This window comes from Clytia hemisphaerica, unplaced genomic scaffold, assembly GCF_902728285.1.
Source record: "Clytia hemisphaerica strain Z4C2 unplaced genomic scaffold, Clytia hemisphaerica genome assembly, whole genome shotgun sequence".
NCBI lineage: Eukaryota > Metazoa > Cnidaria > Hydrozoa > Leptothecata > Clytiidae > Clytia > Clytia hemisphaerica.
The window spans coordinates 1086101-1229913 of record NW_027104280.1 but is presented as its reverse complement, the minus strand read 5'-3'; the positions used below and the strand labels follow the sequence as shown (position 1 = coordinate 1229913).

The window sequence follows — 143813 nt, the reverse complement described above, 5'->3', positions numbered from 1 at the left end:
TATTATTGTCATACCTATAGGATCTTTGTAGATTTTTCAGTTTTAGTGTTTTATAATTTTATTTCTTTTGTATAAATTAACTGCATTAAATCAATCTTTATTTCTTCTCTTTGATTAATGGTAAATTGTAATTTTCTTATTCATTTTTTAAACTTACCGCTCAAAGAAATGAAATCCGTCGTCAAAAATACAGCGCATATTTGAAAGCTTCACTTTTCCTTACCTGAGAAATATTATCACTTCTAGCCCTTCGGGCTTATACGTCATTGGCCGTACTCCCTGCCTTATATGGGTATAAGGCAACTAAACGCTAGGATTGCCGATGTAAGATAAACGCCATGTACATACAGCTAGGTAAACGATGCTATCGTCCGTTTAGAGGGCGTCTAAAGTCAGGGCGTCAGGGTGGTTTACGGGAAAATTATAGTGGTAGAGTTTACTCCACTGTTTACTCCGCACCGAACTGAACTTCGTTTTCAAATTCATCCCGCCTCCTGAATTATTCCCTTTTTTAGTGATAAAAACAGCTAGGTGGTGCTATAATTTCCGTACGTTTATCGGATGGTTGGCAAACGATATCATCCACCAGGATGCATGGTCTCTTACTTTCCGCCTATGTTGTACTTTCCTATCTTCTATCCTGATTATCTGACTTTCTCAAGTGTTTCTTACTGTTTTCTAAGTATTTTTCGAACCACAATATAAGCTTTTTTTTGTAAAATGAGCGAACCATGATTTAGTATTATCATGGAGGTATAAAGAAACAGGAGAAGTATGCTATTGTAACCATGCTCGCCCTACGATTAAAAATATTACGAGGTATGCATGCTCATAATCTCATATATCGTGCATTTTTAATGAGCTCTTTTGTTTATAGGTAAAATCTTATTGGCTAACTTAAGTGTTGGAAATAAGATGAGACGAGATTCATTGTTTCTGACATTGGTGTAAGAAAATATTTGGATTAAAAAAGGACCTGTAAACTTTGCAATCCTTCGTCAAATGACAAGATTTTTCGATCAACATTTTCTTCAAGGTGAACTCTATTGCTTAATACTTTCCTCCAAAATTCTCCAGCGACTTTTTGTCTACAAATTGGGTCTGAAATTGTGTGTGCTTATAAAGAACTTTTCATTTTCTGGCTTGAGAAAATATCTTTTCAAAACAAAATTTAATGGATGACAAAATTGAACGCAAACTTATTTCGTGGAGCTAAATTTTATTTTATTCTCGTATATTAGAAGGCTGGAAATCTTCGATGCTGATAGTAAGAATGTTCAGAGCAAACTTGAGTCCTACTAAAAAGTCGTATTTCATCGGGCGAGCCTAGAATTTCTTTTGATTTATCACATAAAAGAAATCAAAAGACTTTAACGACCAATTACCGACAAATTCATCTCCTGTCTTTCTTTATACCTCTATGGTATTATGGGGCTTTTGATTTCCCCCGATAGCCACATCCCCCGATAGTTCGCTTTTCATTGGTGTATGATGAGCATCAAGAATGTTGTCAAAAGTGTTGCTAAAAGATGCAAAATCTGGGAAATCGCTATCGAGACTGTGTGAAAGATCTGACCGGAAATACGCTTCATCAAATTTTCTAAAAGATCTATTTTCTATAATATTTGGAGAAGCTTTTTTAAAACTAGCTTTGAATATACTGTAAATCAAATGATGGTAGTCACTGATCCCTGTTTCAAAAGATTCAGTTTTCTTAAAGCAAAAAGGACGATTTTTTAGAATCAAATTAATGCATCTACAATTTTCAGAAGTAGGGTAGTGGTAGGGTAGTGATCGACGAATGAACCCAGGAGATTAATCTTCTTGCTGAAATCACAGCTACCTATTTAGAAGCAGCCTACTCAGCCTACGTGAGCAGCTACCAACACAAGTAAACGTACTTACTACTCACCATCCTAACGATCAGTGACAATATGAAAAGAGTTGACGAAGTCGTGCGGCACCGACTGATTAATAATGCTTTCCTTATCTCCACATCTCGGTGGCATGGGACTGAAAATCTACGCCGAAGAATCACAGAGACTCGGTGAGTGATGCAACCTTGGCAGTTCAGAATCAAATTCTTCAAACCAATGTTGTTGCACCCGAAGCGAAATCCGCGACGTCACCAAGAAATGTTACGAGTTACGAACAATGGAGACGCTCAATCAAAAAGGTGTTTCAAATTGGCTGACATCCATCCCATCGAAGGAACAAAAGGTTTTGACACCAAATATGGGTTTTGGGATGCTATCAGGATATAATACAACCAGCCTCTCGACCGACTCCCATCGACTTGCGCATGTGGATCATCGTTCGATCTAGCACACGCGCTCTCGTGCAAGAAGTGAGAATATTGTATGTCGCTGAGACACAATGAAATCAGAGACATTGCATCCAAACTGCTGGGCGTAGATATAAGAACTGAGCCCTTATTTAACGAACTTAATATAACGAAGATGTACCAAGACATACAAATGTCTCATGCGAGGGGAGACTGAATATAGGCGCTCTCAATTTTTGGACTGCTGGCCAAAGAGCATTTTTTAATGTGAGGATTTTCAACCCGTTCGCTCGAAGGTACAGCAATTCAAAAATTGAGAACTGCTTATCATCCAATGAACGCGAAAAGAAGAGACACTATTGTGAACATATTTTACAAGCTGACAATGGGACTTTTTCCCCGCCTGTTTTTGCAGCAAATGGAGCAATGGGACTTGAATGCACGTATTATTTTACGAGCGTCTGGCTGAAATGATAGCAGACAAGAGACGCATAAAACTTTTTCAAAAGTTACTAATAGCATACATTGTCATTGTCAGAACTGTCATATGCTTCTTAATCCGTGGATCGAGAGGTAGAGTACGACTTCCTCAAGATGAAATTTAAATAATGTTTCTATTGTCTTACATTACAACAGAAATTTATTTCTTTTTTCTTTTTAAATAATTCTAGAACATTTAAATTCAAAAGATTCATGCTGGGACATTCTCCGGTACTAGTATATTTTTATATATTTTAATACCAACTTGTGTGTAATTTCTGTAGTATATCATAATGCAATGTTAGGGTTTTAGCTCGAGAGTCACAATATAAGGCTGAAGGTTTTCTTAAGGGCACCTGCATTGAGTTTAAAGCCTCGAAGGGGCTAGAGTAGAAAACATTTGAATTGGAAATGAAGTTACTTAATTTCCCAAGTAAAACGCTCGCGCGTGGTTTTTACACAAACCGACATCACAGAGTGATATCAAGGATGACAACGTCTTTTCTTTCGTTGGTATACACCGTCTCATGACGTGGATTGCACACTCCCTTCCGGAACTTCGTCCGCACATTTGCGAGAATTCGGCCATCGCAACTTTCCCCATGATTTGGTTCTGAGCCCAGGGTTCTTGTTGAGAGGCAAGACGTGAAGCCAGACAAGTTTGATCAGACAGGGCATTATCTAGCGCGCACCATATAGTTAAAGCAATAAAAAGCTGATAATGCGCAGGTTGATCGATGGAGAGATGGAGCATATCTTTCTGATGAGTGCCGCAACTGATTTTCTGAGGTCTGTACCCGTGTTTTCGTAGTCTTTGGGTATACGAGAATTCGCTCCCATCCGTCTACATCCAAGCACGATGGTCCGAAACCACCCCGAGTGAATGTGAACTTTGCAGCTTCGTACACCATCTTGTCGTCAATAACGTCAAAATATTATGTTTTCGACCAGCCTTACGGACGTAAAGGGGGCGTACGGTATTTTGGAATTGCGGAAATCAACCCTTTTTTCTTCGGAATTTCGGAAATTGGCCAAAATTGCCTCGGTATTTCGGAGTTCTGAAATTGTTTTGGTCGAGGGGCAAATCACTCGAAAAATGGTGTACGAGATTTATGATTTATTTTTGATTTATAATTCATTTTTGATTTATTTTTGATTTATGATTTATTTTTGATTTACTTTTGATTTATGATTTATTTCTGATTTATTTTTGATTTATGATTTATTTATGATTTATTTATGATTTATTTTTGATTTATTTTTGATTTATAAAATTGTGTACGAGATTTATTTTAGTGATTTGCCCCTCGGTTTTGGTATCGCAAATCCATGAATTTTTGTTTTTACCCCCCTTTTTCGGGAATTCTTACATGGAAAATCAAATTTGATGAAAAATTTGTCAAAACGAGGAAAAATACCCCAAAAATTGGGGATGAGCTGGATTTTTTACAAGATACTTCACCAATTGGTCATTTAAAGTGATAGAGATGACGCGTTTTTTAGAAAAAGTAATAAGACTCTTTTATTACATCTTAACGACCAACCAAATCAAATAAGAGCTTGTAAAAACTCCAGCTTGTCCCAAAAATTGGTATCGGAATTGCAAGTATTTTTTTACGGAATTTTGGAAATTTTGGCAAAATTATTCGGTATTTCGGAAATCGCAAACCCCGTACGCCCCCCCCACTGGTAGGATTCCACCTTCCATATTGTTCGACAGAAGCTTGATAGCTGTTTTTAAGTTTAACTTTTGATACGTGCTCGCAAAATTTTTGAGAAATGACGTTGGATGTTCTTCTTTCTATTAACTTTTGGTAGTCTGTTTTGAAGGGTCTCTGCTTCTCGAAACAGCTGGTCAAATTCGCCGTTCTGCCAGAGTTTGAGCTTTCGATTCAGTGCGTCGACATGATACTTGCTCTTGGAGTTCTTGGCCAGTTTTTGCAATAAAAGCGCTGGCATGATATTCGGATATTTGCAGTGTACATCACACACTCTCTGATCGGAGTGTCGGCTAACCATTTGCTGATCATCAATCGGGTAGTTTCTTCGGTGTAGTCTTTCCCGGTCTTTCTCGACTCGGCAGCACAAAGATGTTTTTTATCCAGTACACTGTCTTTTTTTAACATTGTTTCAGTTCGTGAGTAGCTTGGTCACCGTCGAGTTGGCCCCACATGGATTGATGTTGTACCACGGGTTCTAGAGGTGGATCCGGTGGTCGGGCGGAGAGATATATGTTGGGGGATTCTGAGACACGCGCACGCGAACGCACACAAATGCAGAGATAGGGAACAGAGCGACCTGCAATCATGGACGAAAATTGTGAGACAACCCTCCTTCCCCCCCTTCCCCCCAGTGGCAATGTTGAATGGCATTGGAAAAGTTGGTGGGAAGGTCGTTCGCACTAAAGATTGCCACTGGGGGGAAGGGGGGACCATTACATGGTTTTTCCAGAGCATTTTCCAGTGTTTTTCTCAAACATTAAAGCCCAAATTATCGCTTTAAATGAGGTGTTTTTGAGGTCAAGATTTTAGGTTGAAAATTAAAATTATCGTAAAATTACCGCTTTAAATGAGGTGTTTTCGTGTTTTTGAGGTCAAGATTTTAGGTTGAAAATGGGGAAATTTTTGAGAATGAAAAATAAAAGTGGTCAAAATTAGAAATCGCCCGCGCGACCCAAAATGATCCGCGCGATTTGAAAAAATGCTGAGTCATCAAAAAAAGTTGTCGAAAATTTGAAAGGAATGAAATTTCAAATTTTGTTGAATATTTTGATGATTTGAAAATTTGTAAAGTGGTCAAAAAAATATATATAATAAAATGGCTTGTACAGAATGTGGATGTGAAATTCCTGCTTATCGTAAGGATGTTGATAAGATTTGTGAATATCAAGGTGAGATTAATGAATTGTATAAAAAGAGTCCTATTCAAAGAGCTGAAATAAGGAGATTAAAAATACAGCGTGATGAATTATTATCGCAAATTACGTATATGCTCGAAGAGATAGAATATTGGACAAGAAAATACTTGTTTAATCATCGAGGTCTTCTTCCAATTGATTGGCGTACTGGAATACGTAAAAAGGGTGAAGAGAATACAGAAGCGCTAGATTGGTGGAAATCTAATGATGAAGATTAAAAAAAGTGCAAGTTGGACTCAAAAAAACATATAATAAATGTATAAGTTTGGTCAAATTGAAATTTTAAGTAAAGAATTTAACAACGGATACAAAGTGATAGAAAATGTTGATTTAGAAAAGATTCGATTAACTGAAGGAATCACCGTTAACAAGCACGACACTAGATATACGATTGGCTATGAAGCAGAACAAGGCAAAATTATGCCGCTTTATATGAAGACTCCGAAAGATTGTGTCTCTTCAGGAGCTTCTCAATATAACGAGAATTCACCGTGGAAAATGGGGTTTAATGTAATCGAAGATGAAGTTTGGACTGGACAGTACGAAGCTATTTCAAAGAAGATTGAAGAGCTTTTAGGTCAAAAATTAGAGGGCGAATTGTTGAATAATGGTAAGTATATTAATCCAAAGTTGATCACTTGGGATGGTGATATTAGAACGAAATTTAAAGGTTTTTGGGGTAAGCCAGAAACTATTGGATCTTGTTTTGCGACTGGAATTTTGAAGATAGGTAGCGTGTATCGAAAAGGATCGGATTATCACTTGCAGGTCTTTTTGAAGGAATGTAAATTTAAGAAAAGAGACAGCACTTTTAGGAGTCAATTAAGTGATGATGATTAAGAGGATTGTAGTTATGACACAGTTCGCTGAGTTGAAAGTGTATTTGTGAAAAGTAGATTTTCACAAATCGTTTTTTGGAATCAAAAAATAAAGATGAAGAATAACATATTTCTGTATACTAATAAATGAGTGATTTATTTAGATTTATTTTGGATAATATTAAGTTGGTTGCACCGATATTGATTGTAGACATGTGGTTTAAACAAGTAGAGGTTAACTACCGGTTGGATGAAATTCAAGAATCAGTGAACGAGTTAAACGAAGATGAAGATGATGATGAGAGTCAATTGAGTGATAAAGATGAATAAATTTGTAAGAAATTGTATTTCTTACAAATCACTATATTTAGGAGGAGGTTCAAAGTTTACGTGGCATTGGCAGTTGGGATAGCGAAAGAACCGGCGATTTTTGATAAAAAAGCTTGTTCGCCTTCTTTTCGACCTTGAGCTAAAAGGACTTCTCGTTGTTCTGTGGTGATAGTATCGACTTTTTTTTTGGATTTAGTTCGAATTTGTTCTTTTATGACGCGATAGTGATTGATTTCTTTGAGAATGAAATTATATTCATCGTGAGAAATTTTAGTATCTTCGATGGCTTTTGAAATGAGTTCGGAAATAGAGTCTAGTTTTGATTCAGCCAAAGTTTTGATTTTATCGTGTTTTTTAGCTTTGGATTCAAAAATTTTTTGAGTTTTGTGTATGATTCCAGAACCTAAACCGAGTAAAAGTCCTATTGAAGCGAGGACGATGCTAATAGGAGCTCCAACACCGGTTGTAAGTGTGACAATAGATGCGCTTTCTAAGGCAGTAATAGCAGTAATTATTGAAGTGTCACTGATTGTCGAAGCTGTTGATTTACGTTTGAAATCTTTTGCGAGTTTGTCCCTTGTTTTTATTTCTTCTCTCAAGAATTGTTCAGCCTCTTCGATTTTTTTGAGGCGATAGTTTTGACTTGTATCTTGTAAATCTTCTTCAGGTGCACTGGCAATATCAGGGTATAGTTTTTCGGGTTTTTCGTCGTAAACGCTCATTTATTATTAGTTAGTTTGTTGATTGTAAACATAAAAAACACTTTTTGAGCTACTAACTCATTTCTGAGTTCATCTTGAATGTGAAAATTGAGTTGGTTTGAATAGTTATCGCTGAATGTTAAAGAAGCGGGAAGTGAAGCTGTAATAGATCCCTCCATAGCTGTGGCGACGGGAATGACAACAAGGGTGTTAGTTTTTTGGTTATTTACAAGGGTTGTTTTGTCGCATTCATCACAAGTGAGAAAAACAGTAGAAGTGTTAGAGAAGCAAAAAGAGATGGAAGATTTATCGACGGGTGTACCAGTCATAATGCCGTGTTTGTCAGGTTGAGCGTTTTCTAATTTGAAGAGTTCGATAATGTCGTTAGACAATGTGATGTTATGAGGGGTTAAAAAAGACATCATCCCGGATGACATTTTTGACGCGACTTTATTTTTTTGCTCAAGTTCTTTTAAACGTTTTTTTAGTTCTAGTTTTTCTTTAGGATCTTGAGCATTTTCGAGTTCGTGTTGTATAACTTTGATTTGTTTATCAAGGTTTAATTTTTTTGGATCTGAAGGTGGAAAAACACGCCAAGTGACTCTTCCGTTGTTGTGATAGAGATTTACGACTTGTTCATTATTTACGTTAAGAAAGTTGCTGATGTCTTGAGCGAGAATGTCAAAAGTGTATTTTTTATTCATTTTGACTTTAAGAGCATGTTCATCAATACCTCTATTCGATAAGTTAGAATAGTATGGAATTTTGGGTGAGTCCAGCCAGGCCATATCTTGAGTTCTTGGAGTTTTACTTTTCCATGAGGAAAATTTTCAATGTATACAGGGTCATCTAATTTTGTGAGTATAACTTGAGACATTTATTTGACTAGATTTTTGAACTTTTTGATTCACATTTCTTAAATATCTTGTTTGATCATATCAAACAAGATTAAAATAAATGAGTTATGAATTAAATGAAAGAGCTTTCTACGCTCCAAAGGGAGACTATAGAGAAGTAATCACAGGGAAAGATTTATCCAAATTGGACATTATTGTGCAAGATGATAACACAAAATCATCTGGATTTCATATTAAATTGGAAGATTCGCTTTTTTATCTGGGTACATATAGATACTACGGTCATGGCGATTTTTATGACGCGGGAGGGTTTCAAAGTGCAAGGAGCGCTTATAATATGCAGCACGATCCCTTAAAGCTTTGGGATACGCAATTGAACTTTGCATTTCATTGCGCTACGTCTTCTCTCGGAGTTTCTGTAGAACATCTCAACGCAAAGGAGCCACTCGTCAGAGCTTTGTATCGATTTCACGTTTACTACCACATCAGAAGAGTTTTAAAGCGTATTTTAGCACCATTGCCTAATAAAAAGAATTTTGACAAGTACAATAATAACTGTTCGAAAGAGCAGGCTTTTATAATCGCTGACGAATATGGAACATCGAGAAATTTTTATCTTTACAGAGGTCGTTATTACTATTGGAAGGATTCTCACGCGTCACCTTTTAAGTGGATTATGCCTGATTCACATGGCTTTACAAAGGCAGGTATTGAAGAAATCAGTGAAAGTATTAGAGCTTATACCTATCTTATTTTGACATCTCAGTACGGAGCAAGGCATGGAATTTTAGGTAACGCTGCTGAAGCCCTTGTTGCTCAACGACTGTTCCACGATAACCTAGAAGACGTGATTAATAAGGTAGTTTCACTGCAAGACGATGTTTCGAGATATCAAGATTCGTTGAAATACGCTCGATCGAATTTGGATTATAGCGTAGGCAAAGGGCTCTATATGTTACCATCAAATATGTTGTTGAAGCCTTTGAATCAAGTCATGGAAGGGTATAACGACAAGATTGTAATCAACAGCTCAGGTCATGGTTTAGGAAAGGTTGTAAAACCAACTCCGGTGATCTTGAAAAAATCACCGCAGATTTCAACTAAAAGTATTGATGATAGACATCTAATAAAACGAAAAAGAGCTCATACTCTTGACGATCACGTAGACGAGAAAACAGCTATCATTGGCATAGGCGTGGCAGCGATTTTAGCGATTTGGCGATACTTCTAGTTTTTTTTCTTTCGTGAAGAATAAAAATATTGATGTATTTCATAGCCTATTAAAGCACCAACGGACGTTAAGAATATCCAAGTGAAATTTGCAGCAGCTAACGCCACTTTTTTTAACAAATTTAATATGGCAGCGAGAAGCGATCCAATGGCTCCAGGCAAAGCTTTAGCGACTTGTTCTGCTAAACGCCCTAGAAGTCTTGCGAGAGCCTTTACTTGTTTTTAAACCCACTCTTACCCTTATTTGGTTAGGAGAACCACTTGGAACACCCCACTACCTCCACCTCCTGTTAAGACAAGACTAAGGTGGAAATAATGGTGCCAAGGGCTGTGATGGCTGCCGTAATGGTTAAACCGTGTTCTCTGAATATGTTTTTGACTTTCTCTTTGAGACTTATATCATTTTCGCAAAAGTCGTAAAGCGTATCACGGATGCGAGTGATCTGGCTAGAAAGTTGTTTTTGAGTTTGACTCGAAATTTCAAGTCTGACTTTTCGCTCTTGTTGAAGCTCTTTTAAACGTGCTTTTAGTTCTTTTTGTTCTTTAAGATCTTGAGCATTTTTGAGTTCATCTTTTGTGCCTTTGATTTGTTCATCAACTTCTGTCAATTTTGAAGCGTTGTTAAGTTGTTCACCTTTGAATCTTGTTAATGCTTTGTCAAGGCCTAGCATTTCTCGCATTTCAAGATCGGTATTGGTAGCTATATCACGAGAGAGAGTTTTCACAGTCTCAATGATTTGTTCACTAGTCATGGTTTGCATTTCAATCATAGTGGGAGTGTCGTCGAGAATTTTAGATACTGCGAGTATAGTTTGTTCTGAAGGATTTATGATTGTATTAATTATTTTTTGAGATCTGAATTCACCATTGTTTTTAGTGAGAGAATATTCCTTACTGTTTTTGATGAAATAGAGCTGATTCCGCCCTTTTTCGTTTTTGATTGTAAATTTATCATCTAGATAAAGCTCAGCAGTGTTGTCAAATTCCCATTTCATGTGTTTGTACAAATCGCTCATTTTAGATATTTTTATTTGACGTCGTTGATTTTCGATTGACGGGTGATTTTCAGTTGGTTCGTCGTCGTAAGTATAGGGCGTTGAAGAACGCGTAGGATCAGTAAAAGTAGTTGTCTCTTCATCATTATATGCTTCGTTTTCATATGCATAATCTTCATCATCGTTATTTTTTGTTTCCATTGGAATATCTTCTTCAAATTGTTGGTTCAAACATGTTTCTTTTTATCTTATAATAAAGATGCTTGCAAGATACGGAAATAAAATGATTGATGAAGATATCAACAGAGAAAGATATAACAACGAAGATTTTAGGCAGCCTGCTAATTTTGATCATAATGTAAATCCTGTATATGGAGAGGATATCGATCCAAACAGAAGCTCGCGAATCATTCGAGCACAACATTTTAAGCGTCAACACGTGGTAAAACACGATTACTCCAAATTCTGTCAAACCTGGGTCTACTCTGATCGTTGAAATGCCAAAACTTGGAAAGAATGACACGATCGTACCAGGAAGCACTTTTCTTAGTTGTAACATGGAGATTAGTGGCACGAAAGACGTCAAAAGAAGTATAGTTCCAAATTTAGGTCGAAAAATTATTAAACAAATAGGGATCAAATTTGAAGGCAAACCTGAGAGAGAAATTGACGAATACGATGAAATCATGACATATATGGACTTGTGGTTATCAAAAAAGGAAAAAGCACGACGGGTTTTTCAGGGAATCCAAACTGAGGATGGATTGAAACATAGAGTTAAATCCAACGGTGCGAGTGGAGATGCAGGGGAGCAGGCTATTGGTAAAACGTTGGGGAAAAGGTTTAGAATTCCATTTGATTTCTTCGAGTTGCTCAACGATGTCACTCCGTTTTCACAATATCATTTGAGAGAAAAGCTTCAATTTGAGTTCACATTCAACGATGCCAAGTCAGTCATTTTAGGGAGCACGGATGCACTTGCATTATCAAATGATCGTGATTATGATTATGTAGCGAATGACATCAAGCTGGAGTATGACATCATTACTGACGAATATTTGAGTCAGTCAGTCATGGCAAAGTATAGTCGAATGATTGTCCCTGTCAGACACATTATGAGATATACAACAAAAACAATCAAGAAAACTGACACCATTGTCAATTTACCGGTAAATATCGATGTGGATAGATTGTCAATAACTTAATTTTGGCTATTGATCCGATGATAGGAAAGAGTTTAGGCGAAACGACACCTTTAAAAATCTGGACGTGACAAAAGTCAAAGTGCAATATTCAGGTCATCCAAATCAGTTGTATTCAGGAGATTTGTTAACTGAAAACTCTTTTTGATAGCAACGGGGTAACAATGGGCGAATTTTAACAACCAAATATTCACTTTGCCTAGATTTTAGGCCAAGTACAGACTTTAAGCTACACGGAAATGGATTGAAGTTAGACGATGAATTAAAGATTGAAATCAATCGCGTTGGCGCTGGCACTGGAAATCTTAATTTGAATGTTTTCTTATTGAAAGACGGCCACTTGAATATTCACGAAAACGGTTTTCGAAATATTTCGGTCTAAATTTGGCTTGCGACATTTTTCAAAGCCTTCTTGAGGACCATACAAATCAGTAATTTTAATCGGAGACTCTCCGTATGGCTGTAAGATCCCGCCAGTACATACAACAACATAGAAAAGATGGCCTATATTTTAGCCCACGTTTTGTAAAGTTTTTGTATAAAAAAGTTTACAGTTTTTTGGATGAGTGGCAAAAATTAGCTGAAAATATTTTTCAAAGCCTTCTTGAGGACCATACAAATCAGTAATTTTAATCGGAGACTCTCCGTATGGCTGTAAGATCCCGCCAGTACATACAACAACATAGAAAAGATGGCCTATATTTTAGCCCACGTTTTGTAAAGTTTTTGTATAAAAAAGTTTACAGTTTTTTTGATGAGTGGCAAAAATTAGCTGAAAATATTTTTCTAAGCCTTCTTGAGGACCATACAAATCAGTAATTTTAATCGGAGTCTCCGTATGGCTGTAAGATCCCGCGCGTACATACAACAACATAGAAAAGATGGCCTATATTTTAGCCCACGTTTTGTAAAGTATTTGGCTTAAATGCTTATATTTTAAATAAGCATGGATAAGTAAACCTTAAAAATTTTGAAAAAATTATTTTTTCAAAAATAAATGAGTTATGTAAAACAGCCACATACAGCTATATTCAGCGGTCCCACAAGCTGTGGAAAAACGCAAAAAGTTCTCGATCTAATCGAAAAAGAATATCAGCATCACTTTGAAAACATCGTCATCCTCTGTCCGACAATCCGGTGGAATCGAAACTTATCTTGAAAGCCGTGGATATGGAAGGACAATTACGTTTTTGTGTGAACCAAATCAAATCTTTTTGAGTTGATTGAAAATTTATCCAAGTTATTTGCAAACGAGGAAACACTGTTTATCGTAGATGATATGATAGCTGACGAAACGTTGGATAAAAAGCGTCAACCGTTGCTTGAACTGGCTATCTCAGGAAGACATAAAATGCATAGCCTCTGGCTCTTACTCAAAGTTACACAGCAATCCCTAAAAATTTACGACGTCAAAAAAAGCAGCTTTTTGTCTGGTATCCTAGCGAAAAATCAGACATGAAAATGATTGATGAAGAAACAAATTTGATGAGCTCTGAAGATTTGAATAAAGTCAAAGAGCAGCTCAAACGTGAAAAACATGCCTGTCTCTATGTCAAGCTGGAACATCCGAGAATGTTCAAAGTTCTCTCTTAAAATAAATGGATAAGGAAAACCAAGAAATACAAGTTGTAACTAATAAAAAAAAGTGAAGGTCGAGTTAAAGCTGGCAAACACCTGCAGAATGGAATCGTAAGAACAAGGGAAACTTGCTTAAGAACAAGACTCAAGATAATCCAAGTGAAAAATCAAGTGATGAAAAAGCTCCAAGTTACCTATCAAGTAAACATTACTATTATAGCGGAGCAGGAATCGTTTTAGTCGCAGGAATAGCAATATTATATTTCTGGAACAATAAAACCATCCCTGAAAAAACTCCACCTCCTACCCCACCGACAAAACCCAAAATTTCTGACGACGACGATTTTTTTAAGATGAATTAGTTCGTTAAATATCTTATAATAAACATGTCTTCTAAGATTGATAAAAAAGAAATCATGCAAAATTTAGGCATTGGAACAGTTATCGCTGGTTTAAAGATTGGAATTGATTATTTCAGCGGTAAAAAAGTGACTTTTTGGAGTTTTGGAAAAATGCTTGGTATTGCAGCAGCTGGAGATTTGATAAACGATTAAGTTAAGGATAAAAGCTGGTATCCCTTTAAGCCATGAAATACCGCTTAAATAAGAAACACACAAACTTTTTATTTTGAAAAAAATTGAAAATATTTTTTCAAAATATGTCATATTTTTGCGAAATCAAATGAGTTGAGATCAAATAACGAGCAAGCTGATATTTTTAAGATGGAAATTCATCTTAAAAACTTTTTTTATAAGCCAGAAATGTAAACCACTTTCTCTTCATTGTGGGGGTCTGTGGTGGTATGGTTAACGCATACCACACTTAACGAGGTTTTATAGCATTGTTTTACTATTTTATTATATTTTTTGGAAAAACCATGATGTTTTATGTTTCAACGGCTTGGATTGAATATAAGCACGAATCAACTACCTATCGTTAAAAGATGTTGAAAAGGTGTGGTATAAAAAAATATGGATGACTTTAACAATGCGGCAGATTTTCGTAGAAGATGAATCTGCGAGGCCTACTCAGCTGGGCAGGCCTATCATTACAATCACATCGGAAATTTTAAACTTTTTTAGGGTTAAGCTTTTACCAGGCAGCAAAATATTTTTTCAGAATTTCAAAATGAATTTTTGAGGATACTTATTCTTGCTTATTTAAAATATAAGCATTTAAGCAAAAATTACAAATGGTCAAAATGAACTAAGATAAATGGCAAGCATCGCAATAATGGCAGGAGGAGCGCTAGTTAACGCGCTAGCCTTCTCTGGAACTAATTTTTTATTTAGTCAATTTGGAAATCATGGAGAAGAAATGAAGCGTCACAATCTCGCTATGGAACAGTTTACTCGAGATCGTGAAGAATATTCACAGAGACGTCAAAAAAGGTTTGACTATATCAACAAAACGTTACGTCAACAGAAACATGCCGAGCAAACATTTTCTGACCTCGATAAAGCTGGAAAATTGTACTATGAAGTAACCGGGAATAGACTTTCACCTTTGAAAGAGCCCAAATTTAGCGACTATTATAATCCGTCTACAAGACAGAAAAATGGTGAGCTTGCCTTTGTAGCAATCGGAATGGGAACTATCGCTCTCGGTGTTTTAGCTTACAAAGTCATTGGAAAGAGACAAAAGTCATAAATAAATATCTTATATAGCACATGTCATATAAGAAAGCCCGCAAAACTTATTTAAATCTTTGTCTTAAACGTCAAAAGTTTTTGTCTTTAAACGGTTCCGTGAAACGGTATCATTTAAAGACATTTATGAATTTCTTTTAGACTAAATTGTAAATATATTGTGATGACCTCTGTTTACACGGAAATAATTACGATAACATCTTATGCTTCTATTTTTTTCCCAAAGTTCTAAAGGATTATTAATAGGCTTCAAAATAAGGCGTGAATCTGGATACTTTATTTTCAATGACTTAACATATTTCTTCATATCACCTCGACATCGGCTAGCGCACACATAGTTATATTCAACTTGTTTATGCACAACAGGCTTTTTTAGCTCATAAATAAAGTAAATGTAATTATCTCGTCTATCACCCTCAGGCACGCTATCATCAAGTGTGGGAGGATCTACTTTTGTTAATTTCCAAAGTTTGTCTTGCAGATGATCATGTCGATCCAAAAGAAATTCCAATACGTCAAAGCGATCAGGATGTTTTGAAGCTAATATCAAGCGACATGCACCCGCAATAGTAGTAAACACCTTTGATCTCTCGTAACTTATATCTAAACCGATATAACTTCGACTCAGACGGAGATGTTCGGGAAGATGATTTTGTACCAAAGCTTTGAAGTTTGTTCGCTTCATTTCGAGAGCTTCTCCAATGTTTTTCACAGACACAAAACAATCATCTCCGATCTGGATGGTTTTAATTTTTTTTGTTCCAAATTTGACACATTCTAACATTTTTATTTATCCTTTAAAGGATAAATAAAATTCCCTTTTAGTGGACACCTATATAGAGACACCTTAAAAGATATAAATTATATCTGTTTAGCTAATGCTTTTTTAACGGTCATAATTCGCTTAAGACACTAGAGTCATAATTCGCTTAAGACAATTTGATTTACAATTTTGTTCCGCTAACACAGGAAATGTTTTTTGGTAGTTTAAAGCCTCTAATTTTCTTAACCTCTAAATCAAAAGCCTGAGCCGGAAATCTATCGTTAACAGGCGTCAAAATAGTGTTTTCATTTATCGGGTAAAACCCCAAAGATCGAGCCTTTTCTTCTGCGTTGTGCCCTTTTTGAAAAGATGAACCTTTATTTTCTATAAAGCAAAAATTATCCACTTCATTTTTCATCGGATATTTAGATAGACAGTTTCCCATTTTATTTTCTATTTTTTAGAGTCTAACTCACAATTTTTTTGTGGTCACTACTTTGAACATTTACCCTGAAATAAATGAATCTGAATGTTAATAAACCAGAGCTCATTAAAATGTGTCTGGGATTTATTGGATACCAAAATCACAAAGCCAAAGCGGCTGAAATCGCGCAAATCAGAAAAATGAAACCGAACGATCTCAAAAAAAAACTAATTGAACTAGAAAAAGAGGCTAAATTTATCAAGGAAAACAAATGTGACGCGTGTTTAAAAGAACAATTTATTCAGCGAAAAATTGACGAGAAAACCTATGACGAAGGACTCTTAGCTAGTGCAACACGAAAATTGGTATGTTATTATTGTCAGCACTCAGACCTTGCAGTAAATGGAGATCAAACTTTTTGTGTAAAATGTGGATTATTACAAAATCCATCTGTTTCGTACGACAAGTATCCGCATTAAAAATATAGTAAATCTTTTTGTATGATCTTAATAAATCATATAAAAATCTAAGCAATTACACTAATATATCAAACGCTGTCTCAAATAAATCTCTTCCCTCTTCATCTAAATCGAAATGGTTTCTATAAAAATCCTGAACTGATTCACCTTTAAACCTATTCCAACGATGTATCGCGTTGGCATCGTCGCATTCATCCAAAATTATCATGTCAGGATAGCGATTTCTCAAACATTTCTTATGCTTTTCTAAAACTCTCCTTTGACATCTTATTACGTAAAATTGATGTCTTTCGTCAGCTTTTTTATCGATGAGACACAAGACATTGTCTATCCCTTCTCTCCGTGGAACATGTCTGTTTGCAATCAAATCTGCGTTTTCAATCATTCTTCTCTCAATCTCTTCATCCTTAGCGCGGTTTTCTCCTTGTAATCCCACATTGTTGAACTCAAGTTGACGAGCAAGATCCTGCAATTCTGCAAGATCATCATTCAAGAGCGCGAGTTGAGTATCTTTCTCTTCAATCTTTTGATGTAAAAGCTGGTTTCGAATTTTCGGGAACAACTCGTTGCAACAATAGCTCCTAAATTCTTTTGCCTTGGGCTGTTGGCTTTTAAAGAGTAGCTCATACATTCCTTCTTCGTTGATGTAATATTCGTCTGGTTGGCTGTTTTTTGGCCATTCAAAAGGACGCGCTGCGGCAGCGCGCCCTTCGAGTTCGTCCCTATGGCGCTTATTTTCAGTACTGACGTGCCTCTTTAACGCGTCTCTAGTTCGACCTTTTTTGTAGTCTAGAACATCTGACACTTCGTACGCACGAGTCCAAACTTTGTCATCAATAATGACGGTGAAAAGCGAGGTTTCATAAAATTTGAATGAGGTAATAGACATCTTTATTTACATTTTCTAAGTCTAACTTGCAAAGCTTTTCGGTCAAGTGAATTATTTAACTCACTTGAACTTCTCACTCCCCCCACAAAATGTGCAAGTCTTTCTTTTCATCTTCGTCAAAACACCAATCTACAGCGCGATCTGGATGCCAAGCTATAGGAAGCAAATCTTTCTTAAGCTGATAATGTCTCATCTATTTTTGAAAAGTATCTACAGCAAATGTTATGTGATTTTCAAAATATCCGTAAAGACAAAAGTCATCTTCATCATCATCATCATTCCAACCACCACCTCTAAGATCAATAATACGATGAAATGTAGGATCAAACCACTTTTTTACACTTTTCTTATACTCCGATGAAAATGCAACTTTATCGGTAAATTTGATAAGAGAATCTAACAGCTTTTTTTGTACTTTAACAAATATGGTCAACCACTCTGTCCCATATTTTTGATTTGGTTTAAGAAAAACTTTTAACATATCATCTGATGAAAAGTCACTTCGCTGTATGATAAAGTCAAGATCCCAATTCGCACCAATATATCGATTCATCCATGCTGCCTTAAAGTTAGGATGTTGCGATAACAACTTGAAATTTAGTTCTTCCGCATATGAAGCGTAAAAATCATCAAACAAAAAGTCATCATTTAAATCAGGATGTTGTGAAATAACGTCAAAATCCCACTGACTTGGATAGTAATCTTTATCGTGATTAAAGTCCAAAATTTCACGCATCCATTCTAACTTAAAATTTGGATGATGCGAAAGTTTATGTAAATCCCATAAAGCATCCCCATATAAAAGAAAACTCTCTATGTTTAATTCAGGATGTTCGGAAATTTGACTAAAAAAATTTCCAAAAATTTGTTCCATTTTTACTTCTATTTTTAGAGTCTAACTCACTATTTGAAGTATGGTCATTGCTTTGATAAAGGCCCGCTTCTTTCAGCAAAACTTGTTCATTTTTAGGTCCTTTCCAACCTGGTGGTTTCCGCCAGGTTGAGCCAAAGGCACTTCGAGCCTGACTTTCCTCATACTGTGTTTGATATTTTGTGGAACATGTCGCTGGATGGCTCTCCTTCCACTTCTTCCATCAATATAACCTATTGCTTATATTTTAAATAAGCATGTATAAGTATCTTTAAAAATTCTTTTTTAAATTTTGAAAAAATATTTTAAATTTTTTCAAAAAAAACTAATCAAATATTGAAAGAAAAACACTTTTAGGAGCCAGCTTGTAATGAAACCTTAAATGGTCATACTCTGCTTTCATATTTTCACGATGAAACGGTTTATCATGTTCATGATAATATTTCAATATACACTCACGAATTTGCAAATCAGTAGGCTTTTCCGGTAACAATGACTTAAGCTTTGCGAGTCCTTCCAATTTACATTGCTTTACAGCATTTTTATAATAAAGTTTTGCCTTTTCTAGTATAGCTTTAGATATGTTGGAAGATTCAAAAATGTGTTGTGTTTTAACCAAATCAGATAGATATTCCAGCGATAAACCTTTTACTTTTTTCATCGAATAATTTTTGTTACCATTTCCAATTTTACGACGTATTAAATCTCTTATGTTTTGAGGCTTTAAATACGTTTCTAAATATATGTAAAAGTTTACAGGATCAGGCATAAATCCTTCTAAACAACTTTCTTGAGCATATCCCCAAACAACCGCGCGATTACACAGCTCTTGCAAATTCATTTCATCGTCAGTAGTAATGCGAATCTGTAGGTGAACACTTTCCATTAGTCTTACTTTTTATAAGCATGTGTATTAACATAGAGTTGGACACCCATCTCTTGCGTATAAAAATGGGTCAAAAAACTTTTTTGAAAAAAAATTTAAATTATTTTTTCAAAATTTAAAAAAGAATTTTTAAAGATACTTATCCTTGCTTTTTAAAAAAATAAGCATTTAAGCATTTTACCATTTTTTCACGCTTTCTGGAGGCAACTCGGTACCTTCAGGTATTAACATCAATTCCTCTCGTACAAAAGCTCTTTCAGGCCCGTCTGCAAGATAATACAAAACTCGCTGACTAGAATTTTCTATAACTCGATCTAACCTAAACGTCTTTCTTGACCAGTTATTATCAGTTGCACGCCTTTTGGTATCGCTATTTTCCTCTCCAGGCTCAAGCAAATGTCGATATAAACCATCAACAGGAGCAACATCTTCCGGTTCATACGGCTTTATTTTCAACTCTACATTCTCTAACTTAATAGCTTTGCTAGGTGTCATTTTAGTGCGATCAAGCTTCCTGTTGTTCAATTTTGTCACACATTTTTGTTGATTTTTTACCCAAATTTTCGAATCTTCTCCACTGCGCAACTCTTGCGCGTCTTGAGGCTTAAATAGCATCATAGCTAATAGCTTATTAAAATTTTCTACAAAAGCGGTAAAACTGTGATGATATTTTGTAACCACACTTTTCACAGGAACGTTGTTGCCTTTCATCAGCTTTAAAACTTCACCTTTAAATTCGGTTCCTGAGTCGACATGGAGCTCCTCCGGAAATTTTAAGGGTCCCTTTCTATAAATGTCTTTAAACATTTCCGCGACTTCCTTCGCCTTTTTCGTGCGTAAAGGTCTACTCGCTGCATATGCTGAGGCGATGTCAATGACATTTAAAGCGTATTTATACGTATTTTGATAAACTTTATCGTGTGGCAAATACAGTAAATCAGCCTGGTGAATTTTGTTTGGTTTCGTTACGTAAAAATGGGCATACTTTATCTTTTTAGGCCTGGGTAAATGTATTTGCCAAAGAGCTTGCATTGCCAGCCAAAGTCTCACAATTTTTAAGGAAAGTCCTGACTCTTTTTTTAACATTTTTTCAGCTTTTCTACCTATCCATAAATTTTCTGTCTGATAGTAGATCTCGCTTAGTTTCTCATTAGTATTCATTTATTAGCCTCCGTCTCGGAAGAGGACTGGGCCCGAATTTGCGGACGTTTTCACAGTTTCACTTTCGTTTTCGGCTATGCGACAGCGTTTTCAAGCAGAAAGCAGAGGAAATCTGTGAAATTATGGCAGGGAATGCTAACCTATTTTTCCAGTGTTTCTCAAGATAAGAGCAAGATTATTGTTCTAGAAAGTTCATAAAGGCCTAATAGTTTCAGATTAGTATGATTTCATCAGAAAAAACATTTACATCAAAGCTCCTTATTGATATGTGAAGGCTACCAAAAATAGCAATGTCCTCCATCAGAACAACTTTAACATAAGGGACAAGGACAGTCAAGAAGTCTACTTCTTTGTTGAAAATTTGCACAAAATACTTAGAGAAAATGGTACTATGGAAGCCCATTCTATACTCCTAAATGATAGTTGAAAGATCAGCAGTTGAGAGGGTTGATTAAAATAGAACTCAAAGCACACAATAAAGTATACATATATATTTGTCCAAAAAGAACTGGTATGTTGTTTGCTTTGTTTTGGTGTTTAAAAATAAGTACTTATCAGTCCTAAAAAAATACAAATTTGAATATAATGAGGGCAGCGAGTCTGGTTAAATGTTACTATATTTACAAGAAAGGATTACTGAAAAAATACTACTGTATGTACTACTGATGAACTAAACTCAAAAACTAAAACTTTACCATAAATTTACATTACGACAATTTAAAAATCCATCTTTAATAGCAACAAAGAAAAAAACATGGCTCAAAGTTTTAAATTAGAGCTAGTCAGAGCTTCAATTCACAGATTCAGTAGGTATAAAGCTTTCAAAATTTGAAAACAGACACTGCATTGGTGTTACTACAAGACATACTATCCACACGGTTTTTTCGATTCATGAAAAAAATAAAGTATTTATCAAAAAAGGTTCTCTTTTTTTTTGGTAATCAATTCCAACAAACAACAATCAATATAACAGTTTTTTGAAAACCATCCCACAGTGTAAACATTATCAACCAACTAAACCCACACCGCCAAAATTGTAAAAATAAGTCAATATAATTTCTATCAACAATTTCTCGTAAAATGTTTTTTTCCAACATTCTGATACCAATCATCGCTGGAGGCATCATGTGTAGAGTGACTGTGTGGCATTTCATTGCTTTTAATGATCACAATACCAAACATCAACCAAACAAAACTGACGCCAAGCCAAATCTGGCGATTAAAAATTTCCATGAAAATTATAATTGAAACTTATCTCGTAAAATGCTTTTTTCAACATTCTGGAGGTGTTCAAAGATAGAGCTATCATATGTAGAGCCAAGCAATACATGAAAAGTCATTTGCTATCCCATTTGCCATGAGATATATGAGTCAACAAATCAAACAAAAACCAACAAATCATGTCTCTTCACTTTCATGTCACATCGTGTTTATATGGGGTATCAGAAAGCCAATCCACAAGAAGAGCCATCTTCCTTTATTATGGAGTGTTCCAAAACTATTGGTAGGTTGTTTGGAAGTAAAGAAACCCACACAGTTTGCTTTATTTTGAAGATTTAACTTGAAAACAAACTGCATCTTTCCAGTAGAAACTCATGTTTCAACCTGCTACATAACATTGGTCAGTCGGGTCGGCTACTAACATGTAATAGTTTTATAATAGCTGAGCTTGAGAATCTGTAGGCAGAACTTGTAACATGTATTATGTGTATAATTATGTCAGTCGACTTGAATCATGATACATTACTCACATTTCACTGGATGCATTTTCGCTGTGAAATTATCCGCAAAATTTTCTGACCGCGTTCTGAGACGGAGGCTAATTATAGGAGATTTTTTGTGTATATTTTTTATACACAAAAAAAAATTACCAGTTCTCAAAACAGTCTTCGATAGCCCATACTTTTTCGCGGTAATATTCAAATAACAACTTATAAATACAACTTTTACAAGTTACCCCATCAAGCTGTATTATATGATCAAAATCCCACTCATCATGTGGATTAATCGTAAATCCAAAAAATCTATCTCCGCAATGATCACACGTGTAAATTTCATTATCAGTCATCATCTTGTTTATTTTCAGAATTATCCTCAACTAACATCACTTTTTCAGTTTTTACAAAACCTTCAACATGATTCGCTGTATGCGCTGCAATCAAAACAGGCGTTAAATATCGACCAAACACCCCAAAAAGCAAAGCCCCTAAATCCGCCATACTTTCTTTTATAATGGGATCCTCGTCAATATCTTTGCAAAGCTGATCTACATTGTTTATTAGTAAAAATTTAGAAACACTCTTTGAATACAAATTTATAGCGTGAGCAGAGACGGCTTTTCCTGTTTTCTCAGCCTTATTTTTTGTTTCATTTTGATGATACTTATTGTGTAAGTTTTCTATTATCGAGTCTGAAGCTTTTCGAATTCTTGCTATAGTCCACGGTGTCTTTCCAGTAAGTTTATTAGCTTTGCCTTGATTTATAAGTTGAATTAAAAAATCTCGCTTATTATTAGAAACTGGGACCTCTTCAGAATTATCATTTTCAACACATAAAATTTCATCAATATCACTCATGATCTTTATTATATTGCGAAATCGATAAAAAATTACAAATATCACTAAATATAAGGGAAAAATTAAGCATAATTCTAATATCATTTTTATTTATTCGTTTAAAAAACAAAAAACTCTGATTTCAGAGAACCCGTAGGTTTTTATCTCGATGCCACACAACTCTAGGCTATCGCCAGGTTCGCATTGCTGCGTTGACCCATTTTATACTTTCAGCCCAGCTTTCGAGAGTGCGGACTTACATCAGCCCCTCTTTCCCTTTGATTGGATCCAGTCATTTTTTTTGGAGTTTTGATGTGAACTCTACACAATCTCCGACAGTTGAGTTTTGATGTGAACTCTTACACAATCTCCGTCTGTTTTTGAGTTTTTGATGTGAACTCTTACACAATTACCCAAGCGTTGTCGATAGTATCATCTTCAACTTTCCGACACTTTTTCCGCTCATTTTTTGAGTTTTGAACTGACTCGACAGCTTTTTGTAATCTTGAACTTACTACGCATTAACGAAGCCACTTTTTGTGACAACTTTCAGAGGCCGTTTGGTTCGCTGATTACTACCTGGGGCGCAGTCATTTCGTGGGTGTAGGCCAGTCTACTCAGCGCCCCAGGGGTGGATTTTTATCTAGATGAAGAGAGCCATACACCACTCTAGAATCTGATTTTTACCACCAAATTACTCTACATTCGCTCAATTATTACATCAAAACAGTTTTGCTTTGTTTTTCGCTTGTGGTTTGTAAAAATGTCACATGGGTTTTTCCATCTTCGTACAATTTTTTTTCTCTCTCTATTCAATCAACCGTTGCTATGGTTTCCTAAATATTTGAACATGCTTTTTTACAAACCTAATCTGTTTGTAAAAAATGTTTAACTCATTTGCTTTTTTAGTGTTTAATTTTCTCTCTCTTTTTTTTATGCTTTCATATAACATCGAGCAAGCGTTGTGATTCCGTCTTCTTGAACTCCTTTTAACATTTTGTTTTTAATATACTACTATACTACTTTTTTATACTACTACATTAACGGTCGGGTATGAATTTCATCTTCAAAAACATATCTCTTATCATAATAGGCAGACAAACCTAGCTTATTTTGCTCATACATCACAACTCTATGATCGCGTATTCTAAAGCCTATATTTTGCGCTTTATCTTCCTACGTGATTGTTTTCATTTTATGTTAGTTACAGTCAAAATCTGTAACTTCTCGTTTCTGATCTTCATCAAAACACCATTCATATGCACGATTAGGATGCCAAGTTTTAACTTCTAACTCGTCTCTACATATTATACCGACTGAAGTTCCATAAGCCCACGTTTGATTCCCATCTTGTATTCTTTTATCATCGTCTGCGCTTAACGCTACTTTTCGCACAGACTGTGTATAAACTCGATGCTTTTCACTAACAAAACGCTGCTGTGTTCTATACTGAATTTTTCCTGTTTCATACACATTTTTATAGTCTTCAAATGAAATTCTTTTTTTCACTACACACTTTTTCGTACCTTTACACTTTTTGTCAACTCCTCCATCAAGCTTCTGATACGCATACATTTTTGGTCTAAGAGCTACAAATTCTGTCACGATTTTACCACCAAGTTCATCTTTCATTTTACCTAACACTTTCTTATTTTTTCCTACCTCAAGTGACCGATATTTAGCGTTATTCTGATCATCAACTTTAAAATAATTGCTTGTGTCAAATCTATTTTCTACATCTCCAGCAATATCTCTATAAATATCTTCTGTCTTAACATGATAAACAAACGAATCTGTATCCATGTACATTAACTTTGCTGCTCCTTCATATTTTGGCTTAATATAATCATAATGAAATTCATACATTACAATCTTACTCAAATCTAGAATCGCCGAACCAAGATATACCGGCTTATTCATAACAACCTTATTCCGCCTCATGTTCATGGCCACAAACTTGTCGGTAAAGCGCACAGTACTCTTATAATTTACCTTAGAAGCATACATTTTGCGCTTTCTTTCGCTATTAACTAACTTGATATTCTTATGTTCACGAACATTCTCCATTGTTTTACCAAACATGCTATTATTCATAAGCTTAAAAAAATCTTTCTCGAAATCATTTTTAGCTTGTCCGCGCATCTTTGTATTAAAACTAATATATGGTTCCAGCCAGGCTTCTTGTTGAAATGAAATTGCTCTATATACCTTTTTTAACCCTACCTACTGAGAGGGGGGGCACAAAGTGCCCCCCCTGTTAGAAAATTGGCTGGCATTTTTTAACTAGTGACGCTATTAAGCTGAAATTTTATGACTTTTCATCAAATTTTATGGGGATTGTTTTGGTTAGAAAATATTTTTCATTGGTCAATTATTTTAGTCCCAATGACAGCTTCGTCGGTGACCACTACCATCCCACAACTGCAGCGCAGGCTATTTTGCTCTTTTTTATGTGCTTACTCCAAGATACAATAACATGTTACCAGGTATACTTTAATGGTCCATTTCATTTATACTGCTCCTATTACATCTTAAAGTAGAATTAGCAGCAAAAAATAAATATAAATATGACAAAAAAAGTATCACCGACTTGAAAAAGTTGAAATGTTCTGATTTTACGCGGTTTTGAAAGTTTAAAACATTTTCTTCGGTTTTGGCGCGCTATAGTAGAACGTCACGACAAAATTGTTGATTTAGATTTTAATTTCCATTTAGTACATTGTAAAAGCTTTCAAATAAAAGCAAAATGAAGGAGAATGTGTTTCTCCATCTGTTTCAATTGCAATTTTAAGAAACATCATTTTTTTTAGTTTTTTGGGTGATTTTTGCCAATTGTTGATACAATTGATGACGTCACCAAAAATTGCATTAAATTTTCAAAAAAATTTTTTGATAAATTTGTTTGCTATAGATTTAAGCATTGCTGTACCAAATTTCATGACCAAATAATGTTCCTATCTTAAGTTATCCACGGGGGGCACTATGTGCCCCCCCTTTCAGTTCTAAGGGACCCAAATAGCTCTCAGTAGGTAGGGTTAATACTAATCCATGTTCCATAGCCTGTTTTAAAAAATCTATATGAACTACATATCGTTCCTTATCAAACAAATTACATGCCAATTTTTCAACTTTTCCAAATTTCATCTTCTCAGGTAAAAATGGAAGCTCATTATGTTGCTTGCTTAACTTCTTGAGATATTCAACATCCACTTCTAATACATATCCAATATCATCATCACTGTCATGATTCAAAACATCTATGCTATCAGGATCTTCCACCCATTCAAAACCACCTGTTGGCAACTTTTTAGACATTGCCCAACCATATAAATTATTCGCATCGACATACATGATGAATCTTCTCTTTCATTATACTGTTTTCTCATATATTTATTATTTGCTTGAGCATAATGCATCATCACTTGACATAGTCCTCCTCGAATACCTTTCTCAAACATCAACAGCATGTCTTTGTCAGTCAATAATTCAAGTTGAACTCCAGTAAGTTTCAAAGCTGCTATCCAAGCCAAACCTGGCGCAGAATAAAAATGAGCTGGATCTAACCCATATTTTTCTTGACATGTATCTCGAAAATTTTCAAAAACATCTGCCAATAATAAAACATCGCTCCATAAATAACAATCATGAAAATCCCCTAAATCTCTACATTCTAACGCATCATATACCTTCACAGCATGTTGATAATCTCTATCTGATATATCACTCAAATTCAAATGGCTATAAAACGCTTGTTTTTCAGGTAAACCTACCTCTTTAAATCTCTCAAAACTATCCATGTATTCATAAGGATATACACCTTTACGTAAAAACAATCTAAAATGATCGTCGTTAACACATCGACTATGTAAATTGCTAAAACTTTTTTCTATGGCTTCCCGATTTAATTGTCTTGTCTTAATGCTTTTACATTCTTCACACTCAAATCTTGCCATATAATTGCTATCTATTTCCACAAGCTCTACACCTTTTTCTTCACAACACTTGATACCATCCGTATTTGTACCAACAAGATTATCCACCAAACTACTTAAAGAAGCCTTCATAAATCGACAACTATCAATAAATCTCAACATACATTTCTTTGTTTTCTTCCTCATTTTCCCTTTTTTATCTTCATACATTACAATATTTCCATCCTTATCTCTAACATCAACATAAATTGGAACCGAAAAACTGATATACTTCTCTGTATTCTCTGCAAGAACTTCCATTTCATCAACATCAAACTGTTGAGCTAATTCTCGAATAATAATATGTGCATCATAGTTGCTCAAATTGTGAAACACTACTGGCACGTGTTTCGGTATTCGATAAGCTAAATTACAACTACTATGACTTGGACCAAGATATTTCCCAGTATAGTGACAATGATTACGCACCTTACGATCTCTAATATTTTGTGATACTTGAAAACCCTTTCTACAAAGATGACACATTCTTGCATCTCTATATTGTTCCTTTTCTTCATCTGTTAAAGGCTCCATTTTACGCTGTTTATATCTCAACACTCTCTCAACTTGCCGTTTTAGAGTTTTACAAAACGTCATGATTACATCTTCTCCCCTATACTGTTCAAACGCCCTTTCATATTCACCATGCGCAAAATTAACTAACATAGCTGCACCACAACCTACATGCTCTGCAACATTGCGAGTTGATGGTTTATTTTCCCTATCTTGTACACCTTGAATTGGTTGAAGTATACATTCATTATCAGCATAAATCACAAATGGTACTCTAATCGATTTAGAACCTTCTTGATATCTTAAAATGTTTTTACCTTCCTCAGGCATCTTTACATAACAAAAATCATGATCCTTACATGCTTGAATATGTATTTCCAAAGTATCTTTACTTCGAAACTACCTAAACAATTGCGACAGTAAAAGTCTCCATTGTGATCTGAAGTTACACTTCTAAAAAGAGCTGATAATGATTTAATCGCTACATAATGCTTCTTGTTACCTTGCTGAATAAGTAACAAATCTACACACTTAGATCTTTCAGTATTATATTTTGAAATATATGCCTGTCTTATTTTCAGCTCGCCTTCGATGACAAGTACATTTAAAGCAATGTTAGAATTCTGATTTTCAAATTTCTTCCATTGATTATTTTGTATTGGAAAATCGATACCATTCCAATTATATCGATCAGTATATGGCTTTATCTTTGAAACCCTTTCAGGATGAACTCTGATTTCCTCGTGATGTAAAGCAACAGTCACAGCCCACTTGAAACACTCATCATCACCTTCATTTTTTGGATTGATACAACACTTCTTATTTTTTACCCAATCAGGCAGCTCAATATATGAGCCTCCCCGATTCAAATCCACCCTGTGACAATGGTACGTCATCTCGACTACATGCACAAACACAAAGTCGCTCGCCTCCATTGTGTTAATTATCCTTCATATTGTTGCATCAAAGACGTTCGCATTTCATCTAAGACTTCTTCTAAATCAGAACCTTCCATAATAACATTCGGTGGATTTGACCATCTTCATTTTCGTTGTCTCTTCGCTTCCATCTCGTCTTCTAAACAAAACTGCTATTTCCAAATGAACTTTATAACTTTCCCCTCGTCTGACCATTTCCTCTAACACTTTTAATACATGATGTCTTGTACGTTGTATATATTCCTCTACACTAACAACACCTTGATGTTCTTCAACACCTTTACTTCTAAATCTAACATATCCACCATCAAATGCGCCTTCTATTTCTTCAGGTCTAAATCGCTTTGACAACGCTAATTCAACGACTTCACTATTAGCAACATCTTCCACAATGCGTTGCATTGAACCGATTCTATTTGATACTCTATTTGTCGCAATATTCTGCGCTATACGAGACTTTTTTCCACCAATAACTTTCAATCCTTCCTTTTTAGCCAGTTTAACCAATTCTGATTATTGTATCGATTAATTTACTTCTACTTAAACCTCCATAACCTCTAATATTTTCTGCTTTCGCTAAAGCTTTAAGGCTACTTTTTCTCTCTCTATACAACGTGCCTACTGTATCGCGATAATGTTGAATACGATCTATTAAAGTGCTCTTATTAAAACCACTATAAGGCACGTTTTCCGCTTTTGCTATTACAATCAATTCCTTAAGCGTTTGTTTCATCATCAGGTTTTTTAAATTGTCCATTTATTATAACCTTTTTGGAAAATTCAAAACCTCTTCGATTAGACAACGCTTTTTTTCAGGGAATTTCCCTTTTTCAATTTTTGACCACTTTCCAAATTTTCAAATCATCAAAATATTCAACAAAATTTGAAAGTTCATTCCTTTCAAATTTTCAACAACTTTTTTTGACCGTCTAAGTTTATGAATGCGTCATGTGGATTTTTCAGTCTCCCAAGGAGTTCGACTAACTCGTATCCCTCTTTAGTTAATTGAGAGCGTGATTTTATCGCTCTTATACTCATTAGCCACATACTTTTCAAATTTCTAATCAACCAAAAATATTCGATCGCGTGTAGATATTAGAGCAACATATATAGATGTAAAAACCACGTCTCGCGAACTATTGATACCCCATGCGTCAAACGCATGCCTATCTAAGAACCAAAATCTACAGGATGATAAGCGGATCATTTTGGTCGCGCGGATCATTTTTGTGCGCGCGGGCGATTTCTAATTTTGACCGCTTTTATTTTTATTTTTTTCAAAAATTTTAAAATTCTCAATTTTAAAATCTCAAATTTTATGTACTTATAATTTTCTTCGAATTTTTTGGAATTTTCAATTTTGACCACTTTTATTTTTCATTCTCAAAAATTTCCCCATTTTCAACCTAAAACCTTGACCTCAAAAGCACCTCATTTAAAGCGGTAATTTTACGATAATTTTTGATAATTTTAAGTAATTCTTGACCTCAAAAACACCTCATTTAAAGCGGTAATTTTACGATAAGTTTAGGTAATTCTTGACCTAAAAACCACCTCATTTGAAGCGGTAATTTTACGATAATTTATGATAATTTTAGATGTCCCAGGTCGCTCCAAAACCTATCTCTTTTTTTCGATGCATTTAGGTTTTTTGGACTACTTTTAGTTCTTCCAATGTCATTCTTTTAATTTTCAACTTTTCATGGAGACATTGCATTGCCTTCTTATTTGTAAACATTCGATTTTGAATGGAAAACGTTTGGCGTGCAGAGGTAACTTTTTGTAAACAATCAAATATGAAAGTTGATGTTGTGATGATAGTTCATTTTCTAAAAAATCCCCGGGGGGGTACTAGGTTTGCGAGGTGACGGGTATGTCCGAGCCGAAAATCGACCCTTTGAGAGACAAAATTTTGGTGATTTTGGTACCCTTTGAGAGACTTTTTCCTAAATTTTGGTCCATTTTTCCAAATTTTGGTTTGATTTTCACCAAATTTTGGTCAAAATTCTTGGAAATCGTGACCCTTCGAGAGAGAAATTTTGATTTTTGTGATTTTGGGACCCTTTCAGAGACTAACTTTTGAATTTGTACCCCTTTGAGAGACTTTTGAGGAATGAGAAAAGGTACCCTTATGGCTCGCACATACCCAGCACCCATTTTGCCTAAGTACCCCCCCCCCCCCCCGGGAAAAAATCCTAACACAAATTGTTTCATATTTAAAAGTGTATCTTTTTCTTTAGATTTGATGTTATAGTAAAATGGGTAATGGGTAAAACTAGCACAGAGAGATCAAGAGAAATAAGAGCAATTATTTATCAGAACAAAATGCTACATGGAAAGTTAAAGGATCAAGATCGCGAAAGAAAGAATGCTGCAAACAGAAAGGCAGTTGAAGACAGAAAATCTAATGAGAATGAAGTTGTTTTACATAGACTGAAGTAAAGGGAGGCAAAGAGAAACTATAGAGCAAAACAGAACGAGTTGAAAAGGTTGCAAACCAGAACTGATAACACATTTTCCACTCCACAAAAATCTATTGTAAAGAATAAGATGAGACGCTTGAGGAGATTTTTTGAAAAAAAATAATACAAGCACCGGTGAACAGTCATCTTCATCAAATAATGAACACCATAATCACCAAGCTCCAGTATCCAAAATGAAGCTGTAGAGCCGATGCTTGTGAGCTCATCGTTGTGGAAGTGTCTAAGTCCATCTCAGAAGAAGAAAGTAAAATCTAAACTGGTGCATGATGGTCTCCCAGTTGGACTTAACACCAAAATGAGGCGAGAGCTTAGTGTAAATCTTTCAAACGTTTCATTTAACTCAGAAAAGGAAGCTTTAACTGAGTTACAAGTACTAGTAAGAAAGTTTTTTCTACGAGATGATGTCTCATGTATGTGTCCGGATACAAAAAAAATGAAGAAAAACCCTGCAGATCCCGACGAGATCCTGCTCCTCCGATATCGCTTGTGTTCAATTTCTTCATTATTTGAGAAATTCAAGGCTGAAAACTCCCACGAGTGCAGTTTATCATATTTTTCACAAAATTGCCCTTTCAATGTGGTGAAGCCTAACCCAAACGATTGGGGAACCTGTCTTTGTGTAATGTGCTTCAATCCCGAAATAAAACTTGAGGCGCTAAGCAAATTCACGAAACGCTCTGACATAAGATGGAATGACACTATAGATTATCACAATATTGATGAGCTTGTCAGAAAAGTTAAGGATCTTAACTTCAGTGCGCCTATTACGTTTTCAGAATGGCAGAAAATGAAACCAAGGACACAAAGAAAAAAAATAAGAAGGTAAAGAAAGTTAGCCGAAACTTCTAGTAACTTTAGGTTTAACCAAATTCAAAAAAAGACTTCTCGACGAATTGAAAATAATTCTTGACCACAAGAGTCAAGAGTGTTCACTCGCAATACAAAGCATTTAAGCTTGCAAGAGAAGAGGTCCAAATTTATTTTGAGTTGACAATGTTAAAGGTATTAAGGTATTATTAGATTATATCAAAGTTTCGAAGAATTATAAAAATTGTTCCAGTCTAAAAGCATAATTCTGCATGTGTCAATTTTTGTTCCGCAACATTATTTGAGAAACTAATTTATTTTATTTAGGAATACATAAAAAGTCATACTTATGATTTTTAAGCAAGTTAAAAGTGTAAAATTGAATACTAAATACTTTAAACCATGAATAATTGCTTTCTTGACAGTTTTTGAAAACAGTTGCATACTTAAAATTTCAGATTATGTCCTTTCCGCAACAGTTTGGTAAATTTTGATAGTGATAAGTAGTTTTAAGAGTAGAAAACAGTTGTTCTAAGTTGGTAACCAAGCTGGTCTTTATTTTGACCCAGTCTTAAATGTTCCCCATTCAACAGGAAATTTTAAATGAACTAAACTTGGTTTCAATAATTTCTTAACAAAAATTGATGACTCTACGAGTATGGTAAGGAAAGACTTTAAAATTATCAAAAATCTTTGGGGCAGACTTCAGATTCAAGAAAGACAATACTATAACTAACTTTTTAGGGCAAAATATTAGTTCCTAAACCAATTTGAAATTTGGCATTTTGGTACCCTGTTGCGGAAAGGACAAATACAACTTTGAGTAGAATCGCCCATTTACATGTGTGTGCACTTTTAGATAATGCAATAGAATGTCTTCATTTTTGTATTTTAAGGATCAGACCACACTTTGCATGAAAACAAAAAGGTTTAGAGAAATTAAAAACCAACAGTAAAGAAAAATATTTAGGAAGTGTTATTTAGCCCCCAGAGTTACATAAACTAATGCAGGTCCCCCCCCCAAGATAGAGCTCCCCCTGCCTGTTGGGAAAAACAAGCAGCTCCCACCTCTTATATGGCAAATTTTAGTTTTTTTGAGTTGGGAAATCTTTTTGGGTCGCTAAATCTAAAATTCACTTCGCATTTTGCGAAGTGTGAAGCTATAATTCGAACCCTGTACTCTCACCTATTTTTTGAAAATGGAATTTTAGTACACATGTACTAATTTTTTTTTTGATATTTTAGCATAGTGACCATCTAAATTAGGCTTATTTTGGCGTTCGGTTCAGAGAATCACGGTCTTTGGACTTTCAACAAAATGCCAAATCTTTTTTACGTGTTTTTTACACTTTCTGAAAAGTAAATTTTGACTTTAAAAGCTGTTATGCGCAGATATGTAATTTTTGCGCAGATATGTAATTTCTGCGCATATATGTAATTATTTTGCGCAGATATGTAATTTCTGCGCAAATATGTAATTATTTTGCGCAACTATGTAATTTTGAGCTGCGCAGATATGTAATTAAATTTCTGCGCAGATATGTAAAACACGACCTTTTGGACTTAGTTTTTTTTTGAAAAACTGACTCGATTTTAACATTAATTTTTCAAAGTATTTAATCGCATTGTTCTTGGACTATGACAGACATTTGGCGATTGTTGTTTTTCTTATAAGCATCATCTTTATAAGAAACAAGTCAATATCTTTTTATCAAAGTGATATTGGCTTTCGGCGATTGGTTCTATCAAAGCAACTAGGGGACAGTGCTAAATGACTTATAAGCATCAACTTTATAAGAACACAATTCATAACTCTTAAACCAATAGATATTAGCTTTTGGCGTTTGGTTCTCTAATACAAACATAGGATAGTGCTCAAGCTAGAAAATTTTTTTTCTTATAAGCATTGACTTTATAAGAGAACATAATTCATAACTCTTAAACCAATAGATATTAGCTTTTGGCGTTTGGTTCTTTCAAAGCAAATATAGGATTGTGCTTAAGCTAGAAAAATTTATTTTTCTTATAAGCATCAACTTTATAAGAACACAATTCATAACTTTTAAACCAATAGATAATAGCTTTTGGCGTTTGGTTCTTTCAAAGCAAATATAGGATTGTGCTTAAGCTAGAAAAATGTATTTTTCTTATAAGCATCAAATTTATAAGAACACAACTCATAACTCTTAAACCAATGATTATTAGCTTTTGGCGTTTGGTCCTTTCAAAGCAAATATAGGATTGTGCTTAAGCTAGAAAAATGTACTTTTCTTATAAGCATCAACTTTATAAGAACACAATTCATAACTCTTAAACCAATAGATATTAGCTTTTGGCGTTTGGTTCTTTCAAAGCAAATATAGGATTGTGCCTAAGCTAGAAAAATGTAGTTTTCTTATAAGCATCAACTTTATAAGAACACAATTCATAACTCTTAAACCAATGATTATTAGCTTTCGGCGATTGGTTGTATAAGCAACGAGGGGGCTGTGCTAAACCAGGAAATTTTTGTTTTTCTTATAAGCATCAACTTGATAAGAACACAATTCATAATTCTCCAAACAATAGATATTAGCTTTCGGCGATTGGTTCTCTCAAAGCAAACATGTGATTGTGCCTAAAAAAGAAACATTAATTTTTCTTATAAGCATCAACTTGATAAGAACACAATTCATAACAAACCAATGATTATTAGCTTTCGGTGATCGGTCTTTCAAAGCAAATATAGGATTGTGCCTAAAAGAGAAACATTTATTTTTCTTATAAGCAACATTTTATAAGAACACAATTCATAACTTTTAAACAATATTTGTTAGCTATTGTTTGATAAATCAAATCTCTGAAACTTAGAAAATTCTTATAAACTAATGTTAGATTTAGGAAAATTCTCTATTTCTTTCGATAGAGCCGTTGCAGAATGCTGATTCCACATAGAAGAAAAAAAATAATTTCTCTCCTTTTAGATGGCTTAAAGTTGAATATTTTGCCTATTGGTTTAATTTATAGGGGGAAAATAAAAAAGGCATGTCATTTTTTTAAATATCTTTAACAATCAGTGTCAAAATATTCCTGAAATATATAACATTCTTCAGAATTTAAGTTCGAGCGAGAATCACACCTTCAATAACCCCACTCTATTTCATTGGATAATTCAATCAAATATAATGACTTTGCTCGTAGAACCATGAAAAGGAAAAGGAAGTTTTTTTATCATAAATTAGTCCATGTTTTGGTAGAGACAACCAATAGAATTTTACTTTATCTCACTGTAATGTAAAGAAATGCAATCCATATCTACAAAATCAATAAAGTTTACATAGATGCGAGATCTCGAGTCGAGGTTTTATCGAAGATCTCATTATGTTGTACTTTTTTATTAGGTTGTACTGAATCTTTTGCTTACCTTGCTAGATGGGTTCGCATCTTTTAAAAGAATTTGGATACTCTTTTTTTTTTAGGTTTCAGCCTAAAGATATTCTTAACATGTTCTCCCTTGTTAACTTTGTAATAACTACCGTATTTTTTCAAATAAACGCCCTGGGCGTCTTTTTAATTTTAAGACTTTCAGGAGGGGTGTTTATTCGAGGGTATATACCATTCTACCAAGAGTTATTTGATTCTCATAAAGTAGTTGCTTATGGGAAGAATTACTATGCTCGTAATATTATACGCCTTTCCTTGTTTACTTTGTAAGAACTAATTACCGAAGGGTAAATGACCGTCTATCAAGAGTTATTGCTTTGATTCTTATAAAGTATATGCTTATAAGAAAAATGATAATGCTCATATTATGCGCCATCCCTTATTTACTTTGTAAGAACTAATTACCGAAGGGTAAATGACCGTCTATCAAGAGTTATTGCTTTGATTCTTATAAAGTAGTTGCTTATAAGAAAAATGATAATGCTCATATTATGCGCCGTTCCTTGTTTACTTTGTAAGAACTAATTACCGAAGGGTAAATGACCGTCTATCAAGAGTTATTGCTTTGATTCTTATAAAGTAGTTGCTTATAAATAAGAAAAATAAATATGCTTATCTTATGCGCCGTTCCTTGTTTACTTTGTAAGAACTAATTACCGAAGGGTATATCACCGTCTATCAAGAATTATTGATTTGATTCTTATAAAGTATATGCTTATAAGAAAAATGATAATGCTCATATTATGCGCCATCCCTTATTTACTTTGTAAGAACTAATTACCGAAGGGTAAATGACCGTCTATCAAGAGTTATTGCTTTGATTCTTATTATAAAGTAGTTGCTATAAATAAGAAAAATAAATATGCTTATCTTATGCGCCGTTCCTTGTTTACTTTGTAAGAACACTAATTACCGAAGGGTATATCACCGTCTATCAGAATTATTGATTTGATTCTTATAAAGTATATGCTTATAAGAAAAATGATAATGCTCATATTATGCGCCATCCCTTATTTACTTTGTAAGAACTAATTACCGAAGGGTAAATGACCGTCTATCAAGAGTTATTGCTTTGATTCTTATAAAGTAGTTGCTTATAAGAAAAATAAATATGCTTATCTTATGCGCCGTTCCTTGTTTACTTTGTAAGAACTAATTACCGAAGGGTATATCACCGTCTATCAAGAATTATTGATTTGATTCTTATAAAGTATATGCTTATAAGAAAAATGATAATGCTCATATTATGCGCCATCCCTTATTTACTTTGTAAGAACTAATTACCGAAGGGTAAATGACCGTCTATCAAGAGTTATTGCTTTGATTCTTATAAAGTAGTTGCTTATAAGAAAAATAAATATGGTCATATTATGTGCCGTCCTTTGTTTACTTTGTAAGAGCTAATTACCGAAAGGTATATGGCCGTCTATCAAGAGTTATTGCTTTGATTCTTATAAAGTAGTTTCTTATAAGAAAAATAAATATGCACATATTATGCGCCATCCCTTATTTACTTTGTAAAAACTAACAACCGAAGGGTATATCACAGTCTATCAATAGTTATTGATTTGATTCTTATAAAGTACATGCTTATAAGAAAAATGAATATGCTTATATTATGATCCGTTCCTTGTTTACTTTGTAAAAACTAATTTCCGAAAGGTATATGGCCGTCTATCAAGAGTTATTGCTTTGATTCTTATAAAGATGATGCTTACAAGAAAAATAGTCATATCCATTTTAGGCGCTATTCCATGTTTGCTTTGAAAGAACCAATCACCGAAAGTTAAAACTTACTGGTTGAATAGTTATAGATCATGATGCTTAAAAGAAAAATAATTATTTTCATTTAAGGCCCTATTCTATTCCATTCAAAAGTTATGGATATTTTTCTTATAAAGTTGATGCTTAGAAGATATTACTTCTTGTATTTGATAGATATTAGCTAAAATACCTAAGTCTTAAAAAAGGTAAAAGTAATGGTAAAATCTATCAAGGGGGTACCATTGATTTTAAAGATCGTGTTTTACATATCTGCGCAGAAATTTAATTACATATCTGCGCAGCTCGAAATTACATAGTTGCGCAGAAATTACATATTTGCGCAAAATAATTACATATATGCGCAGAAATTACATATCTGCGCAAAAATTACATATCTGCGCACAACAAAAGCTCATAAGTAGAGAACAAGTCGGTCAAATTTAAAAGGTGATAGCTCAAATTTTAAGTTAGGATATCTGCTTTCTAGATATCTAAACTCCAAGCACTTTGGGACATTTGTTCGGCCTCAAGATGTCGGGAAACGTCTGAACTTTTTCGTGGGTCACCCGGTATATATATTGCGAATCGCACTTTTTCTTTGAAAAAACTATCGGGGCAAAGCTTTAGCAAAGGGGTAAACTTTCAATTAATCAGAAGTCTGTACTTTCCTTTGTAGTTTCGAAAAATATCAGGGGAATTTGTAGAAGTACTTTATCTTGGACTTTATTACCGAGAGAAAAAAACGTACGAAGTTTCTTAAGAAAAAAGCCGCAAAGTAATTCGAGAAGGTTGTTATCGCTTTTTATAGACATCAATTTATGTTGATTGATTTAAGAGGAGAAGGGAAGTACAGAAAAGAACTATAAAAAAGTTTGATTTACAAAATGTTCTGCAATCAGTTCTTGTTAAGAAGTTGAAAGTCAAACGCACATAACGCAGATGAAAAGACGAAACCTAATGAACATTTATTACAGATTTCAACATGCTTCTCAAAGATGCGTCGTGGTTTAATGATTACAAATATATTTTTCAACTGAATGAAAACTTAGAGTGCAGTAAATCTTTTGAATAATCAATTTTGTGAGATGATTTAATTCCAACTCACTAGCTTGACGTCTATGTTTCAAATCTTCTGGAAGAATCTCTACGATGATTTGTGTCTCGGGCAACAGAATAATGTACTTGGAGTATTGTTGACAACCTGAGTCATCTTTCAAAGAGTGTGAGATGATATACTTACTAAACGATGAGGTTTCAAGATGTTGGAACAAACTCGGCATTTGTTTGTTATTTACTTGTTTACATCACGCTTTAGCATCCGTTATCCCCAGTAGCCTGGAAGCTTCGCAATGCTGGAGGAATCTAAGTGTTGATTATTGATCAACAGAATAATGTATTTGGAGAACAGCCTACAATCTATCTGTAGCATCTTTCGAAATATGAACTTAATGCTATACTTCCAAACCACTGACCATAGCATATATGTTTCTAAAAGCTGGAAACAACTCAACGTTGGTTAGTTTGTCGTTTAGCATGATTTTTTTGCTAATGCTTTTGGTTAAACCATCGGAAGAAGTTTGAAGCTGGAAATAAATATGTCATAGACATGGGCAGTGGCTAGATTTTGGAATTAAATCTAGATTGGAAATCTGAGGCGCTTCCCTCCCTCCACTAGCCTTTCAACACTTTATATATGTGTTCCAGACGGTATTTGGCTGACAATCGAACAAGTTATACGATCAGTTGATGGTTTTTCGAAGCTACAGTGAAACTATGGCGATAAGAAAAACAGAAAATAACTATCTATGAACCATATGAAAACTGTTGGAAAAAATCGAATTTCAATCAATTTTGATGTCGAACTTCGTAACAATCAAGCAGGAACTATCAACAGAGTTAATTCATAGTGACGACTAGAGATACATACTGCCAGACATTTAGTGTCGATTTAAGCTGAAATGTTTTCAAAAAGGCCCGAGAATGTTTTCTAGTTTATTGAGATCAATGTTTGGTTTGCTTACATGTTCTCTACGATTACTTTGCCATCCACAACTTGAAATACCGGTGGACTGGCAATCAGGCCGACATTGTAGGTGGCGATCTGAGGACGAGTCTACGCGCCTCTGTCATTAATTGACTCTCATGAACCTTAAACAGTTATTTTTGGTCAAACCTATAAACTCTCTTTCTCTTGAATTTCAAGTGGCATAATCTGAGAAAAGTCTAGAAACCATTCGTCAAAAACCACCCCAACGGAGATCAAGGGAATCGTTAGGGTGGTTTTTGACAAATGGTTTCTATACCTTTCTTGATGGAGCCATCTGATGATCCAGTTAGGAACAGAGTTCAAGGGTCCGACCGAAGAGACACTGTTAGAGGAACCTGAGAGTCTTTGATGACAGAGGCGCATAGACTCGTCCCTAGATCGTCACCTACAATGTCGGCTTGATTGCCGGTCCGCCGGTATTTCAAGTTGTAAAACCGAAATCGTGGTCCTGTCGGATTTTTCGGACTTGTTCCGGACTGCCAACCTCTGGTCGTCCAACTTGGACTTGGCTGATATGTATTTTGGATGATTCGTCTAATGACCTTTTGATTTTTCAAGTTTGTTAAAATCATGTGGGCTTTTTATCGTGATTTTCAAACTTGATAGAAATCATCAAGACATTAGACGAAGCATTCGAAATATTTGTCAGACGAGTCCATGTTGGTCGATCAGAGGTTGGCAGTCCGGAACAAGTCCGGGAATCCGACAGGTCAAACGATTTCGGTTTTTTGTCATTGGAATACTAAATAGTTATATTTAGTTCGGTGTGGGAGTATTGATGATGTTGAGGCTAACCTTTGGGTACCATCTTTTGTTTTACGGTTGGCCTAGCAACATCTGAGAAAGCAAACACACGCACCCAAATTTATCCTGTATAAATGTATACAATGTTTTTTTTTTGTTTTTTTTGTCATTTCCTTTAATGTGAAAAAAAGAAAAGATTTTTATTTTTGAATATCTCTAATGGTTATTTTGCACACTGCAAAACCGTTTCCATTTTTCACGACGTCTTGTTTCATGTCATTAAGACAATTTTTATTCAGGATTTCAATTTAATGAGTACCGTCCAAGTTGACGAAACCTATTTGCAGCACTGATCTTATATAGAACGACGCTCTACTCCTTAGATTCCTTCACTAAACCTTGACCGCAAGAAGAGAGGCATCAAGTAAAATCTTTTAGGAATTTGATATATGAACCTACTGAGCTAAACCAGAACTTAGCGCATTGCAGCCACAGATTTATAAAGAAGTGTGTCGTATTTCAGTAGGAAATTCTACCTAGGTCACGTGATATTACAATAGAATTTCAGCGCTTGACCAATCAGAAGCTTCGCGGGTTTGTGAAAATAAAAGCTTTTTTGCTTGGAAGAACTTAAAGCACGCCCTCCGGGCTTTACAGAAATCTGTGATTGTAGCCGGGCTCTTCTTCATTGTAACCACGGCCGGTAGTGAATTAACAATCAAATGTATTTTTTTATTATTCTTTATACACACAGGAGGTGCACAGATCATTGACATGATGATGTTAGTAGTTGATGTTGTGAAAGGAATGCAAACACAAACTGCAGAATGTCTTGTCATTGGTGAAATTCTTTGTGAAAAGATGGTCGTTGTCCTCAACAAAGTTGATCTCATTCCTGAACAGAAGCGACAAGCCACTATAGAAAAGGTAAACCATAGACATAGATGTTTTTAGTTTTAGCAGGGGCTAAATTTTCTATAGATTCAGGTTAAATACAGTTCGGATGTGTTAGAAACTTACCTTATTGGAACTAATATTCACGGAAACTAATATTCGCGGTCGAAAAAATATCGGAAAAATTGCATTTCGCGGGTTTTAATTTTCGCGAATTTGCCCTTTTTTGGACGAATTTTTATTCATTTTCCTAGGGATTTTTCAAATTTTTTTGAAAACTATTTTGCCAAAAAACCGCGAATAACACTAAAATTAATTCATGCAAATTAGTTCCAATAAGGTAGTCAATTTATTTTGACAAGAATTAATTTCGTTCAGCAGAAAAAACTCAGAACAGAAAAAATAGTTTTGGCAAAAACTTATTGATATTGAGGCAGTTAATTTTTTTGTCTGGTGAGAACTAAATTTGGTGAAAAATGTTTGCGTAAATTGGTTCGCCTTTGCCCTAAAATAAGTATTTTAGTCAAAAATTTGAGGTTAAATTGCAAAACCGTGAAAATACTTTTGGTATCCTTGACATCTTTTCATGAGCTCAAACGCGAAATTTGATCCTCGCGAAATTTTGTCCCATTAAAGTACTTTTTCCTAATTTTATATAATAATCCTCAAAATCTTTTCACTTCTCTATGATATTATATTTTAGATGACGAAACGTATGTTGAAGACGCTGGAGAACACCAAATTTGCCAACAGTACTGTCATCGCTGTTGCTGCCAATGTTGGTGCAAGTGAAATCACCACAGATGTCCAACGAATCGGTATGGATCAACTCATCACATGCCTACAGTCTCAAGCATACATTCCAACAAGAAATCCCGAAGGATCTTTACTGTTTTCAGTTGACCATTGTTTCTCTATTAGAGGTCAAGGAACTGTCATGACGGGCACTGTATTGAACGGCTCAGTATCGGTCAATGATAACGTTGAAATTCCAATTTTAAAGGTATGTCGTTTTGTTGATAGAAAGGACTATCAAAAACTTAGAATCCAGTTCAAGGGTGTAACAGAATAATCCCATAGAAGTTCCTTGAAACTTGAGTGAAAAACCCAAAGTTTTGCAATTAGGTTACAGTATTTTTCTAAAACATTCACACAAAGAAGCAAAAACTATTATTTCTCATTTCTTCAGGAAACGAAGAAAGTGAAGTCCATGCAGATGTTTCGGAAACCTGTCAAAAGTATTGTGCAAGGTGACCGAGCTGGTATCTGTGTCACTCAGTTCGATCCCAAGAAGTTGGAAAGAGGCGTGGTCTGCTCACCGGGGTTCCTACCAACCCTATACGGAGGTATCGTCAAAGTCCATAAAATACCTTACTTCAAAGGGAAATGTTTGAACAAAGCTAAATTTCATATCACGGTTGGCCATGAAACTGTCATGGGGAAATTACAGTTTTTCGGGAAACCCCCTAGTGACAATGATCATGTAGATGAGGAACAATTTAGCACAGATACCGAATATGAATTTCAAGAGGAACTCAACGAAAAAACTCAAACCAAACTGGCGAATACCAACGATCGAGAGACTCAATACGTTATGATTGAGTTTGATCACCCGGTCATTGGGCAGGCTGATTCCTTAGTCATCGGATCTAGACTGGATACAGATATCAATTTGAACACGTGCAGACTAGCGTTTTACGGGCGTATAGTGTTACCATTTTTATCTAGAGACTATCAGAAAGAAGAATTACCGAAATTGAAGATTTTCAAATGGAAGAGCAAAGAAGGGACTGTTGAACGCATGGCTGATGAATACAGCGTCATTGTAAAATCTTTATTCAAGAAAGAAACAAATTTAGCTTTATTTACGAACATGAAAGTCAAGCTAAGCTCTGGAGACGAGGGAACGATTGAAGGTAGCTTTGGTCAAAGCGGTAAAATCAAAGTCCGGATACCTAAAGGATTAGCTGACTCTACTAAAGAGAGGCTGAGTACCACTAAAAAGGGTAAAGGTAAACAGGCTAATGAGAATGGAAGCGAGGCTAAAGAGCCTATTAAAGTTTTACTGGAGTTTAAAAAGTACATATATGATTCATCGCACAAAATGATTCAAACTTGATAAGAGTTTTTGTTTGGTTTGTTTTTAATTTTGGTTGGCTTTTGTGTTTCGACTTTTGAATCTTTCTCATAATGACCATAATGGTTGTCGGTAAGCTTTTCTAGGTAAACTAGTATGGTAGAATAAGCTAACGGCCCAAACCCTGAAATAATCAAATATTACTGAAATTTGGTACAGAGGTTTCCTATGGGTTTAAAACTCCTTTTTAGGTAACAACACGATGCTTTTAATTAAAGAACATTCATATAAAATACTTCCACAAAGAGATTTAGTATGTGACATTGAAAAAGGACACTTTTTTTGACAATAGGATATATGACAATAGGGTTAGCAAATGATTTTTTAAACTATATATAGTAGGGGGAATTTTGTTCGATTTTTTGGAATCGCTTGACTGTTTTGTTAGAAGCACTTGTTATACATTTTTGGAAAGCTAAGGGGTAGGGGAATCGAAATTACTATGTTTCCAATTTTTTTTCGGACACTTTGGTGTGATTTTCGGACAAATATGACGGTCTCAGGCAAAAATCACAGGGTTAAAAATTAATCAAAATTTTAGCTCGAGAAAACGAAGACCTGTTGTATATTTTTGGAAAGCTCTCAAAAAATTAAGATTAGAGATATATTGCAAGTATAGGTGATTTCTGTACCTAACTCGAGATATTAACCCTTGAAAACCGTGTTTTCGGCCAGAAACAGCTATTTTGTCCAGTTTTTGCGCTTTTTGAAGCTCAATATCTCGAGTTACGTACTGAAATCACCTATACTTGCAATATATCTCTAATCCTAATTTTTTGAGAGCTTTCCAAAAATATACAACAGGTCTCCGTTTTCTCGAGCTAAAATTTTCATTAATTTTTAACCCTATGATTTTTGCCTGAGACCGTCATATTTGTCCGAAAATCACACCAAAGTGTCCGAAAAAAAATTGGAAACATAGTAATTTCGATTCCCCTACCCCTTAGCTTTCCAAAAATGTATAACAAGTGCTTCTAATAAAACAGTCGAGCGATTTTACAAAATGCCCTCTACTAATACTTGATTTATAATTACAATTTATCATACTAAGTATAATTCAATTTTTTTATATACAAATAACTATTTTTGCCTTATTATCGTTTAGTTTGAAGAATCTATGCCTCGCGAAATTAACGAAATTTATAATATATTTGTTACCTTTTTCGAAATATGATTTTAATTTTGGGAGCATTCAAAGATACATTTACCATTGAGAGTAGCCTGGACAGCAAAAGTACCTACGATTTTTTAACTTGACGTATCTTACCGAAACTCAGGGTTTGAAATCATTGAGTTGACAAAGGCTGCATTTTGGTTTCGACGTTGAAAAATCAAAGAATGTTTTACATCTTCCATATCCAGGCTACTTCGAAAGTCTTGAATAACTATAATCTAAATCACCTTTTTAAAATTTTCAAATTTTAAGTCTGTGTAAATTAGGTAGTGAATCAGATAAATTGTTCGTTTTGGTCATTATCATTTTTACCGTAGACTATAACTCTTCGAAATCGTGTAAATTTTCTTTTAGCTTTAGTACCACGGCACAACAACCATTTCCTAAACTTATGATCTTGCGACACGTAAATCAAACAATTCACAGCATTATTGATGTAAAACAGGAATGTAGCTATTTGAATGGCATAAATCAAAGCTCTGTTTCGTTTATTTCCACCCACCGCCCATCCAATGGCGTTTAAAGTGACACTCATCAGACGCCCGGGCGTGACACATACAGCGAAAACGAGGACGAGGCGTTTCAATGTTTCCAGTGCAATTTTGTTTTGTTTTTGTCTTATATGGTTGTCACACATCCAAATTGACCTCTCCTCAAGATGAAATCGGATTCGCTGGTAACACCATAACATAAACCTGATCGGGATAATGCATTCAAATAACAGCAATACTATATGGAAACCGAATAAAACCCGATCGGTTAACATTTGAGGGTTGATTATCTCCAAAATGCCCTCGACAGCAAAAGGTGAACACGAAATCCAAAATCCGAAACAAATCCAACAGACACGACTCTTAGACCACGGTTTAGCAAATGGTTCCGTTATCTTCCGATACCGTTCATATGACATTCCGCATAGAATCAACGCTGATACGGTAACGGCAACATACATCGGGAAAACAGTTGCGAACCGGTAAATCCGGTTTTCAATATGTCTTTTCAAGACGTAGTCTTCATACATATGCAAAGGAACCACGATACAAACCAATATATCAGTGATCGCTAATTGGATTTTAAATACATTGTGCGCTGTCATGTTCCGGCGTTTGTGTATTCCGTAATATGTTATGACCAGTAGATTACCGGATACTCCGAGGCAGAACAGAATGGAGTAGACTGATAACATCAGATTGTTCATTAAAACATCTGCCATCTTTTTGCTGCTGTCTTTTAACAAAATTTGTTCTCCTGAATGAGATGAAGTTGAAAAGTTTTTCTTTTCTGATTTGATATAGAAGAGAAAGATATATATTATTCCTCTTAAGAGTTCACCAGTGTTAAATTTGCATGCAATTTGAACTCTATGTTATAATAACAGCACCTTTCGACAAAATTATCAACAATATACCTTTCTCTTTATCAAAATTATTCGTATATGTTTTTTTGAGCTGGTATACCTAATTTTAGCGCAATTTATATTTTTGCATCCGATTTGCTACCGCATCTACCACTTTAACTATTTTTGCAACAATGTTTTATTTCTCAAACTATCTCTATTATTTTGCTATATAATTTATAACTATGTGTGTCCGGGGTATGTCCGTTTCATGCCGTTCACTAAAGTTGCGTGATGTTTGATATCGTAGATGTCTATTATAATCAGTACAGTAGTCAGTTTGGTCACCACTGGGTTCTCAATTAGATTTCGCGACAACAATGTTAATACTTCCTCTCTTGTTTTCTGTTTTTTCAACAAAAACATAGGTGTTGAAACTGCTTTTACCTCAAATTTTCAAACCACCACCAAAGCAAGCTTATTTCGACTCTCTCGCATCGCGTCCTGTTTTTTCAACAAAAACACAGGTGTTTAAACTGCTTTTACCTCAAAATTTCAAACCACCACCAAAACAAGTTGACACATTTTTCTTAGTATCTCAATCATATAAAGTTAACTAATAGTCTAAACGATTTGTTTTTTATATCGACACTCATATAATTTAAATACACTATAAATGAAATTATAGAAGGGGTTGGGATTAACTCGTCTTAATCAGCATGGAATTGTCTGGAGTTTGCTTTTAAAATCTATACTATGACGAAGTCTATTGAAAACGTTGACCACTATAACTCTTGCTACATATCATCAGTACAATAGTACAATAATACTACTTCAGTACAATAATAAATAACATTGCAATCTTTGTACTCGACATTTTGATCTAAAGTTCGTCCGGTATCATTGTGCTGTTTTCCATAAGATTTTTATACAGTGGGGTGGACGAACCTTTTCAACAAATTTCTTGGTAATGTTTAGATATTCATGGAAAAAAGCAAAATTTTCAAACAAAAACCTTGGAAAAAATCATTTTCATGTCTTGAAGTGAGAGTAGAACTAAGATCAGTCGTTTAGACCCCCTGGAAAAGTTCTGAGGCAAAATGTGCGAGCCATAAGGGTGACTTTTTCACACCCTCGAAAGTCCCTCAAAGGGGTACAGAAATCATCAAAAAGCAAATTGACTTGAGAGTAAGTTATAGAAGTCAAAAATCGACTCCCTCGAAGGGTCATAAATTCTTGAAATTCTAGACTAAAATTTGGATGTAATTTTGTGGGAATAGTCTCTCTAAGTGTGGCAAAAATAGACAACATTTTCGAAATCCAGTCTCTCTAAGGGTCGATTTTCATACATTGGCTTGGATTTATACCCGTCGTCATCTCGCGAACCTTCTTGTACAACCCCCCCCCTGGCATCTTGCTCATCGAAGCGAAATTCCATCAGCTCCTTTGGGGCCCTTTGGACTTACCAAACAGTATTTAGCAGCCAACAGTCCCTTTCAGCACTTTTGGACAAGATAACTCATCCAGCAAACTTGTGCCCGTTAGGAGACAATCTGGGTCGTAAACTCCTTACACGCAACCATATTATAATGGAACACAAACTTACAAGAGAATGTCAGCAGATCTTGTATTGGTTGATACACCCCTGTCGTACTGCACCGGTGAGACTTTTTCCTACAATGGTGATAAGAGGATTGCTATGGAAATCTCAATACACGTTTTTTTTAAGAAACTAGTTTTACCAAGCAGCCTCAATGTTTCTTAAGAAATCGGCCTTTTGAGCCTTAAATCAAATGTTTCTAAACTTTTTGACATAATCAGCCTCTGGAAGGCTGGATTGGAAGGTTCTTAAAAAAAGGAATTAAAAAATGTTATTTTCTCATTCTCAGCCTCAGCATGTTTCTTAGTTTTCAGGCATTCTGACTGAGCCTCATATTTCTTAAAAGTGTGTTTCTTAAAAAAAAAACGTGTAGACCTTTTCATAAATTACGTCACGAACATCACTTGCCTCTTATTCAAACAATTTTTTTTTTTTTTTTTTTTCAAGAATATAGTAATTAAATATTAAATTAAAACGTTACAATATATAAATTGCTTAAAATACGTAGAGCTAGGAAATTCAAAGTTAAATAAAGAAAAAAAAATTGAAATCACGACACAAACAAAACTGAAAACTGAATCGAAAAACTATCGAAATAGCACAACCTAGCGGGTCATGCCAAACTCAAAAGCATAAACAAAAGCAATGGTCAATACGGTGAAAATATTAAGTACTAAAATCTATGAAAAGCTAACATTTCAAAATATTATTATTTAATAAGTCAATCTCATCAAACCTAAGGTTTGGTTTTAGTGTTTCGTGTGCCGCGAATACATGTTACGACGGATCTCGTTAAAGCAAACGAAATTTTGTTCTGATCCAATTTTTGGTTTGAGACGCGTGAGAATCTGTCTTATCAGCTAGTAGATTAGCTAGCGCTCCAAAGAAGTGCTCAGCCTCTACACCCATTCCACCATTCATGGAAAATATCAACGGAGTGAATGATCCATGATCAACTTTGATAATTCGTTCGTTGTAGTTTCTCTTTTTTTCCCGTTCGTTTGACGCAAAAGCGCTTTTGAGACTTTGGGCTGTGTATCTCAGAGCATAGGCGTTGAATACCTTTACATCAAAAAAATGCTCGTTGTCCACGAACCCAAAAGCCTCCAGCACTGATGTCAGCTCTCGCGTTTGTCAGTCGTGATCGCACCTTTGTTTAAGCGTTCGCCAGTGATCGGCTCCAACATTGGTTCGATAGCGACATCATGTGTCACTTGATTCAATATTTGAGCAATTGTATCCCTCAAAGTGTTGTGCCGTTGGTAGATGAACCCTCCTTTAGGGCAGGAAAGTGCATGCTCAACAGAGAACGACTTGCCACATGCACATGTCGATGGTAGGTGCTTCATGTTCCATCTGTATCGGACGGCAATTGCGTCGAAGAACTCTCTTTTTGATAGGTTGAAATTTTCAGATTTCAGGGGTACAGTGGTCAACCAATTGGATGCACCTTTTGCTTGAGCAAGATCGTTCGCTTTCAGCTCTTGACGTGTCATTTCTCTGCGGAGATTTTCGAGGATGATTGTTCTTCCTTCTTTCCGTTTTCTCTTGATCTCAGACTTTGCTGCCCTGTTGTCAACTTCGTACACTGGTTTCTGTTCGATGATGTCTTGGGAGAACTTCATTGTAAGTTCTCTGGAGTTTTGAAATTCTTCCTTCGCCAGAGATGATAAGATGGGTATGGCCAACCCTCCCATACGCACCGGTAGTGACAAGAGTAGTCTTTCTTCGGTGCTGCAGTGATGGTTTTCAGTAATTGAAGGAATGAAATGTTTGTCAATAACTTCATCGAGGGGCTTCAGATATTCCTCAATTCCGGGCATCACACGTAGGTAGTAGGTGAACTTGCTAACATACCCACCAACGAATGCACAGTAGGCGAGGTGTGGTTCTGATCTTGCGATATCACTCAGTGTTTGGAGCTCAGCTTGCCATTTTTCTATCAATTTCTTTACATATTCCTGTTGGCCACCCTCTTGACCAATGAAACCACCAAGATATTTGTGTCCATCAACCGTGATGTTGATTCCTGTGTCTTTGAATAGCACATTTGCTTCTTCGAGCTTCTCCTCCTTCACTATCAAATACGACTTGGAAGCTTTTGCGTTGTAACCTAGGAGAGGTCCTAAGTCATTGACGTCATCCCACCACTTCTTCAGGGCTTGAAGCTTCCCAGTACCAGCGAGGTCGTCAGCATATGCAGCATTTTTAACTCCTTGTGTCAGCAAATCTTCTTGGAGGATCTCAAGCAGTGGCATTAATCCAATTGCATATGCTGGCATTGCTGTAGGGTCACCTTGTGTGGTACCTTCTTGCGATGCAATCTCCTTTCCTCCCATTAGGAAAAGTCTTGATGGGCGGTGGTAGCAGTTGTGAATATATTGAGCCATAGCTGGACACAATATTTTGATGTTGTGGAGCAGTGATCTTCTGTTAATGCTGTTGAAAGCATTCGCTGCATCCACTAGTATCACTCCGTCTGTCTCATCTTCTTGGAATAGTTGGTTGATTGCGTGAACTGCCGCTTCACAGCCAGCCTGCTGTCCAGCGCACACTTGAACACTACCAGTTGCTTTAAGGATATCTGGCTTGATGGTGTTGATCAGAACTTTGCCGAAGATACGTCTCATCACTTCTCCAATTCCAATTGGTCGTACCCCTGGGTTTTTGTCTAGAGGTATCAATCTACAAGCAAGTACAGCTTCAATTGATCGTCTTTTAACATCAACTTCTTGTCGGCATAAGATTTTCAGCATGCGTGCCATTGCTTCCCTCAAATCAGAGCTGTATTTGCCATAGTTCTTGGAGGCAAGGATACGTCTCCATTGGTCAGCATCTTGCCCTGATGGTCCAGCAGCACCCTTCGTCTTAATGGCTGCCTCTCGAATCATTGTCCCATCAATGGACTCAAAGATGATTGGGTCAACTGGAACTACTTCTTTCTTCGAGATGATACGATCGTCGGTGTGTTCGTTTGCATTTGGATGAAGCGATTTAAGAGTGTTTATTACATCCCCAGTTGGTTGCAGGACACCACTTGAAGCTGTATCTTCAAGAGTTCTAATTGCCGCGGAGATGTTGCCCTTTAACATGTGCTTCGTGAAGAGTGTGATTGGCTTGTTTTTGTCTTTAGTCTTTAAATTTTTTCTAAAGCGTCAACTCGGGGAAGACGTTTCTGTATTTCTCTTGTTTCCCTCAACAATTTATCAAAGTCTCCTTCTTTCCAGATGTTCAATCTCCTAGCTAGCGTTTCTGAGTGTTCTCTAGCTTTGGATCGTGCGTGAGTCTTTTGGAGGAGTATTGATGGCATACACATCAGGAGTTTCATTGATGATGCTGAGAAATCATCAGATTGATTGTTCCAGAAGTTGATCAGTCTCGTCATTTCTTCTATGTAGTCTTTCCCCGCTTTTCCAGATGGTACAAGGAATAGATTTTTACGAAAGTACACGATTTCTTCGTACATCGAATCAGCAATTTGACAGAGATCTTGCTTCGACAGCTTGCCCCAGACAGGGACTTCTTCTTGTTCGATTGGAGTATGTGACGTCAGGTTTCGTTCAACATTAATTGACGTAACTTCTGCGGTTGGCACCAATGCAGGAGATTCTTCTCGATTTTTTCGTGCGTGGGCATTTTCATGATTTGTTCGACCAGTTTTAGTAGAAAAGCTTCTTGAGCAATATTGACATTGAAAACCTTTTTCTTGTGCAGATTGCGAATCAGGAATAGCGGTCTTCAGCTCGTTTGTTAGAGTTCCCCTTATCTGCTGCTTGTATGGTTTTAAATGAAGAATGAAATGTTCCCCCTTCTTGATCGTGTTGAAGGTGAACATTGGCACTCGATTGTGTGTAAAGTTCAATTTTTCTTCTTCAGGAGAGTTGGAAATTCTCAACTCATCCTTTGCGCCTCCATCTGCCCATGGTCTCGTTGGCAGTGTGGGGCTTTTAAAGGTCAATAAGGTGTAATCTAGACTCTTCACTCGTTCGGCGAGGCGCGTCTACCTCCTGGCTGCAGAGGATTTTTCCTCTGGCTATATATTCGAGCCAATCAGTCTATTTCAACTGATCTTCTGCACCCTTGACTACAGGCGTCTTTTCTTCGAGGTACTTGTTCGCCCTCACGCTCCGGCTACCTTGACTGCAGTAGTCTTTTCTTCGGGATTTTTCGACCCTGTCTAGCACCTTGACCTTCTTGACGACTCTTCTTGACGGAAAATTTCTTGTATGCAAAGAAGAATAGCAAATTACTTTTGATACGGCGTTGACTTGGATGAAGCACGATACTTTTGAATAAATCTTCTTTCCGTTAGTCCAGAAGTAACACCTCCTTCGTAGGTTTCTGTTTACCGGATTCTGATTTTCTTCGCTGCGTGACCTTCCGCCATCTTTAACCGTCTGCCCAGAGTTTCAAACAATTAACGCCAAAAGCATACGAGCTAAGCTTCACTTGAGCCTAAGACTTCGGATTTTTCGTATATTTTTATCGTTTCGTCAAACCCTCTCTCAATCATTTTTCTAGAGAGACCTGAATTTATTCGGAAATTTTTTCCCTTTAATGACGTTTTTACCACCCTTTTTACCGGCTATTTCCCCCATTTTTCAAATTTCCAAATTACAATTACGAGAATTTATGACCCTTTGAGGGAATCAGTTATTTGATATTTCGTAATTTTGACTTTAATGGGGTGATTTAAGACTTTTTTCTGTGCAGTATTTTGGTAAAAAATTACACGGTATTTTTCGGTATTTACACCATAAATCGAAGCGTATCCGGCAAATTTCAACTTTTACTGTTTTTATGAGATAAACTTCCTAAGTACCCCCGGGAAGATGGCGAAACATTGTTTAGTACAAAAAATTGACCCTGTATATGCTTAACGTTATGCTTATAAAAAACAAGCATCTTTTGAGCAGATTATACATAGTCATAGTCTTTTCCATTTTACCAAATAAATGACAAAAATGAATTGAACCATTGGATCTCTGTGGTTATTTCTGGAATTACAATCGTGGATATCAAGAAATAAAAGAAAAAACGCGAATCAGTACCTTCAAAAGAAAAGTGCGAAAAGTTTTTACGTCAAGTTAGATTTCATAAGTTTAAACATTTAAATTTAAATCACTAAAGAGGTTCAGGATATTCGAAGAAGTTTTAAAAAAGCTTAAAATTCCTTATAAATGTTATATCATTTAGAAATTACATAACTAATTTGTTTGATCTACATATCCGCTGAAAAACTCGAAAAGTTCCATATGCCTGGATCCCTGTTATCCTTTCGACTAAAACCATTTCGAAAGCATCCACCGAAGGGGGACTTCAAAATATCTGTTCTGAAGGCACATTCCAGCTGGATATGGCGGTCTGTTCTTAGCGAACTAAAGAAAAAAGTCTGCTGTGGTCTGTTCTACTGAAGATTGGGACCAGCTGAAAAAATATGGTTTGTTTTACTGAGGATTGGGACCAGCTGGAAAAATATAATATGTTAAGATTGGGGCCAGCTGGAAAAATATGATATCTTTTCTTATGAAAAAATAGTTTTATATCCAAAAAATGAGGTGTCTAAGAATTCCCTATCTGTTCTAAGAAAATTTCAAAAAAGTCAAAAGTCTGCTCTTCTCCTTCTGAATGTGGTTGCTAGGAGTGGGAGCTGAAAATTCTCTATCTGTGTAGAACATCTGGAAATTTTCGATCTGTTCTCACAGATATTTAGACTTTTAGCTGGAAATTAGGTTTCTGTTTTCAAAAGTCCTTTAATGTCAAGCTGGAATTTAGCGATCTGTTCTTAAGATTTTGTCAGCCCTGGTAGAAGTGCAGTTAAACTCGCTTAAAATCAATCGCCTGGTAATTTTGAACCTGTTCCGAGAGTTTTTTTACCTCCTAGCTGGAAAAATATAACTGTTCTGAAGTAAAAATTTCTCCCCTGGAAAACGAGGAACTGTTCTTAATTTCAGCGAAATCCTTCCAGCTGGCAAATCAGAACAGATATTTGCAAATTTTAGATCGGTGGCTGCTTCTGTCATTTCAGTGATGCGTGTAGCTTAATTGTATATATCTAACACTTTGTTTTTAAAAACCCCACTACAAGGTATCCAGATTGAAATTGAGTTCTTTAGACTTTTCGTAAGACCTTCAAATATTGAAAAAAAGAATAAAACTGACCACTAACAATAACACAGTTAGAAACTTTAGATTTTTTAGAATTTCAGATTTCTAACATCTAGCAGCACTGCTTTCAGTCATGTTTTCGAACGTACCTAGCTAGACTTCTTGAATAAGTTTCAAAGAGGACAGAATGAAATAGGAAGATTGGTTCAGTTCTTGTTCAAATTCATTAAAAACGATTTAAATTCTTTATCATGATTTAGTAGTATATACTTTTAGATATATTTTTTGCTTTAAGTGGTCAGAGAAGAAAACTTTTTTCCAACTAGTGATTCTGACCTTCATATTATTCCTATCTCTTAAAAAAGGGTGTCGGGCGGTGTTGACATTAGACCATGTTTTGGTAGTACCTGTGTAAAAAACATAAGATCTTGTGATCAAGGGTACAAAAACTCCTAATGTTCGATACAGTAGATCATCTGTGGTTAAGCTATGATAGTGGTATCAAGCAACCTGCTAGAGAAAAAAAAAGATATACACAAAGTGGTGTTTTCATTACAATTATTAATATTAATACACAAAATAACATAAAAACAGTCTGTTTGAAAATAAAAATTATCCAAGTGTTCCCAAGTGTTGGCTTTTCTTAATTTAATTGCTTTGTGCAATCATTTTCTTGACCTCACCAATTGCTAAACCAGGATTTAGTCCTTTAGGGCAAGTTCTGGTGCAATTCATGATTGTGTGACATTTATAGACTGAGTACTTGTTGTTCAATCTGTCCAATCTTTCTTGTTGATGTTCATCACGGCTGTCAATCATCCATCTATATGCTTGCATCAAAACGGCTGGTCCAAGGTATTTATCACCGTGCCACCAATAACTTGGGCAAGATGTAGAGCAGCAAGCACAGAGGATACACTCATATAAACCATCAAGCTTAGCACGATCTTTGATCGATTGAATGTGCTCTTTTCCATCAGGGGCGGGCGTATCCCTCTTTAGGTATGGCTCAATGTAGCGGTACTGCTCATAAAAATTGCTCATGTCAGGGACCAAATCTTTGACAACATACATGTGAGGTAATGGGTAAATTTTGACATTTTTCTTGGAAGAAGTATCAATCTTACACAAACAAGCAAGGGTATTTGTACCATTGATGTTCATTGCACATGAACCACAGATTCCTTCTCGACAAGATCTCCTAAAGGTCAAAGTAGGATCTTGCTCATTCTTGATCTTCAAAAGAGCATCAAGGACCATGGGACCACAGTTATCCATGTCAACATCATAGTTTTGAAGCTTTGGTTTGTCACCAGGCTTTTCTGGATCCCATCGGTAAATTTTGAATGACTTTGTAACGCCAACAGGAGCACTTGTTTGAATACTTCTTGTTGCAACCTTTAGAGGATTGATTAAAGAAGGCCTCATTAGACTTGCCATAGTTACCAGCTTCTGGTTAAATTCTTTTTTTACTTGTAGCTCTTCTCTGTCTTTCTTTCTGGTTATGTTCTGCAGTCCAAGTCAAGTTTGTGTTTATCTGTTATGAAAAATCGCACGCCGCGAGAATTTACATAACTTATATGATGGGGCGCCGATGTAACAAAAAGATTTACAGGCGGGAAAATCTAGCGTCTGAGAAGCTTTAATATCTACCGCCAAAACTTGCGCATGCGTCGTTTTTGGCGATAAATCTGAAAACGAAAGTGGTTTCTGCTCGTGCTTATTTCGAAAATTCAAAAAAACTTGCTTTGGAAACCTCAGTTTTCTTTTTTAACACGATTTAATGCTGTTATTACTACCATAGAGCCTCATAAAATGGCTACTGTCAAGAAAAACATCATGCTCAGTTCCTTTTCTGAGAAGGAAAAGAAAGATATGACCAAGAAAATCAAGCAATTAAATGGAAATTGTCTTTCAACGCCGGTAAGCTGTTTTTTATATTACTGCTTTCTTACTTTTATTTCACAATAAAAAGGCTGCATCACCTCTAACAGTTAGTCACACTAGGAAATCTAGCTTTCAGAAAAAACAGCATTAGTATAGACCTTTTTTTAAATAGGCAGCCATGTTGAATAATTATGTACTCCAGCATAAAAACAATGATACAGCCATGCATAATTACTGTATCATGCATATTTTAAAAATTATCAGAAGCAGCCACCGACCTAAAATTTGCAAATATCTGTTCTGATTTGCCAGCTGGAAGGATTTCCACGAAATTAAGAACAGTTCCTCGTTTTCCAGGCGAGAAATTTTTACTTCAGAACAGTTATATTTTTCCAGCTAGGAGGTAAAAAAACTTTCAGAACAGATACGAAATTACCAGGCGATTGATTTTACGCGAGTTAACTGTTCTTATCTACCAGAGCTGACAAAATCTTATAAGAACAGATCGCTAAATTCCAGCTTGACATTGAAGGACTTTTAAGAACAGAAACTTAATTTCCAGCTAACAGTTCGAACAGATCCACAATTTCCAGATGTTTTGTAGAACAGATGGAGAATTTTCAGCTGCCACTCCAGGCAACCACATTCAGGACTTTTTTTAAATTCCCTCAGAACAGAAAGGAAATTCTTAGACACGTTATTTATAAATATAAGATATCAGACTATTTTTTCATAAGAACAGATCATATTTTTCCAGCGGGTCCCAATCTTCAGTAGAACAGATCATATTTTCCCAGCTGGTCCCAATCTTCAGTAGAACAGACCATATTTTTCCAGCTGGTCCCAAACTTCAGTAGAACAGACCACTTTTTTCCAGCAGACTTTTTTCTTTAGTTCGGTAAGAACAGACCGCCATATCCAGCTGGAACGTGCCTTCAGAACAGATATTTTGAAGTCCTCCTTCGGTGGATGCTTTCGAATTATGCATGGCTGTATCATTGTTTTTATGCTGGAGTACATAATTATTCAACATGGCTGCCTCTTTAAAAAAAGGTCTATTGGTGGAATCGAGTTCAATTATTAATTAAAACTTGAAAGTTTGAAACAAAATGGGCTCTTCCAGTTCAAGTCCGTTATAGGGGGGTGGACGACAGCGGATATGAATGCCGAGGCAAAATGTTTTTTTGAGATTCCTGGATTTCCAATACAAAAGCAATTGAAACTCCTGGATTTCCGATACAAAATCAATTTTTCGGTGGAAAAATCTGGAATTTCCGATACCTTTTTCAAAACTTTGACAATTTATGTGGAATTTCCAAGGGTTGAAATAAAAAATAGAGCAGAATTTCCAAAGCACTTTGAAAAATTGACTGGATTTCCGAGTGCTTTTTTTATCTGAAAATTCCCGTCATCCACCCCCTATATCAAATTTTTTCTGGAAGAGCCCAATAAAACGTGCAGCAGTCAAAATCAACCAACCAAAATTTGTCATTTAATTCCCAAGACAGCGCTTCAATTTTTAAGGCCTAGTTTATACCGTGAGTGGTCCTAAATCCGACAGCCCTGCCTAATTCCGATGGGGTCTTTCAAAGATACAAACTAAAAAAAACGAACAACTTCGCTGTGACGCAATGAAGATACCAAAGTGTCAACTAAACTGAGAGATTTGATACACTGAACCAATTGAACCAAAACAATAATTGCTTCTTATACAAAAAATAATTTTCTTTTACAAAATTGTTAAACGTTTTAAACACGAACAAAGGATTCAGAAAAATATAAAAGAGGTAATTATTTTTACAACTCACACTTTTTTGATCACATTAATTGACATCTTGACATTATAGTCATCTTGCGTCTTGTTAGAAGTTTTGTTTCGAGAGTTCTTTCAATAGTTTATTGTTCAACTTGGAGAGGGAATGTTTGTACACATAGAATTTTTTTTCACAACAGTTATTTGGGGGGTCGGATTTAGGCAGGGCTGTCGGATTTAGGACCACTCACGGTACGCTAAAGTAAAAACAATTCCGCACATGTAAATGGGTCAGTGTTTGAGGTCCGGCAAAATTTCCGGGAAATAGCCTATCCGGCATGGCAGTGCGCGGATCTAGGTGGGCTTCGTCTCCTCCGTTGTGCGCTGATCTTTTTCTTGGGAAGTTGATCTTCAAATTAGTTCTAAAGGTTAGCTTAGCTCAAATTATTTCATCTACGGCTCAAATTTTAGGCAATTTCTGATAGTTTTTGAGAACATTAATTTCATTTAAAAGCGCCGCGCCGGCTGGTTATTTTTCCTTGAATCCTTTTAGAAGTTTTGCAGCACATCTTTTGCTTGAAGAGTCAGGTAAACGATATAGTGCTTGCGCAGCCAGGTAAACGTAAAGCGCTTTCGCAGCATTAATCTTTGATACGCATTTTGGCGGGACGCTAGTGTGACTAACTGCCTAACCTAACCAGCTGAGCACACACTGATACTTTCAGTGTAGACCTAAAGCTCTAAACCAGCATCTAATAACATGAAAACCAGAATATGATTCTTCAATGGGAATCAAAACTATAAAGTGCACTTACAAACATCAATTTGTCAGATCTAACAAAATTTATAACGGCACTGTCCTCATTGACAATAAAACAAACAATATTCTGTGAAGAGCCTTGTAAACATTCCAACAACTTCCATCGAAATGATCTATCACAACTCAGTATACCATTTTTAGCGCGATCCGAGGATTGAGCCAAGAACTCTCGCAGAGCGCCTGACCTCCCGCGCTGTGCGCACCGCGGGGATGAAAAAATTTAATCTGTCAATCATTTTCTCAAGCGAAGAGTACGCGAAGCGATTCTAGCTTTACGATAGTGCCGCGGATCATCAATGGATAGTATTCAATTATCATTATCCCTTTATTTACATTCCTAGAACTTTTGCAAAAAAAAAGGAAAAATAGAAAAATTGTATTTTTTACTGCTCTATTCACATACTGAATTTGAAAGATCTTCTATGTGGCGTTTTTTTACAAACTTCAAAAAACTGATTTTTGTCCCGCGTTTGCAGGATTTTGGCTCAAGTGCTTGACTGCAGCATAGGGTACAAAGTCCAAATATGCGTTTCCTGTAATTTTTGTATGGAGAGTTAGGTCTACACTGACTTTTGTGTTCATAAACTCAGCATTTAACAACTCTGCAACAGAGAGCATGAACATAAATGAACTTTTAATTTTTTTTTTAAAGTTCTCCTTCAATATGGCCAATGCTGATTGGAAAATTATCAGTCAGGTAGAATTGCATAACTACCCAGATAAAAATGGTGTAGAGATGAAATTTTGCACAAAGGTCCAAGAACAAGTCAGGAATCACCAAAAAAAAGCCCCACCCCCAGGAAGATGGGAACGCCCTCAAATCCATAATGGCGGACATGCTACTTTTTTCTACAATTAATATAACTGATTTTTAATGGTTTTCAATTGTCAAAAATAACTAGACAGGGAGATTCCTCTCGATGAGTAGATAAAGAAAATGGGGTCACTTTTGAAATTTGGTCCACGTGATCCCGAGATATGACCTCTAAAGTCCAAAAAATGACAATTTTGATGACATCAGCATTTTTACTGAGAGCGATAAATTGGAACATCGACAAACTCATCATGTAGCCCTGGATCATGGGCTTTCAGAAAAGTATATGGTTTAATATGTTTAGATCAGCCGTTGGCAAGATATAACTATTTTAAAATCGTTTAAAACGCTTATTTCAAAAGTGACCCCATTATCTACTCGTCGAGAGGAATCTCCCTGTCTAGTTACTTAAGAATCAGTTGATTAATTGTAGAAAAAAGTACCATGTCCGCCATTATGGATTTGAGGATGTTCGCATCTTCTTGGGGGTGGGGCTTTTTTTTTGGTGATTCCTGACATGTTCCTGGACTTCTGTGCAAAATTTCATCTCTACACCATTTTTGTCCCGGTTTTGGCAGTTTATGACCTAATTCTACCTGACTATATGAGCGGCCGCCCTCATTATGAGTGTGTAATATGCTGCGGGGTGATAATGTCACTCTCCCCCGAGGATCAATTGCAATTTAAGATAACAGAGGGAGGTCAAATTTGCGCGTATTTTCGGCACAAAAAAAAGAAAAAAGTCTTCGAGTGAATTTATTGACCCATAACTTACCCAATACTTTGAGTTTTGCACCCAAACTTTTTTCCAAATAGTAGAGAATTTATCAGATGAGAATTAAAAAAAATCACTTTGATATCTTATTTCTATCATCGAAAGCTTCATTCATTTCCCCATCACGCATCGCCATCTTGAGAAAGAAAATGTCACGGCACTAAAAAGATTTTTTGATCGAGATGTAAAAAAACGGCCGTCGCTATTGAAGCAATGATCTGTTCGTTCCCATTTCTTTTTTACTGAACGCGAAAGTTTGAAGCTTTCTTTTGAAGTCTGCTGATGCAGGGTTTAGTTGGAAGGTGACAGAGAAAAATCAAAGTAAAGAAGATTTTTAAGATTTTTTATACCTTTCTTTAACTTTTCACATTATCAGCAGGCATCAAAAGAATCCTTAAAGGGGACGTCTGGTCTGATTTTAGGTATTGTTTTTTTAGAATTTTTGGAAAAATTATTCCAGGGAGATTAAAATGAGCTATCTCACTTCAAGAGATTTTTTTTCAATCACTTTCTATGACCATTTAAAAAATCCCTCTTTTTCAAAATTTATGACGTAGCTTATGTTATATGTTTTCTATGTTCTTTCAAGTAAACAAGATTAACTCCTCTTTCTGTGCAGCTGGCATTTTTATAAGAAAATTTTAAGTAAGTCAGAGATGTGCAAGAGCATTTAAAGTCGTTAAAACATCTTTTTCCCAACATTTTGTCAATGAAAGCTTACTACAACATCTTCATAGAAAACTGAAATATTTATATAGTTGTGGACTGGAAAAATCATCGAAGTTAGGAGTTTGAATTAAAATGTTCTTATCAAAAGTTGTTTAAATACAGTACTTTAGACTACAGACAAGATTTCTGTTCTTATAAATTACGAACAAAGGTTACGTCAAAAATCAGGTAAAAGAGAGGAAATTGTAAAACACTAAAATCTGAATATGTCAGTCAAAACTAAAGATTTTGAGTTCGTTTTTTCTGCAAACTTTTTTTTACTAATTTAGCTATCTGGCATAGAATTATGACTGAAATGATCTACCAAAGCAGACGTCCCCTTTAAAGCCCTGGTGGTAACATTTGTTTTTCTTCAAATGAATTGCTTCAATAGCAATTGCTATTTTAAAACATGATGGTTGAGAAGTTTTTAACCTCTCGCCAGCAGACCACGTGTGTGCATAGAGTACAGAGGGGTTGAAGCCCCCCCTGAAAGTTCAGCCCCCCCTGAGATTTAGCCCCCACCAAAATGCGAAATAGACAGCCCCCTACCACTATACAAAAAAAACAAAAATGTTAGAATGGAAAAAATTTCAAACAATGCAAGGTCTTTATTTTGCATGTCCACACAAGTGAAAGAGACACCAAATGTATAATGTCTTCTTTTGAAATTCTAATCAACAAACGTCAATAGTACGACTTCATTATTACACAAACAAAATACCAAAATGTACAAAGAAAAATTTCTTAGTTCTTGGACAAAGTTGTTAGGTTAGCCCCCAGTCAACAGACCTAAACAAATAGCCCCCCCCCCTGAGTAAGTAGCCCCCCCCCCTGATCTTAGGGAAAAAGAGCCCCCAGCCAGAACTTTAGGTTCTAGCCCCCCCTAAGAGCCAGGGGGTTGCATTCTATGGTGTGGGACGTCATCTTTGTAGTCTGCTTCCGCGCCCCATTTTTGAGTATTTTGGTGCTTGTGGCACTTTCGATTTGGCTTGGAAGAGGTTGACCGCGTTTTGACCAAAACAGTGAGCCCTTCACAATCCATTTTTGAAGTACTTTATCATTTCTCAAGTAACCCCAAATTTGTTTTCTTATGCTTAGGGCTATCATATGAGCCTACTTTTGTTTATTCTGATTAAGTTTGAAAATTTGGCTGACTCCCCTAATAACAGTAAATTAAATTGGGCTCTTCCACCAGAAAATGTCTGTACATAGGGACTGACGGATATAGTGTCCAGGAGTAGCAGAAAATCTACAAAATTTGCCTTGTCCAAGGGGTTAACTTGCTCTATTTTTGGGTAACTTTGCTCTGTTTGAGGGTAATTTTGAATGTCCAGGGGGTCAACTGATGCTTGTCCAGGGGACTACACCTGCTGTCCAGGGGTCAAAAGTCACAATGTCCATATCATGAATTCCATATGTGACTAACGGACATTTCCACTGTTTAGCAGGCTAGAAGTCAAGCTTGAAAATAGGAATAAAATTTCTTTTGGTGTGGTAACTATCAGTGGGGGTCAAAGTTTCAAGAACCATATAAAACTTTTTTTCTTGACTTTCACTTGGTCAGAAATTGCAATTAATAGGCCCGTGACTAACGGACACAAAAATTAACATCTAAAATGGGACACTTTTACAAACAGCTGTAAAATGCTGTTCCTAAAGCTACAGGTTGGGTTTTTTGCTTTAAATTCACTAGTGGAAAGTTTCAAAATTAATTTTGAAAAAAAATTGTCAAAGTAAGAAAATATGACAAAAATTGGGCAAAAAATGCTGTGACTAACGGACATTTAAAAACGTGACTAACGGACAAAACGCTTTTTTAATGATTCTGACGAGGCAATCCAACCATTCCTATATTTGGTGCTTTAGGAGTGAAATGTTAAATCAATAGATTGACAAAAGCCTAAAAGAATAGAAGAATTCTCATTTTTCTCTGTGTGGTACCATTCCTGTCAAGTTCATAGATCCCGAAAATCTGAAAATTTTAAAATATAAAGATCTGTTGAGTTTTTAAGGGTGTTTTTTGCACTGCATTGTTTCTTTGTTGAATCAGGACAAAGACAGACAAATTGGGTAAGGGCATTTTATTTATTTACTTTGGAAAAGGATTATTCTCCCTATTATGACAACTAGTCCGTTAGTCACGAAAAATGTAAAATGCACACACAAAAAAAGGATTGACTATTTAACATATATCTATGGGTAAAATGGGTAAATACAGTCAAAATAGCTTTAATAAGAACAAAATACATCGAAAATTTCAAAGAGTTGTCTATATTATATTCTCCGAACTCTGAATTAAATCTATTTCGTGACTAACGGACAACTGCCATGTTTACTAACAGAAAACAACTTTTAGTGAAAAAATACTTCATTTTTGGTAAGCTTAGCCTCAATTTGTTTGCAATAAGGTGTTAGAAACCAACCATTTTGAAAAAGTGATCTTATGAAAATTTCATCTCAGGTAGGATGATTTTTGTGACTAACGGACACTTTTTGATGAGCCTCTTGTGAGCTACCCACTCAACCTTTAGGGCTAAAATTTTGCACTTATTTTATGGTCATAGTACTTCTGTTTTTAAGACAAAAATAAAAGAAACATGCAGCTTCCCTTGGCTTTCATTGGAACTTTTTTTCTTATCAGTGTGACTAACGGACAGTCGGGTAGGCATGCATAACACCCAGAAAAAAAAACAAAAAGGAGTTAAGCAAAGCAGATTTTGATTATTGATATGTTTTCTATAATGGTTGTCAGTACTCTATCACAGATTTGTGTACTGATACAATCATATTTGGATGAAAAAAGTTTCTGGCAAAGTTCTTGTTTTTTTTCAAGCAATTTTGTATTTTTTTGTATTAAAGGCTTCACCCCAGCACAGAAGCGTGAAAAATGGACTTTAAAGGAAGATTTTCTGGATTCTCACACTTCAATATATGTATATTCAAGAGAAAATGAAAACTTGTGTTATTTCTGAATTTGAAATTTTGACCTAGATGTTAATTTTCTCATGGAATTCATGATATGGTAAATTTCCAAAATATGTGATTGCATTCAAAAATAGAACCCCAAAAAGTGAGTTTTTCAATCACAACCACTTTTTAGCCCACAGCGTTGACATTTTTGTGGCTGCTGTGTAGTACAGAGGAGGTGAACCTTCCCTTGGCACGAGAATAGGCCCTAACTTAACGTAGGGTTCACAGCGCTAAAGGCAGATAAAAGAAAAAATAAATTAGCAAGAAAACATTAGATGCAAATGATAAACTAAATATGACTATCAATAACATTTTTCCATTCCACACGATTCAAAGCTTTCCCATACCACTCACATTTCAATGTACCAACTTTATTCAAACTTTTGTAAACTCCATGCCCATACGTGAACTCAGGGGCCCCGCGTGAGCACCTTTCACTAACCCAGCATGTCAGCATCTTACAGGGCAAACGATCAGAGGGCATTCGGGTAACGTGCCCTAACCAGCGTAGTTGGCGATGTGTAACATATACATCAATAGAGAGCAAACCAGTGCGCTCAAGCAATTCAGCCGTCGAAATTCGGTGGGATCTCACTTGATTTAAGTTAACACGGCATATGGTGCGGACACAACGAGCATGAAAAACTCTCAACTTTCTATAAACAATTTCAGTAAGGCACCAGTGCTCAGAGCCATATAACAAAATCGCCAGAACAAGGCCTTCTTAGACAGATTTTTTTGCTGCAAACAAAACATTAGTAGAACGGAATAAACAATTTCTCAAAGCTCCAAACACACTGCTGGCTGCTTTTATTCTCGACTCGACATCAAGGGTATCTTTACAATCACGCGATAGGATTGACCCTAGGTAACAGAAACGATCGACGTTCGGCATATGGGATGCATCATCGATTTTGACATTAGTAAGATTCGTATTATCGAAAGACAGGGATCAGTATAGGTTTGGTTCGGAGCAGAAACAAACAAAATTTTAGATTTAGAGAAAGTGTAGTACAAAATTCCATAAAATAAGGAAATTGTTGAGCCTTCCAAAAATGTGGCCCTCTTTGAAGTTGAGTGATTCAGTCTTGAAATATAAGATGGCAAAGTGAGGGCAGGTTTTGTGGCTGTATGTCATGTGGCTCACTCAACAGGTTGGCTTATATGTGCTGTCCTGCTTTAAAACTTAATATTTTTTAACCGTTTTTCTTGAAATTGGTAGTTTAAGGTCTGATAAAGATACTTATGGGTTTAATTTGTGGCTGCAGGGTTTTCAATGGGCTTGAAGTGTGGCTTCAATCAAAGCATATATGAAAAAAATCGTCAACTTTGAGCCGCAATTCTAGCCCAATGACCCAATAATTTTGGTTCCATTTTTGATATTTTGTGGATAAGGGTTTATGCTACGAGTTTCATCTGAAAAAAATGATTTATGCTCATTGAACAAATTTGTGGCTGCTGTTTTTATCAACATAGTGTTTTTCTTGATTTGTGCCGCAATTTTGACCCATTTTACAAAAGTTTTCTTTTCAACCTACTTCAACCTACTTTAGAACCAATATTGTGAAGTTTCGTTTGAAAAGAGTTATTTTTAAAAAGGATATTCAAATTTCTTTTTTTTTGCTGTTTTTAAAAACCTCACACAATTTTTGAATGCCATCATGTTATATCCTCTGCCCCTCAAATTCAAATTTTTTCTGGAAGAGCCCAGTTCTTTGATCTTTGACTATTTTTTTTTGTTCCATAGTGCAAGTTTTTTTACAAAATATTGAGCTTAAAATCACACAGAAAGCTGGACTGCTAATATCAAAATCGGAGTGTTTATTTTTATTGTTTTTTTTGCAATTGATGCAAATTCTGTTCACACCAAGTTTTCCAATTCATGTAAATAATTCACGAAAGTAAAATTGGCTCACACTCCAAATACCGTAATTTTCATAATAGTAGTTTAAGCCTATACTATAAGGAAAAGTGCACACTTAAAGCAAATGGACTTAAGGTGGCTTTATAGAAAGTTCTCTCTTTAAAGAATTTTTTTTCACTGAAATTTCTCTTTTAATTTTTATTTTTTTGCCAACTGACTGGCCCATAATTTCAAACTGTAAAAAAACAAATTAATTTGAAAAAACTAATTGTTAATTCTGTTTCAGTACTGTATGTGAAAATTATTCATGTGTTTTTATTTCAAAAACATTTTTCATTAATCCTACCTTAGATTTTCATTTTTCAGAGGATAATAAAGCTTTTTTGAGTATTGTGAATTCGTCATTCAAGCAAATTCGGATGAATTCTTTTATTAATTTACCATTTATATCATTGCCATACTTTTATATTTTTAGTTTTATCAATCAGACTGTGATGTTATTGTCTGCAGAAAACTGAACAGAGGAGAAAAGTTTCTTTGTGGCTGTGCAGCGGGTATGTTTTTTTATTCAATTTCTTTTATGCAAAACAACTCTCAGTTACTGGCTACCTTAAGGGAACTTATTTTGGCGAAATTGGCAAGCAAACTCGAAATTCACCAGATTTAGTTCCCACTAAAATTAATTTTTTAGGTCATTTGCCAAATTAAGTTCTCGTCAAAATTTAAAAAAACGTTGATTCGCCAAAATAAGTTCTTGCCAAAATTAAAAAAATTGGTATTTCGCTCAAAAAACTTCTTGAGTTCACAAAAAAAGCTTCAAATAAGGCAAAATAGAACAGATTTACGCTGTCATTCGCCAAAACAGTTCTCGCCAATATTAAAATGTAAAAACCAAATGTAAATATTCGTTAGACGCCTCTTTACAAGACCCTTTCTTACATACAGTGTTTGTGTAGAAGTCAAGATTCGCTTAGAATAGCTATTTCATTTCTAAATTTGCAAAAAATTCCTCCTGTTGTTCTTGCTTTTCAGAATAACGAGTGACTTAAAATTTTTACTAGCTCTTGCTGCCAATTCATTCTTTGTCTATATATTAATAGCCGTAGTCTGTATGTGTGTTTTTTGTGTGTCACTTTCGTTTTCGCAAGCAATGTTTTGTTCTTTTAAAAGATGACTTTTGCTTCTTGCTCCACAAATGTGTTAAATCAGATTCGCGCCGTTTTATAAAGACTTTGAGTTGTTCGATAAGTTTGTTTTGATTGATAGATTAGACTTTTTCTTTTTTTTCTTTCTTTTTTTTTGTTTTATGTTTTCGAATGTAATTAACGACCTTATTTGATTTGAGACATTCGAATTCTTTTCAAAACAAAAGAAAATCTTTTAAAAGAATCTGTTAAAGAAAAGAACAAATATAAAATAAAACATGAGAATCACAAGACAAGTTTGTTAGAACAACAGCAACATTAAAAATACATTCAAAAGGCGGTAAAAACTAGAGTTCTTTCTTCGTAAAAAGGGACCTATAAACATCTATGTCGATAATTATTTTGCTGTAAATCTAAGTCATTGTTGAATTTGAAAAGTTATGACGAAGTTATTTTATAAAAAGCAACATAAAATTGCGCTATCACGCTTTTTTGTCTGCGTGTCCTAGCTGCCTTCCGGGGGGACTATGGTTGCGAGCTGACTTTCGGCCCTGCCCCTCGGACCCTTAGCAGAATAAAGAGGAGAAGAAACAAGGGAAATTGTGTGAATTTTAATTCACTTTTTGGGACTAATTTGACCAAATTTCTATTTTTCAAGGGGCAAATAGTTGAAATTTACCTATTTTTCCGATTCTTAGTGGGACTGAAGTTTGATTTTCCGAATTTTCAAACTGCCATGTTTCAAAAAAGGCACCCTTAAGGCCGGCACATACCCATACCCTTCTCTTGCCTAAGTACCCCCGGGCTGCCTTTTTTCGACGAATCTCGTGTTCTCGTGTCATGTCTATTATTTCACTCCGCTTATCTTGACATCAAAGTTTTCCTAAACATCAAGAACTAGGGCAAATGTAACGCAAGCGAAGCGAGAAAAAAAATCTAATTGCAGGCATCGAAATAAGGGATAGAAAGTGCATCGCAATTTTTTGATAAGCATGATTTTGCATCCTAAAATGGATCAATTTTCAATTTTTAGCTTGTAAGTAATCCAAAAACGCATCGCGAATTGCGAAATGCGATACGCTAATTCGATCCCTGAATTGCAGAGCCGTCTCGGACGTCGCTGGTCGCCGGTATGGTGTAATTTGGGAATGACGCCCTTTCTGCTTTCTGATCATTTTTGCCACAAAAATCTTTTCCAAAATATGGTTTAAAAAGATACGTCACCCGGGAGGGATAGAGTCAAACTTTGAAGAGAATTCTTCCCTTTAATTTTGATTTCATCGTGTTTAAGCCACCTTCCCAACATCCAAAGGACTTTAATTGCGTTCAGCAAACAGCTAAACCGGCGTGCGACGCCGGGTACCGGCTAGTTACTTTATATTGTTTTTACCAATTTTAGGAAAACCTTTGGTCATCGAAGATTACGTCAACAAATCTGTGAAAGCCATGAAATGGCTAGATCCAGACCCTTTCCAGTGGTCCAAACAACCAAAGAGTGTCACTAAAGGTTACGACCAAACTTTGATTCAGCTTCCCATGAAATGCTTGACTCATTATAAAGATGGAAAAGGAGGCATATTTTCACACTGGAATGTATTATTACATGTTAATAGCCTGAACAAACTGCAAGCATACAGAAGGTACTATATGCTGAAATTCTTAATTCTATATTCTTGTTCAACCGACAATTTTTTTGGAGCTTCTGAGCTTTTTTGAGTTTTTTTTGAGAAACTTGTGTGTTCTTAACATGTTTTTATTTTCACCTTTTTGTTAGTATTTTTTCCATTTTCCTAAAAGATTTAGCATTTTAGAGTCCACAAATCCTTAGAATGTTCTTACATAGCCATCGAAAGCTTGTTCTTACATAGTTTGTTCTTATCAAAAATGTGTATTGGGCTCTGTCATGAAAATGTTTGTATGTACACAGGTGGATGATGATACAAAAAAAGAGATTCATGAACCCTTTTTTAGTCAATAAGTGAATATATGTATTTTCCAAAAATCAAAATGTCTATAATCACATCAGATGTGACCAAACTGGACCAAAAACAGTACAAGTAAAAACATGTACAAGAAAGAAATTCTGATCCATTATAAAACGTGATAAAAATTTTGATAAAAAGCTTATAAAAATCGTTCAAAGGCAAAAATGAAGACAATAAAGTAAGTTAAATTGTTGAATTATCAAAGCACAAAGGTCTGGTGGGGCAATAAATTAAAAGTGTTTTAATAGGTATTTGGTTGCATGGCGACACGTAGAAATTAATTCAGAGTGATAAGCGAATGATGACATATTTAGGAACATTTTAGTCCTGAGAATCACATAAAATAAGAACAGCCAAGCCTTAGCCAGTTACCTTATCTGATTACATGTCTGATTTTGCTTGTGGATTTTTATGAAAAGTCAGAGAAGGAAAATATTATTTAACAGAATAGAAACCTTCCATATAAATGTTTCATAGAACATTATTTTTAGGAGCAATGTAAGCATTATTATTAGGATATTTCGAACAATATTTAATCCGTAGCCAAACATTATCTGGTTCTTATAAAAAATGCGTATGCCTGATTTTGCTTGTGGTGTGTTTAACATGAAAAGTCAGAGAAGGGAAAGATTATTTCACAGAATCTTCCTTTTAGGTTATTAATTGCTGGTGGAGCGAAAATCATGCGTTGCAAACCTCCCTTTCCTCTCTCATTGAAGAATCAATTGACACACGTCTTTTGTTCCAGAGAAGAATTGGGCGACCTGATTGCTCTACATAGAGATGGCTTCCACGAGATTTGGCACCCAGAATACATTGCAGAATATCTGGTATTACATGTGAGTGCAACTTTATTGTAAAAAATGGAAAAATATTTTTTATTTGTCGAGAGCTGTTCAGGTTTTGACTGATTCGATCGAACAAAATAATGTAGAAACTGGTGATTGTGATTATGTATTATCAATAATTTCTCCAGACAAGGTGTTGAAGTCACCTATCTATGATTTGACGGCTAAGTGGGATATGTGGTAAAAGAGGGTAAGATTCTCTTGGGAGATCAGAAAATCATTCCAGTTACAGAGATGCTACTCGGTACCAGAGTGTATCACACGTTTATCGTTTCGTAGTACACTTTGTGCGCATTGTCTGTTTGATAAGAAAATTCCCGTATGGATGGACCTCTGCGATGAAGTATGATTTATAAATAGAATCACTTCTCTCGTCGTGCCCCTCTCTCACCCGCACTCCATCGCAGCGGTCGGTTTGAAAAATCTCAAATCAGAAAATACATTGACAACAATGAATTTTGAAACTAGTCGTAGATATCGGCTCGGTGTACAGACTACAGAGATGTGCAGAGATGCGAGTTGGGAAAAGTAGATTGAAGCAATGGCTAAAATTTCCTCCGGTCGTGTAAACACGCTTTTCATTGCTTGAAGTGGTATACTTTTTAGTGTCAGCTATTCAGCAATAACACCTGACTCTCAATTAAACATCAAAATCTGAATGGCAAACTAAGACAGCATTGTTTGTTTGTTTGTTAATTGGCCATTTTTGACACACTTAATTTATTTCTCTTTTGATGTAATATGCCGATTAGAGGGTGAGAAAAGTCTATCTCAAATTCTATTGGTTGTTTTATAATACTGCTGCACTAAGTCGGCCAAAACAGTTGGGGTTTTTTTACTTTCTTATATCTGGTTGAAGAATTGTAATGCTAAGTATCTTTCAAAAGCCTGTTGCTGTCTGTGAGTTTACAAACCTTTAGCTTTTCTTTTTAAAATTCAAGTGACAGTTAAAATATGCGGGGAGAACCCTTCTAAGTTATCCATATCCCTTCAAAAATTTAGTTTTTTAAATCCGAAGCTGAATTTTCGTTAATGAGGGGATTCTTATTTAAAAACCTTTTCTCTTTTTTTCTTTAAGCTCTATTTTATTCCATTCTAGCCCGATAACGGTCCCACGGTCGAGAGATTCAAACATAACTTCAAAACTAAAGGACAAGGGACACCTAAGAAAGGCACACCGAAGAAATCCGGCACGCCTAAACGGCCGACACCCAAACGATCAAAACGACCCATCTTAACAGAAGAACAGATGAAAAACCAACGACGAATCACGGATATGTTCTCGCAAAAACGTAAGCTGGAGGCCATCGAGGAAAACCAAACGTCTGCTTCAGGCAGAACTTCACCAAAACGTCCTTGTCTTAATAGTTTAGACAACAGTGTCATGGCGCGAACACCGCAGAAGTTCCAACCCACACTTTACACCATCGTGCATTCCAAAATCAAACAAGAAGCCCAATCGCCCGCACCGCCCTTGAATGCCTCAATTTCGTCTGCCGCCAATAAGTCGACTGACGTCATTAGCCTCCTTAGTGACGATGATGATGGAGAAGAAAATATTAAACCCCCGTCCACTGTTAAAAGGTAACAATTACTTTTTGTTTTAGTTGGGATAGACCTTTTCATAAATTACACGTCACAAGCAATAATAACCCTTTATTTATTTTTAACATATTGCTATGATAAGGGACTTCCATTCCAGAGGAATTCTTAAGAAGTTGACTCTTTATATAAAAGTAACATTTGAAGACTCAAGATTTAATCATCCTGGTAATGGTTGCACGCAAAATAATTTTTAAAAAGGCTTATTGTTGTAGAAAATGTTAAAGAATGCAAGGGAACCTGAACTTAATTTTGAGTTCAAGGTCCTTTTTCCTATATTATTTTTGATCACGTGACTGAAACTGAAAAAAAATCCTTTTGGTATACGTTCGATTTGTCAAATACAAGTTTTTTTTTAAAGAACATGCTCTAAAAATATTTATGATGAAATTTGCCAAAAAATGAAGTATTTGAATTTTTACTCTTTTAGGAATATCAATGAAGTTGAGAAATGGCGCCTGGAGAAACTGTTATCACAAGTTGCAGATGAGCCCATTCCCGATGGAGATGTACTTGGGTCTATCGAAGTTCTTGGAGGTATTATTAATGTTTTGCTCACCTTTTTTTTCAATTCATGGAAATCTTCAAATTTTGTCTGCGGAGCTACTTTGAAAACATTTTAAGTTATCATTGTACTCTCGGGTACTTAATAGCCGGGGGGGGGGGCCCGCTAATTAATTTTTCGAAAATTTTCCACCCAGGACATTCTTATTCAAACCCCCCCGCTTATTGATTTTTGGGAAATTTTTTTGAAAGTTCTCTTTTTTGTCCTAATTCTGCTGTATTAACCTCCTTTTCGAAAATTTTCCACCCAGGACATTTTAATTCCAACCCCCCAGCTTATTAATTTTTGAGAATTTTTCCAAGCCCCCTGCTTATTCCAAACCCCCCGGCTATTAGGTACCCGAGAGTACTTACCCCCCAGTCCCGACACATCTGTACTTTGAGAATCACGATGGTATTCAGGTTAACTTGGTATGTCCTAGAGGGGGTGTGTATTGACACGAGGCAGTTTCACAGTGTTGACTTGACTTCCATGTACAAGAGGGTACTTTAACTTTTCAAAAATTATATAGGATGGGTTTTAAAGTGATGGGGGTGTATGATTGCGTTGGGAGATGTTTCAACCACATCAGGAAGCTGGAGCATAGCATGACAACGAAAGTTAGACACATCTAAAAGACATTTATCAAAAAGTCGTTTTACAGACTAACACTAGAAATAATTATAACTATACAAAATATCTATAATAAATCATAAGCAAAGATCGTCATTTAGGTGGTCGAAAAGATCCATTGAAGACTGAACTTCCTTCAAAACATTTTTATCGTCGCAATATTTGACGCAACCAGTTCCTAAAGGTTCGCAATGTGCTTCATTATGTACAGCATTCAAATAAACAAAGTCTGGAAAACTACGGTGGCTCGGACATTCTAAAGCAGCTATGTCATCTTCGTCGCCCATGATAGAAACAAACACATTGGAAAATTTCTTATTACCTTTTCGTTCTTCCGTTTTGAACTTTTCAACTTCATGGTCGCTCATGAATCGAAGGTTACTGTTTATCCTCAGCGTACGTCGTCTCCAGAAAGCAAAATTACCGTTAAACGATCTAAACTCGTAAAATATGATTTGTAATGACGAATTGTTTGATTTTTGACGTTTCTCGTTCTCTTTGAGTAAAAGATTAGCTGCCTCTGGGAAAAAAATCTCATCTAGTTGATCCATACCTACAAAAATATTTTCCACATTTTGAAGGCAGTTTCGTTTGAAATAATTCATTGGGTCTGGTGCAATCAAGCGGTAGTCGTATCTATTAAAATCTGGATTCAATATCAGACCCCTCACATTTAGCATAGTATCATCGTCACTTTTACGCTTGAATGGGAGATCAGGGTTTACAACTAGTCTATGGTATGGTATCCAGTTCCCCTTTGGGCATTCGGATGGATGGCACAGTACAATGATGTTCCAATTCCTCTCCTCTTGCAATTTTTGGCATCTCTTCCAGATTCCGTATGGGGAGGTTTCTTCGACATTGAAATAGAACAAATCATAAAGGACGATCAAAAGTGTTTGACTGCTTTCCTTCCCTCCAGAGTTCATTTGAGAAATCTTTTCGAAATATAATTTGTCTAGCAAGTTCGCTAGTTGTGAAGCTAGAAGCTTAGCGTTTGGATATCTATATTGGTCCCAACTTGTGTAGTTTGCGTGATAAGGGTATCCCGTGTCGAAGTTTTTCCACTCGACCATGTCGTCTCTGCTGAAGTCATAATATTGGAATGTGAAGCATTCTGGTTGACCGACCAATTCTTTTAAGTGTAAGTTCAGTAGTTCGTCAAATTCTTTACGGTAAAGCCACATTGCGGACACCTGCACCACAGTAATCTTCTGTGGTTTTAATAGACATTCTTTGAACATTGAAGAGCCATCATTGTTTCTAAGTAAACAAGTTAACGATAGCAACAGTGCCAGCCAATAGAGAGATTGGAGTACCATTAGGTGCTTCGATTCACAGCTAATGTACGTAGTGCTTCAACTTTTCCGCCAGTAGACGGATATTCGTCAAGTTGAGATTTTCTGTCTTAAATTGTAAGCGTTAGACGAGCGAAATTTCTTAGACTGTTTTCTATAATTTTGAACTTCCTCTTTAGTTTATGCTTCCGATGTGATATGGGAGAGCCGAAGATTCTTGTCTGTATACCTCTAATCAAGTAAAACTCTTTGAGCTATCAAAACAAACCCTACTTTCTTTACATACAAATCACTCAATAATACCTTTACAAGTCATCTTATTAAAATCCATGACATCAGCTTAACTAAGCTAGAGATTAGTGTAAAAAAAGGGGAAAAGTAGAGTATGAAATGATATTCGTAATTAATGTTATTAACAAAACAAAAGCAAAAAGAGCTTTACTATGCACTTAAAATTATACATTACTATTAAAGATTATATCTTAATAGAAAACGTCAAACTGATAGGATTTCAATTCTTTCTTTCTATACACCTGAGATGATGAGATTTTATATCCTCTTTCTTCAGATTTCATACCCGTTAATGCAAACCAAGCCATCAAAGACGCTTCCAAAGACCTCAAATCCATCAAAAACGAAAACAAACTCCCCACAACCACAACAGCGACAAGCGATAATGAACTACCACAAGCTCTCACTAAAAGTGCCAACAAAAAGAAAACCACTTTATCTTGCTCCAAAGTTTTGTTCAACAACGGCACTGACGATACGCCCCTTACAAGACGTTGTATAGGAATGTCACACAATTTCAATTCGACTCCATACTTTGACAACAAAAACAACAAACCTTTAATCATTGATCTTGATACACCCGTAACAGAACGTTGCATGAAATCCGAATTTTCCGATTTGATGAACGAAAGTAAACCGATTATCCCGGTTATCAGTTTATCGGATACTCCCGAGAGACTATCACCGAAAAGTATCATTGAAATTGCAGGAACTCCACCTGTCTCCGAACCGACCAATCAGAAAACGTCACAGATACCACGTAAGACGGAACTAACCAATGGAAACGCAGCAACGCCATCACGTGGTAAAAATGAACCAATCAGCGTCTTTGATGACGATTGCATCGAAATGAAAAACGTTCATCCTCCTTCAGGTGACACCAGAGCCTCCTCAACAAGCACAAAAATCACAATATCTCTCAGCGATTCTGATTTAGACAATATTATAAAACCTGAGGTCGCTCAAATTGTTGATAGACTTGTAGCTTCAACAGAAGCCAATACTCAATCATTAGTGCGAAGCACTTTCACGTCCGTTAAAAACACTAAAACATTAAATGAACAAGCCGAATCTCTTTCTGAGGCGCCTTTACAAAATGTTAGAACAAGTTCTCGCCAACGAACCATCCGAAAATACCCTTCCGACGAATACATAGTCCCTAAGAAACGGGAAGTTTTTCAACAAGCTAAAGGGTCGGTATCTAGTGATGTTAATACGAACAATAACAATGAAGTCTTCCTTGAGTCCCAACCCTCTCTGGAGCAAGACGAGAAACCCAAGACTAAAAAGCCAAAGAAACGTACAAAAGTTCCTGTCTTGAAGATACCAAAGATTCCACAAGAAAATTCGAGGACTAGCTCTCGGGAACGTAAAGTACGGAAATATCCGTCAGATGAATATGTAGTCCCTAAAAGACGGGGAACCGCCCCCGGCGACTCTGTCCTTAGACCGAAGAAATCAATTGGAACCCTTATCTTCTAATAGAATGCTACGAAATCCCTGATAACGAAATGTCCCTGAACTACTAAACGTACAACTGTAACACTACACCGACGATTAAGTGCTGACGCCTGATAAATCAAACACACAACGTACCGACTCTTGAAAAAATTTGTTCTTGATCTTTGCATCAAAGGAAAGACTCTGAATTGGAATCCAATCCTACCTTTGTCGACAAATTTGGTAAGCTTTTAAGTTTTGGTTTAAAGCAAAGGTTTTTTCGGTAGTCGAAAAGTATTTTCATTGATCATGTCGTGATTCTGTGGGTGTTGAGTAAATTGTTTATCAGTTTTCTAGTCAGTAAATTGAGTTTCGGGTAAATTCTTTAGCTGGTCTATTAAATGGTAAATAATCCACCCAGCGCCCACGGAATCATGACACGATACACTTCCATTTATTTAACTTGAGCGACCTTAGTGCAGTGGTAGAGCATCCGGCTACGGTTCGCAAGGTTGTTGGTTCAACCCCAGCCGGGTCATACCAAAATGGTACTTGATGCCTAATTGCTTGATGCTCAGCAATTTAGAGAAGGGTTAAGTGTAAGTGGAGAAATCTAGGCAGAAACAGTGGCGCCCTCCCCTTCCTTCGGGTAGATAGCTATCGAAAGAGGAGCCTTCGGGTCTCCTCCGACTGCGGTCGTTGATTTACTAAGGCTATTTAACTTGAAAAAATTCCGTCTTTAAATCTTTACCTGATAGTAGGGGGAAATTTGTAAAATCGCTCGATTTTTTAGTCAAAGCACTTGTTATACATTTTTGGAAAGCTAAGGGGTAGGGGAATCAAAATAACTTGGGTGCCAATTTTTTTTCGGACACTTTGGAGTGATTTTCGGACAAATACGACGGTCTCAGGCAAAAATCATAGGTCGAAAATTAATGAGAATTTTAGCTTGAGAAAACGGAGACCTGTTGTATATTTTTGGAAAGCTCTCAAAAAATTAAGATTAGTGATATATTGCGAGTATAGGTGATTTCTTTACCTAACTCGAGATATTAATCCTTAAAAACAGTGTTTTTCATTGTTTTTCAGCCTGTTTCTGCCAGAAACAGCTGTTTTGTCCAGTTTTTGTGCTTTCGGAAGCTCAATATCTCGAGTTAGGTACTGAAATCACCTATACTCGCAATATATCACTAATCTTAATTTTTTGAGAGCTTTCCAAAAATATACAACAGGTCTCCGTTTTCTCAAGCTAAAATTCTCATTAATTTTCGACCTATGATTTTTGCCTGAGACCGTCGTATTTGTCCAAAAGTCACACCAAAGTGTCAGAAAAAAAATTGGCACCCAATTTATTTTTATTCCCCTACCCCTTAGCTTTCCAAAAATGTATAACAAGTGCTTAGACTAAAAAAATCGAGCGACCTCAAAAAAACGAACAAATTTCCCCCTACTATGAGGCTAAAACATCCTGCTTCAACAATGTTCGTCCAAATAAAGCTCGTAATGTTTATTTGTACAATATCTACAATATTCTTTTGTAGAAGAAGATGACATCAAAGAAAGCTTCCGGAAAGGTATCTATGCTTTTTGTTTATAATTCGTGTTATTCATATTAAACACAACACACGTAGGAAAACGTTCTCAGAAAAAAATTTACACTTATATCTTAATTTACCGAAAATTTTTGTGATTTTAAGGAAGGCTCTGAACCACAATCTCCCTCGAAATATATTGAGATTTTAGTGTATATTAACGTTTTTCAGAATTTAAAGTTCGGGCGAGAATTGCTATTTTAGCACTTCCACTTTCTTCCATTGAATATTTCGATTTTAGAGGGGTTTGGTGGCTTCTAGACTATATTCCAAGCCTCATTCGAGCAAAATTGAGCTTTTAAATCCTGAGATCCTAAGGTCCGAAGTCTTAAGTCTCGTGTTAAAACTCAGAGTTAAAACTCTACTTTCCAACTGTAGTTTAAGGCGCTTAAAAATCAATTGTGGTGTTCAAAGTTACACCGGGAACTCCCCTTTGTCTCAAATATTTAGTAGAGGATTGCAGGTTTGCACCTTAAAGTACCAGCAACCACGATTTTGTACATTTCGTAGCTGAACTCTACCCTTAGTACTACTGCCTGGACTCCCTTTATTATGACCATACAATCTTGTAAAATCATTCTGTATTTCGACTCCTATTTTTCAGGACAAGAAGAGAGCAGTATTTTTACTCAAATGGGACAACGAAATCGAATCGAGTTTGGACGAGAAAGATTTCTACCCAGCTTTGTGTGTTCTTAAGGAAAACATGTCAGAATTCTACTACCCGAATGCAAAAGTCATTTCAAGGTTTATGAACCTCTTGAAGGTAGGTGATAGCTGCTGTTTTCGCCCGTGTCAGGAAAATAATATATGTGCAGATTTGACAGCCGGTAATGACAGTAGTTAGAGAGAAAAATTGCCGCTGTAAAGTCTCGAAGACGGCCAACCTTATAGCCTATCTCTATCCCAACACGCGATTTTTTGATCACACGGTGTCGAGGAAAAAGCCGTGTTCGTCTGGTACAGGCAACCAACCTTACCGCCTGCTAACTCGCTTCGAAAGAAAAACCTGTGTTCGAGAACTTTCAAAAGTTTCGGGGAAGTTTGGAACTATCGAGAATAGTCAGATTCGGATAAAATTTTGCACACGTGCTTTTAGGGTTAATTCATACCTGCTATTTTTCTATTTTCAAAACTTTTCTGGTAAGGATTATTTCACAATAGCTACCATTAAAGCATGAACACGATATCATTTTCATTATCCAGGATCAAACGGAGTCATTTAAACGGATGGAGTTGTTCTGTACACTACAATGTGTGCCCATGTTACATCCAGTGAAAGATCTCACGTCAATGTATGTCCACATGTTGAAAAACCCAAAGCAAGAGAAACGTGAAGTCAAAGAAACGACCGCAATGCATGATACTTTATTGGAAGCTGCTAGGTGAGCTTAGTTTCAAAAAACTTTGCTTTTGTTTATTCTGCTTTTTCAGCCAAAGAGGTTCGCCTTATTTCTATATCATCATAAAAAGGATATCTCTATTGTTGTTATGTGTTTTTACCAGTAATCTCATGGTTAAGAGGGAAATTTGGGATGGATTTCCCGAGGAGGACGTTTTTTCAAAAAAATTTCAAAATTAGACCGACTGTAATTTATCCCGAATTTTACGAGAAGCATGAGATTCTTGGTTTGCCCTATTAACTCAGAGTTTTTTTATTTTTTTATCCCCAGGGGTGGGTGTAGAATCTACCATATCAAGATCATATTCGTTGATTTTTCATAGTTTTCTGTTTTTTGTTTATTTTTGTAGAGATGCAAGGTTGATATTAGAAGACGAAGAACCGAAGTGAGTTGTCTTTCCATTGTGTCGACCTTACGTCGAACTGTCATGAGAAATTGTTATCTGTCTCATCGATTTTAAATTTGATTCCGGCCAATTTCTATGCTTCAAACTTTATAATCTGCAATTTTGATTATTGAATTCAAACTTACAACCTTGAAATTAAATTGGCCTAGGGGCTAAATAATCGACAGTGAGATTACAGATATTAGACATTAACTTGAGTACACTCAATCACCCAAAAACTTAGATAAAGATTCAGTAAGGACCTAAACGCCGACTTGATTAAGTTCAAATTTTTTTCATAGACAATGTGTACCAAAGTGCCAGAAAAATTGCTCAGATCTTTTTGTTTAGTCGACAAATGTGATTAGGTTCAAAATTTTGTTTACATTTCATTTTTACACTTTTGTATCTTTTGACAGTTCAAGGTTGCTCTCGAGTTGCATGAAGCAAGCAGAATACATCACTAATCTTCTGCAGAATGACTTCAATGATGTCATCAAAGAAATGTGAGTGTTTGTTTTTCCCTTTATCTCGAGCTCGACCAGTCTCTTAGCAAACCAAAGAGGGAACACTGTCTACAAATCAGATAAAAATTGAGTTATTATCATCTTAAGATTTTGAATTTATATTTCGTCAAAATCAAGTTTTTTGAAATTACCTGGCTGGCTTAAATGATTGTCTGTCATGAAAGAATGATGAATCAAAAATTACCAATAAATATTCAGAACCGGGAACTTCATGCCTCAACACTTTCAACACTTTACAAATGCACTTTAATCGGATTAACTTTCCTGAGCTCTTTCCTTTTTCGCGAAAATAAACCTCGCCGAATTGCTTCAGATCGTCGACTTCAAAATCGAAATTTTCAAAAATTGTAAATACCACGTGAAAGTGGTTGAGAATGTTAACTCTGAAAATAGATCCGCTCAAAAGTTTTGAAATTCTGCTTTCAATTCAAAAGCAACGCACAGTGATCAACCTTTTGGCAAAAATCTGTATCTTTAGTGGCCCTTCTTTTTAGCTGATTTCAGAAAAAGAAAAAAAAGCGATTTTCGGGATCGCGAGAAAAAAAAGAGAATATCTGATCTGTGTTTGGAAATACTAATGATATAGTTACATAATTCCTACGATAATTACATACACCCCCTTCTCACAGCCCCGGTAGGATTTTCCGTCCAGTAACGGACTGAAACTCGATGGGCATTGATATTCCCATATTTTTTATGGCTGGGGATTTCAATTCTTTAGTTTTCAAGTCAGAAAATTCTGCGTGGGTATGGGAAAAATAGCTTAACATTTAGTAGTGAGGATTGGTTTATTTGATTATTTTTAGTGGGGACAAAAATTGGAGGATAATTTCCCACCAGGGACAATATTTTGGACAATTTTTCCATTGGGAAGGGTCCCCAGTAGGTCTGTGAGAAGGGGTGTATTACATGGAGTACATCAACGTTATGCAATATACTTTATTTATACTATTATCCCTTCGAAATTTCGCAAAACAAAACCGTATGCCTCATTTAGAACCAAATTCGTTTTGAACTCATGACTGATGTTTACACAGTTCTCCACGTTCATCTTGAGATAATCCAAAGCCATTACCACCACCATCACAGAAATGAATCTCTTGTGGTTCTCTCCACGCATGCTCTCCGCTAATCGTTGGAATAGAATCCGCGTCATCCTCCATAGTGAAAGCTTGTTGAGGCATTAACTGGAATTTAAGAGAAAGCAATGATGAATTCAGTTTTACTCGGAATATTTATTTGGTTACACATTAGCTTGTTTTTTTAAGAAGACAAATATTGTTGCGACCCGGGGTTGTGTAACTTTCATCGCAAATTTCTTCCTATACCTGTAATTGTCAGATGTCTACGATATAATTACTTTAGAATTGTATAAGTAACAGAAAAAGAAAACAATTAATAAAAAACCTTAGTCCTTGCAAGCTCTCTTTCCTCGTCATTTGAGATGTCCTTGGTTAACAAAACAAAGAGACTTGTGAAATGCCACGTAGTGATCACTACCAACACATGTGATGAATACCATTCTTTAAGTAAATATAGTAAGGCGCACATCAACAAACCACGTATAATTCCACCTAAAAGTAAAAATATACAGTAGAATCTCCATAACTGGAACCTTTATAACTCGAATGTCTCCCTAACTCGAAAATGGTTTTGGGTCCTTTCAGGCAACAAAGCCTTACAAACAAGTCTCTACTCTTTTTTGGACCTTCCTTGGAGGTCCTATAAATTAACCGATGTCCGTTCGTCCGTTCGTCTGTTCGTTCGTCCGTCCGTCTGTTACCAGCTTTTCTCGAGATTGGCTCATTAGTTTTTTCTGATTTTTGGCACAATGGTGCAAAATGGTAATGCCCAAAATGTGACGGAGCCCGATTTTCGAAAAAAAATCATTTCCGGCCGAAAATGCCGGAAATATGCCGGAAAAACCGGTTTTTTGGCATTTTCTCGAGATTTCCTCATTAGTTTTTTCAGATTTTTTGCACAAAGATGCGTATTGGCAATGCCCAAACCATGGCAGAGTCCGATTTTTGAGAAAAACTCTTTTCCGGCCGAATATGCCGGAAATCGCCGTTTTTTGCAGATTTTCATCGGACTTTTTCCTTATAATTGGTTGTTTTTTCACTCAAAAACATTGTTAATAGCAATGTCCACGATCAACCATGGTTCAATTTTCAATAAAACTGATTTTTGAAGCCGGAACTTTCTAAAAATTGCCGGATCAGCCGATTTTCGCCGGAAAAACAGTATTTCTTGAATTTCTCGAGCTGTACTTTATATTTTTTTATGAAATTTTGCACACTGATGTAAAATGACAATACCTAAAAAGTGACGTAGCCCGATTTTCGAAAAACATTTTTTTCCGGCCGAAAATGCCGGAAATATGCCGGAAAAACCGGCTTTTTTACATTTTCTCGAATTTTCATCAAAAGTTTTTTTCTGATTTTTTGCAGAAAGATGCGTATTTGCAATGCTCAAAACATGGCTGAGTTCGATTTTTTAGAATTTTTTTTTTCGGTTGAAAATGCCGGAAATCGCCGTTTTTGAAGATTTTCATTTCATTTCTATGTTTTTCACACAAAAACATTATTGATAACAATACTCACCATCAAGCATGATTCAATTGTCAATAAAACTGATTTTTGCGACCAGAACTTTCTATTTATTTTTCCCCTACAACCCTTCCCTCTCCCCCCATCAATGATGAATTTATTGCGTTATACCTTTTTGCTAAGCGCTATATTTTTTGACTGATTTTTTTCTCCTCGCGTTGCTATCCAACTTTCATCGTCAGGTAGGTCCATTCAGCATCTAGCTTGTTTATTTTATAAGAACAATTTTATAAGAACAATAAAGCTCAGAATTGCAAATCAAATTTAAAATTACTTTATTAGTATTAATAAATTCGAACTAATCAGAAATAAAGGTCATGTATAACAAACACATAAAATTTCGAGTAAAAGCGTGATCGACTTCGAACTTTTTTTTGCAACCTGTGTATTCCCGTGATAAACTAAGAGAAATGAATACAGAGGTGGTACAGTCACTTTCAGTTGGGGTTGTGGACAGCGAAATTGTCGTTCAATATGAAATTTGTCGTTTTTTTTGTCTATTTTTAGTAAATGTAGGATTCTTTAGATAAACCCCCTCGTATAAATACGGTAGAGGGAGAGTCACTTTACTTTCAATTTAAAAAAGAGTATAGTCATTTTCTCACCACGACTTTCAATAGCACGACCCAATACTTTGCGAATGTTTAGCTATTAAGCATCATAAGAAAGTCTCTTCACCCCTTCTGTCTTAAAGTGCCCAAAAATAAGGACAGCTGATCTCGCTACAATAATTTACTAGTTGTGTATCAAAAAGGTTTACCTAAGTAAAACAATCGTCTGGTGTACATGTTTTTCTTGGGAGATTTCTCAAACAGTTTGAACATCAGTTTTTGAACGACAGCAACCAAGGTACCACTCCCCATCACCAGAGCTGCATGGATAGGATAATATATGAATCCGAAAGTGAGCCCTAATCCTATTACAACAAGCAATACCAAACTCCATACCATTCGCTCTATAGTTTTCATCTTGTATCCGAAAAGCATTTTGTTGACACTTCTACACGATTCTATATTTATCTTCTTTCTTTCATCCATCTTAATTTTTTAAACTTTTAAATGATAATTATGACAAAAGAATAACCAGAAACTTTTCTTAGATTGGACCGAAGTTTTCCGTTATTTTGAAACTAATAGCGAGTTTATGTATTCGAGATAAATCGAGGGGGACGTTATAAAGCAAAGCTGACATAGGACCGAAATCACCGTCCACTTTGCTCGACGACGGTAAAAACACCAAAATACCGTCGTCTGTTTAGGTGAGCAAAGGCGATAAAGAGCCGTACATCAACTATCGACTTTGTTTTGTATCGATTTCACTTACCGTCGCCCTCGATATCCTCCGATACATAAACTCGGTAATAATTGTCGACAACCAGAGGCTTGTTTATTTACTGTTTGCCTTGTAACTGAACAGGGACATGATTTTTTCGTTGATTAAATTTAATACGGTAATTAATGGATAATCTGATCCAGTTGGCACAGGGCATTGTTTTAACTCGAGTCAAGACAATCTCGTCTTTCATCTAAAATGTAGTTTAAATGTTAAAAAGATGTCGTGTACGCTATTTTTATAAGAAATATTTTATGATTACGAGGCACAATTTGTCAAAAACAGTTTGTGATCGATGACAACTTCATATTTGAAGGTGTACAGAAATACTGATTTTAAACGCCTTTAAACCAATGTAATGATACAAAAACGTATTTGTAAGAATTTTCAGCTTGGGAGAAAATAAGAAGAGTCGAGTCCCATTTCAAGATTTACTGGTTCTTATAAAAAAAGGCGCTTATAAACCTTTGTTTTCTTTCGACGGTATTTCGATCGTAGATAATAATCACCATTTAATTCAACGCATTTCAAGGTTACATTCCCTAGTTTGAAATTTATCTACTTTTTTTATCAATAATGCCTTTTTCTTATCAACGTTTTCTTTAATTAATGGCTATTACTACACGTCTTTTACATAGGAACAAATTATATAAGAAGATAAGGCTTCGACGGCCAAAATGTTAAGAAATAGCTAAGAACGTTTTAATTTTTTCTGGACTTTGAAATTAAAACACTCAATTTCTTAGGAAAATGGACAAAAATACTCACATAATGGTGAAAATAAGAACAATAATGAACATTTTTAGACTTAAAAGTCAAAATGCTAAGAACAGCGGAAGGCCTCAAAAAAATTTTGATATTCTTATAAAAAACGTGTACTTAGCTGTGCTTAAAATAATCCCTTTGTTTTCAACTTGCATAATTGTTGTTGGATTGAGTTGAGTTGAAAATATTTTTCTACATGCTCCTTTTTTAAACCTTTTTTTCGAAAAAAAGAAAAGTCTGAATGAGACAAAAATTCTAAATTTCCTGAAAACTTTTAGTTCTTATAAAAGTGACTAAATAAATACACAGAAAACGCCATTGTATTTTATAAATTGACACATATAATAATTGGTGCTACCATTAGGGTACACTTTACTAAAAATTTTGGTCAAAGATGGTGAATATAGCTTTGTCTAGGTTAATACAGGCCAGTGGGAATATGGTCCTCATTTTTTAAATCCTAAAACTGAAGAGAAAATAATAAAGTTTTATTTTAAATGGTTCATCTTAAACTGTTTTTCAGAAGCAGCCAAGTTGACATCAAAGATACAAATCATCACTTATTGAAGAAGTTAAGGCTTTCACTGATTTACCAAACTTTATGGGGACAACGTCATGAATTGGCTTTGAACTCTACCGTCAAGGAGTTTGTGGAGATGACAGTATCGCTCTATCAAATCGAAGACAACTCGACTGAGGTAAGGAATGATCTTTTTTTTTTTGATGAAATCAGGTAGAAAGATAAACAAATAGATGTAATTACATTTATCAGTCAATGATAGAGATCAATTTATTTATCCTATACTCAGAGTTTCGGAGTTTCGTGTCGTTTCAGGCAGTCTTCAGTCTTTTTATGTAATTAAATTCATGTATTTCTCTTACCTTTCTTAAAGTGGAGAGAAAAAGAAAAAATATTGTTTAACGTTTGTTAATCTAAGCTCTGTTTTTCCCCTATGCTTTCAGCCTGTTTTCGGTTTCACCTACTGTACGGTCATTGGAGACTGGAGAATATTACCGAATTCTTTCCCAATACTTTGTTTGATGACTAAAATCCTTGTCTTAATATTTTTAGGCTCTCCAATTACGACATATGTTCATTGGTCTTATGCGCGTCATAGCCGAATGCTGTTCCGTGAAAGATAAACTTTCTACAGGCTATTATCATGGCAATGACGCAAAAAGCTTTTGTGGATATTTTACAGAATACAGCTTGCTATTACTTAAGTCCCCAGACACACTGCACCGTATGAAAGTAATATTTTTGCGTGAGATTGGCGATACTTGGATAACGTATCGTGTATGCGAGGCCTTACTAGACCGGATGGATTCTTGCTTGGTACCGTCAAGGATAAAAGACTTTTCTGAAAAGACAATGTCCTTCGATAAAATTGTGAGTTGTTATTGCTCTGAGTTCTATATCCCTACTAGTCCTACTAGTGATTTTTGACTCTTTTAACTTTTAACTCGTCAAATTATCTATGAAATCTGTTTCCGCTTTACTGTATAACTGGAACTGATTTTGACATTTTTTGTTGTAAAATGAAGACGAGAAAGTTTACCCCTCTCCCCCCCCCTGCACGATACAGTGTTATGATTAATAGGAAACCTGTGGCTTAAACACAATTTAACATCATACATAATTTCTTATAATCATCTTTTCGTTTTAGATATTATATTACTTTTACATGTATCCTGGAAGAGCCGTTCGGAAGGAACACCCACAATTACGCACGCCCGTCAAAGATCTTCAAACCAGGTTTGTATTGCCAGCCATCTTACGTCTTTTCGTGTCATTGTACAGTATGCAAAATTTATAAGCTTGATAGAGAAAGTCAATAAGCGGGGACCCTTATAAGGTAAGATACCAAAAATTGGGAGAATAACCGGTTCTAGTCTGAATGGCAGACAAAACTGCATCACCACGGACCCGATAGAGGATATCAGAAGCTAGGCTACCAGCAACCAGATAAGATGTCCGTAGTCTTTATGGCAGGCAAAACCACAGGTTTTATGAGGAATATGAATCTGAACCACGTCTGCATAGTAATTTTTTGTTAAGCAAGTTTTTTGAAGTGGAAATCGACGTTTGTGTCATTAAAATTTCGTTCAGAAAGCAAAGTACACTGCACGCTTTTTTTTTATATAAGAATAGTGTACTTTGGCTGAGGGTGAGCATTATTCTTATTTTTCTATTGTTCTAAACAATATGCCTAATCTCACCCTAATATTCTTGGTAGAAGTTATTCTTATGAAAAAAGCGTTTAGTTCTTGAATTAAACATTTTCTTATTAATTTTATTGACAAAAATTAAATTAAATTATTGCTTAACTTGTTCATCTAGAGTGTTTTTTGAGTCTGCTCCATTCAATTTCCATACAGGAGGGGGGCTGGGGGATGGACGAACCTTTTCAAGGTAAAATAATATTCTTAGACATGCGTGGATACCCCCTGGAAAATGACAAAACTTGCAAAAGAACGCTTGGAAAAATTCTTTTCATACCTTAAAAGTGAGGGTGGACGAACTAAAATCGATCTTTTATCTCATGGAAATATTAAAATAGTCTTTTATCCCCTGGAAAAATGAAAAACTACTCCTTTATTCTTCCTGGAATTTCTTCTCTAATTATCCCATGTATGGATATAAAATGGTATGACCAAATACGTAATTAATACCAATATCGAATTTTAATATATTTCTCGTTTCCCTTCGTTTAGAATAGCCCAACAATCACCATCGAATTCAGTGTCACCTTTGGTTTCACCCAAACGACTCAATAAACCGAACGGAAAAGGTACTGGTCACAACATCCATCGTTTTTGTTTAAGATATGCATGTTTTTTTGTAAGCATACAAAATTTCGAATAGAGACTCGGAGATGCTTAGGTCGAGGGCTTGACAAGGCTGAAAAATGCGTTCAAATAAACGGGGGGGGTGGGGGGGGTTGGAAAATTGGTGCATATGTTTTTTTTTGAAAAAGGTCCCGAAAACAATTCTTGCAAAGATTTGGACAGAAATTCTTATATTACGACTGTTAAATGATCCATTTTGTTCTCTCAGGTGAAACACTTTTGCACGTGGCTTGTAATAAGCGCAAAATTCATCGAATCAAAGCGCTCATCGAAATGGGTGCTAAAGTTAACACACAAGACAACGCAGGGTGGACGCCCTTACACGAGGCGTGTTGCTTTGGTAACCACGAAGTTGTGCAAGAACTCATGAAATCCCCCGGTTAGTCTTATCAATTGTGAATTATCGCCCTGAATTTCTTGAGAGATATTATAAAAGATCATCTAAAATACCAAAATACAGTTATGAGAGCGACTTAAGTTGCAATCTCACAGCTTTCATTTGACTTTATTTCGCGAAATAGGCAAATTCCCGAAATTAAAATAGTGAATATAGCACGAAAATCACCACAAAACTTTTTGATATTTTCTAGATATTGATTTAACGTTGACACGCGGTAAAAAGACGCAATGCATTGATGGAACTACCGCATTGCATGACGCTGTAGAGAATAATTTCCTTAATATCGCCGAGTTCTTGTTACAAAAAGGAGGTAGGTGCATAATAGAAAAGGTTTAACCAATCACACCTTCACAACTATAGCCTATACCAAACTCTTCTTCGCTGACTGAAAAGATAACGCGAAGTTAGGTTTGTGACGGTTATGCAACATTTCGTGCCTCAGACTTTTTTCCACAAATCTTTGAATGTCTCTGCGGTGAAACGCAACTATTTTTAGCATTCTATCTAGCTCAACTAAAGGCCAGTCTCCACATGCGCGCGTTTCGATCGCACTTTTTCGAGTAAATCTTCCACGCTATTGGTCAAAAGAAAAATGAAGCAACTCCATTGGTGCGATCTGGTGTAACGGTTGAAAAAAGTTGAAGTGTGTTCAACTTTTTCTTCGAGTGCATGCTACATTTTTATGACGTAATCTTTTTTCCAAGCAAAAAAGATTGAAGCCAAAAAGTGCGGTCGAAGCGCACGGAAAGGGAGACCGGACTTTACATTTAACACATCAATGCAATGGTACACTTTTATTTTCTCGGATTTTGTCTCGGAAAACTGGAACCAACCACTGACCTTTACATATCTCTGGACCAAGCTATATCTGCCATCTTTGATCGAAGTTTTTTTGAAAGTTTGTACCCGCAAAGAAGCCATTGTAGTGTTTTGAAGTTCAAAAACATACCGACGTCAGTACGATCAAGACGTCAAATCACAGTAGAGCTGACAGTTAGTTGGTCTTAAAGCGGCTGTATTTCTTTGTGTGTTTTAGTTAGAGAGTTGTTGTAATACAATTTTTTGCTCAGCATTTTATGCTCTATCAGATGGTACCAATCATTTTCGTTTATTTTGACATTTGAAAATAAGAAATTTCTCTACCCCTTATTTTCTTTCGCAGTTTTACCTATGGCGTCACTATTTTGGTCACAAAAAGTTTTCCCGGGCCTAATCCGTGTCTTCCTTCTCAGAAATATCTTGTAATATACTGTTCTTTGGAAGAGACTAAAAATGGTTAGGTCGTAAAAAAGATGTCACGGAACCCCAGGCTTGGCCCCCTACTAAATAAAAAACTCATAATATTATGCTCGGCCGGCATTGAGTAACTTGGTCCAGGGATATATAAATGTCAGTGGGACCAACTGAGACACAGAATAATCTCGCTTACTTTCAAAATATAAAAATAGCCCGTGGCGGGCGGGCTGGTACAGGCCACCACAGCTGAGACATTTGAAAACTTAATCTAAGTGCGTGGCAATCTTTCATTGGCTGCACTTCATTCATCATCATAAATGCAGAAAAGAAAAGTGACATTTTAAAGGCTTGGGGACACGAGAAATTTTTTTCGCGTTGGAGCATGCTCCATTTAATAGTCGTAGATACATCATTATGTATCTGATTCACCTATTTATCTGTTTAATGTTTATGCCGTTTCTTACCAAGCCGTCTTAAAATTTTCTTTCGTTTTGTCTACAGGTCGAGACCTACTTCATTTGAGAAGAGCTGATGGGAAGACACCACTTGATATTTGCCAAGAACCGTCGGCGATGAAAACCTTGTTGAAAAGATATGAGAATGTGGAGTCATCTTCTGACTATACTAACGTCTCCATTGTTGCAAATCAACAGGTTGCTGTGAGTAGCATAAATAAAGATATGTACCAGAGTTTCGTTTCACCTGAACCTCAGAATATGGAATTCTTTTTACAAATACTTTTGCAACTTATTACCAATTACCGGGACTCGAACATAGACGGCTTAAGATGCAATTCGAGCCAACTTGAAGCCCAATACAATGATTTATTGATGCATGTCAAATTACTGAATGGGGATAAGATACCCCTCAAATGCAAACTGACTTTGAAACAAATTAAACGCGTTTTGTTTAGCTAAGAGAGAAGTATTACATATGATTTTGTTACTGAAGGGTTTTATTCATTCATATTTCAGAGGTCAATACGGGGATTTGTTAACAGCAATTTGACGATTATTGTAATGCTCGTCTCTTTTAGTTTTTTAAAGAGTCTTCACTCTTTTATGTGTCGGTCATATCGACCTACAGTTTATGAAATTAGAAGCTACAACCCCAAGACTATGGTGTCGATTCAATACTATGTAGTCAGATTACTCTGACCTCTTTTTACCCAACCCAAGGCAAACTTTACCGTTATAATGGTAGGTATTCATTCTTCTGTTTGCCTCTCTCATCACCCCCTTCCGTCGATTCTCTTTTTCGCCCTCCCTCTTTTTCTCAGACGTTTAGAGATGTTTATACGGTCTTAAAGGTTTTGTTTTTAAATAGAGTGATATCGTTTGCTTACTCACAAGCTTTTTCATATTGAATTGACACGGATGTGGAGAAAGATTGGTCAGAGAGAGGAAAATAAAAACATTTTTTTGCTTATATCAGCATGATATAACAAGAGGCAGACACTCTCCTGGTTAAATATGTGTCTGATATAAAACGGGAACGCTCATATAAAAACAAAACCTTTAAGATACTAGCTTTAAATACAGTAGTGATATTAGTGATGGCAACGGGTTAACCGATAGACAATTAAAGATAACAGACATTTCATGAATTATTTTGAGTGCAACGACTCCCTCGTTTTGAAACTATGGCGATTCTATACCTTGAGACTTCAAGTGTTGCTTTTTAAATAAAGTGAATTTCGAGGTAAGGATTGTTCATGCCTTAATACATAAAAAGGCGTACATAAGAAATATTTGAAAGTAAACTTGATTAAATTAGGTCGGAAATTTTCATTAGATATTGAAGATTCTTTGTGTAAGTTTTTTCACTGTATACATTTTTAAGTGATTTTCAATCCATCAAACTTTTTATGGGAATTGGACTTGAGGTGGGGTCATGGTATGATTTATGAGATATATTTATTGTAGTGTTATTTAGTGTACTATTTAGATGGAGATTTATTAGTGATTTTTATATATTTTTGAACACACTGTATATACTTATAATGATCATAAAGAAAGTTCTTTTGAAAAATAATCCAAAAGATTTATACTCCTAAACTTGAAATAAAAGCAAAAGTGCTTTTTCAACCAGGTGGTACTTTTTCCATGGCAGATCACACCCGAGAATCCGGTATTCCGATATTGAAAGGCCAAATTTCCGGTATTTGAGAATTTTTTTGCCGTTACGCCGGAACATATCCAAAGTGGACTTTGGGAGCAACCAAAGACTCTTCTGAGGACTGATTGGTTTATTGGGCTCAACTACGTCATAATTTTGAGATTCAACCAATCAGATTGATTTGATTGTTAAGCGGACTGTTGGATAGCTGTAAGTATGGTCCTAAGTGACTAAATTTTGGCTTGGTGACCAAAATTAGGGCCGACTAAAAGCTTGGGCTGACTAAAAATTTGGGCCAAATTAACTGTAAAAATAACCGCTTAGTCGGCCCTTAGTGATTAAATGTTGACGAGGTGACTAAAATTAGGGCCGACTAAGTATTCTTCACCCTCGGAAGCCCCACGTTAACGCAGTTATTCAAAAGAATGAAGTTAAGTAAATCGGTAAAATCAGGACGAAAAACAAAAAATTAACAGGCTAGTGGAATTCAACCAATCAAATTTCGTATTTTCACTAGCCTATGACCTTTAGTCATTGATCTTGATACACCGGTAACAGAACGTTTGCATGAAACCGAACTTTCCGATTTGATGAACGAAAGTAAACCGATTATCCCGGTTATCAGTTTATCGGATACTCCCGAGAGACCATCACCGAAAAGTATCATTGAAATTGCAAGAACTCCACCTGTCTCCGAACCGACCAATCAGAAAACGTCCCAGATACCACGTAAAACGGAACTAACCAATGGAAACGCAGCAACGCCTTCACGTGGTAAAAATGAACCAATCAGCGTCTTTGATGACGATTGCATCGAAATGAAAAACGTTCATCCTCCTTCAGGTGACACCAGAGCCTCCTCAACAAGCACAAAAATCACAATATCTCTCAGTGATTCTGATTTAGACACTATTATAAAACCTGAGGTCACTAAAATCGTTGATAGACTTGTAGCTTCAACAGAAGCCAATACTCAATTATCAGTACGAAGCAATTTCACGTCAGTTAAAAACACTAAAACATTAACTGAACAAGCCAAATCTCTTTCTGAGGTGCCTTTACAAAGTGCTAGAACAAGTTCTCGCCAATGAACCATCCAAAAATACCCTTCCGATGAATACATAGTCCCCAAGAAACGGGAAGTTTTTGAACAAGCTAAAGGTTCTGGATTTAGTGATGTTAACACGAACAAGAACAATGAAGTCTTCCTTGAGTCCCAACCCTCTCTGGAGCAAAACGAGAAACCCATGACTATAAAAGCGAAGAAACGTACCAAGGTTCCTATCTTGAAGATACCAAAGATTCCACAATAAAATTCCAGGACTAGCTCTCGGGAACGTAAAGTACGGAAATATCCGTCAGATGAATACGTAGTCCCTAAAAGGCGGGGAACCGCCCCCGGCGTCTCGAACAAAATGTCAAAATCGAATCTGACTCAGCTGTCCTGAGACCGAAAAATCATCAATTGGAACCCTTATTAAATATTTCCCGTTTTCCAAAAGGGAAATATTTGTTAAAACGGGCTTTCTCTCCTTCCATCATAACATAATTATGAATTTAAGTAAATCGGTAAAATCACGACGACGAACGAAAATTTAACAGGCTAGTGAGTTTCAACCAATCAAATTTCGTATTTTCACTAGCCTTATACATTTTTCGTCCGTCGTCGTGATTATCCCATTGAGTTTCAAGCCGAAGGCTAGAGGTCAATCTCTTTGGTAGGATTTGAAGCCAACAAATCCTACCAAAGTTGCGCGGCCTTGAGCGACCCGCCTGGTTTTTACACAAATGACAGATTGAAACTAAAATTTACCGCTTAATTTCGAAAAATATATCACTCAAAGACAAAGGAATTGCTAGATTCAATCCGTCATCAAAAATACGGCGCATATTTTAAGGCTTCAATTTTTCTTGCCTGAGAAAGGTTAGAGATTGACCTCTAGCCCTTCGGGCTTGAAACTCAATGGATTATCCCTGTATGCTTAACCTCAGTAGTAATAATTTCCCGTGTCAAAACGCCTTCCGTACGCCCTGACTGACGCCCGTTTTTAATTTCACAGCGAAAAATGCATCCAGTGAAGTATAAGTAATGTATCATGATTCAAGCCGACTGATAAACTATATATATATAATATATGTTACAAATTCCTTACGGATTCTCAAGCCCGGTTATAATAAAACTATTATATGTTAGTAGCAGACCCGACTGGCAATTGTTATGTAGCAGGTTGAAACATGAGTTTTTGCTAGAAAGATGCAGTTTGTTTTCAAGTTAAATCTTTAAAATAAATCAAACTGTGTGGGTTTCTTTACTTCCAAACAACCTACCAATAGTTTTGGAACACTCCATAATAAAGGAAGATGGCTGTTCTTGTGGGTTGGCTTCTGGTTACCCCATATAAACACGATGTCACATCGTGTGACATGAAAGTGAAGAGAAATGATGAATTGTCAGTCTGTTTGTTGGTTTTTGTTTGATTTCTTGACTCATATATCTCATGGCAAATGGGATTAGCAAATGACTTTTCATGTATTGCTTGGCTCTGCATACGATACCTCTAACTTTGAACACCTCCAGAATGTTGAAAAAAATCTTTATGAGATAAACAGTTTCGATTGTAATTTTCATGGAAATTTTTAATCGACAGATTTGACTTGGCGTCAGTTTTGTTTGGTTGATAAATCTTTAGCTTCACCATGACCGTGGGATGATTTTCAAAATTACCAAAAAAAAGAGAACCTACTGAACTAAAATTGACCTTTTTTTAAAGAGGCAGCCATGTTGAATAATTATGTACTCCAGCACAAAAACAATGATACAGCCATGCATAATTTTTAAAATATGCATGATACAGTAATTATGCATGGCTGAATGGATTCCACGAAATCTCGCGCCGAAGATATTTTTCCATACAGCAAGCCTCACGCCAAGCAAAATTTCTTTTGTACCAACATTCAATTTTTCAATAAGGGTGTGCAAGATGGGAAAAGAGGCGCGTGCGCCAATATGATTAATAAATTGACACGAGCGTAAGCGAGTGAAAGCAAATTTAGCCAAATGAAAGCTAAAAATTGATGGATTATGGAGTCATTCACGCCGAGCTAGAATTATTACTTTACGCCAACTGAAAATCAAACAATCTTTGTAAGTACCCTTACGCCAATGCGCCAAAAACGTTTCAGTTGTACGCCGAAGATCTTCGGCGTTACACGAAATCCATACTGGATGGCTGTATCATTGTTTTTATGCTGGAGTACATAATTATTCAATATGGCTGCCTCTTTAAAAAAAGGTCTACTGTTTAAAGCTATTTAAATGCTTTAAAACTTTGAGCCATATTTTTTTTTTGTTGCTATTAAAGATAGATTTTTACTTTGTCGTAATGTAAATTTATTGTAGTTTTAGTTTTTGAGTTTAGTTCATCTGCAGTAGTATTTTTTCAGTAATCCTTAAATCTTGTGAATAAAGTAACATTTAACCAGTCTTATTGGACCCTTATTGCCCTCATTATATTCAATTATATTATATTCATTATATGTATTTTTTTTTAGGACTGATAAGTACATATTTTTAAACACCAAAACAAAGCAAACAACATGCCAGTTCTTTCTGGACAAATATATATGTATACTTTATTATGTGTGCTTTTTTATATATGTCAATAATGACCTTCATTTTTGGACCTACCTGGAGGTCCTATAAATTAACCTTTGTTCGTCCGTCCGTCCGTCTGTCCGTCCGTCTGTTACCAGCTTTTCTCGAGATTGGTTCATTAGTTTTTTCTGATTTTTGGCACAAAGATGCTAAATGGCAATGCCCAAAATGTGACGGAGCCCGATTTTTGAAAAAAAAATCATTTCCGGCCGAAAATGCCGGAAATATGCCGGAAAAACTGTTTTTTTGACATTTTCTCGAGATTTCATCATTAGTTTTTTTTGATTTTTTGCTTAAAGATGCATATTAACAATGTCCAAAACATGACCGGGTCTGATTTTTCAGAAAAAATTTTTTTCGGCCAAAAATGCCGGAAATCACCGTTTTTCTGAATTTTCATTAGACTTTTCCCTTATAATTGGTTGTTTTTTCATTCAAAAACATTATTAATAGCAATGCCCACCATCAAGCATGTTTCAATTTTCTATAAAATTGATTTTTGAAGCCGGAACTATTAAAAAATCGCCAGAAAAACTTATATTCGCCGGAAAGACAGTATTTCTTGAATTTCTCGAGATGTACTTTATATTTTTTTATGAAATTTTGCACACTGATGCAAAATGACAATACCTAAAATGTGACGGACTCCAATTTTCTAAAAACATTTTTTTCCGCACGAAAATGCCGGAAATATGCCGGAAAACCGGTTTTTTGACATTTTCTCAAATTCCGGCCGAAAATGCCGGAAATTTGCCGGAAATCGCCATTTTTGCAGATATTTATTGGGCTTTTTCCTAACATTTCTTTGTTTTTTCTCCAAAAAAAACAACATTGATAGCAATTCCCACCATCAATCATGATTCGATTTTCAATAAAACTGATTTCTGCAACCGGAACTTTCTATATCTTTTTGCCCTTCTCCCCTTCTCCCCTTCCCTCAATGATGAAATTTAACGCGTTTTGCCTTTTCGCTAAAAATTATATTTTCTAACGGATTGTTTCCGTTTTTCTCCCTATTGCTATCTAACTTTCATCATCAGGTAGGTTGAAAAACGAATCTTTATCTATAAGAATCACTATATATAAGCATAGATCAATATTATTATTTTTCTAAAGAAGAAAATGTCACGGTAGATCGCGATGGTTTGAGTTTTCTAGAAATCTTCTTTATTAAGCTGTGCGTTTTTCTGATAGTGTATTGATTTTATGAAGAAAAGCGTTTAATAACTTTTTTACTTTTTTTATAAGTCTTTTTCAATAGTGTTGATAGTTTCTCCCAATAGATATGCTTTCATTATATTATTTTTATTTTGTCCAGTTATGTCTTATGTGTTTCATTGTTTCAATGTTCATTGATTAGTTTTGGTAACCAGGTAGGTCCATAAAAGTATCACTTGTTAAGGAAATATTTAGTCGCAATTTTGCGATTCTTGTCTTCTAATAGGAAGATGTCTTCCTCACAACCTCTACCAAGTCATAAAAATGATACGTACCCCGAATCCCTGACGTTGTCCGCTCTGAAGCTTATTCCTGATACAGAATTTAAACGTACAACTACACCGACGATTAAACAAGAAGTTCTGACGCCTGATAAATCAAACACGTCTACCGATAGTGCTCCGGTGTCAGGCAACGATGTACCGACTCTTGATACTACTAGGCAATTTGTTCTTGATCTTTGCATCAAAGGAAAGACTCTGAATTGGAATCCAATCCTACCTTTGTCGACAAATTTGGTAAGCTTTTAAGTTTTGGTTTAAAGCAAAGATTTTTTCGGTAGTCGAAAAGTATTTTCATTGATCATGTCGTGATTCTGTGGGTGTTGAGAAAATTGTTTATCAGTTTTCTAGTCAGTAAATTGAGTTTCAGGTAAATTCGTTTGCTGGTCTATTAAATGGTAAATAATTTACCATGCGCCAATGGAATCATGACACGATATACTTTCGTTTATTTAACTTGAGCGACCGCAATGCAGTGGTAGAGCATCCGGCTATGGTTTGCAAGGTTGTTGGTTCAACCCCTGCCGGGTCATATCAAAGATTCTCAAAATGGTACTTGATGCCTAATTGCTTGATGCTCAGCAATTAAGAGAAGGGTCAAGGGTAAGTGGAGAAATCCAGGGAGAAAAAATGGCGTCCTCCCCCCTACCTTCGGGTAGATAGCTATCGAAAGAGGAGCCTTCGAGTCACGTCCGACTGCGGTCGTTGATTTACTAAGACTTTTAACTTGAAAAATTCAGTCTTTAAATCTTTATCTGAGGCTAAAACATCCTGCTTCAACAATCTTTGTCCAAATAAAGCTCGTAATGTTTATTTCTACAATATCTACAATATTCTTTTGTAGAAGAAGATGACATCAAAGAAAGCTTCCGGAAAGGTATCATTGCTTTTTGTTAATAATTCGTGTTATTCATATTTGAACACAACACACGTAGGAAAACGTTCTCGGAAAAAAATTACACTTGTATCTTAATTTACCGAAAATTTTTGTGATTTTTAGGAAGGCTCTGAACCAGGTTTGCACCTTTGAAGTACCAGCAACCACGATTTTGTACATTTCGTAGCTGAACTCTACCCTTAGTACTACTGCCTGGACTCCCTTTATTATGACCATACAATCTTGTAAAATCATTCTGTATTTTGACTCCTATTTTTCAGGACAAGAAGAGAGCAGTATTTTTACTCAAATGGGACAACGAAATCGAATCAAGTTTGGACGAGAAAGATTTCTACCCAGCTTTGTGTGTTCTTAAGGAAAACATGTCAGAATTCTACTATCCGAATGCGAAAGTCATTTCAAGGTTTATGAACCTCTTGAAGGTAGGTGATAGCTGCTGTTTTCGCCCGTGTCAGGAAAATAATATATGTGCAGATTTGACAGCCGGTAATGGCAGTAGTTAGAGAGAAAAATTGCCGCTGTAAAGTCACGAAGACGGCCAACCTTATAGCCTATCTCTATCCCAACACGCGGTTTTTTGATCACATGGTGTCGAGGAAAAAGCCATGGTCGTCTGGTTCAGGCAACCAACCTTACCGCCTGCTAACTCGCTTCGAAAGTAAAACCTTTTTCGAGAACTTTCAAAAGTTTCGAGGAAGTTTCGAACTATCGAGAATAGTCAGATTCGGATAAAGTTTTGCACCATGCTTTTTGGGTTAATTCATACCTAGGGCTATTTTTCTATTTTCAAAACTTTTCTGGTAAGGATTATTTCACAATAGCTACCATTAAAGCATGAACACGTTATCATTTCCATTATCCAGGATCAAACGGAGTCATTTAAACGGATGGAGTTGTTCTGTACACTACAGTGTGTGCCCATGTTACATCCAGTGAAAGATCTCACGTCAATGTATGTCCACATGTTGAAAAACCCAAAGCAAGAGAAACGTGAAGTCAAAGAAACGACCGCAATGCATGATACTTTGTTGGAAGCTGCTAGGTGAGCTTAGTTTCAAAAAACTTTGCTTTTGTTTATTCTGCTTTTTCAGCCAAAGAGGTTCGCCTTATTTCTATATCATCATAAAAAGGATATCTCTATTGTTGTTATGTGTTTTTACCAGTAATCTCATGGTTAAGAGGGAAATTTGGGATGAATTTCCCGAGGAGGACGTTTTTTCAAAAAATTTCAAAATTAGACCGACTGTAATTTATCCCGAATTTTACCAGCATGAGATTCTTGGTTTGCCCTATTAACCCAGAGTTTTTTTTGGACCTACCTCCGGGTACCCCAGATTTTTGAAGCCGGAACTATTCAAAAATTGCCGGAACAACCTATTTTCGCCAGAAAAGACAGTATTTCTTGAATTTCTCGAGCTGTACTTTATATTTTTTTATGAAATTATGACCTAAAATGTGACGGAGCCCGATTTTCGATACATTTTTTTCCGGCTGAAAATACCGGAAATATGCCGTAAAACCAGTTTTTTTGACATTTTCTCGAATTTTCATCCTCGGTTTTTTCTGATTTATTGCAGAAAGATGAGTATTCGCAATACTCAAAACATGAACGAGTTTGTTTTTTGAGAAAAATTCCGAAAATGCCGGAAATATGCCGGTAATCACCGTTTTTGCAGATTTTCATTTGACTTTTTCCTTAGTTCTTTGTTTTTTTACTCAAAAACATTATTGATAACAATGCCCACCATTAAGCATGATTCAATTGTCAATAAAACTGATTTTTGCAACCGGAACTTTCTATTTCTATTTTCCCTACTCCCCTTCCCTCTTCCCCCATCAACAATCAATGATAAGATTTAATGTGTTATGCATTTTTGCAAAACGCTATATCGTCTGACTGATTGTTTTCATTTTTCTCCTTGTTGCCTTATTATCTAGCTTTCATCATCAGGTAGGTCCATTCAGCATGTTGCTTGTTATTTCTGTATCCCAAAGTGTTTTTTGTTTATTGTTTATTTTTGTAGAGATGCAAGGTTGATATTAGAAGACGAAGAAACGAAGTAAGTTGTCACGAGAGATTGTTATCGCTGTCTCATCGATTTTAAATTTGATTCCGGCCAATTTCTATGCTTCAAACTTTATAATCTGCAATTTTGATTCTTGAATTCAAACTTACAACCTTGAAATTAAATTGGCCTAGGGGCTAAATAATCGACAGTGAGATTATAGATATAAGACATTAACTTGAGTACACTCAATCACTCGACAATTTAGATACGGATTCAGTAAGGACCTAAACGCCGACTTGATTAAGTTCAAATTTTTTTCACAGACAATGTGTACCAAAGTGTCAGAAAAAGTGCTCAGATCTCTTAATTTAGTCGACAAATGTGATTAGGTTCAAAATTTTTTACATTTCATTTTTACACTTTTGTATCTTTTGACAGTTCAAGGTTGCTCTCGAGTTGCATGAAGCAAGCAGAATACATCACTAATCTTCTGCAGAATGACTTCAATGATGTCATCAAAGAAATGTGAGTGTTTGTTTTTCCCTTTATCTCGAGCTCGACCAGTCTCTTAGCAAACTAAAGAGGGAACACTGTCTACAAAATCTGAGTTTTGGTAGCCCATTTTAAAACAATATTTGTAAGGGAGTGTGGAAATCTTTGGAAAATCTTATTAGCTAAAAGCTGGGTGATAAAGACAAGAAATTCGAAAATATTGTATCTGTCAGTCAAATAAGATAAAAATTGAGTTATTATCATCTTCACATTTTACTGAATTTATATTTCGTCAAAATCAAGTTTTTTGAAAATTTCCTGGCTGGTTTAAATGATTATCTGTCATGAAAGAATGATGAATCAAAAATTACCAATAAATATTCAGAACCGGGAACTTCATGCCTTTAAACACTTTCAACACTTTACAAATGCACTTCAATCGGATTAACTTTCTTGAGCTCTTTCCTATTTCGCGAAAATAAACCTCACTGAATTGCTTCAGATCGTCGACTTCAACATCGAAATTTTCAAAAATTGTAAATCTCGTGAAAGTGGTTGAGAATGTTGACTCTGAAAATAGACTCGCTCGAAAGTTTTGAAATTCTGCTTTCAATTCAAAAGCAACGCACAGTGATCAACTTTTGGCAAAAATCTGTATCTTTAGTGGCCCTTCTTTGTAGCTGATTTCAGAAGAAGAATAAAAAAGTGATTTTCGGGATTGCGAGAAAAAAAAGAGAATATCTGATCTGTGTTTGGTAATACTAATGATATAGTTACATAATTTTACCATAATTACATGCCTATATGGAGCAGGGGGGGGGTCAAGCCTCAGGGTACTAAAGCATAGCCGGTGGGGTGGGTGTTTTTCCAAAAAAAAATTGATAAGTACCCGGGTACTTTTTGGGTGGGTGGGGAGCTAAGTTTGTTTAATCAAACAAGTACCCGGGTACTAATTGGGTGGGTCTTATGTGAATTTTCTTTGTAAAATAAGTACCTTGACTCAATTTTGGTGAGTACTGGTGAGTAGTTTTATTTTGTTTTCAAGATAATTTAAGGGCTTTGAGACACAACAAAGCTCAATGAAGTATAACAAATGGAGTTTAGATTAAAAGTGTTACAGATTCTCGTTTTTAAAGTGAATTTTACTTGGGTCTATTGCAACTGGTTATATTTAGTTTATATTAGTTTCTTATTTTATGTTTAGTTTTGCTAATTTACTCTAGTTTATACTTTTTATATTTCCAGATATTTCAGAAACTAGATCTTTTGTTAAAACTGTTCTAAGATTTTGTAAGATTGTGAAAAAGTGCTTTTACATTGTTTTCATCTGTTTTCATGTTTAAAAAATAAGGCAATCAATATACCCGAATGTATTACTGTAAATTACGCCTGGCTTATTAGTTGGGCTAATAGTAAAGGAAAATTAAAATTAACAGTTATAAGGGTGGGTTTAATTTTGATGAGTGTACGTAGAATTGAGAAAGATTAATAAGTAATAAATTTATTTTTTGTAGGTATAGGGTTCTAAGAAGGAAAAGTCCTTAAGTACCCGGATACTTTTTGGGTTGGTATGGGGTCTAGAAGAGAAAAGTCCTTAAGTACCCGGGTACTTTTTGGGTGGGTATAGGGTCTAGAAGGGAAAAGTCATTAAGTACCCGGGTACTTATTTGGGTGGGTGTATGAGTCAAAAAATTTTTAGATAAGTACCCTCTCTAGGCTATGCTTTAGTACCCTGAGGCTTGACCCCCCCCCTGTATGGAGTTCAACGTTATGTAATATACTTTATTTATACTATTACCACTTCGAAATTTCACAAAACAAAACCGTATGCCTCATTTAGAACCAAATTCGTTTTGAACTCATGATTGATATTTACACAGTTCTCCACGTTCATCTTGAGATAATCCAAAGCCATTACCACCACCATCACAGAAATGAATCTCTTGTGGTTCTCTCCACGCATGCTCTCCGCTAATCGTTGGAATAGAATCCGCGTCATCCTCCATAGTGAAAGCTTGTTGAGGCATTACCTGGAATTTAAGAGAAAGCAATGATGAATTCAGTTTTACTCAAAATATTTATTGATTACACATTAGCTTGTTTTTTTAAGAAGACAAATATTGTTGCGACCCGGGGTTGTGTAACTTTCATCGCAAATTTCTTCCTATACCTGTACTTGTCAGATGTCTACGATATAATTACTTTAGAATTGTATAAGTAACAGAAAAAGAAAACAATTAATAAAAAACCTTAGTTCTTGCAAGCTCTCTTTCCTCATCATTTGAGATGTCCTTGGTTAACAAAACAAAGAGACTTGTGAAATGCCACGTGGTGATCACTACCAACACATGTGATGAATACCATTCTTTCAGTAAATATAGTAAGGCGCACATCAACAAACCAAGTATAATTCCACCTAAAAGTAAAAATATACAGTAGAGTCTCCATAACTGGAACCTCTATAACTCGAGTGTCTCCCTAACTCGAAAATGGTTTTGGGTCCTTTCAGGCAACAAAGCCTTACAAATAAGAACAATTTAAGAACAATGCTGAGCCTGAAATTAAAATCAATTTCAAGCAATTTAGGGGTCGTAGTAAAAATTAGGTATAACGCCTAAAATAGCTCAACTAGACCCGATAAATAAGAACATTATTAGAACAATTTGAGGCTCAAAAAACAATCATAAAAATCTTACTGGTTCTTATAATCCATCCCCTTCTGTCTTAAAATGACCCCCCCCCCAAAAAAAAAAGAACAGTTGATCTCAACAATACAAAAAATTGTACCCAAGTAGAACAATCGTTTGGTATACACTGTTTTCTTGGGAGATTTCTCAAACAGTTTGAACATCAGTTTATGAATGACAGCAACCAAGGTACCACTCCCCATCACCAGAGCTGCATGGATAGGATAATATATGAATCCGAAAGTGAGCCCTGTTCCCATTACAACAAGCAATACCAAACTCCATACCATTCGCTCTATAGTTTTCATCTTGTATCCGAAAAGCATTTTGTTGACACTTCTACACGATTCTATATTTATCTTCTTTGTTTCATCCATCTTAATTTTTTAAACTTTTAAATGATAATTATGAAAAGAATAACCAGAAACTTTTCTTAGATTGGATGACAGAAGTTTCCCGTTATTTTGAAAAAAAAGGCGCTTATACACCTTCGTTTTCTTTCGACGATATTTTGATCGTAGACAATTTTTATGACCATTCAGCGCATTTCAAGGTTACATTTCCTAGTTTGAAATTCATTTATTTATTTTAGGGATCTTCTCAAAAATAAAACCGATTATTTAATCGAATTTAATCGAAATATTCGCTTATTTTCTGCATAAAATTCGATTATTTAAGCGAAATAATTCGATTATTTAAGCGAATTTAATTCGAGTATTTGAGAAAAATATTTCGCTTAAATACTCGAATTTCGCTTAAATACTCGAATTTCTCCATTATTTTAATCGAATTTCGATATGGAATTGATAATCGAATTTCGATTATGGAATTGATAATCGAATTTGAGATCAATTTGAAGCACACTTGTAAAAGCGTAAAGTTTTATGTTTTGATTCATTTTCTAGGACTTACTGTTTATCAGGAATTTGTAGGTGGTTGAAAAATTCAATGACTTACGTTTCGATTATGTGATGTTTTCTTACTTTCACCGAAAATTCATTCATTCCAAATAAATCAAAAGTGCAACCAAGATGCACTACTATATTGTACGCCTAAACAACACCCGATGATTTTCTCGAACATTAAAACCATTCCATTGGTAAATAAATTCAAAAATGATCGGGTTTGGCTGAAATTTGGCACACTTGTTCCTTGGGTGAATATCTGGGGGTGCTTTTTCATTTTTTGAAAATTTTCATTTTTAAGGGCGTAGTCACGACGAGTTTTCGCCAAAACGAGGCTAAAACTTTGAGGCAGGCTGGAGACTTCAAAAATGGTCAGATTTTGCCAAAATTTGGCACACTTGATCCTTGGGCGAATCCCTTTGGGTGGTTTTTCATTCTTTTAAAATTTCCATTTTAAGGGCGTGGTCATGAGTTTTTAGTTGAAATTGGTTACAATTTTACAATTGGGCCTACGAATGATTTAAAAACACTGAGGTTGAGCCCAGTGCGGTTAGCACGTTCGACAGTTTAAAATTGGTCCTGGATTCTTTAGACAGGGAACATCTAAGGTTTGCTGGAAAAAAATTATAATTTTTCCAAATTTATTGCTCGTGGGTTTTCGGAACAGATGTTTTATACTCCTTCCTAGATTTTTTGAAGTGCTTGGGAAATAGCTGGCTCCTGGATTTTACTCCGAAATTCCCTCTCCTGGGAAAAAAAGAGTATTTTGAAAAATTCCGCCGCTGGTTGCTACTATTAAATAGTAGGATATGACTGCGTACTTATTACTTATAACAACTACCCCCCCCGAAAAATGTCATATCAGGCACATAACTGTATAGGTCGGTATGTATAAAAGAAAGAATTTTGGCGGGAAACTGCTCACTCTGAATCGCTTATTGAGTGTTTCGTTGGTTACTAATACAACTTTGTAATTTTTTAATCGAATTTTTTAAAAATCAAAAATCATGAGTGATAAAGTGCTTTGTTATAAGTTTCAAGGCGAAAACAACTACAAGTCAGATTGGGCATCCTATTATCAAGGGGCTGTCGTCGGTGATATGATAAAGGTGACTTGGAAGAGGAAGGAGATGGAGGTGGAAGTGGTGGTATTTGGCACCGTACAGGAGATAACAGGTATTTTGTAATATATTGTGACTAGAGTATCAGGTCTTGTTTTTGAGAGCTCTGCTAAGATTTATATATTGTGAATGAAGTTTCTTAAAATCCAGACATCAGGCTTTGTATAAAACAAATAAAGGCCACTGTGTCGAAGGCTGAAGCATAATACTTGATTCGCAAAATTAAGACAAAGAAGATTTCTTCTCCGTTTTCTTGCCTAGTGTTAAGTAGAAATATTTTATGGGTTTCATCAGTTCAGAATTAAAATAAGGGTTTCATTGTGAGCGTTTAATTTTCTTTTTTAACTTTCGCCGATAAATATTTGTGTTTTTATTGAAACATTCAAATTCAATATGTTCGAATTTCAAAATGTTCGAATTTCAAAATGTTCGAATTTCAAAATGTTCGAATTTCAAAATGTTCGAATTTCAAAATGTTCAAATTTCAAGATGTTCGAATTTGTGAAAGATTCGAAAACTGTTTAGGCTTTATTTACACCGTATCAATAATTGTAGCGAAAATTAAAAAGATAAAATGAAATGAATTTTACAATAATACACCTTTCCCGTAATTCAAATTTTCATGATTTTCACGAATTTTGGCTCTTTTCGCGAAAGTAAATGTCTTTAAAAATTCAGGGTGATATAATATCATAAGTAGAAAGAACATTCTTAAATATGAGAGGATGAAATATTTGAGCATTTGAAATTTGAAATACAGACTTATTAAAAGCACACTTCATACTTTCCACGGCTAGTTCGAAACGCAGGTTCAGGTTTCAGGTTTCAGGTTACAGGTTCAGGTTTCAGGTTACAGGTTAAAACGGAATAATTGCCAGACCAAATATATCATTTCGACTTGAAGACTGCAGACCAGATTAAAAAAAATTATATTTTTATTTTTCTCTTTTCTGTGTATGTTAAAAGTTTTCTTTTCTAAAGGCCGTGATACACTTGTCAAAATTTTTTATAAGAATACGACGTTTGAACGGAGATAATCGTGCATCTTTTTTATAAAAATATAGAACGTTCAGCTTTAACTATATACCTTTCTAAAGAAAAAAATGTACCGGGTGTCCCAGTAAATTCTTCCAGAGTTTCCAAAAGTATAAAAAATAGCTCAGAGGAAACAAACATTTTTTTATCTTTTGCACACACCAACACACTAAAGCACAACAAGACGAGCTGATCGAATTCGAAAGAAAAAAAACATTCCAAATTCGAAAAAAACACATTCGAAATTCGAATCTTTGTCTGGTTTCTCCTAGCCTGTACCAGACGACCACGGCTTTTTCCTCGACACCGTATCGTCTGTAACTTTTTACATTTATTCCCCCAGAGATTCGTGGGGGAATAAAAATCCTCGGCTTCAAGCCAAAGGACCGTAGCTTTTGACTGCAGCAAAAACTCTACCAATAAAATTTGTCACCGCGAAGGAGTGTTTTTGTAAACAAAGCTCAAAAACAGAGGCGGGAAGAGTAGGAACTGATGTTTTGCTACATTTCGAACGAAAACATTCGAAAATATGTGACTTTAGAAACATTCTAAAACGTACCAAGAGAGTTCGAAATGTTGCAGAATGTTGTGTTTTTTATTTATTTTGTGCTTTGAACTTTGAAGAGTCACTCTTCAAAAAGTTTTTGGAATGACTAGTCGTCATTAGTTGTCTAGAATTTTCCAGAAATTAATAGTACGAATTATAAAGGGAAAGAGCAGAAAGATGACTACAAGAAACTTTCTCTGGAGCACTTACTGCTTATGTTGGATTATTTTTGTTACATAAAGACTTTAATTTTGGTAAAATGGGCAAAGATTGACGAATGGTTTTATGAATTTGTCGAAGAATGGACAGTGGTGTGATGAGACACACAAATTAATCAAACATATCTGTATGCTGGAATGATAGTGGTTGGATTTTTGTTAAAGATTGCTCCATGGATCATCCCTGCTTCGAACAAACTTGGAAGTACAGGAGTATATACTTAGGCTCCTTGTTTTTGTTACCAAAATAAAGCACTATTTTTTCATTTCGAAAGATTTGAGTAACATTGTTTTTAATCGCTTGTCAGATCGTTTCTATCGTGGACATTTCTATTTCTATTCAGACAGTGGACATACAGAATGCATGGTAGTGTATTTCATAATGAGAAATGTTAACAAAGAGAATATATGTTACGTGGTTGGTGTGGTGGCAAGCACAATTCGAGAGGTCCACCAAATAATTTTGATGGAATCATGAGGAAATGTGGCTCTGATGGTCTACAGCTGGATTATTTTATTTATAATTTTTAACAGAATAATCCTCGAGATAGGAGACCTTTAAAAGATACCTTTTCTTTCCTTTTGTGGATTCTACCGGCGGTGACCACTATGAGTATAGAAATAATTGTTTGAAAGTTTCGAAATAATCAAAACATGTTTCAGCTTGATAAATGCGAAGTACAAATCCAGAAATCAAAGTAAATCTTATTTATATATTTTATACTTTTTTTACTCTTTTCAAGGGAATTTTGCATACCACAAAGTGGTAGGAATCTTTTGTCGTTTTAGGTGCATAATTTTTTTTTTTAATTCTTGTATTCCTCCGTTTTTATGTATGGTGGTAAGCTTTATATTTTCTATTTCAAAAAATTTGAGCAATTTATTTTCAATGCTTTTATTGATAGAGTAGGGTTGTTACTTTATCTGCTTTTTACTTTTTGGGCAGTGAAATTTTATAAACAACACTCAATACATTTTTTGTTGTGTTTAATTTTTGTAACATTTTGTACAATCAACACAGCGACACACCTCACAATATTTAAAAAAAATTCTGCAATAAGTCTCAACATTCAAGTTTTTTCTTTTCCCTTCCACCCGCCCTTCTTCGTTTATGTTTTCGGCTGCCATCTTTTTTCGTCGCTAGTGACGTCGAATTTTATAAAAAAAACACGGCGTCGACAAATTCGGTCAAGTTCTCCATCGTAGACGCGAAAGTGGTAACAAGTGATAGACCAACAGAGTGATAAAAAAATCGCGTGTTGGGATAGAGATAGGCTAGGTTTCTCCGCGCCCCTTGATAATTGAAATAAACAAAACAAAGAGTTTCCACTTTTCATAGAAACCGGGCTTTATAAAGCCCCGTGCACATCTGCAAAAAATATGTAATTAGATTATGTAATCTTTTCTCGCTATTTATTTTGAATAAACGAGAAAACAAAACGCACCGTCTGTAAAATGAATATTAAGTCAGTAAATTGAATACGTTTCAAAATAAAAACAGACATTTTACTTTGTATGATAATTCAATGACTACTAACAATTATAGAATAATTTATATATTGTCGAAACCGCAAAGCTCCACTCTACACGTTGGGATATTTTATTTTTGAAATTTCCATAAAAAAGATTTAACCTGTAACCTGAAACCTGAACCTGTAACCTGAAACCTGAAACCTGAACCTGTGTTTCGAACTAGCCGTACTTTTCATCAACCCCGTAGGAAAGTATGCACTAGGGGGAAATTTTTAAAATCGCTCGATTTTTTTAGACAAAGCATTCTTAATTTTTTGAGAGCTTTCCAAAAATATACAACAGGGCTCTGTTTTCTCAAGCTAAAATTTTCATTAATTTTTCACCCTATGATTTTTGCCTGAGACCGTCGTATTTGTCCGAAAATCACACCAAAGTGTCCAAAAAAAAATTGGCACCCAAGTTATTTTGATTCCCTTACCCCTTAGCTTTCCAAAAATGTATAACAAGTGCTTTGACTAAAAAAATCGAGCAACCTCAAAAAAACGAAAAAAATTTCTCCCCTACTATAATCTGTCTGGTTATTAAAGTCAATATATCCAATTGTATTTTAGAATTCATCCAGAACGCAAAAGGGAAAACTAAATCGAAAAAGTCTCAGTCCATGAAGACACCAGACGATCCCAAAAACGGTATGTTATAAAGCTAAAATACTGTGAATTAAATGTCTTTGCGATCCTATGTGATGAAATAATAAAATGAATAACTTGGCTAATACTTCATATATTGGCATATATTCATCGGCATATGCCGACATTGGCAAATAGGTCGAACCTTAAAAAATACGAACGACAGTTAAAGGGTTAATCTAATACATCAGGTCCAGATGAGGAAAACTTAATTCAATTAATTAATATACAAAAATATTCCTCACACTTCAGGCGAAACGAGTCAAAGGGTTCAGAATCTTCCGAATGAAGAAATCGTCCTTCCATCATTAGGTAAAAAATATTGTTGATCAGTGTATATATCCTCCGAACCCGCATAATAAAGAATGTTCATAGAGTCTGGCCACGGAATGATTTTTAAGCTTTTGATTTATTATATTATGTGACCCGCTTTAATTTTACTTTATACGCTTTTTTTAAAAACATCTAGTCTGAATAGACGATATCGCGTTTAGATAAATGCAATGCATTCTGGTTTCTCGGGGACTCTCAAAGGAACTATAATTTCGATTATATACTGATCTGGAATAGATTATAATTCCCTTGAGGGTCCCGAGAAACCAGAATGCATTGCATTTATCTAAACGCGATATCGTCTATTAGGATCCTAGCCTCAGAATGCTGTAAAAATATTTTAGGATAATCTTCCCGGTTTTTATAAAAAATTTATGCTTTTAATTAAACTAATTAAACCAAACCTTTTTTTAGACAAAGAGGCAATCGTTCAACAGAATATAGAGGAAACTGAAGTTACCACCAAAACCGGTATATATTTTCGCTTAGTTATAAGACCGCTTTATTCGTGTCAAAAATCAAGGGCTACATGACCTACAGGTAGCTAGTTATAAAAAGCGCAACAAACTTGTAAAACAATCAAAAGTAGCCATATTTGGTTTGATTTTTTATTTTGACATGTGACATTTGTTTTGATTTTGTATCCGCATACAGTTTGTTTACAATTTCGCAAGTACTGTTTTGTCCCTTTAAAATGTATGTATTTTATTTGAGATCGAATTTCGAATGACGTCATTTTTTTCTTCTTTTTTTTTCCAGTTGCTATTCAAACTGAAAACGTAAATGACACGAACAAAAATGATACGAACCAATTATTACATCAAGTCCTGGTAATTATAATTTACATATAGTAAATAGTATAGAATTTTTAAGGTCTTAAGGGCTCTGACCATAGTCAGAAAATTAATTTTAGTATCTGAACATAAAAGTTATGTTTTAGATTCTTTAACACTTTTAACAAAGAATTGCCTTATAAATTGCTTTTGAATTAAACCCCTTAAGAGTAATTAAGAACTTAATTGCAAAAATGACGTTATGAACTTTAAAAAGACGTTAATAATATGTTGCATCACCTTCTTTTATAAAAAGTGCTAAGTTTTAATGGGTAATTAACCTTTTTGTTTCGAACTTTTTTCAAACTGACCGCAAAGAATTGAACTATTTTAAATTTTTCAAAATGTTCTTTCTTCGCTGAAACTAAGCTCTTCAAAGTTGAAATACTCTTCCTCGCAAAAGTCTTCATTTTCTTCTTCATCAAATTTTTTCAATGCAATTTTTGAATTTTCAGATTCAGGAATAGTTTGTCTAACAGAAAATGTATCACATGCCATAGTTTTGTTAGTTACATCAGTCAGAAACACATTTAAAACACGGCAATTATGAAAAATTCACTATGGTCAGAGCCCTTAAGTATAATTTTACGTTAATGTGAAAAAAGCTTTACAAAAGAAGGATACTGTTTTCCAATCAATTTATCAACCCTATTTGCTCTAAGGAGGAGGCTTTTTTATACCGTACGAGCTGAATACTTTTGTTTTATATCTTCATAAATATCAATATTAAATCCTAATCATTTTGCGACTTATCCTAACAAAGCTTTAAAAACAGTCGGCATTTGCCGAGGTTCACCTTATTATGAGAATAAGCGGTACAACTTTTTCATGTCACACTAAAATCAATCCAATTACAACTCTTTTTAAGAAATCGAATGAAGAAATAAAAGATATGGTGCTCCATCTGAAAAATGAGGTGGACATTATCAAAAGATTTATCTGTAAAAAGAAGGCCACATTCAACCACCACCACCCCAATGCAAACCCAAACCCGAACGCAAACCCACAACCACAACCACAACAACAACAACAACCACAACCACAACAACAACAACAACAACAACAACAACAACAACAACATTGATTTGGGGGGTGTATCGAGACATCGACTTGAAACCAAAGGTTTGCTTCGCCGGTCCCGATATGAGGGAAGCATTCGTTTCTGCTTGTCGCAGGTATACAAGTCCCCAACGAGGAGGGTGCTTCCGTCGAAGCATATGCCAACAGGATCGACGAAAATATCGATGCTCTATGTCCCGACTGTGGCGAGGAACCCCAAACCATCGAACACTGGTTCACAAATTGTCCAGCAACACTCGCCACCCGAAGGCAACATTTTGGGGAACACATCACGGACATCGACTTGTTGACAAAGGAACCTGGCAAGTCGGTCGCCCTGGCGAAGAGTTACTTCGGGGCCGACCTGTAAACAAGTCACCGATAAACACACACACAACAACAACAACAACAACAACAACAAGAAGAAGAAAAAACTCAACCAAGCCAAGAGATTGACAGTTTTTTCGAGGAAAATATAAGCTATATGTCACTGATGACAGATGACTTGTTTCCCAGCCTACAAGAGGAAGCGGTGGAAGAGGAAACAGTGGAAGATGAAACAAAAACGGACGATGAAGATGCCCCCCAACAAAAAAGAGAAGATCAATCAACCAAGCGAAGCGGATGCTAAAAAGGGAGCTCCATAATTCCTTCTCCCAGCACGAGTTGGCGACACACCGTTTCACAGCGGTGAATCGTACGTTTAAAGGTCAAGAGATCATTTGCGATGCGCTGTCGCCAACTCGGCTGAACAGGGCAATTGCCAAAGTCGACCAAAGACACCCTTTGGATATGGCTGACATCCGAGCAAGAAACGAATTGGGCGAAACGGTAAACCAAAAATGTAGGGCAGCCGTGAGAGCCACGAAAAAGCTACTTTAATCGTAGAAATTTTAGCGAGACTAAATTTAGCGTTTTAGCAAGTTTTGACAGCTGAATTGACAGATCGCTAAAATTTATCCGCGCGAAATTTCTGGTTATTTGCCTTGATACATTTTTATCAAGTGGAAATAATGTTTTAGTACAAAGAAACGCAAGAAAACAAGTTCAGTCAATAATGTAATACGAGTATTCGCTAAAATTTATCCACGAGAAATTTTTTGAAATCGTAATTCGCTAAAATAAATCCAAAAAAAATCAAGATTTTCCTGACTCGCTAATATACGCTAAAATTAGTCCCGCTAAAATTTCTACGATTAAAGTATAAATTTTATAACATCATTGTTCTACACGCTTTTTTTATAAGAATACACTTTACATGACCATCCATCGTGAAAATGGCCAAAAATTTAAGAAATATGCTAAGAATATCACCATCATGGATTTGGAAACTGAAGCTAATATTAATGCCATTTGTAGAGCATTTTCAATTATAACCTAGGAATGTAAGAACATTTTTGAATGATTTTCCCAAAAAAGTTACAAAAAGAATACCCATGATGATACACCATTCTTATAAAAAAAACGTGTAGTAGGGGGCATTTTCAAATTTCGACACACTTCACGTTTTTTTATTAGAACGCAGTTTATAAGAACAATTAGTCTAAATTGGTTTAAAAAATGAGAACATCTTAAAAACATTTTCAGCATGGGCAAAGAGAGGTAAAAAAATTGAGACATAATCTATCAAATTAAAAAGAGTTTTTTAAAAGATTGTCTCAAAGTTGGAAAATGCTAAGTAAAAACAAGGCAAGAAATAAGGACATTTGAGGCTGAAATTCGAAGAAAAAATAAGCACATTTAGACGCAGCCAAAATTAAGGATTAAATAATTTGAGAATTCGATTAAATAAGCGAATTTGAGAATTCGATTAAATAATCGAATTATTAATTCGTCCCTATAATAATCGAATATTTAACCGAATTCAAAAGGGATCAAATTCGCGTAAATAATCGAATTCAATCAACTAAATAATCGAATTCAAACCGCTTAAATAAGCGGATCATTAATCGAATTGCATACTCGAAATTCGATTATTATTTTTGAGAAGATCCCTTATCAATAATGCCTTTTTGTGGGCTAAATTCGGTTTCCATAGATTCTTTTAAACGGTTTTTTAATTGATGGTTATTACTACACGTTTTTTTACATAAGAACAAACTATATAAGAACATAAGGCTTCAATGGCCAAAATATTAAAAACAAGATAAGAACATTTTAAGGCTTTGGACTCTAAAACACCCGATTGAGGAAAATGGACAAAAATACTCTCAAAATGGGGAAAATAAGAACAATTATGAACATTTTTAGACTTAAAAGTCAAAATGCTAAGAACAGCCGAAGGCTTCAAAAATTTTGATATTCTTATAAAAACGTGTACTTAGTTGTGCTTAAAATATTCCCTTTGTTTTCAACTTGCATAATTGTTGTTGCATTGAGTTGAGTTGAAAATATTTTTCTAGATGCTCCTTTTTTAAACCTTTTTTTTCGAAAAAAAGAAAAGTCTGAATGAGACAAAAATTCTAAATTTCCTGAAAACTTTTAGTTCTTAGAAAACTGACTAAATAAATACACAGAAAACACCATTGTATTTTATAAATTGACTCATATAATTGGTGCTACCATTAGGGTACACTTTACTAAAGAGTTTGGTCAAAGATGGCGGATATAGCTTTGTCTAGGTTTTAAATACAGGCCAGTGGGAATATGGTCCTCATTTTTTAAATCCTAAAACTGAAGAGAAAATAATAAAGTTTTATTTTAAATGGTTCATCTTAAACTGTTTTTCAGAAGCAGCCAAGTTGACATCAAAGATACAAATCATCACTTATTGAAGAAGTTAAGGCTTTCACTGATTTACCAAACTTTATGGGGACAACGTCATGAATTGGCTTTGAACTCTACCGTCAAGGAGTTTGTGGAGATGACAGTATCGCTCTATCAAATGAAGGACAACTCGACTGAGGTAAGGAGTGATCCTTTTTTTTTTTGATGAAATCAGGTAGAAAGATAAACAAATAGATGTAATTACATTATCAGTCAATAATCAATTTATCTTATCAATTTATTTATCCTATACTCAGAGTTTCGGAGTTTCGTGCCATTTCAGGCAGTCTTCAGTCTTTTTATGTAATTAAATTCATGTATTTCTCTTAGCTTTCTTAAAGTGGCGAGAAAAATAAAAAATATTGTTTAACGTTTGTTAATCTAAGCTGTTTTTCCCCTATGTTTTCAGCCTGTTTTCGGTTTCACCTACTGTACGGTCATTGGAGACTGGAGAATATTACCGAATTCTTTCCCAATACTTTGTTTAATGACTAAAATCTTTGTCTTAATATTTTTAGGCTCTCCAATTACGACATATGTTCATTGGTCTTATGCGCATCATAGCCGAATGCTGTTCCGTGAAAGATAAACTTTTTACAGGCTATTATCATGGCAATGACGCAAAAAGCTTTTGTGGATATTTTACAGAATGCAGCTTGCTATTACTTAAGTCCCCTGACACACTGCACCGTATGAAAGTAATATTTTTGCGTGAGATTGGCGATACTTGGATAACGTATCGTGTATGCGAGGCCTTACTAGACCGGATGGATTCTTGCTTGGTACCGTCAAGGATAAAAGACTTGTCTGAAAAGACAATGTCCTTTGATAAAATTGTGAGTTGTTATTGCTCTGAGTTCTATATCCCTACTAGTCCTACTAGTGATTTTTGACTCTTTTAACTTTTAACTCGTCAAATTATCTATGAAATCTGTTTCCGCTTTACTGTATAACTGGAACTGATTTTGACATTTTTTGTTGTAAAATGAAGACGAGAAGGTTTAGCCCTCCCCTCCCCGCACGATACAGTGTTATGATTAATAGGAAACCTGTGGCTTAAACACAACATCATACATAATTTCTTATAATCCTTCCGTTCGTTTTAGATATTATATTACTTTTACATGTATCCTGGAAGAGCTGTTCGGAAGGAACACCCACAATTACGCACGCCCGTCAAAGACCTTCAAACCAGGTTTGTATTGCCAGCCATCTTACGTCTTTTCGTGTCATTGTACAGTATACAAAATTTATAAGCTTGATAGAGTGAACTTATATCTTTAAAAAAAGTCAATAAGCGGGGACCCTTATAACCGGTATAACCTTACCTATAACCGGTTCTAGTCTGAATGACAGACAAAACTGCATCACCACGGACCCGATAGAGGATATCAGAAGCTAGGCTACTAGCAACCAGATAAGATGCCCGTAGTCTTTATGGCAGGCAAAACCACAGGTTTTATGAGGAATATGAATCTGAATCACGTCTGCATAGTAATTTCTTGTTAAGCAAGTTTTTTGAAGTGGAAATCGTTGGTGTCATTAAAATTTCATTTAGATAGCAAAGTACACTAGTTCATGAATTAAACATTTTCTTATGAATTTTGTTGACAAAAATTAAATTAAACTATTATTGCTTAACTTGCAATGTCTTTTTCGAGTCTGCACCATTCAATTCCAATACAGGGGGAGGGGGTGGACGATCCTTGTCAAAACCAAATAATATTCTTATACATGCGTGGATACCCCCTGGAAAATGGCGAAATTTGCTAAAGAACCCTTGGAAAAATTATTTTCATACCTTAAAAGTGAGGTTTGACGAAGTAAAAACTGTATTTTACCCCCTGGAAATTTTAGAATAGCCTTTTATCTCCCGGAAAAATACACCTTTATACCCCCTGGAAATTCTTCTCAGATTACTCCCTGGAAATGTTTGTTCAACCCCCTAAATATAAAATGGTATGACCCAATACGTAATACATTATGGAATTTTAATATATTTCTCCTTCCCTTCGTTTAGAGTAGCCCAGCAATCACCATCGAATTCAGTGTCACCTTTGGTTTCACCCAAACGACTCAATAAACCGAACGGAAAAGGTACTGGTCACAACATCCATCCTTTTTGTTTAAGATATGCATGCTTTTTTTTGTAAGCATACAAAATTTCGTAAAACAGACTCGGAGATGCTTAGGTCGAGGGCTTGACAAGGCTGAAAAATGCGCATAAGGGTGCTTATATCCCAAACAAAATTGTAGGGAAATTCCGAAAATCGGTAAAGTCCCAACCAAGATAAGGAAAATAATTTTTTTGTAGGCTCAAGGTAATGTTTAGCATATGCTTAAATGTTTGCCATATCTGATCCTAAATATGCTTATAAGTGCAATGCCTTTAATATATATGTATTGTACTTACGGAACAATACTAAAGGAACAACTTTTTCAAATTAGTTGTACATCAGCACTACCCGATTTTTTTTGGCTTTTTGACGCTTTTGATTGTTGTGTGAACTTTTGAATAAAAATGTTTTCGAAGTTCTTTCGGGAATATTTATAACAAATTTAGAAATTGGGCTATTCATGGTTCGTAAATTCCAAATTCAATTCAACACAAGATTTTCGACGACAGCTTCCCGATAGCGATAATAAATTGATAAATCACATTAAGGCACAAGTGGTGCATATGTTTTTTTGAATATGGTCCCAAAAAAAACGAATTTTTGCAAAGATTTGGACAGAAATTCTTATATTACGACTGTTAAATGATCCGTTTTGTTCTCTCAGGTGAAACACTTTTGCACGTGGCTTGTAATAAGCGCAAAATTCATCGAATCAAAGCGCTCATCGAAATGGGTGCTAAAGTTAACACACAAGACAACGCAGGGTGGACGCCCTTACATGAGGCGTGTTGCTTTGGTAACCACGAAGTTGTGCAAGAACTCATGAAAGCCCCCGGTTAGTCTTATCAATTGTGAATTATCGCCCTGAATTTCTTGAGAAATATTGTAAAAGATCATCTAAAATACAGTTATGCGAGGGACTTAAGTTGCAATCTCACAGTTTTCATTTGACTTTATTTCGCGAAATAGGCAAATTCCCGCAATTAAAATAGTGAATATATCACGAAAATCACCACAAAACTTTTTGATATTTTCTAGATATTGATTTAACGTTGACACGTGGTAAAAAGACGCAATGCATTGATGGAACTACCGCATTGCATGATGCTGTAGAGAATAATTTCCTTAATATCGCCGAGTTCTTGTTACAAAAAGGAGGTATGTGCATAATAGAAAAGGTTAACCAGTCACACCTTCACAGCTGTAGCCTGTACCAAACTCTTCTTCGCTGACTGAAAAGATAACGCGAAGTTAGGTTTGTGACGGTTATGCAGCATTTCGTGCCTCAGACTTTTTTCCAAAAATTTCTGAATGTCTTAGCCTATCTCTATCCCAACACGCGATTTTTTGATCACTCTGTTGGTCTATCACTTGTTACCACTTTCGCGTCTACGATGGAGAACTTGACCGAATTTGTCGACGCCGTGTTTTTTTTATAAAGTTCGACGTCACTAGCGACGAAAAAAGATGGCGGCCGAAAACATAAACAAAGAAGGGCGGGTGGAAAGGAAAAGAAAAATCTTGAATGTTGAGACTTATTGCAGAATTTTTTAATATTGTGAGGTGTGTTGCTGTGTCGATTGTACAAAATGTTACAAAAATTAAACACAACAAAAAATGTATTGAGTGTTGTTTATAAAATTTCACTGTCTAAAAAGTAAAAAGCAGATAAAGTAACAACCCTACTCTATCAATAAAAGCATTGAAAATAAATTGCTCAAATTTTTTGAAATAGAAAATATAAAGCTTACCACGAAACATAACGGAGGAATACAAGAAATTAAAAAAAATTTTATGCACCTAAAACGACAAAAGATTCTTACCACTTTGTAAAAAAATATGCAAAATTCCCTTGAAAAAAGTAAAAAAGTATAAAATATATAAATCAGATTTACTTTATTGATTTCTGGATTTGTACTTCGCATATATCAAGCTGAAAAATGTTTTGATTTTTTCGAAACTTTCAAATAATTATTTCTATACTCATAGTGGTCTCCGGTAGACCTAGAATCCACAAAAGGAAAGATAGATAGATAGATAGATAGATAGATAAGATAGATAGATAAATATATTTACCGTGATAAAGCTATATGCGATATAAGATGTACAGGTCAAGGATAGCTGTTAAAAATAAGTACATGTTTTCATTTTTTGTGTTAAAAATAAAAATACTAGCTCAATTTATAAAATATAGTAGGATGTTTATATCAATGTATGTTTGCTCAAAGTATAAATAGTAAACTATATATCCTATTGGCTGCTGTGAGTGAAAAGAACGGAAGGGAAACACACGAAGAATAGTCAGGGGGACTAGTGTACTCGGAGTAACCTAATGTTTGGTTTTCACAAGTGTGGGGACACTAAGGTAGCAGGGGTTGCATGAGCTCCTGATCCTACATGAGACAAGGTACGAGAGAAAAAATGAGAGAGGAGAGAAAGGGGAGAAAAATGAAAAAAAAGTAAAAAAATAAAAAAAAATTAAAAAAAAAAAAAAAAAAAAAAGAGGAAGCCGGTCGTTTATTGTTCTGCAAGTTTAGTTAAAAGATAGCGATTAAGGTGGGATTTAAAAGTAGATTTGGAAATGTTATTCAGATTGTTAATTTTAAGTTTAGTATGAAGATTATTCCAGTCTTTGGTAACTAGTGTAGCTATGCTAAAGGAGCCATATCTTACCGTGTTTGTAGTTGGTAGTTCAAGCCTATGTGGTGATTGACGTGTTGCTTCTTGATTTGGTGTGCGACTAAGAAAATCAAGACAAAAATAACTAGGAATGGTTCTTTTGATAAAGTCAAATGCTAGGAGACAGTTTTTAACCTTAAGGAGTTTTCTCAGAGGAAGGATGGCAGATTTGACGTAGAGTGGGCGAGCCGATTCCCTGGGTGGTCTAAAGTGTATAACCCGTAAAGCTTTGTTCTGAAGGACTTCAATTTTCTCTAGAGAGGCTTGGGTGATATATCCAATGGTTTGAAGACAATAACTGACATGAGAGTCAAAAAGTGCATAGTAGACAGAGATGAGTGTTTTGAAGTCTACGAGATGTCTAAGTTTAGACAGAAATCCAACAGTGCGGGAAAGTTTTGTAGTAAGGTCATGAATATGAGGATCCCAGGAGAGGTGCTCGTCAAGAATGATTCCAAGATACTTAACCTTATTTGTTGGGTGAATTTTCTGTCCACTGAGTCTGAAATTCAAGTTTTTTGTAACTATGTTTCTGGATGATCTAAACAGGATCAATTCAGTTTTAGAAGCATTAAGACTAATTTTATTAGCTCGAAGCCAATGGACTAAGAGGGCAAGATCCCGATTTACTTTCCTGTTAAGCTTTTTTAAAGATTCGTCGCAGCAAATAAGGCTTGTATCATCTGCAAAGTGAATGGTTGTAGAGTTTTCTAATGATAAATGCAGGTCATTTATATAAATTATAAATAGGAGAGGGCCCAGAACTGAGCCCTGGGGGACACCGTGACTGACTGGTATGTATTTTAAAAAAGAGTTCCTTATCTCGACGCATTGAGATCTGTTGGTGAGGTATGATCTAAGTATTCTAAGAGTAGGACCTCTAATGCCGTAGTGATCAAGTTTGCTGAGAAGTATGTCATGTTCCACAGTGTCAAAGGCTTTTTGTAGGTCGATGAAAACTCCAGCAGCAAACTGTCCAGTGTCCAGGGCTTTTCTTACTAGTTCGGTTAGAGCAATCACAGCATGATTTGTGCTGTGACCTTTCCTAAAGCCAAATTGTTTGGTAGTGATAGTATTAGTATCCTCAAAGAAACGGACTAGTCTATAGTGTATAAGTTTTTCAAAAATTTTGTTTATGTTTGACAGTAAGGAGATTGGTCTGTAGTTGCCTACTTTTAGTTTAGATTCTTTCTTGTGCAACGGTTTAACCGTTGCTTTTTTCAGACATTCAGGGTAGATGCCATTTCTAATACAGTCATTGAAAATGTGAGCTAGGACAGTGCTTGCTGTTGGAGCTATCAACTTCAAAAAGGAAGTGGGAATACTTGAAGGGCCTGAAGCTTTGTCAGTAGCAAGTTCATTGATGAGTTTTAGGACTGCGGTAGACGTAATTTTATTAAAATACATGGAGTTGAGAGCCTGATCACCTAGAAAGTCAGTAAAGTTTTTGTTTGTTGGAGGAATTAGTTTTTTTGTTTTTTCAGCAATTGACCCGTAAAAATCATTGAATGCTTCAGCCATTTCTTTGTCGTTAGTAATTTGAAATTTGTTATGTAGGATAAGTTTAGGGGAAAGGTCTGTGTTTGATTTAATACCAATGATCTCATTTACAGCCTTCCATTTTAGTTTCAAGTCGAGTCTATTCTCAGAGAAGAAGTTTTTATAGTAATTGTTTTTGCTCAATTTTAGGAGTTTGGAGAGCAGATTTCTGTGTTTTTTAAAGTTTTCATGCTTTTGTTTTTTTAGTTGAGTGTTTTTAGCCTTCATGAATTTTTTATATAATTTGTTTTTTGTGGAAATGGATTTAAGAAGTCCTTTTGTGATCCAAGGATTTTTTGGGATGTGGGCCTTTTTCCAGGTAGTTTTTATTGGAGCATGAGTATCAATTATTGAGTTGGTTTTGTCAATGAAGGTTTTTATTCAGGGTTCAGACAGACCTTCGAAAATAAAATTCCCTGAGTTTCCCTGAATTTTAATCAATTTTCAAAGGTTTTTTCCCTGAGAAATTCCTCATTTTAACTACTTTTTCCCTGAGTATCAAGCAAACCATAAAAACTAAGCAGAGTCAAAAGAGATGTATCTTTAAATAAAAGGCACACAAATCAAATGGTAAACCTAAGGTAAAAATTAAAGCTACAAATACTGCATATGAATAAACACTTTAAAACTAAAAAAACTTTTAAATCTGTTTTTTCCATTCATTCTTCAAAAAATAAAATTCCCTGAGTTTCCCTGAGCAGACTGGGAAAAATTTTTTTTTCCCTGGGTTTCCCTGAGTTTCCCTGATTTTTCTGAAAATTTATCATATTTCCAGGTTTTCCAGGGTCTGTCTGAACCCTGTTATTTTTTCAGACGGAGGTTTGCCGCGTAGAGAGTCAGCCCAGTCTATAGAGAGAAAATCCATGAGGAAATGTATCTTTTAAAGGTCTCCTATCTCGAGGATTATTCTGTTAAAAATAAAATAATCTAGGGACTATCAGCCACATTTCCTCATGATTTCATCAAAATTATTTGGTGGACCTCTCGAATAATTCTGCTTGCCTGGTTATTACACCACCACGTAACATTCTGTATGTCCACTGTCTAAATAGAAATAGAAATGTCCACGATAGAAACGATCTGACAAGTGATTAAAAACAATGTTACTCGAATCTTTCGAAATGAAAAAAGAGTGCTTTATTTTGGTAACACAAAAACAAGGAGCCTAAGTATGTACTCCTGTACTTCCAAGTTTGTTCGACTCGGGGATGATCCACGGAGCAATCTCAAATCCAACCACTATCATTCCAGCATACAGATCCCATACAGATATGTTTGATTAATTTGTGTGTCTCACCACACCACTGTCCATTCTTCGACAAATTCATAAAACCATTCGTCAATCTTTGCCCATTTTACCAAAATAAAGTCTTTATGTAACAAAAATAATCCAACATAAGCAGTGCTCCAGAGAAAGTTTCTTGTAGTCATCTCCCTGCTCTTTCCCTTTATAAATTCGTATCTATTAATTTCTGGATAATTCTAGACAACTACATAGTGACTAGCCATTCCAAAAACTTTTTGAAGAGTGACTCTTCAAAGTTCAAAGCACAAAATAAATAAAAACACAACATTCTGCAACATTTCGAACTCTCTTGGTACGTTTTAGAATGTTTCTAAAGTCACATATTTTCGAATGTTTTCGTTCGAAATGTAGCAAAACATCAGTTCCCACTCTCCCCGCCTCTGTTTTTGAGCTTTGTTTACAAAAACACTCCTTCGCGGTGACAAATTTTATTGGTAGAGTTTTTGCTGCAGTCAAAAGCTACGGTCCTTTGGCTTGAAGCCGAGGATTTTGAATAAATGTAAAAAGTTACAGACGGAACGGTGTCGAGGAAAAAGCCGTGGTCGTCTGGTACAGGCTATGAATGTCTCTGCGGTGAAGCGTGTAACTATTTTCAGCATTCTTACTCTAGGGGCTGAGTTAGGTCCCGTATGCACATCGGCGTATAGTCATTTTTTCTTTTGATCATGAAAGTATAGTCCTTGAAGAGTCAGAAAACGTGTGTGGCGTTATTTGGATCAGGCTCAAATTTCCATAATGACGGATTTTAGATTTCAACCCTTTTTAGCCATCTTGCTTGAAAAAAATTTTTTTTTTAACTTTAAACATAGACATATTATATACCAATCGATTACAAATGTTATGCCAATTAAGAAAAATGTCAGAACGATGATTAGAAAATTTCGTTATCTGGAGATATGAAGCACTTTCGATTTTGATTTTTTGAAATGACTACTTTTGGTTCCAAATTTGCGGGGCTGTAACATTTGATTAGCTTACTTGATTTATTTGAAATTTTCGGAGGGTCTTTCCTACCGTTCAAATAATAAAATTCAGGAAAATTTATTTTTCTACATGAATTTCGAAATCCATAATGGCGGATTCAAAATTTTCTTTCGTCACATGAGCTCTTAGGCTCTGCTAGCCTAAGAAAAATATTTTTTGAGCTTAAAACCCTGCATATAATATAACACACACAAACTTTTCTACTCAATCGCATGTTCAAACTCGATACTTTAATTAGGGACACCCTGTATAGCAAAAGAAATTCTTGACGTAATGATATTAAATTGGTTCTTGTAAACTGTCAGAAGTGGAGTAAAATCAAGATGAACTTATAATTTTCTCGAGCTCTAGCTTTCCATATTATGGTGCGGTCATGATGCGGTTATATCAGTAGAATCGCTAAGAAATTCTGAGCAAGAAGATATAGGTACCTTTTCGTATAAGAGAGGTGTACCCAAAATATAAGCCCTAAAAGTTTGCGCATAATCAGGCTTGAAACAAAAGAATTTTGTAACAACACGCTAATTATGCAGATTTTTTACAACAAAAGAAACCTATTTACTCGACATAAACTCCCTTAAGGGCAAGAGACCTGGTATATGACGAGCCGTTTTTCCATTGTTTTCAAAAAGCTGTTTTTCCATCTCTTTACATTCCTCTGAATATACTGTTCTTTGGAAGAGACTAAAAATGGCTAGGTCGTAAAAAAGGTGTCACGGAACCCCAGGCTTGGCCCTCTACTAAATAAAAGACGCATAATATTTTGCTTGGCCGGCATTGAGTAACTTTGTCCACTGATATATAAATGTCATTGGGACCAACTGAGACACAGAATCTCGCTTACTTTCAAAATATTAAAATAGCCCGTGGTGGGCGGGCTGGTACAGGCCACCACAGCTGAGACATTTGAAAACTTGTGGATGACGGGAATTCCGTTTTCACAACCTATAAAAACCACGCAAATCTTTAGTTGAAATTTAATCTAAGTGCGTGGCAATCTTTCATTGGCTGCACTTCATTCATCATCATAAATGCAGAAACGATAAAAAGTGACATTTTAAAGGCTTGGGGACACGAGAAATGTTTTTCGCGTTGGAACAATGGAACATGCTCCATTTAATAGTCGTAGATACATCATTATGTATCTGATTCACCTTTTTATCTGTTGAATGTTTATGCCGTCTCTTACCAAGCCGTCTTAAAATTTTCTTTCGTTTTGTCTACAGGTCGAGACCTACTTCATTTGAGAAGAGCTGATGGGAAGACACCACTTGATATTTGCCGAGAACCGTCGGCGATGAAAACCTTGTTGAAAAGATATGAGAATGTGGAGTCATCTTCTGACTATACTAACGTCTCAATTGTTGCAAATCAACAGGTTGCTGTGAGTAGCATAAATAAAGAAATGTACCAGAGTTTCGTTTCACCTGAACCTCAGAATATGGAATTCTTTTTACAAATACTTTTGCAACTTATTACCAGTTACCGGGAATCGAACATAGACGGCTTAAGATGCAATTTGAGCCAACTTGAAGCACAATACAATGATTTATTGATGCATGTCAAATTACTGAACGGGGATAAGATACCCCTCAAATGCAAGCTGACTTTGAAACAAATTAAACGCGTTTTGTTTAGCTAAGAGAGAAGTATTACATATGATTTTGTTACTGAAGGGTTTTATTCATTCATATTTCAGAGGTCAATACGGGGATTTGTTAACAGCAGTTTGACAATTATTGTAATGCTCGTCTCTTTTAGTTTTTTAAAGAGGAATTTTCACTCTTTTATATACGCCATATCGACCTACAGTTTATGAAATTAGATGCTACGACCCAAAGACTATGGAGTCGATTCATTACTATGTAGTCAGATTACTCTGACGTCTTTTATTCAACCCAAGGAAATTTTTTCTGTCATAATGGTAGGTATTCTTCATTCTTCTGTCTGCCTCTCTCATCACCCCCCCCTCCGTCCATTCTCTTTTTCACCCTTCCCCCTTTTTCTCCGACGTGAAGAGATGTTTATACGGTCTTAAAGGTTTTGTTTTTAAATAGAGTGATATCGGTTGCTTACTCACAAGCTTTTTCATATTGGATTGACACAGATGTGGAGAAAGATTGGTCAGAAAGAGGAAAATGAAAATATTTTTTTGCTTATATCAGCATGATATAACAAGAGGCAGACACATGTCCTGGTATGATAATGTGTCTGATATGAAACGGGAACGCTTATATAAAAACAAAACCTTTAAGATATTAGCTTTAAATATAGTAGTGATATCAGTGATAAAGGCAACGGCTTAACCGATAGATATTTAAAGGTAACAGACCTTTCATGAATTATTTTGAGTGCAACGACTGCCTCGTTTTGAAACCATGGTGAGACTTCAAGTGTTGCTTTTTAAATAGAGTGAATTTCGAGGTAAGGATTGTTCATGCCTTAATACAAGAAAAGGTGTACATAAGAAATATTTGAAAGCAAACCTGATTAAATTAGGTCGGAAATTTTCATTAGATATTGAAGATTCTTTGTGTAAGTTTTTTCACTGTATACATTTTTGAGTGATTTTCAATCCATCAAAGTTTTTATGGGAATTGGACTTGAGGTGGGGTCATGGTATGATTTATGAGATATATTTATTGTAGTGGTATTTACAGGGGGGGGGTCAGTAGTAAAATCTCAGACATAATGACGTTTACTACGGTGGTGGTGTGACAAAAAATCTAAAAAATTTTTTACTACCTAGGGTAGTTAAATACTAAAATAGGTGGTATCTATGTGTTAAATGTTGAAAAAATTTTACTACCTGGGTAGTTAAAACTGGTAAAATTAGCAAATTTTTGCTATTTTTGTAATTCTTTTAATTTTTTGGATGACTTTTCTGAAAAAATCTGAAAATTTTTAAAAGTTGAAAAAATTTTCTGTTGGAAAGTTGTTTGCTGCAAACAAAAAATTCTCGAGATTTTTTGTCAATATAAAAAAAACTTTTATTCTAAGGACAAAACATTAATTTTTGCACAAAGTGAAAAATGTGTCACAGAAATAATCATTTTTTAGCTTTTTTTGTAAAATCAGTCCGAAAAGCAACCAAAAAATAGGTGGTCTTTATGACAAATTGTCCCAAAAACTTTTACTACCAGGGTAGTAAAATACCTCTTCCAAAAGTCTGGGTGGTGGTACGTAAAAATTCGTAAAAATCCTTTTACTACTCATATATGTCTGAGATTTTACTACCGACCCCCCCCTGGTATTTAGTGTACTATTTAGATGGAGATTTATTAGTGATTTTTATATATTTTTGAACACACTGTACATACTTCTAATGATCATAAAGAATCTTCTATAGAAAAATAATCTAAAAGATTTATACTCCTTATAAACTTAAAATAAAAACAAAAGTCCTTTTTCTATCAGGCGGTACTTTTTCCATGGTAGATTGCACCCGAGAATCCGGTATTTCGATATTGAAAGGCCAAATTTCCGGTATTTGAGAATTTTTTTGCCGTTACGCCGGCACATATCTAAAAGTCCGTACAACAACCAAACGCTCTTCTGAGGACTGATTGGTTTATTGGGCTCAACTACGTCATAATTTTGAGATTCAACCAATCAGTTTGATTTGATTGTTAAGCGGACTGTTGGATGGCTGTAAGTATGGCCCTAAGTGACTAAATTTTGGCTTGGTGACCAAAATTAGGGCCGACTAAAAGTTTGCAATATTCCGGTATTTTTCACCTTTGGAAGCCCCACGATTGTCAACGCAGTTATTCAAAATAATGAAGTTAAGTAAATCGATAAAATAAGGACGACGAACGAAAATTTAACAGGCTAGTGAGTTTCAACCAATCAAATTTCGTATTTTCACTAGCCTAATACATTTTTTGTCCGTCGTCATGATTATCCTGGTATGCTTAACCTCAGTAATGTCTAACGCTCTAACAGTAAACATCTACACAGTTTCCTAAACCTTTCTTTTGTCTTTTTTCACTTGATGCTCAATTGGTTGTGACTTAATTTCTCGTTCATTCAGTGTAGCTTGCGACGGCTGAGTGTGTCTTTTTCGTTTACACCTGTTATGTTTTTGAAAGAAGTTATGGAAAAAATATAAGAAGCTGTTCATGCCAGAATTCAATACCAAAAGTATACCAGCAGTCGGTGACGGCCAAGTCCATATACCTAATACACGTATCTCGTAAATAAATTTCAATGTGAAAAAACTAAACGAGAGAGCGGTCGATAAACATAAAATGAGAGCACTATAGTGAGTTGGGTTCTTGGCTGCTTGTGGTTGCTTGGACGATACAAGGCGTTTTCGAGATTTTAAGTTTTTCCAAAGGCGGATTGCAATTAATGAATATATTATTAACATTGTGCCAATAATGATAACACCCATCCAAAAAAACATCCGACGGGCGTTCCTCACATACGCCTCTTTGCCCGTCCAATTTATAGAAAGCTTGAATAAGATAAGAATCAATAGAAGGCCCAACCAACAACAAGCAATAATGATTTTCGAACGTTTGGAAGTAGAATGTACACGATGGAATAGAGGATATTTGATAGCTACTAAACGATCAAAAGCCAGAGCTGTTAGATGAATGAAAGATGACATCATAAATATTGAATAAAAAGCCCAAAACGAATCCCAGACGTCATTACCTGGATTATTGAGGGCAAAGATCAGTAACAAAATACTCGATATACAGAATAAGACATCAGCCATTGATTAACTCAATAGAAGGATTTCGTAACTTGACTTTTTTCTTTTTCGTATGATAGAACAACTCTGCAACGTTGATTGTAGCGATCACTACCGATAGCAGGATGTAGATATAGTAGATCGGTGAACCTTCAAATTGCTCTTTCAAAGTCATTTTTGATCACAATATCCTGACGCCCGTAAGATTGCTTGATATTTCACAGGTGGGTTTAAAACAATAGAGCAAGTACGTCGGAAACATGCGAAGGAGTGCAACGCTCGTTAAAGACAAAGAAATTACAATTACAAATCTCTTCCTTTGATAAGTTCGACGTTGTCTAAAACCGCTTATGATTGTACCCAAAAGATGAGGTTGTATTAATGATTGAACTTAACCAAATGAATAAATGATTTTTCTCAGTATGCGTCTTTTGCCTGAAATTTAACAAGACCAGATTTTCTCTCAACAATTTAACAATTTGATTTGAATTAAAAACTTATCTACTCTGGCTAGAAGACACAGTGTAATCATAAGTTCGGAAATTAGTTCTACTTGAAATGATTGATATATATTATCTTTGGAATATTTAATGAATTTGAAAATTTTTCATGCTTTGATAATCTTAATTTTTGTATCAACCGAACATGTGTGATTAAAATGATTTATTTTTTCAATATTTTCATCATATTATATTATTAGTCAGCCAACAGCTGATTATTCAAATAGGCTTTTTCCCCATCATCATCAGACCAAAATCGAAAAAAACATGTTACCCCGATATGCTCATTACGTAAGCCGTGTTTCCCCGATTTCTAAAGTTTATATCCGATCGGGTTAAGTTTTAGTGTACTTTTAGCGTGTGTTGTTTTTAGAAAACATAGATGTGGTGTTTCAAGATGGCGGTTTAAACGACTCAGTGGTTAGGTTAGGTTAGGTTTATTTCAAATTGAATAACATAAAGAAAGAAACTATGTACATAAGTTTTTAACCATTGGTGGCTCTCGTGCTATGTACACTTTGCAAGAAAAAAATATGATTAAAGATCAAAATATTGGTTCCAAGAAAATGAAAATACAAAATATGGAACAGTAAATGTTAACAAAGAGTTAAAATCTAAGGAAAAAATTTATATCAGAAAATGTTTATATCAGAAAATGATAAAAAAAAGAAAGAAAAAAAAAAAGAAGAAAACAAAAAACAAAAAACAAAACAAACAAACAAAAAATCAAATTATGTCGAAATGATAGCAAACAACACAAATACTCCAAATAAGAGAGTTTAAGAAAGATGTGAAGACACGATTCAACAAAGAGATTAAAACGTGAATAAGTACCTAGCTGAGAATTTAAAAAATGTAAGGTCCCTCAATCGGCTCCAAGAGTTTTTTTTTGAGATTATCAGTGAAGACTGATTTGGATTGTTCAATGTCAAAAGTGTCAAGGCAATGTATGTTCCAAAATCTGCAGGAGAGAGCTTTGATAGGAAAGTAACGATTAAGATGGTGAATATGCATGCCACCAAGAGCAGCTTGGCGAGTGCCCTGCTCATGGATTTGATTAGCAAGGTCAAAGATTTTAGATAAATTAGGTGGGAGAAGTTTATGTTTTTCGTTAAAAATTAATTTACAACATTCAAGCTGGTAAAGTTGGTTAATGTGCAGGAAATTGGCTTTAGTTAATTTATGGACGAGATTTATCGCTTTATCTGAAATTTTGATTAAGTCTGACATGCAGGTGAGAGGTGAACCCCAGGCTGATATTCCATATGAAAGATGCGACTGGATGAAACTAAAATAAAGATTAGAAATGAGAGAATTTGGAATTAAGAACTTGGTTGAATGTAATAAACCAATACCTCTTGATACCTTGAGCATTACAGCTTTGGTCTGGTGAGACCAGTTTAGTTTATTGTCAATGAGGATACCAAGGTACTTCACCACTTCTTTACATTCAATTTCGATCCCTTGTAACTGCAATGATGGTGGTTCGTCAGCTTTGATAGGACTAAAATAGAGAAAGTTTGATTTAGCAACATTTAAACTAAGTTCGTTTGACACAAGCCAGTCACTTATTTTCGAGAGTTCTGTGTTTGTAGTGTCTGTAAGTGATTTCTTATCCTTTTCTTTTAAGAAAAGACAGGTGTCATCAGCGAACTGGACGAATTCAAAAGTTTTAGAGGATTTTAAAATGTCATTGATATATATGATGAACAGAAGGGGGCCAAGGATTGATCCCTGGGGTACACCACAGTTTATAGTTAATGGGTTTGATAAGGAATTTGAAATTTTGACACATTGCTTCCTGTTACTGAGATAGGAACAGAACCAATCGTTTGTAACTCCTCTCACACCATAGTATTTAAGTTTTTGAAGGAGAATCTCATGACTGACTGTGTCAAACGCTTTTGCTAGGTCGAGGAAAATACAACAAGATTTATATTTCTTAGTGAGAGCCAGAGATACTTTTTCCATGAGATCCAGTATAGCCATGGATGTAGATTTGTTCTTCTGAAAGCCATACTGTGAATTATTAAATATTTTGTGTTTTTTAAGAAAAGAAGTTAAGCGCTTATGCATTAACTTTTCAATAAGCTTGTCGAATATTGGAAGAATAGAAATTGGTCGAAAATTTTTTGGGATTGATTGATCTCCACCTTTATGAAGAGGGATTACCTTAGCCAATTTGAGCTTATCTGGGAAAACACCTTCATTGAAAGAAGAATTGATTATATTAGAAAGGGGTAATGATATTTCATCTTTCAGGTCTTTGATGATGCGAATCGGAAAGTTGTAGATGTCAATAGCTTTTCTGTGGTCGAGAGACTGAATTAGCTTACTTACCTCTTCTTCTGTTGTTTGAGAACAGAAGAAACTGTTTAGAGGTTGATCCATCTTTTTTAAATATTCAGAGAAATGAGAATTTTTCTTAGGTAGTTTTTTAACGAGTTCTGGTGCTACATTCACATAGTATTTGTTGAAGATTTCACTGATTTCTGCTGGCTGTGTAATAAGTCTCCCATTTTTTAGAACAGATGTTGGTGTTATTGACCTTTTCTTTCTATGTAGAATTAAATTGATACATGTTTTTTTTTTTATAAGCATTGCACCTATAAGCATATGGAGGCTCAGATATGGGGAAAAATTAAGCATATGGCAAGCATTACTTGAGCCTACGAAGAATGTTTTTTTCCTGATTTTGGCTTTTTTGGCTGGAATTTTACGGATTTTTAGTATTTCCCTATATTTATGCTTTAGATTTAAGCATCCCTCAAGCATTTTTCAGCCTTATTTAAGCTTTCGATCTAAGCATCTCTGAGCCTGTTTTCGGATTTTTGTATGCTTATAAAAAAAAAAACATGTATTGTGTTTTCAGTGTAAAGAAGTAAAATGCATGTTGCAAGCTTCAATTTCTGTCATATCTTTTTTATAATGACTTTGAAACTTGGCAAATCAAACACATGATTTTCATCAAGGGGATTCTTTTTTATATTTGTTGAAGGTTTAGCAATTTGCTCAAGTTTTTGTTATTTTTAAGAACTTCTGCTTTTTGCATAATAAATAAACATATTTTTCCTGTTTGCCTCTAGCTGTAGGTGGAATTGATCATGTTATAATGTTATTGGAATATGATAAAGTATAAAAAAGTACAGCTACTGTCTAAATTTGATAAAGACAGGATGCAATCATGTTTTTGGACTTGGACGTATTTGCCAGCATGGATTTCGTGTAAACTATAACGTGCAACTGAAACGTTTTTGACGCATTGGTTTAAGGATACTTACAAAGATTGTTTTTGGTTTTCAGTTGGTGTAAAGTAATAATTCCAGCTCGGCGTGAATGACTCCATAATTCATTGATTTTTAGCTTTCATTTTGGCTAAATTTGCTTTTGCTCGCTTACGCTTGCGTCAATTTATTAATTATGTTGGCGCATGCGCCTCTTTTCCCATCTTGCACCCTTATTAAAAATTGAATGTTGGTACAAAAGAAATTTTGCTTGGCGTGAGGCTTGCTGTACGGAAAAATATCTTCGACGCGAGATTTTGTGGAATCCGGCTACAACAACAGCAGAGGGAGACGATCAAAAATATGTTCTGTTCGTGCCGGCTGTTTGCGTCGGCCAACCAATCCAACCAACTTGGCAGACAAAAATGTTGGAGGAGTCAGAAAATTGTCAGAATTTTTCATCAAGCGAGCGAATAAATATTAAAAACTAAACTTCGAAACCATTTTCCTAAAAACCTGACTAGATTTACTACCGACCGACTGACTGACTCTATTTTATGAAGATTTTTGACACGAACGAAACATATATTTGATTGCCGCCAGAACACTGGCTAAAATGACGACCATCACATATTATTTTTTTATTGTTCACACATCTGGACGCAGATTGTGTTTTGTGACCTTGGCGCATGTTTTGGGCTTTTTTGGTTGGAAACACCCACCTGTTCATAATAGGTAACGAACATCCATGTTAGAGAATGGGTGGACCCGCCCACTTGAAACACTATTTTACCATAATTTCATCACCAATCATTAGTCAAATAAATTACTTTGATGCTGTTAAAAAACAATACAGATCCACAAGTCCATTATTTTAAAGTTTATAATGTCAATTTTTTTTCTCGACATTTTCTTTCTGATTTTTACTTTTTTGCTTATTTTATATCAAAAATAAAAAAATAAAATTTTTATACAAATTATCATGATATAATATGAACATTACGTGTACTGTAATCTTTTAGAAGGGTTTGTCCATAATAGGGGGTGTCCATAAAAGGGTAACCTACCTTACTAAAATACAGTTTCTGTTGAAATTTTATAGAGACTGAACTACTTTTCGCAAAGTTTTTGAGGCAAATTGTGTTTTTCTGGAGTATGTGACTAGCTTAATTGTTAATGGCAGCCAGTTACAATTTCTAGAGTGTGAATTTCTAGTAGGAGCACCTGAAGAATTGTGACAAAGTGTTATTAGAATTCGGCAGGTCCAAAATGCATAAAACATAATGCATATTGCATAATGCATAATGCATAATATTTGAAAAATGTCAATTTTAGAGGCTATAATAAGGAGAATTTGAAAGATAATACTTTCAACAAAAGAAATATACCATTTTCTACCAGAAAATAAAGGGTAGAAAGCTGTAAATTTGAATTTTGGATGATGAAGAAAATCCATGATGCACTGAAAATGCTTGTCGCCATTTTTATTTTCATAGTTGTATTTTACAGAACGTAGTATAATGTAGAAAAAACACGAAAATATCTCCTCCGTATATTACTTTTTTAACTCGAAAACGTAAATTTTAAAGCAAGATCTTTCTGGGTTTTCTCAGAGATTTTTTCGAACAATTGCTAATCAATTATACCCTCTTAAAAAGCATTAACCATGTGAATGCTTTTTGTTAGATTAGCCAATATCCAGCCAATATAAATTAAAGAGCTTCATCCGGAAGCTAGATCAAAGAAAATAGACTTCGAATGTTTTTACATTCGAATGTTTATGTTTTTTATGAGAAAGAAGAAGGGGAAACCTTCCTGATCTGTTGCATCTTCTTGTTATTTATGCTGACGGAAAACCCTTTTGTTGTTATGATTCGAATATCTTCTCTTTCTTTCGGATTCAAAAAGTAAATATTATGTCTGGGGAAATCCATCTGATTGGAATGTTTACAAGAAACTCTTCTAAATGAGGTTTTCGCGGTTTTAGCGTCTGCAAAGGAGAGTTTTAGAAAATATAAAATCGTTCTGTAAATTACACAATACTATTATGCATTATGCAATATGCATTATGTTTTATGCATTTTGTACCTGCCGTATTAGAATTTGGTCAGGTATAGACCTTTTTTTTAAAGAGGCAGCCATGTTGAATAATTATGTACTCCAGCATAAAAACAATGATACAGCCATGCATAATTACTGTATCATGCATATTTTAAAAATTATATTGTTTTGTTTTGCTTGGTTATTGTAAACATGCTACTGGCATAAATTTAATGAACTATTATTCAAAAAGAAAACTACTTGTATTTATAAATGTAAATGATTCGTCTATTTGATTTTTTTGATAAAATCTTTGTACAGGTTTATAACAGGACATATCTAAAATTTTGTAATTTGTAATTTGTCCCTAGATTTTTACTTTATCTTCAAAAATGTTAAAAGTTGAATTTAAATGCTTAACATACGGAATGTCAATTTTCTACTCAATCTAACTACTAGGAGTTTTGAGTAACCTGGACAAACATTTTTAAGCAAAATGTGGTTTTTAGCTCTTAAAATTTTCCAATTTCGCTTGATTCTTTGTGCATCTAGTCCTTCCTTCCATCGCAGCTACTTAACTTCTTTACAAGCTATCCAACTAATAATCTAGCTATATTGGCTGACTTTCCAGCCTCGGCTGGTTTATTAACGTTTAATTTGTATTTTCAATTCAATTTTCGTAAATAAAGAAAATATAAGGGGAAACAGCAAAAATAATCATTTTCACGGTGAGATTTTTGATATATCTATTTTGGGTGCTAATTTATCAAAAATTAAAGAATGGAAGCCTTCGAATTGATATTGTTTTGAAACAAAAATTAAATCCAATATGAAACTTGTTGATGATAAAACAAATCTTCGGGCCAAGAGAATTTCAAAATTACGAAATCAAATAAAAAAAACAGTTTTTATCCACATTTTAAAAATATTCAAAAAGGGAGTCTGACGTGTTATGGCTTTGGCTGATGAGTTTTATGTCGACGGGAGTATAACTCCAATTTTCTACATTTATGTTATTGTATCATTCCTAATCAGCACAGTTAACATTATTGAAACCATATATATTATACGCAAACCAAAAAAGACGAGTTACGAGATTGTGCTATTGAGTTTATCAATCGCTGACGCTTTATTCTGTATTGCAAATTTATTACAGCCAATATTCGGACTTTATAACCCAGGAGATCGCGTATTAGAAATTGTTCGTTCCTTGTATGTCGTTTTCATGATGTTATCATTCGTTCATCTCGCAGCTTTGGCAGCCGATCGGTTGGTGGCAATCAGATTTCCAATATTCCATCGAACACATTCGAAACCAAGATACGCCAAAATTATGATCATTTGTATATGGGTAATACTTTACGGTATATTTGGAGTCATACGCGCTACAAAGACTATGAATGATGGAAAAGCTTACGTTAAAAATACTCGAATATTTATCTTCAATTTAACGATATTTGCTGATTGTAGTTTGGTTGTTATCTATCTGATTATAATTCTGCATCTCTGGCGAAAACAGAAATCTCGTCAAAGATTAACGTCTCAAATTTCAAGACAACAACCAACTGACAAGAAACTGACTCATTATAGCGTGCTCATATTATGTGCTTCTACAGCACTGTCGTTTGTCTTTTTAACTGTGAAATTTACTGTAGAGGTTGGTTTGGTTGAAGATCTGATCTGGCCCTCAGCCTCAGCCTCTTTGCTTCTGGTCGTCAATTCAGGCATGAACAGTTTTTTATACTTTTTCCATAATTTTTTCAAGAAACATAACAGATGTAAACACATTTGCAGACGTACTGATTCAGAGATGAAACAAACTCGTGTAACAAACACCAAATGAGAAACAAATTGTGGTTGTTGTTTTTCCTATTAGCCTATTTCAAAGGATTCGTGTTTTAGTGATATTTTTCTATGTCACTGTATGTAGTAATCAAATTCTTATGGTTGAGCACTCTTTTGCGAATTCAGATATTTACAAAGGCAACAACAATTGAAAAGAGTTCTCGAATTGCCAGTATGTTATTGAAATGATGGCAAAAATTCTTTTTTTAACGTCGTTTTTGGAGGGTAATAAGATTTTTGCCTTCCTCCTTTAAATACTTAGAATAAAAAATAACATGTTACAGATGCACGAATCATACATTGTTCTTTAATCGGATTAAAACTCGTGAAAACGCGTGAGATTCCCGACTCGCGAAAGTAAATATGAATTTTAAAAATCGCATTTTTTTCGGCGGAGAAACCAGTCAAAAGTCTCCATTTGTGGCAAAAAATGGCAAAAAATGGCTGTTTTCAGGCTTGTTTGCGAAATTAAATCCAGTTAAATCCAAATTTCGCGATTTTTTCTTGCGAAATTTAATCCGATTAAAGTAGACCTTAAATGTTCACATGAAAGTATAAAGATTCGTTTTATCTAGGAAATCTTGTTGAACTTAATAAACCGTTAATAGATCTTTTCATAAATTACGTGTCACGAACATCAGTTGCCTCGTATTCAAACAATTTCCATGGTGATTAACTTCCAGCGGATTCTATTGAAACTACTTTCTATTTATCAAAAAATCATTTAATGTCTCAAGGGACATAATCATCACCATTGGTATTGTTTGAATACGAGGCAAGTAATCTTCGTGACGTAATTTATGAAAAGGTCTATTGGTATTTTTTCGTTAAATGATCGCATGATATTTAATCATCAGATACACAGTAAGTTCTTGACAGTCCTTGACAAATTCATGTCATTCAGTTCTTCAAAGCCATAAGTCTCAAAAACTTTTTCACGAGCAAGTTTAAACAGTGACGGGAAACTCTGATCCAGTGGTATACATTTCAAATAAAATCTCTCATTTCTACAACATCTCAAGAAAAACTCCATAGACCTCCAATTGATTTGATGAAAATTATGATGGATGCTATGCTCGTCTAAAAAAGAAACATCGATTCGGTATAAAATAATGTTTCCAAAGAATTGAGTATCGGTCAATCCATCTATTACTAACAACGGCTAAGATTTTATTAAAACAGCCAACAACTTGAATATGTAGATCTCGACTCGTCTCTTTATCTTTATGCGAGTACAAAGGCTCAAATGATAACATCCCACCCTCTCTAGACACATTCAAAACTTCGATAATACAAACATCATCTTCTGGTGCTCCAGCCCGTTCAAATGTATTATGAATCAAATATTCTTTTCTTTCTTTTGATATTATAAACATATTTGCACCTTGGTGACTCGTGAACGATCCAGAGTTACCAGTCAAATCAACGAAATAACAACTAGTGTTATGAGTACTCCGTTTATATGGTGACTGCAAGATTAAAATATCTCCAATATCGTTATACCCATTCAAGCATATATCTCGAAAATTATCCTTCGGTATAACATGCGTTAAATCAATCTGTTTTATTGCACCCGTAGTATCATTCAGTGCAATCTTGAAATGATATAACTCTATATTGTTCTCGTCATAATTCGTAAAAGCCATGGTTAACAGATTCAAAGTCGATGATAAAGACGCATCAAACCCACACCATGAAAACGATTCTTTAGAGAAAAATACAATCTCACTGACAGATATCTTATTACACATTGTATCTGCCTCAAATTGATCCTTACGTAATGTCACCAAAACCATTTGTATTCCTTTTGATTTTTTCGTAATTTTGCCTTTTTTGAATGTCTGTTTCACGAAACTCATCTTTTCTTCCACTTCAACCATAGCAAGTATTACGATATAAGACATGTCAGTGCAACAAACCATTTTAATGTTTTCTTTACTTAGAGTATCCATTTCGAAAATTCTGCCACAATCAAGGAACCATGAATTTTTCAAAGTCCCTGCATGGTCGATCACAGATATTAATAATCTATCTGTATTATTGGGTGCCCAATGAAAATTTGCCAATCCACCATCATCAGTTATAAAGCAATCTTTATGAAGTTTCTTTGAATCAACTTTTTTGAAATCTTTTAAAGATTCTCTCGGTACGTTTGAATCTAATTCGTTGTTGATTATTCTTGGTAAAAATCTTTTACGTTTGTTTTGGGTGCAATCCCATGAATGTATTATTTGGAACATCTAAACGAGAACAAAATACACGTGTAGCTACAACCTCGTATCCAGGACTTTAATTTGTTTGCAATAAAACTGTATCTAGAATAGGATTAGATGACTAACCAGAAGTTGGTAACTATGGCAAGTCTAATGAGACCTTCTTTAATCAATCCTCTAAAGGTTGCAACAAGAAGTATTCAAACAAGTGCTCCTGTTGGCGTTACAAAGTCATTCAAAATTTACCGCTAGGATCCAGAAAAGCCCGGTGACAACCCAAAGCTTCAAAAGTTGACAAGGATAACTGTGGTCCCATGGTCCTTGATGCTCTTTTGAAGATCAAAAATGAGCAAGATCCTACTTTAACCTTTAGGAGATCTTGTCGAGAAGCAATCTGTGGTCATAAGCAAATCTCCTAGACGATAAAAAATACACACAAGGCCAGCACAGGGTGTTAAGCACTGACTTTAGTAGTTGAGCGATCCCGGCAAAACAAAATCTTTGATCGAAGTTTTTACCCTAATCTTAGCATTACTCAATATGGGTCAAAATTCCAGAAACTGCTGTGTTATATTAGCATAATTAAAGATAATAGGAATAAGGAAATTTGTAGCCCTAAAGGTAATTTACCTATGAATTCTTTGTTAGTTGCTAGTTAATGTTGAAAAGTTATGTTACAAAATTAATAAAAACTCTAGTATTGATCATAATATTTTTATTAGGGAACAAAAGATTCATTCTTTGTTTTAAGAAACTTATCATTTAGCCCCAAGCACTGAAATCTCCAAACCCAGACTTGGTACTCTTTTTCTTCTTGGGCGCACTAGACGTTGATGTCGATTGGTTATCTTCGTTCACTCGTTTGCTTAAAAAGTTAAATTAAAGTAAACAACAGCTTTTTATTTTTAGCACTTTGATCCATTTGCTTTTAGTGTACCCTCTTTTATTCATATCACGTAAAAACCACTCTCAAGAGGATTGTTGAATTGTTCGGACACGGTTTCCACATAGTAACAAATAATGAGCTTTTCCAGAAATAGTCCGTGCCCCCTGTTGAGGATATTGGATATCCAGGGGGTTAACGATTTTCGTTCAAAAGTGGATATCCAGGCGGTTAAATATCTACAAGAGAGCGGATATCTAGAGGTAAATTGTCTTTTCGAGTAAAAAATACGTTATATCCAGGTGGTAAGCATCTTTATAAGAGAGGATATCCAGGGGGTCTTTACTAATAAAGTAGGATATCCAGGGGGGTTCGATACTTCGAAACATCAATATCCTCAACAGTGGGGGTAAAATCTTTTTCTGGAAAAGCCCACACAAACGAATGGACTTCAAAAAAGCTTTTCTTACCTTATATTAGTTGGAATGTATTTTCCGACGCCCGATGAGCGATACACTTTCTTTTTTTCAGGATCCTTTGATACTTTGCCAACTTTCTGTAAATCGCGCTCCTCCTTAACACAAAAGATAACAAGGGTTTCGAAGAGATTTCGTTTGGGAACACTATAATGGAGGCCCCCCAGCGGTAACTCTGATCACGATACCACGCAATTTTTTGTCTTCAGTCACGATCACGTAAAACAACAAAAAATTTGGTTAATCACGCATCCCTTAAAAAGTCCAGATCACGCATCACGGTTTAAGAATCTTTCAAATCACCATCACGTTTTGACCTTTGATCACGCAATCACGAAAAATAAATTTCCGAATCACGTAATCACGCTGGAAACAAATTCCTTTAACGACATCACGCAAACGGCTCGGGGGCCTCATCATGGGAACAAGACTCATTCATAGTTCACCGTATAACTACTCTCAAAGTGCCTGATAATCGAGAAGGGGCAAAGGTTGAATATTGTCCCTCTAAATTCTCAAAATAAGGTAATTATAGACTAAAACCAGCCTATCTAGAGTAACATAGGGGCATCTCCTGTACATGAAATAATTCTGATATATCTCAATAAGATGGCTGGTCGTCAGTGTATGGGTCTATACCTGTTCTTTTCGTTGTTTTTCTTCTCGTTCTTCGTTTAACTGAAAAGATAAAATAACCGAAAAATGTTCACTAGATTGCACTAGCCTGGACCTTCGAATGATAGATTTTACCATCAGGCTAGATCAATAAGATGAAAAAATTCGTACATTTTCGAGAAACAAATTTCTAAATATGTTCGATTCAAATTAATCCAATGATATGTTTGAATGGTCAATCAAAAGTTTATATGTTCATCGATATTCAATATTTCCATTAAATCGTCAGCAACCAATATTGCAGACTTTACAAAACACTATCGGAAATTTAACAGAACACATCATCAGCAAAAAAATGTCTCTTTTCGTCGATCTCATCTCAAAATATGTTGACGTCAGCAATCTTTATCAATATGTTCACATCAGCAAAAAACATGGTCAATCAATGATGTAATGTTTTCCCAAATTGTGCTGATATATACATCGTTTGTTTTTTTTGTTAGAAAATCGCTGATTCAAGTTAAAAGAGAGAATATAAAATCTGATTTTCCAGCAACTTTCAAAGCTAACAGATTGAAAATAAGTCACATCACAGTTGAAATGAATCATGGGTAACAAAAATTGACCATTCTGCAAAAACGACTTCTTATTTTGTTAGTAACATAAGAAACCTTAAAATAAAAGTTTTGAGCCAATTATTTAGGCCTCGTTTTCATAATTTTTGACCTTCGAAATTATCTACAAACAAACCTTTTCATCGACTTCATCAAACGGGTTGACAAAAACTTGAGCGCTAATGATTCCAATCTCTTCCTATGAAAAAATTATACTAATATAACAAAAATTTATGTTTTAAGTAGCATATGGTCGGAGACAATTTTTTCCAATAAGCACCAATATATGATATAAAAATAGAATACAAAAGTCAAGTACAACTGCAAATTAGGATATGATAGCCAATCTAGACTTTTTATTTGGAATAGGAAGAGTTTTTGATATAGAAATTCAAAAAAAAAGAAGTCTAATTTGGCCATCCATTGCTTAGTTAGGCCATAATTTACGGAAGAAAAGTTAAGGCTGTTTGATAGACTGGATGGCGCAATTAAGTGACCCGGTAGCCGATTTCGAGCTTTTGCTTAGGCGAGTTTTAAAACAGTCTGCCAGATTGTTTTTGAAAGGTAAAGACTAAATGGTGCAATGTTTTGAAATAAGGGATTACAAATCTTTTTTTATGTTTGTTCCCTTTTCTTGATTAAAGTATTTTTTATTGTTGTTTGCATTTTTTCTTTCAAAAAGGTGACCTCGTCAAGTGCTCTCAGTCTACTTAACTGGACTCAGCGTTATCAAAAAGTAATAAAAAGCAAAGTCCAGCAAAAAGTAGAATCTAGTCTCCACTATTCCATTGAGGCTACTTCCAGAGTCTCGGAATATATAACACGTGATTGGTTGGTACCTTTGGTTTATCAGTTTTGAGGTCGGTTTCGATGCTTTCGATTTCTGTTAGAACTTCTAGACCACCAACAACCCTGTACAAAGCAAAGTGCAGAAAGTTAATTTAAAACCTTCGTGCGAATTTTTTGAAGTTAGCAGTGACGCCTTTCATCCAATAACCTGAGCCTTAAGTCCTCGAATTTTGGGAAAAACACCTAGGAAAATGAAAGAAATTGGATGAGAAGAAGCCGATTGGCGAAATTTTGTCCTTGTGGAAATTTGAGATTTTCAGTTCGCGAAAAAAAGTCCACGCGAATATTAAGGTAGTAAAATTCATAAAGAAGAAACCGATTCACTTTCAGATATAAAATGATTGAAAGCAACGTCATACCTTCCAAATACGGTGTGTTTATTATCCAAGTGTTGACATGACCGGAATGTTATGAAACTTAAACGAAAAGAAAAACAGCAATCGAAAAGAAACGATATAATTATCAAGAATCTCGTAAAAACTGGACTGAAATACTTTTTTTGGGGTCATCCGATCCGATGATGGTCAGAATGTTTACGTATTTTTAAACGCTCTTAAAGAAAACATATGTTCTTTCCACCTAACAATTTACCAAATAAACGTTAGATGGGATGTCAGTGTAAATTGTATAAGATGTGAATTGGTTGACTTACAATTGCGAACCGTTTGTATCTTTTCCAGAGTTTGCCATAGATAGAACGCCTCGCCCTAAATAAGGAAAGAGTAACTTTTGAAATTGTAACGACGGGGTGACATCAAATCAAAAGGTTTTGGTTTTAAAACAATATATCGAGGGAAAAGAAACCAATTCAACGGACAGCGAAGGAAATTCAAATAAATCGAAGCATAAATCATTTTTTTACCTGAGTGTGTAAGATTTGATTTGAATTCATCCTTGAATTTTTCACCCCATATTGACTCACCACCTAAATAAGTATTGAATGAGAATATAAATCATATCGCCTTCTGATGCCAAGGTTTCTACATTTCGAGTTACTTTTTTTTTATGAGAACAATCTTATAAAGAACAATTTAAGAACAATGCTGAGCCTAAAATTACTCAATTTCAAGCAATTTACGGGTCAAAGTAGTAAAAATTGGGTTGAAAGCCTGAAATACCTCAATTTCACCCTATAAATAAGAACACGAAAAATACAATTTTTCCGCTTAGCGATCCTTGCAGCATCCCTACCCTCGACAACTAAGTTTTAAGTTTTATATATATAACGTTGGTGGCACTTTCTCAATCTCGACGGACCAAAATTTTGCATCAGTGTTGTCACCCTGAATGTATCGCTACTTGATATGGCTCAATACACGGGTTGTAAAATTAAATGATGTCAAATCACGCTTTTGCTCAAACTTTTATGCTTTTGGGTCTTATGACCTTCATTTCCGGTTGGTGTGAATTTATCAACACTAAAAAGTAATTAGCTGTAAGTTGTAAAACAAGTAACATGGGAATGAAATCACGTAAACTTTTTGAGTTATCACATGTTTTGACTGCACTGCCATAATTTTGCAACCCGCACAAAGAAAAAGAAAAAAATTCATTGCATCGTGAATCGATCCACATCGAGTATTGGTTTCATAAGTAAATAATTTCTAAAAAAAACGATCAAAATAGCAGATAAAACTTAGTCCAGAGTTCAAACACAGGTCAGTGGTTGCAACAGACCCAATTTGCAAAGAAAACAATCTTATAAATACAAAGAAATTACCTGTTCCTGTGCCGGTAGGATCGCCTCCTTGCACCATGAAATGCTTGATAAGGCGGTGGAAAACTATACCAATGAAATAAGTAAATGTTATTTGATTTAAACATGAGAAACAACCAAACCAAATATAAGGTGTGTAGGTGACCAAAGTCCAAATGTTGACACTCCTGCACGTAAAATTTCAGAACCATAGACTGTCTCACAAAATTTTATTCAAATTACCAATATCGCTAAATTAGCAATTATTCTAATAAGTTGATCTTATATCTCAAGAAATATCTTTCAAGAAAATAAAGGTTGAATTGACGTACTATGGAAAGCAGCTGAAGCTTTTTGAGCATTAGTTACCCAAATTGGAAGGGGTCGCACAGCTTAACACTTCACGGGAGTTTGAGAATATGCGACTGAGACCAGCTTTTTCATAATATTATAGAGATTTCAATTATAATTGAATCATACCTGTGTTATCATAATATCCGCTTTGACAATGTTTGATGAAGTTTTCACACGTCTTTTGAACCTGTATGTTAGGATGAAACAGAAGGTCTTTAAAATTGTACATTTTTGTAGCAGAATCTCCCCGAATATTTATATCAAGGAGATGCAACTTCAATAAAGAGATGAAGATCATAATCTTTTGAAACCAAAATAATCCCAAAGCCGAAAAGGAAATTCTTTCGGTGTCATTTAGAGTCTTTTAAAGACGTTACGGCTTCGCACCGCTCCGAAACAAGCGTGAACACGTCAAAATTCAAAACGTTAAAAAAGAAGACGTTATAAAGCAAAACGGATCAAAACAGTTACGCTCCACTTTTTTCATCGGAACGGAACTGCTCTGTTTCGTTGCTCAGAAACGTTCCGAAATCAGTATAGACACTTCATATCCGTAACAAATACCATGCCGGGGCGATACCGATAGGAAGCCGTAACGTCTGAACATGGTCTAGTAGTTTTGTGTATCAGGATTTCTTGGTCAAAAGAAAGAACAACTATAGAGGTTCGGAGAGTCATGGTGACTGGGGAATGAATCAATCTCACGTGTTCACAGTGTAGTTCAAGATTGATGTTTCCTTTGCTCGTTGAAAGTCGAACGTAACCTGTGATGAATAAAGAAATGATTTCGTATTGGACCTCATTTGACGCTTGGCGCAAATTTCAAATTTTGTTAAAACAAGTTTTGACGAATGTTAGTCTAAATTGGTTAAGTTAGCCTAAGAATGACTTTAAATCTCTTTGGCGAGGATAAGATTTCTTTTTAAATTTTGATAAGTCTCGTAAGGAAATTAAAACTTCGTGGCGAATTGTTTATTAAAAGTACCTTTCTTCTTCAATTTTCGAACTCTGTCATAACGGATGACGTCATCAGCCAGACCAGCTAGAATAAGTAAAAAACACGAGATACGGTGAGAAGATGTCAAGTGAGAACTCGCTTGAATAAGGTTGTTAACGACAACTTCTTATTCACAGCCTCCTATTGTCAAGTCAATATCATACTCCGTTGAGACAAATAAACGCTTCTGGCGATTACAGCCCCCCTAGCCAAAATGGGTACGGGAATGTGTAAAAATATCTCGAAGGTTAAAATGAACTGACTTTCTATTAAAGGGTTCAAAAATCACGAAAATAAATCCCAGGGTCAAAAACCTCTCCATGAGTCTAAAAAACGTCAACCTTTCCCTCTCTCAGTCGATTTTCAAGGTTCGGCTCGAATAAACCCGCGTCATCTTGCACAAATAGTACCAACCCACAGAGCTTTGAGCGAAATGCTGACCGACCATAGTGGAAGGAATATCTTTTGCATCGCAAAATTAGACACATTTCCACGGAAAATCTGTGAGTAGTTAGTCTATCCAGTGTATAAAAGATAATAATATCTGTGGTTGGAGGTGACCTAAGATTATAAACTAAAATCATCCAATAAAAACAGTAAAAGGGATTTAATGAATACCTGCTTGTTGATTGACAGTTCTCTCAGTAGATGTAGAGGTGAAAGATCCTGACATGGCGCCAGTCGAATAATGTGCCTGTGGATGATGAAAAATTATAAGCACATTGATTTTCGCATGGGTTAAATTTCGCAAATCGGCCTTATTTTCACCCAGTTTTTTCTTTTTCTGAGAGGTTTACTTAGGATTTTTTACACGAATTTCACGTGAATTATATTTCGCGAGTTTCATTTTCCCGAAAGAGGCAAAAATTCGCGAAAACGCAAAATTAAATCTCACGAGCTAAAAACATGACGACTGGAGAAGAACCTCTCTAGCCAGAGGTTTGGGATTATAATTATTTTAGAAAGGCAGTACTTTGATACTTCTTAATGAAACATACACGATATCTCGATATCTAAGCAGGGATTTAACTTACGTAATAATTTGGTGTATCTTTGGAAGGTTTTGCAGCTTCTTCCGTTGATTTGAGATAGGACTAGACAATAGAAACCCAAAAATATAAGATGATAACAAGAGTTAAAGAGATATAGGGGAGGGGACACAAGTTAAATTTCAGTAGTCATTCATAGGTTATTCTTAATTCAAATTACAGTTATAAATGTACAGGAGCATGAAGTAAATTCAATTGCGAATGTTAATGCAACACGACCAACAACAACAGAACTTTGATATCACGCTTTATTCCTAATAAGATCAGCGCACATTTCTTAATAAAATTTCTAAAATCTGAGGCTAAGTATGTTAAATCGTTTAACCGGCAAACAGTAGTTTGCTGATGATCAACCCAGAAGAAGGTTGTGAAACTATTAGTACAAAAAACTGTTTCTCATAAAAAGCTCTACTGTGTATGGAGCACTCTAGAGAAAGAACATTCTCCACAAGATATCTTAAAACGTTCTATTGTTTTGGCTAAATTTGAGCCTCGTGTTCTTATAATTAAAGTAATTGTTCTTGTAAAAAAGAGCCAACCCAATCCAACCCAAGATCGAGATCACTCAACCCATTACAATGTGAGAATGAGACTTGAACAAACCTCAGTGGGTGCTTTGTACGTTTCATTCAATTCTTTCAATGTGTTTTCAGTTTCCACACTGGTTTTGCCCAGACGATATTTTGGGTCCTTTTTAGCCGCTTCTTCGTCTTTTAAAATAATACAAAAAGTTATGATTAAAAATAGTTTTCTCCATTTACAAAAGTTTGAGGGTTATCAGCAACCTCTACAGTCTATTTAGTCATAATTAAAAGAGAGACCTTCCAGTAGGCGACCTGCACACGAGAGGCTCTTTGAAATCGAACAAACTAGGATTGGAAAAAATATTTTTCCGTGAAGCAACAAATTCAATCAAAGTATACCTTCATCGAGTACTTTGACATTGTTTTTGATATGATAAAATTCTGAAATGTTGAATTTCTCTAATTTTGATGGATCCTACAAGAAAAACAATCTTAAAATATTCTATGCAAATTTATAATTTTGTAATTTTTTTTCTCATAATATTCGTTTGGTGTTTCCTAACATGAGAAGATTCTAAGAAAAACACTTTCAATGAATTTGTAAACATAGGAATGAAGATACTTAGAGAAAAGTGAAAAATACCTTTTATTCTATCATATCCAAAGTAATACCTGTATAGTAATGATATCCTTTCTGACAAAAGGTTCACTGGTGAGCAAGTCTTTGAAATTCTTGGTCTTCAAGTTCAATTCTTCAACTGCCTAAATTAGAAAAATAAGATGAAC

The 143813-nt window shown here is 35.3% G+C and overlaps 10 protein-coding genes across 12 annotated transcripts in view; 4 read left to right on the top strand and 6 right to left on the bottom strand.

Annotated features, from left to right (window-relative positions):
• The first annotated feature begins 40484 nt into the window (after positions 1 to 40484).
• On the top strand, positions 40485 to 42987 carry LOC136816962 (selenocysteine-specific elongation factor-like). The gene is made up of 3 exons (XM_067073305.1): positions 40485 to 40686; positions 41357 to 41656; positions 41843 to 42987. The coding sequence occupies exons 1-3, from the start codon at positions 40534 to 40536 to the stop codon at positions 42770 to 42772; spliced, it is 1383 nt and encodes a 460-aa protein (XP_066929406.1). The 5' UTR covers positions 40485 to 40533; the 3' UTR covers positions 42773 to 42987.
• Positions 42988 to 43997: 1010 nt separating this feature from the next.
• Positions 43998 to 45405, bottom strand: LOC136816963 (neuropeptide Y receptor type 6-like). The gene has a single exon (XM_067073306.1). It carries the CDS (start codon positions 45175 to 45177, stop codon positions 44239 to 44241), a length of 939 nt encoding a protein of 312 aa, XP_066929407.1. The 5' UTR covers positions 45178 to 45405; the 3' UTR covers positions 43998 to 44238.
• A 2613-nt stretch (positions 45406 to 48018) lies between these two features.
• On the bottom strand, positions 48019 to 49992 carry LOC136816981 (uncharacterized). The gene has a single exon (XM_067073326.1). It carries the CDS (start codon positions 49990 to 49992, stop codon positions 48019 to 48021), a length of 1974 nt encoding a protein of 657 aa, XP_066929427.1.
• A 3557-nt stretch (positions 49993 to 53549) lies between these two features.
• LOC136816959 (uncharacterized) lies at positions 53550 to 54567 on the bottom strand. Its single transcript, XM_067073300.1, has one exon. The coding sequence runs from the start codon at positions 54446 to 54448 to the stop codon at positions 53657 to 53659; it is 792 nt and encodes a 263-aa protein (XP_066929401.1). The 5' UTR covers positions 54449 to 54567; the 3' UTR covers positions 53550 to 53656.
• A 150-nt stretch (positions 54568 to 54717) lies between these two features.
• LOC136816980 (uncharacterized) lies at positions 54718 to 74430 on the top strand. Its single transcript, XM_067073325.1, has 7 exons — positions 54718 to 54931; positions 65078 to 65156; positions 67147 to 67387; positions 68388 to 68571; positions 69680 to 70164; positions 70613 to 70719; positions 73226 to 74430. Exons 1-7 carry the CDS (start codon positions 54824 to 54826, stop codon positions 74428 to 74430), a joined length of 2409 nt encoding a protein of 802 aa, XP_066929426.1. The 5' UTR covers positions 54718 to 54823.
• A 133-nt stretch (positions 74431 to 74563) lies between these two features.
• On the top strand, positions 74564 to 89528 carry LOC136816957 (uncharacterized). Its single transcript, XM_067073298.1, has 13 exons — positions 74564 to 74631; positions 75930 to 75962; positions 76585 to 76746; positions 77187 to 77365; positions 77733 to 77768; positions 78188 to 78274; positions 83525 to 83699; positions 84074 to 84391; positions 84669 to 84757; positions 85717 to 85793; positions 86060 to 86230; positions 86442 to 86561; positions 87989 to 89528. The coding sequence occupies exons 2-13, from the start codon at positions 75936 to 75938 to the stop codon at positions 88402 to 88404; spliced, it is 1857 nt and encodes a 618-aa protein (XP_066929399.1). The 5' UTR covers positions 74564 to 74631; positions 75930 to 75935; the 3' UTR covers positions 88405 to 89528.
• Positions 79054 to 82266, bottom strand: LOC136816960 (uncharacterized). The gene is made up of 3 exons (XM_067073302.1): positions 81665 to 82266; positions 79703 to 79869; positions 79054 to 79482 (listed from the first exon to the last, which is right to left on the bottom strand). The coding sequence occupies exons 1-3, from the start codon at positions 81939 to 81941 to the stop codon at positions 79312 to 79314; spliced, it is 615 nt and encodes a 204-aa protein (XP_066929403.1). The 5' UTR covers positions 81942 to 82266; the 3' UTR covers positions 79054 to 79311.
• A 2245-nt stretch (positions 89529 to 91773) lies between the features above and the next one.
• Positions 91774 to 123173, top strand: LOC136816955 (SMC5-SMC6 complex localization factor protein 1-like). Of its 2 annotated transcripts, XM_067073296.1 has the most exons (13): positions 91774 to 94996; positions 95604 to 95636; positions 95918 to 96079; positions 96521 to 96699; positions 97682 to 97717; positions 98105 to 98191; positions 111786 to 111960; positions 112340 to 112657; positions 112928 to 113016; positions 113842 to 113918; positions 114603 to 114773; positions 114977 to 115096; positions 121673 to 123172. In XM_067073296.1, the coding sequence occupies exons 1-13, from the start codon at positions 94709 to 94711 to the stop codon at positions 122086 to 122088; spliced, it is 2151 nt and encodes a 716-aa protein (XP_066929397.1). In that variant the 5' UTR covers positions 91774 to 94708; the 3' UTR covers positions 122089 to 123172. The 2 variants fall into 2 exon arrangements, with proteins under 2 accessions (XP_066929397.1, XP_066929398.1); XM_067073297.1 differs by lacking the exons at positions 114603 to 114773; positions 114977 to 115096 and having other exon boundaries at positions 121673 to 123173.
• Positions 99918 to 125615, bottom strand: LOC136816961 (uncharacterized). 2 transcript variants are annotated; one of them, XM_067073304.1, is made up of 3 exons: positions 125109 to 125615; positions 100408 to 100574; positions 99918 to 100188 (listed from the first exon to the last, which is right to left on the bottom strand). In XM_067073304.1, the coding sequence occupies exons 1-3, from the start codon at positions 125170 to 125172 to the stop codon at positions 100018 to 100020; spliced, it is 402 nt and encodes a 133-aa protein (XP_066929405.1). In that variant the 5' UTR covers positions 125173 to 125615; the 3' UTR covers positions 99918 to 100017. The 2 variants fall into 2 exon arrangements, with proteins under 2 accessions (XP_066929405.1, XP_066929404.1); XM_067073303.1 differs by lacking the exon at positions 125109 to 125615 and adding an exon at positions 100946 to 101205.
• A 9977-nt stretch (positions 125616 to 135592) lies between these two features.
• LOC136816958 (RING-type E3 ubiquitin-protein ligase PPIL2-like) overlaps positions 135593 to 143813 on the bottom strand; it is a 14069-nt gene continuing 5848 nt past the window's right edge. Inside the window, exons 8-24 of the mRNA XM_067073299.1 lie at positions 143700 to 143789; positions 143427 to 143502; positions 143107 to 143213; positions 142489 to 142548; positions 142073 to 142148; positions 141443 to 141499; positions 141163 to 141221; positions 140584 to 140644; positions 140128 to 140190; positions 139270 to 139332; positions 139060 to 139114; positions 138767 to 138823; positions 138398 to 138470; positions 137695 to 137757; positions 136969 to 137007; positions 136324 to 136427; positions 135593 to 135835 (exon numbers count right to left, since the gene is read on the bottom strand). Of these exons, the coding sequence (XP_066929400.1) occupies positions 135733 to 135835; positions 136324 to 136427; positions 136969 to 137007; positions 137695 to 137757; positions 138398 to 138470; positions 138767 to 138823; positions 139060 to 139114; positions 139270 to 139332; positions 140128 to 140190; positions 140584 to 140644; positions 141163 to 141221; positions 141443 to 141499; positions 142073 to 142148; positions 142489 to 142548; positions 143107 to 143213; positions 143427 to 143502; positions 143700 to 143789 (1206 nt within the window). The 3' untranslated portion in view covers positions 135593 to 135732. The remainder of the gene's footprint in view (positions 135836 to 136323; positions 136428 to 136968; positions 137008 to 137694; positions 137758 to 138397; positions 138471 to 138766; positions 138824 to 139059; positions 139115 to 139269; positions 139333 to 140127; positions 140191 to 140583; positions 140645 to 141162; positions 141222 to 141442; positions 141500 to 142072; positions 142149 to 142488; positions 142549 to 143106; positions 143214 to 143426; positions 143503 to 143699; positions 143790 to 143813) is intronic.

What these genes read in the sequence shown, in the direction of transcription:
- LOC136816962 (XM_067073305.1), top strand. Translation starts at nt 40,534, where the DNA reads ATGATGATGTTAGTAGTTGATGTTGTGAAAGGAATGCAAACACAAACT. An exon ending in GACAAGCCACTATAGAAAAG is followed by an intron (nt 40,687 to 41,356) that starts GTAAACCATAGA and finishes ATTATATTTTAG; the next exon opens with ATGACGAAACGTATGTTGAA. An exon ending in TTGAAATTCCAATTTTAAAG is followed by an intron (nt 41,657 to 41,842) that starts GTATGTCGTTTT and finishes TCATTTCTTCAG; the next exon opens with GAAACGAAGAAAGTGAAGTC.
- LOC136816963 (XM_067073306.1), bottom strand. Translation starts at nt 45,177, where the DNA reads ATGGCAGATGTTTTAATGAACAATCTGATGTTATCAGTCTACTCCATT.
- LOC136816981 (XM_067073326.1), bottom strand. Translation starts at nt 49,992, where the DNA reads ATGTTAAAGGGCAACATCTCCGCGGCAATTAGAACTCTTGAAGATACA.
- LOC136816959 (XM_067073300.1), bottom strand. Translation starts at nt 54,448, where the DNA reads ATGGCAAGTCTAATGAGGCCTTCTTTAATCAATCCTCTAAAGGTTGCA.
- LOC136816980 (XM_067073325.1), top strand. Translation starts at nt 54,824, where the DNA reads ATGGCTACTGTCAAGAAAAACATCATGCTCAGTTCCTTTTCTGAGAAG. An exon ending in GAAATTGTCTTTCAACGCCG is followed by an intron (nt 54,932 to 65,077) that starts GTAAGCTGTTTT and finishes TTATATTTTTAG; the next exon opens with TTTTATCAATCAGACTGTGA. An exon ending in GTCTATCGAAGTTCTTGGAG is followed by an intron (nt 70,720 to 73,225) that starts GTATTATTAATG and finishes CTCTTTCTTCAG; the next exon opens with ATTTCATACCCGTTAATGCA.
- LOC136816957 (XM_067073298.1), top strand. Translation starts at nt 75,936, where the DNA reads ATGACATCAAAGAAAGCTTCCGGAAAG. An exon ending in GGTTTATGAACCTCTTGAAG is followed by an intron (nt 76,747 to 77,186) that starts GTAGGTGATAGC and finishes TTCATTATCCAG; the next exon opens with GATCAAACGGAGTCATTTAA. An exon ending in GTCAAAGATCTTCAAACCAG is followed by an intron (nt 84,758 to 85,716) that starts GTTTGTATTGCC and finishes CCCTTCGTTTAG; the next exon opens with AATAGCCCAACAATCACCAT.
- LOC136816960 (XM_067073302.1), bottom strand. Translation starts at nt 81,941, where the DNA reads ATGGATGAAAGAAAGAAGATAAATATAGAATCGTGTAGAAGTGTCAAC. An exon ending in CAGACGATTGTTTTACTTAG is followed by an intron (nt 79,870 to 81,664) that starts GTAAACCTTTTT and finishes TTTTACTTTTAG; the next exon opens with GTGGAATTATACGTGGTTTG. An exon ending in GAGAGCTTGCAAGGACTAAG is followed by an intron (nt 79,483 to 79,702) that starts GTTTTTTATTAA and finishes CTTAAATTCCAG; the next exon opens with TTAATGCCTCAACAAGCTTT.
- LOC136816955 (XM_067073296.1), top strand. Translation starts at nt 94,709, where the DNA reads ATGTCTTCCTCACAACCTCTACCAAGTCATAAAAATGATACGTACCCC. An exon ending in TGAAGGACAACTCGACTGAG is followed by an intron (nt 111,961 to 112,339) that starts GTAAGGAGTGAT and finishes TAATATTTTTAG; the next exon opens with GCTCTCCAATTACGACATAT. An exon ending in GTCAAAGACCTTCAAACCAG is followed by an intron (nt 113,017 to 113,841) that starts GTTTGTATTGCC and finishes CCCTTCGTTTAG; the next exon opens with AGTAGCCCAGCAATCACCAT.
- LOC136816961 (XM_067073303.1), bottom strand. Translation starts at nt 101,171, where the DNA reads ATGCTTTTCGGATACAAGATGAAAACTATAGAGCGAATGGTATGGAGT. An exon ending in CAAACGATTGTTCTACTTGG is followed by an intron (nt 100,575 to 100,945) that starts GTACAATTTTTT and finishes TTTTACTTTTAG; the next exon opens with GTGGAATTATACTTGGTTTG. An exon ending in GAGAGCTTGCAAGAACTAAG is followed by an intron (nt 100,189 to 100,407) that starts GTTTTTTATTAA and finishes CTTAAATTCCAG; the next exon opens with GTAATGCCTCAACAAGCTTT.